Source organism: Mesoplodon bidens (assembly GCF_964165515.1).
Source record: "Mesoplodon bidens genome assembly, chromosome: Y".
Classification (NCBI taxonomy): Eukaryota; Metazoa; Chordata; class Mammalia; order Artiodactyla; family Ziphiidae; genus Mesoplodon; species Mesoplodon bidens.
This window is the reverse complement of record NC_138180.1, coordinates 20,709,355-20,853,533: the sequence shown is the minus strand read 5'-3', so window position 1 is coordinate 20,853,533 and position 144,179 is coordinate 20,709,355.

Here is a 144,179-nt window from a genome sequence, read left to right as displayed (position 1 = left end):
AGAGGCAAAGGACTCAAACAGGGCGCAATGCGGTCCCCGATCTGGGGCAGGGGCATTGGGTTACATGTGGCCTGGGAAGGAACCTCTCCTCGTGTGTCCTAGGGACCCATCTGCCTGCAGACTTCGGTCCACTTGCAGGAAGCTACGATGCCCAGACCTATGGCTAGCTGTGCAGCGAGGTGTACTGCACGGACTGGTTCCACACACACTTCAAGTAAGAGGGTGGCCTGAGTGGAAATGTGAGAGTTTGGGCAGCTGTGAAGACAAAGAAGACGCCCTTTGGACTGGGCCTAAATGCTTGTGACAACCCAGTGGGCCTGCCGGGCTCTGAGGGCGTTGCCCTGGGCCCCCTGAGCCCCAGCCCTTTGTTCAGTCATAGCAGAGTTGGCCACACCCATTCCCTCACTGAGGTCAGTGTTCCAACCTCCCTCAGCCCCGCCCCCTCTCCGCAGGTTACCATGGACTACAGATGCTGCATTCTGAGGCCAGGATGTACCGAGAATGCCAAGGGCAGACAGGATGACCTTAAATGATATCCTCTTGTGTCAGTTTTGGTAAACTTTAGGAGCTAGGAAATGGTCCACTTTACAGAAATGTTCATATTTACTGGCATTTCCTATATTGTCTGCTATAACTTTGTCCTGATTCTTTCTGTATATTGTTTACTTATGTTTCTGTTTTCCTTAATCAAAGTGTGTCTTTTAAATCTTTTCAAAGAATATTCTTTGGACTTACTAAATCACCTCAATTTTATACGTTTTCTGTTGTATTAAATTCTGCTAATATCTTTATTTATCTTTTTTCTATGTTCTCAGGGTTTATTGTTTGGAGGTTCTGATGTCAATTAAGACACTTGGTTATTCATTTTAATAAATCTTTTTACTTATAAAGATTTGAACTTTTGAAGATTCCAGCTTACTTGTAAGTTTCTAAGGGTCATGTCCTCTACATTGTTGCAGGCCTAAGGCTTAGTTCACAATATAGCAATGTGTATATTGCCATATTATCCCCTCGAATTTCTGTGATTCCCTACATCTCAACTTTCTTTGCACACAAGCCATTTGAAATACCCTTATTTCACAGCAAATAAGTCTTTGAAATAATGTGTATTTTTTAAAGAAATCTTCTTATATAATTAGGCAGAAACTCTGACCTGCCATAGTTTTCAAAACAGCATAATTTCACTCTTCTCAATGATGAATCTTTTGTATGACACAACTTTTGAGTATTTAGCTTTATCAATGACATGTACTTTAAAAATGTTTTAGAGATCCTACCAGTCTTTGAAAACATCCTTGTTCCTTGTTTCAGTTTCAGTTTTGTGTATACTTTCTGCCTTGCACCTGATTATTCCAACCTCTGATGGATGGCCTAGGGAATCTAATTCTGGTATCGATTGTTTTTGCAGATTGTCTCCCCTTGTAGCTGATTACTTCATTATTGTGTAAATTTAGAACATGACCTCATGTTTAGCTAAACAGCTGACCTGTAAGAGGCTTAGGTGTGAACGCTCGTAATCTTCAGCAGGATGTCGGCAAAGATTTATTTGTTTCCCTCCAATGAGTTGCCCGTGAGAACCCCGTTTCCTACAAGTGTTCGTCCAATACTCCCTCTAGAGGCAGGGACTCAGAGAGGGCTGCTTTGTTGCCCCCGAACTGGGGCAGGTGCTGTGGGCGGCTTATGGTCCAAACAGGAGCCTCTCCGCGTGTGTCCTAGGGAACCATCTGCCTGTAAACTATGGTACCTGGTAGGAAGCTACGAAGCCTTGACCTATGGTTAGCTGTGCAGAGAGGTGTACTGCACGGACAGGTTCCACACACACTTCAAGTAAGAGGGCGGCCTGAGTAGAAAGGTGAGAGTTCTGGCAGCTGTTCAGACAAAGATGGCCCTCTTTGGCCTGGGCCTTAATGCGTGTGACACCCCATTGTGCCTGCCGGGTCTGACGGCCCTGCCCTGGACCCCCTGCTCGCCTGACCTTTGTTCAGTCACAGCAGAGATGGCCACAACCACTCCCTCAGTGAGGGCAGTGTTCCATCCTCCCTCAGCCCCGCCCCGTCTCCGCAGGTTACCATGGACTACAGATGCTGCATTCTGAGGCCAGGGCGTTCGGAGATTGCCAAGTGCAGACATGATGACCTTCAATGATTTCTCTTGTGTCAGTTTTGGTAAATTTTAGGAGCTAGGAAATGGTCCAGTTTATAGAAATATTCAAATTTCGTGGCGTTTCACATATTCTCTGCTATAACATTGTCCTGATTCTTTCTATATATACTTTAATTATGTTTTTGTTTTGTTAATCAAAGTGTGTCTTTTAAGTCTTTTCAACGAATATTCTTTGGACTTACTAAATCACCTCAATTTTACTCGTTTTCTGTAGTATTAAGTTCTGCTCATATCTTAACTTATCGTTTTTCTATGTTCTCAGGGTTTGTTGATTTGATTTTCTGATGTCCATTAAAACACTTGGTTATTCATATTAATAAACCTTTTTAATTATAAAGATTTGAACTTTTGAATATTACAGCTTACTTTTAAGTTACTAAGGGTCCGTTCCTCTACATTGTTCCTGACCTAAGGCTTAGTTCACCCTATAGCAATGTATATATTGACCTATTTTCCCCTCGACTTTCTGTGATTCCCTACATCTCACCTTTCTTTGCAGACAAGCCATTTGAAATACCCTTAACTTATTTCACAGCCAATAAGTCTTTGAAATAATGTGTATTTTTTAGAGAAATCTTCTTATATAATTAGGCAGAAAATCTGACATGCCATAGATTTCAAAACAGCATAATTTCACTGTACTCAATGATGAATCTGTTGTATTACACAACCTTTGAGTATCTAGCCTTATCAATGACATGTACTTAAAAATGTTTTAGAGATATTACCAGTCTTTGAAAACATACTTTTCCTTTGTTTCAGTTCCAGTTTTATGTATATTTTGTTCCTTGCACCTGATTATTCCAACATCTAATGGATGGCCTAGGGAATCTTATTCTGCTATTGATTGTTTTTGCTGATTGTCTCCCCCATGTAGCTGATTTCTTCATTATTGTGTAAATTTAGATCATGAGCTCATGTTTAGCTAAAGAGCTGACCTTGTAAGAGGCTTAGGTGTGAACTCTCGTGAGCTTCATCAGAAAGTCTGCAAAGATTTATTTGTGTCCCTCCAATGAGTTTCCTGCAAGGACCCCGTTTTCTACAAGTGTTGGTCAAATACTCCCTCTAGATGCAGGGAATCGGACAGGGCTGCTTTGCAGCTCCCGATCTGCGGAAGGGGCAGTGGGCGGCCAGAGGCCCGGTCGGGAGCCTCTCTGAATGTGTCCCATGGACCCATCTGCCTGCGAACTTCGGTCACCTGGCAGGAAGCTACGATGCCCAGACATATGGTTAGCTGTGCAGTGAAGTGTACTGGGCGGACAGGTTACACACACACTTCAAGTAAGAGGGCAGCCTTAGTGGAAAGGAAAGTGTTGGGCAGCTGTGCAGACAAAGAATGCGCCCTTTGGCCTGGGCCTAACTACTTGTTAAACCGCACTGGGCCTGCCGGGCTCTGAGGGCCCTGCACTGGACGCCCTGCTCCCCTGTCCTTTGTTCAGTCACAGCAGAGATGGCCGAATCCACTCCCTCAGTGAGGGCATTGTTCCAGCCTCCCTCAGCCCCGCCCCCTCTCCGTAGGTTACCATGGTCTACAGATGCTGCATTCTGAGGCCAGGGCGTTCTGAGAATGCCAAGGGCAGACATGATGACCTTAAATCATTACGTTTTGTGTCAGTTTTCGTAAACTTTAGGAGCTAGGAAATGGTCCACTTTACAGAAATGTTCAAATTTAGTGGCATTTCAGATCTTCTCTGCTATGACATTGTCCTGATTCTTTCTGTATATTCTTTACTTATGTTTTTGTTTTCCTTAATCAAAGTGTGTCTTTTAAATCTTTTCAAAGAATATTCTTGGGCTTACTACATCACCTGAATTTTATACGTTTTCTGTTTTATTAAGTTCTGCTCATATGTTTATTTATCTTTTTTTGTGTCTCAGGGTTTATTGTTTTGATCTTCTGATGTCAATTAAAACACTTGGTTATTCATTTTAATAAATCTTTTTACTTATAAAGATTTGAACTTTTGAAGATTCCAGCATACTTGTAAGTTTCTAAGGGTCAGGTCCTCTACATTGTGGCTGGCCTAAGTCTTAGTTCACCATATATCAATGTATATATTGACCTATTTTCCCCTCGACTTTCTGTGATTCCCTACATCTCACCTTTCTTTGCAGACAAGCCATTTGAAATAACCTTAACTTATTTCACAGCCAATAAGTGTTTGAAATAATGTGTACTTTTTACAGAAATCTTCTTATATAATTAGGCAGAAAATCTGACTTGCCATAGTTTTCTAAACAGCATAATTACACTGGTCTCAATGATGACTCTGTTGTATTACACAACCTTTGAGTATTTAGCTTTATCAATGGCATTTACTTTAAAAATGGTTTAGAGATCCTACCAGTCTTTGAAAACATCCTTGTTCCTTGTTTCAATTACCGTTTTATGTATATTTTCTGCCTTGCACCTGATTATTCCAGCATTGGATGGATGGCCTAGGGAATCTAATTCTGGTATGGATTGGTTTTGCTGATTGTCTCCCCTTGTAGCTGAATTCTTCTTTATTGTGTAAATTTAGATCATGAGCTCATGTTTAGCTATACAGCTGACCTTGTAATAGGCTTAGGTGTGAACCCTCGTAAGCTTCATCAGAAAGTCGGCAAAGATTTGTGTCCCTCCAATGAGTTGCCCGCGAGGACCCCGTTTTCTACAAGAGTTTGACCATTTCTCCCTCTAGAGGCAGGGGACTCAGACAGAGCTGCTTTGCGGCACCCGATCTGGGGCATGGGCAGTGGACAGCCTGTGGCGCGGGGAGGAGCCACTCCGCGTGTGTCCCAGGCACCCATCTGCCTTGGAACTTCGGTCACCTGGGAGGAAGCTACAACGACCAGACCTATGGTTAGCTGTGCAGCGAGGTGCACTGCGCGGACAGGTTCCACACACACTTCAAGTAAGAGGGCGGCCTGATTGAAAGGTGAGAGTTTCGGCATCTGTGCAGACAAAGAAGGCACCCTTTGGCCTTGGCCTTAATTCTTGTGAAACCCCACTGGATCTGCTGGACTCTGAGGGCCCGGCCCTGGACCCCTGCTCCCCTGACCTTTGCTCAGTCACGGCAGAGATGGCCACACCCACTCCCTCAGTGAGGGCAGTGTTCCAACCTCCCTCAGCCCCGCCCCCTCTCCGGAGGTAACCGTGGACTACAGATGCTGCATTCTGAGTCCAGCGCGTTCCGAGAATGCCAAGGGCAGACATGATGACCTTAAATGATTTCCTCTTGTGTCTGTTTTGGTAAACTTTAGGAGCTAGGATATGCTCCCCATTTACAGAAATGTTCAAATTTACTGGCATTTCATATATTCTCTGCTATAACATTGTCCTGACTCTTTCTGTATATTCTTTACTTAAGCTTTTCTTTTCCTTAATCAAAGTTTGTCTTTTAAATCTTTTCAAAGAATATTCTTTGGACTTACTAAATCAGGTAAATTTTATACGTTTTCTGTTTTAATAAGTTCTGCTCATATATTTATTTATCTTTTTTCTGAATTCTCAGGGTTAATTGTTTTGACCTTCAGATGTCAATTAAAACACTTGGTTATTCATTTTAATAAATCTTTTTGCTTATAAATATTTGAACGTTTCAAGATTACAAATTACTTGTAAGTTTCTAAGGGTCAGGTCCTCTAAATTGTTGCTGTCCAAAAGCTTAGTTCCACATATAGAAATGTATATATTGACATATTTTACCCTCGACTTTCTGTGATTCCCTACATCTCACCTTTTATGCAGACAAGCCATTTGAAATACCCTTAACTTATTTCACAGCCAATAAGTCTTAGATATAATGTGCATTTTTTAGATAAATCTTCTTATATAGTTAGGCAGAAAATCTGACCTGCCATAGTTTTCAAAACAGCATAATTTCACTCTTCTCAATGATCAATCTCTTATATTACACAACCTTTGAGTATTTAGCTTTTTCAATGTCATCTACTTTAAAAATGTTTTAGAGATCCTTCCAGTATTTGAGTACATCCTTGTTCCTTGTTTCAGTTCCAGTTAAATGTATATTTTCTGCCTTGCACCTGATTATTGCAACATCTGATGCATGGCCTTGGGAATCTAATTCTGGTATTGATTGTTTTTTGCTTATTGTCTCCCCTTGTAGCTGTTTTCTTCGTTATTGTGTAAATTTAGATCATGGACTCATGTTTAGCTGAATAGCTGACCTTGTAAGTGGCTTAGGTGTGAACGCTCGTAAGTTTCAGCAGAAAGTCGGCAAAGATTTATTTGTGTCCGTCCAAAGAGTTGACCGTGAGGGCCCCGTTTCATAGAAGTGTTGGTCCAATACTCCCTCTAGAGGCAGGGGACTCAGACAGGGCTGCATTGTGTCTCCCGATCTGGGGCGGGGGCAGTGGCGGCCGGTCGCCCTGGCAGGAGCCACTCTGCATGTGTCCCAGGGACCCATCTCCCTGCGAAATTTGGTCACCTGGCAGGAATCTACGATGGCCAGACCTATGGTTAGCTGTGCAGCGAGGTGTAATGCACGGACATGTTCCAAACACACTTCAAGTAAGAGGGCGGCCTGAGTGGAAAGGTGAGAGTTTGGGCAGCTGTGCAGACAAAGACGGCACCCTTTGTCCTGGGCCTAAATGCTTGTGACACCCCACTGACCCTGGCGGGCTCTTAGGGCCCTGCCCTGGGTCCCCTGCTCCCCTGCCCTTTGTTCAGTCACAGCAGAGATCGCCAAACCCACTCCCTCAGTGAGGGCAGTGTTCCAACCTCCCTCACCCACGCCCCTCAGAGCAGGTTACCATGGAATACAGATGCTGCATTCTGAGGCCAGGGCATTCCGAGATGCGAAGTGCAGACATGTTGACCTTAAATGATTTCCTCTTTTGTCCGTTTCGGCAAACTTTAGGAGCTAGGAATTGGTCCCCTTTAAAGAAATGTTCAAATTTACTGGCATTTCATATATTCTCTGCTATAACATTGTCCTGACTCTTTCTGTATATTCTTTACTTATGTTTTTGTTTTCCTTAATCAAAGTGTTTCTCTTAAATCTTTTCAAAGAATATTTTTTGGTCTTACTAAATCACCTCAATTTTATACGTTTTCTGTTGTATTAAGTTCTGCTCATATCTTTATTTATCTTTTTTCTATGTTCTCAGAGTTTATTGGTTTGATATTCTGATGTCAATTAAAACACTTGGTTATTCATATCAATAAACCTTTTTAATTATAAAGATTGGAACTTTTGAATATTACAGCTTACTTGTAAGTTACTAAGGGTCAGTTCCTCTACATTTTTGCTGGCCTAAGGCTTATTTCACCCTATAGCAATGTATATATTGACCTATTTTCCCCTCGACTTTCTGTGATTCCCTACATCTCACCTTTCTTTGCAGACAAGCCATTTGAAATAACCTTAACTTATGTCACAGCCAATAAGTCTTTGAAATAATGTCTATTTTTTAGAGAAATCTTCTTATATAATTAGGTTAAAAAACTCACCTGTCATCGTTTTCAAAACAGCATAATTTCACTCTTCTCAATGATTAATCTGTTGTATTACACTACCTTTGTGTATTTAGCTTTATCAAAGACATGTATTTAAAAATGTTTTAGGGATCCTTCCAGTCTTTGAAAACATCCTTTTCCTTGTTTCAGTTGGAGTTTTATGTATATTTCCTGCCTTGCACCTGATTATTCCAACATCTGATGGATGGCCTTGGGAATCTAATTCTGGTATTGAATGTTTTTGCTGATTGTCTCCCCTTGTAGCTGATTTCTTCATTATTGTATAAATTTAGATCATGAGCTCATGTTTAGCTAAACAGCTGACCATGTAACAGGCTTAGGGGTGAATGCTCCTAAGTTTCAGCAGAAAGTCAGCAATGATTTATTTGTGTCGCTCCAATTTGTTGCCCGTGAGGACCACGTTTTCGAGAAGTGTTGGTCCAATACTCCTTCTAGACGCAGAGGACTCAGACAAAGCTGATTTTCAGCCCCCGATCTGGGCAGGGGCAGTGGGCGGCCTGTGCCCTGGGCCGGAGCCTCCACGCGTGTGTCCCAGGGACCGATCTGATGAGAACTTCGGTCACCTGGCAGGAAGCTACGATGCCCAGAACTATGGTTAGCTGTTCAGCGAGGTGTACTGCACAGAAAGGTGTCACACACACTTCAAGTAAGAGTGCTGCCTTAGTGGAAATGTGAGAGTTTGGGCAGCTCTGCAGACAAATAAGGTGCCCTTTGGCCAGTGCCTAAATGCTTGTGACACCCCACTGGGCCTGCCGTGCTATGAGGGAAATGCCCTGTGGCCCCTGCTCCCCTACCGGTGTTCACTCACAGCAGAGATGGCCACACCCACTCCCTCAGTGAGGGCAGTGTCCCAACCTCCCTCAGCCCCGACCCCTCTCCGCAGGTTACCATGGACTACAGATGCTGCATTCTGAGGCCAGGGCGTTCCGAGAATGCCAAGGACAGACATGATGACCTTAAATGATTTCCTCTTGTGTCAGTTTTGGTAAACTTTAGGAGCTAGGAAATGGTCCCCTTTACCCAAATGTTCAAATTTACTGGCATTTCATATATTCTCTGCTATAACATTGTCGTGACTCATTCTGTATATTCTTTATTTATGTTTTTCTTTTCCTTAATCAAAATGTGTCTTTGAAATCTTTTCAAAGAATATTCTTTGGACTTACTAAATCACCTCAATTTTATACGTCTTCTGTTGTATTAAGTTCTGCTCATAACTTAATTTATCTTTTTTCTATGTTCTCAGGATTTATTGGTTTGATCTTCTGATGTCAATTAAAACACTTGGTTATTCATTTTAATAAATCTTTTTACTTATAAAGATTTGAACATTTGAAGATTCCAACATACCTGTATGATTCTGAGGGTCCGGTCCTCTACATTGTTGCTTGCCTAAGGCTTAGTTCAACATGTAACAATGTATATATTGACATATTTTCCTCTCCACTTTCTGTGATTCCGTACCTCTCACCTTTATTTGCAGACAAGCCGATTGAAATACCCTTAACTTATTTCACAGACAGTAATTCTTTGTAATAATGTATATTTTTTAAAGAAATCTTATTATATAATTAGGCAGAAAATCTCACTTGCTCTAGTTTTCAAAATAGCATAATTTCACTCTTCTCAATGATTAATCTGTTGTATTACACAACCCTTGAATATTTAGCTTTATCAATGAAATGTACTTTAAAAATGTTTTAGAGATCCTACCAGTCTTTGAAAACATCCTTGTTCCGTGTTTCAGTTCCACTTTTATGTATATTTTCTCCGTTGCACCTGTTTATTTAAATATCTGATGGATGGCCTTGGGAATCTAATTCTGGTATTGATTGTTTTTGTTGATTGTCTCATGTTGTTGCTGATTTCTTCATTATTGTGTAAATTTAGGTCATGAGTTCATGTTTAGCTAAACAGCTGACCTTGTAAGAGGCTTAGGTGTGAACGCTCCTAAGTTTCAGCAGAAAGTCGGCAAGATTTATTTGTGTCCCTCCAATGCGTTTCCCGGAGGACCCCGTTTACTAGAATTCTTGGTCCAATACTCCGTCTAGAGGCAGGGGACTGAAACAGGGCTGCTTTGCACCCCCGATCTGGGGCAGGGGCAGTGGGAGTCCTGTGGTCCGGGTAGGATCCTCTCCGCGTGTGTCCCAGGGACACATCTGCCTGTGAATTTCGGTCACCTGGCAGGAAGCTACGATGCCCAGACCTATGGTTAGATGGGCAGCGATGTTTACTGCATGCAGCGGTACCACAAACACTCCAAATAAGAGGGAGGCCTGAGTGGAAACGTGAGAATTTGGGCAGCTCTTCAGAAAAGAAGGCACCCTCTCGCTTGGGCCTAAATGCTTGTGACACCACACTGGGCCTGCCCGGCTCTGAGGGCCCTGCCCTTGTCCCCGGGCTCCACTGCCATTTGTTCATTCACAGCAGAGATGGCCACACAAACTCCCTCCGTGAGTGCAGTGTTCTTCCCTGCCTCAGCCCGGCCCCACTCCGCAGTTTACCATGGACTACAGATGCTGCATTCTGAGGCCAGGACTTACCGAGAATGCCAAGGGCAGACAGGATGACCTTAAATGATTTCCTCTTGTGTCAGTTTTGTTAAACTTTAGGAGGTAGGAAATGGTCCCGTTTACAAAAATGTTCAAATTTTTCGGCATTTCCTATATTCTCTGCTATAACATTGTCCTGAATCTTTCTGTATATTCTTTACTTATGTTTTGGTTTTCCTTAATCAGAGTGTGTCTTTTAAATCTTTTCAAAGAATATTCTTTGGACTTACTAAATCACCTCAATTTTATACGTTTTCTGTTGTATTAAGTTCTGCTCATATCTTTATCTTTTATCTATGTTTTCAGTGTTTATAGTTTTGATCTTCTGGTGTAAATTAAAACAATTGTTTATTCATTTGAATAAATCTTTTTACTTTTAAAGATTTGAACTTTTGAAGATTCCAGCTTACTTGTAAGTTTCTAAGGTTCAGGTCCTCTACATTGTTGCTGGCCTAAGGCTTAGTTCACCCTATAGCAGTGTATATATTGACATATTTTCCCCTCGACTTTCTGTGTTCCCTACATTTCAACTTTGAGACAAGCCATTTGAAACACCCTTAACGTATTTCACAGCCATTAAGTCTTTGAAATAATGTGTATTGTTTAGAGAAATCTTCTTATATAATTAGGCAGAAAATCTAACATTCCATAGTTTTCAAAACAGCATAATTTCACTCTTCTCAATGATTAATCTGTTGTATTACACAACCTTTGATAATTAGCTTTATCAATGACATGTTCTTTAAAAATGTTTTAGAGATCCTACCAGTCTTTGAAAACATCCTTGTTCCTTGTCTTAGTTCCAGTTTCATGTGTAATTCCTTCCTTGCACCTGATTATTCCAACATCTGATGGATGGCCTTGGGAATGTATTCTGGTATTGATTGTTTTTGTTGATTTTCTCACGTTGTAGCTGATTTCTTCATTATTGTGTAAATTTAGATCATGAGTTCATGTTTTGCTAAACAGAAGACCTTGTAAGAGGCTTAGGTGTGAACGCTCCTAAGTTTCAGCAGAAATTCGGCAAGATTTTTTTATGTCCCTCCAATGAGTTGCCCACGAGGGCCCCGTTTTCTAGAAGTGTTGGTCCAATATTCCCTCTACAGACAGGGGACTCAAACAGGGCTGCTTGCTGCCCCCGATTTCAGGCAGGGTCTGTGGGAGGCATGTGGCCCGAGCAGGAGCCTCTTCGTGTGTCCTAGGGACCCATCTGCCAGCGAACTAAGGTCACCTGGAAAGAAGCTATGATGCCCAGACATATGGATAGCTGTGCAGCGAGGTGTACTGCGCGGACAGGTTCCACTCACCCTTCAAGTAAGAGGGCGGCCTGAGCGGAAAGGAGATAGTTTGGGCAGATGTTCAGACAAAGAAGGTGCACTTTGGCCTGGGCCTAAATCCTTGAGACACGCCACTGGGCCTGCCGGACTCTGAGGGTCCTGGTCTGGGCCCCCTGTTCCGCTGCCATTATTCAGTCACAGCAGAGTTAGCCACACCCACTCCCTCAGTGATGGCAGTCTTCGAACTTCCCTCAGTCCGGCCCCCTATCCGCAGGTTACCATGTACTACAGATGCTGCATTCTGAGGCCAGTGTGACCCGTGAATGCCATGGTTAGACATGATGACCTTAAATGATTTCCACTTCTGTCAGTTTTGGTAAACTTTAGGACCTAGGAAATTGTCCACTTAACAGAAATGTTCAAATTTATTGCCATTTCCTATATTTTCTTCTATAACATTGTCCTGAGTTTTACAGTATATTCTTTACTTATGTTTTTGTTTTCCTTAATCAAAGTGTGTCTTTTAAATCTTTTAAAAGAATATTCTTTGGACTTACTAAATCACCTCAATTTTATATGTTTTCTCTTGTATTAAGTTCTGCTCATATCTTTATTTATCTTTTTTCTATGTTCTCAGGGTTTATTGTTTTGATCTTCTGATATCAATTAAAACACTTGTTTATTCATTTTAATAAATATTTTCATTTATAAAGATTTGAACTTTTGAAGATTCCAGCTTACATGGAAGTTTCTAAGTGTCAGGTGGTCTACATTGTTGCTTGCCTAAGTCTTAGTTCACCATATAGCAATGTATATATTGAGATATTTTCCCCTCGAATTTCTGTGTTTCCCGACATCTCACCTTTCTTTGCAGACAAGCCATTTGAAATACCCTTAACTTATTTCACAGCCAATAAGTCTTTGAATTAATGTGTATTTTTTAGAGAAATCTTCTTATATAATCAGGCAGAAAATGTGACCTGCCATATTTTTCAAAACAGCATAATTTAACTCTTAGAGATGATTAATCTGTTGTATTACACAAACTTTGAGTATTTAGCTTTATTAATGACATGTAGTTTAAAAAGGTTTCAGAGATCCTCCCAGTCTTTGAAAACATCCTTGTTCCTTTTTTCATTTCCAGTTTTATATATAATTTTTGCCTTTACCTTATTATTCCAACATCAGATGGATTTCCTTGGTAATGTAATTCAGGTATTGATTGTTTTTGCTGATTGTCTCCCCTTGTAGCTGATTTCTTCATAATTGTTTAAATTTAGATCATGAGCTCATGTTTAGCTAAACAGCTGACCTTGTCAGAGCCTTAGGTGTGAACGCTCGTAAGCTTCAGCAGAAAGTGAGCCAAGATTTATTTGTGTGCCTCCAATGAGTTGCCTGCAAGGTGCCTGTTTTTGAGTACTGTTTGTCCAGTACTCCCTCTAGAGGCAGGGGACACAGACAGGGCTGCTTTGCGATCCTCCCTCAGGGGCAGGTACAGTGGTCAGTCTGTGGCCCGGGCAGAAACATCTCTGAGTGTTTCCCAGGGACCAATATGCCTGCGAGCTTCGTTCTAGAGGCAGGAAGCTATGATGCCCAGACCTATAGTTATTTGTGCAACGAGATGTACTGCGCGGACACGTTCCACACACACTTCAACTAAGAGGGCTTGCTGAGTGGAAAGATGAGAGGTTGGGCATCTGTGGAGACAAAGAAGGCTAAAATGCAGCATCTGTAGTCTGTGGTAAAAAACAGAGTGGGGGCGGGGCTGATGGATGTTGGAACACTGCCCTAACTGTGGGCGTGGGTGTGGTCATCTCTGCTGTGACTGAAAAAAGGGCAGGGGAGCAGGGTGCACAGATCAGGGCCCTCAGAGCCCCGCAGGTCCATGGGGGTGTCACAAGCATTTAGCCACAGACCAAAGGGCGCCTTCTTTTCTGCACAGCTGCCCAAACTCTCAACTTTCCTCTCAGGCCGCCATCTTACTTGAAGTGTGTGTGGAACTTGTCTGTGCAGTACACCACTTTGCAAAGCTAAACATACGTCACGGTATCGTAGCTACCTGCCAGGTGACCGAAGTTTGCAGGCAGATAGGTCCCTGGGACACATGCAGAGAGGTTCCTGCCTGGGCCACTGGCCGCCCACTGTACTTTCCCCAGTTCGTGAGCCGCAAGGCAGCCCTTTCAGAGTCCCTTGCCTCTATAGGGAGTATTGGACCAACACTTGTAGGAAACAGTGTCCTTCTGGGCAACTCATTGGAGGGACAAAAGTCAATCTTTGACGACTTTCTGCTGAAGCTTACCAGCGTTTACAACTAAGCCTCTTACAAGGTCAGCTGTTTACCTAAACATGAGCTCATGATCCAAATTTACACAATAATAAAGTAATCAGCTACACGTGGAGACAATCAGCACAAACAATCAATACCAGTATTAGATTCCCAAGGCCATCCATCAGATGTTGGAATAATCAGGTGCAAGGCAGAAAATATACATAAAACTGGAACTGAAGCAAGGAACAAGGATGTTTACAAAGACTGGTAGGTTCTTTAAAATATTTTAAAGTACATGTCATTGAGAAAGGTAAATACTGAAAGGTTGTGTAATACGACAGATTAATCATCGAGAAGAGTGAAATTTTCCTGTTTTGAAAAATATGGCAGGTCAGATTTACTGCCTAATTATATAAGAAATTGTACGTAAAAAATACACATTATTTCAAAGACTTATTGGTTATGAAATAAGTTAAGTGTATTTCAAATGGCTTGTCTGAAAAGAATGGTGAGTTGTAGGGAATCAGAAAGTCGAGGGGAAATTATGTCAATATGTACATTGTTATATGGCGAACTAAGCCTTAGGCCAGCAAAAATTGAGAGGACCTGACCCATAGAAACTTACATGTAAGCTGGAATCTTCAAAAGTTCAAATCTTTATAAGTAAAAATATTTATTAATATATATAACAAAGTGTTTAAATTGACATCAAAATGTCAAATCATTAAACCCAGAGAACATAGACAAAATATAAATAAATATATGAGCAGAATTTAATACAATAGAAAACGTATAAAATTGAGGTCATTTAGTAAGTCCAAAGAATATTCTTTGAAAAGTTTTAAAAGACACACTTTGATTAAGGAAAACAAAAACATAAGTAAAGAATATACAGAAAGAATTAGGACAATGTTATAGCAGAGAATATATGAAATCCCAGTAAAGTTGAACATTTCTATAAAGTGGGCCATTTCCTAGCTCCTAAAATTTATCAAATCTGACACAAGAGGAAATAATTTAAAGTCAACGTGTTTGCCTTTGGCATCCGCGGAACGCCCTGGCGTCACAATGCAGCATCTGTAGTCAATGGATACCTGCGGAGAGGAGGCGGGGCTGAGGGAGGATGGAACACTGCCCTCAATGAGGGAGTGGGTGTGACCATCTCTGCTGTGACTGAACAAAGGGCAGGGGAGCAGGGGGACCAGGTCAAGGCCCTCAGAACCCGGCAGGCCCAGGGGGGTGTCACAAGAATTTAGGCTCAGGTCAAAGTGTGCTTTCTTTGCCTGCACAGCTACACAAGCTCTCAACTTTCCTCTCAGGACGCACTCTTACATGAAGTGTGTGTGGAACGTTTCCGCGCACAACACCTCGCTGCACATCTCACCATATGTCTGGGCATCGTTCATTCGTGCAAGGTGACCGAATTTCGCAGGCAGATGGGTGCCTGGGACACAGGAAGAGATGCTCCTGCCTGGTCCACAGGGGTCCAACTGACCGTGCTCTAGATCGAGGGCCGCAAAGCGGCCCTGTCTGAGTCTCCTGCCACTAGAGGGAGTATTATACCAACATTTCTAGGAAACAGGGTCCTAGCGGCCAACTCATTGGAGGGACACAAATAAATCTTTGCCAACTTTCTGATGAAGCTTACAAGCATTCACACCTAAGCCTCTTACAAGGTCAGCTGTTTAGCTGAACATGAGCTCATGATCTAAATTTACACAATAATGAAAAATCAGCTACAAGGTGAGACAATCAGCAAGAACAATCAATACCAGATTTAGATTCCTAAGGCCATTAATCAGATATTGGAATAATCAGGTGAAAGGCAGAAAATATACATAAAACTGGAACTGAAGCAAGGAACAAGGATGTTTTCAAAGACTGGCATGATCTATAAAACATTTTTAAAGTACATGACATTGATAAAGCTAAATCCTCAAAGGTTGTGTAATACTAGAGATTAATCATCGAAAAGAGTGAAATTATGAAGTTTTGAAAACTATGGCAGGTCAGATTTTCTGCCTAATTATATAAGAAGATTTCTCTAAAATATACACATTATTTCAAAGACTTATTGGCTGTGAAAAAAGTTAAGGGTATTTCAAATGGCTTGTCTGCAAAGAAAGGTGAGATGTAGGGAATCACAGAAAGTCGAGGGGAAAATACGTCAATATATACATTTCTATATGGTGAACTAAGCCTTAGGTTAGCAAAAATGTAGAGGACCTGACCCATAGAAACTTACAAGTAAGCTGGAATCTTCAAAAATTCAAATCTTTATAAGTAAAAAATTTATTAAAATTAATAACCAAGTTTTTTAATTGACATCAGAACGTCAAAACAATAAACCCTGAGAACATAGAAAAAAGATAAATAAAGATATGAGCAGAACTTAATACAACAGAAAACGGATAAAATTGAGGTGATTTATTAAGGCCAAAGAGTATTTATGAAAAGATTTAAAATACACACTTTGATTAAAGAAAACAAAAACATAAGTAAAGAATATACAGAAAGAAACAGGACAATGTTATAGCAGAGAATATATGAAATGCCAGTAAATTTGAACATTTGTATAAAGTGGACCATTTCCTAGCTCCTAAAATTTACCAAAATTGACACAAGAGGAAATCATTTAAGGTCATCATGTCTGCCCTTGGCATTGTCGGAATGCCCTGGCCTCAGAATGCAGCATCTATAGTCCGTGGTAACCTGCGGAGAGGGGGCGGGGCTGAGGGAGGTTGGAACACAGCCTACACTGAGGGAGTGGGTGTGGCCATCTCTGCTGTGACTGAACAAATGGTAGGGGAGCAGGGAGCCTAAGGAAGGGCACTAAGAGACCGGCAGGAAGAGTGGGTTGTCACAAGCATTTAGGCCCAGGCCCAACGGCACCTTCTTTGTGTGCACAGCTGCCCAAACTCTCACCTTTCCACTCAGGCCTCCCTCTTACTTGAAGTGTGTGTGGAACCTGTCTGCGCAGTACACATCGCTGCACAGCTATCCATAGTTTTGTGCATCCTAGCTTCCTGCCAGGTGACCGAAGTTAGCAGGTAGATGGGTCCCTGGGACACACGCGGAGAGGCTCCTGCCTGGGACAGAGGCCGCCAACACCCCTGCCCCAGATCGGGGGCCAAAAAACAGCCCTGTCTTAGTCCCCTGCCTCTAGCGGGAGTATTGGACCAACACTTCTAGAAAACGGGGTCCTAGCGGGCAACTCATTGGAGGGACACAAATATATCTTTGCCGACGTTCTGCTGAAGCTTACGAGCTTTCACACCTAAGCCTCTTGCAAGGTCAGCTGTTTAGCTAAGCATGAGATCATCATCTAAATTTACACAATAATGAAGAAATAAGCTACAAGGGGAGACAATCAGCAAAAACAATCAATACAAGAATTACATTCCACAGGCTATCCATCAGATGTTGGAATAATCAGGTGCAAGGCACAAAACATACATAAAACTGGAACAGAAACAAGGAACAAGGATGTTTTCAAAGACTGGTAGGATCTCTAAAACATTTTTAAAGTACATGTCATTGATAAAGCTAAATACTCAAAGGATGTGTAATACAACAGATTCATCATTGAGAAGAGAGAAATTATGCTGTTTTGAAAACTACGGCAGGTGAGATTTTCTGCCTAATTATATAGGAAGATATCTCTTAAAAATACACATTATATCAAAGACTTATTGGCTGTGAAATAAGTTAAGGGTATTTCAAATGGCTTGTCTGCAAAGAAAGGTGAGATGTAGGGAATCACAGAAATTCGTGGGGAATATATGTCAATATATACATTGCTATACCGTGAACTAAGCCTTAGGCCAGCAACAATGTAGAGGACCTGACCCTTAGAAACTTACAAGTATGCTGGAATCTTCAAAAGTTCAAATCTTTATAAGTAAAAAGATTTATTAAAATGAATAACCAAGTGTTTTAATTGACATCAGAAGATCAAAACAGTAAACCCGGGGAACATAAAAAAAAAATAAATAAAGATATGAGCAGAACTTAATACAACAGAAAACGTAGAAAATTGAGGTGATTTAGTAAGTCCAAAGTATATTCTTTGAAAAGATTTAAAAGACACACTCTGATTAAGGAAAACCAAAACATAAGTAAAGAATATACAGAAAGAATCAGGACAATGTTATAGCAGAGAATATATGAAATGCCAGTAAATTTGAACATTTCTGTAAAGTGGACCATTTCCTAGCTCCTAAAGTTTACCAAAACTGACACAAGAGGAAATCATTTAAGGTCATCATGCTGCCCTTGGCATTCTCGGAATGCCCTGGCCTCAGAATGCAGCATCTGTAGTCCAAGGTAACCTGCGGAGAGGGGGCGGGGCTGAGGGAGGTTGTAACACTGCCCTCACAGAGGGAGTGGGTGTGGCCATCTCTGCTGTGACTGAACAAATGGCAGGGGAGCAGAGGGCCCAGGGCAGGGCCCTCAGAGCCCCGCAGGCCCAGTGGGGTGTCAAGAGCATTTAAGCCCAGGCCAAAGGGTGCCTTCTTTGTCTGCACATCTGCCCAAACTCACACCTTTCCACACAGGCCGCCCTCTTAATTGAAGTATGTGTGGAAACTCTCTGTGCAGTACACCTCGCTGCACAGCTATCCATAGGTCTGGGCATCCTAGCTTCCTGACAGGTGACCGAAGTTCGCAGGTAGATGGGTCCCTGGGACACACGCAGAGAGGCTCCTTCCTGGGCCAGACGCCACCCAATGCCCATGCCCCAGATCGCGGGCGAAAAAACAGCCCTGTCGGAGTCCCCTGCCTCTAGCGGGGGTATTGGACCAACACTACTAGAAAACGTGGTCCTTGCGGGCAACTCATTGGAGACACACAAATATATCTTTGCCGACGTTCTGCTGAAGCTTAAGAGCGTTCACACCTAAGCCTCTTACAAGGTCAGCTGTTTAGCTAAACATGAGCACATGATCTAAATTTACACAATAATGAAGAAATCAGCTACAAGGGGAGACAATCAGTAAAAACAATCAATATCAGAATTAGATTCCCCAGACCATCCATCAGATGTTGGAATAATCAGGTACAAGGCAAAAAATATACATAAAACTGGAACTGAAACAAGGAACAAGGATGTTTACAAAGACTGGTACGATCTCTAAAACATTTTTAAAGTAAATGTCATTGATAAAGCTAAATACTCAAAGGTTGTGTAATACAACAGATTCATAATTGAGAAGAGTGAAATTATGCTGTTTTGAAAACTATGGCAGGTCATTTTTTCTGCCTAATTATATAAGAAGATTTCTCTTAAAAATACACATTATTTCAAAGACTTATTGGCTGTGAAATAAGTTAAGGGTATTTCAAATGGTTTGTCTGCAAAGAAAGTTGAGATGTAGGGAATCACAGAAATTCGTGGGGAATATATGTCAATATATACATTGCTATACGGTGATCTAAGCCTTAGGCCAGCAACAATGTATAGGACCTGACCCTTAGAAACTTACAAGTAAGCTGGAATCTTCAAAAGTTCAACTCTTTATAAATAAAGAGATATATTAAATGAATAACCGAGTGTTTTAATTGACATCAGAAGGTCAAAACATAAACCCTGAGAACATAGAAAAAAGATAAATAAAGATATGAGCAGAACTTAATACAACAGAAAACGTTTAAAATTGAGGTGATTTAGTAAGGCCAAATAGTATTCTTTGAAAAGATTTAAGAGACAGATTTTGATTAAGGAAAACAAAAACATAAGTAAAGAATATACAGAAAGAATCAGGACAATGTTATAGCAGAGAATATATGAAATGCCAGTAAATTTGAACATTTCTGTAATGTGAAACATTTCCTGGCTCCTAAAATTTACCAAAACTGACAATAGAGGAAATAATTTAAGGTCATCATGTCTGCCCTAGGCATTCTCGGAATGCGCTGGCCTCGGAATGCAGCATCTGTAGTCCATGGAAACCTTTGGAGAGGGGGTGTTGCTGACGGAGTTTGGAACACTGCTCTCACAGAGAGAGTGGGTTTGGCCATCTCTGCTGTGACTGATCAAAGGGTAGGGGAGCAGGGAGCCTAAGGAAGGTCCCTAAGAGCCCGGCAGGCCCAGTGGTGTGTCACAAGAATTTAGGCCAAGGCCATAGGGCGCCTTCTTTGTCTGCACATCTGCCCAAACTCTCAGCTTTCCACTCAGGCCGCCCACTTACTTGAAGTGTGTGTGGAACATGTCTGCACAGTACACTTCACTGCACAGCTATCCACAGGTCTGGGCATCCTTGCTTCCTGCCAGGTGACCGATGTTCGCAGGCAGATGGGTCCATGGGACACACGCGGAGAGGCGCCTGCCCGGGCCACAGGCCACACACTGCCCCTGCCCCAGATCGGGGGCCGCAAAGCAGCCCTGTCTGAGTCCCCTGCCTCTAGCGGGAGTATTGGACCCACACTTATAGAAAACTGGGTCTTCGCGGGCAACTCATTGGAGGGACAAAAATAAATCTTTCCCGACTTTCTGCTGAAGCTTACGAGCATTCACACCTAAGCATCTTACAAGGTCAGCTGTTTAGCTAAACATGAGCTCATGATCTAAATTTATACAATAATGCAGAAATCAGCTACAAGGGGAGACAATCAGCAAAAACAATCAATACCAAAATTACACTCCCCAGGCCATCCATCAGATGTTGGAATAATCAGGTGCAAGGCAGAAAATATACATAAAACTGGAACTGAAACAAGGAACAAGGATGTTTTCAAAGACTGGTAGGATCTCTAAAACATTTTTAAAGTACATGTCATTGATAAAGCTAAATATTCAAAGGTTGTGTCATACAACAGATTCTTCATTGAGAAGAGTGAAATTATGCTGTTTTGAAAACAATGGCAGGTCAGATTTTCTGCCTAATTATATAAGAAGATTTCTCTAAAAAATACACATTATTTCAAAGGCTTATTGGCTGTGAAATAAGTTAAGGGTATTTCAAATGGCTTGTCTGCAAAGAAAGGTGAGATGTAGGGAATCACAGAAATTCTTGGGGAATATATGTCAATATATACATTGCTATATGGTGAACTAAGCCTTAGGCCAGCAACAATGTAGAGGACCTGACCCTTAGAAACTTACAAGGAAGCTGGAATCTTCAAAAATTCAAATATTAATAAGTAAAGAGATTTATTAAAATGAATAACCAAGTGTTTTAATTGACATCAGAAGGTCAAAACATAAACCCTGAGATCATAGAAAAAATATAAATAAAGATATGAGCAGAACTTAATACAACAGAAAACGTATAAAATTGAGGTGATTTAGTAAGGCCAAATAGTATTCTTTGAAAAGATTTAAGACACACATTTTGATTAAGGAAAACAAAAACATAAGTACAGAATACACAGAAAGAATCAGGAGAATGTTATAGCAGGGAATATATGAAATGCCAGTGAATTTGAACATTTCTGTAATGTGGACCATTTCCTAGCTCCTAAAATTTACCAAAACTGACACAAGAGGAAATAATTTATTGTCATCAAGTCTGCCCTTGGCATTCTCGGAATGCCCAGGCCTCAGAATGCAGCATCTGTAGTCCATGGTAACCTGCGGAGATGGCGCGGTGATGACGGAGTTTGGAACACTGCTGTCACTGAGGGAGTGGGTGTGGCCATCTCTGCTGTGACTGAATAAAGAGTAGGGGAGCTGGGAGCCTAAGGAAGGGCCCTAAGAGCCCGGCAGGCCTAGTGGGCTGTCACAAGCATTCAGGCAGAGGACAAAGGGCGCCTTCTTTTTCTGTACAGCTGCCCAAACTCTCAACTTTCCACTCAGGCCGCCCTCTTACTTGAAGTGTGTGTGGAACCTGTCTGCACACTACACCCCGCTGCACAGCTATCCATAGGTCTGGCATCATAGCTTCCTGCCAGTGACCGAAGTTCGCAGGTAGATGTGGTCCTGGGACACACGCGCAGAGGCTCCTGCCTGGGCCAGGGTCCGCCCACTGCCCCTGCCCCAGATCGGGGGCCACAAAACAGCCCTGTCTGAGTCCCCCGCCTGTAGCGGGAGTTTTGGACCAACACTTCTAGAAAAGGGGGTCCTCGCGGGCAACTCATTGGAGGGACACAAATAAATCTTTGCCGATGTTCTGCTGAAGATTACGAGCGTTCAGACCTAAGCCTCTTACAAGGTCAGCTGTTTAGCTAAACATGAGCACATGATCTAAATTTACACAATAATGAAGAATTCAGCTACAAGAGGAGACAATCAGCAAAAACAATCCATACCAGACTTACATTCCCCAGGCCATCCATCAGATTTTGGAATAATCAGGTGCAAGGCAGAAAATATACATAAAGCTGGAGTTGAAACAAGGAACAAGGATGTTTTCAAAGACTGGTAGGATCTCTAAAACATTTTTAAAGTACGTGTCATTGGTAAAGCTAAATACTCAAAGGTTGTGTAATACAACAGATTCATCATTGAGAAGAGTGAAATTATGCTGTTTTGAAAACTGGCAGGTCAGATTTTCTGCCTAATTATATAAGAAGATTTCTCTTAAAAATACACATTATTTCAAAGACTTATTGGCTGTGAAATAAGTTAAGGGTATTTCAAATGGCTTGTCTGCAAAGAAAGGTGAGATGCAAGGAATCACAGTAATTCGTGGGGAATATACGTCAATATATACATTGCTATACGGTGATCTAAGCCTTAGGCCAGCAACAATGTAGAGGACCTGACCCTTAGAAACTTACAAGTATGCTGGAATCTTCAAAAGTTCACATATTTATAAGTAAAGAGATTTATTAAAATGAATAATCAAGTGTTTTAATTGACATCAGAAGATCAAAACAATAAACCCTTGGAACATAGAAAAAACATAAATAAAGATATGAGCTGAGCTTAATACAACAGAAAACGTATGAAATTGAGGTGATTTAGTAAGTGCAAAGAATATTCTTTGAGAAGATTTAAAAGACACACTTTCATTAAGGAAAACCAAAACATAATTAAAGAATATACAGAAAGAATCAGGACAATGTTGTAGCAGAGAATATATGAAATGCCACTAAATTTGAACATTTCTGTAAAGTGGACCATTTCCTAGCTCCTAAAGTTTACTAAAACTGCCACAAGAGGAAATCACTTAAGGTCATCATGTCTGCCCTTGGCATTCTCGGAATATCCTGGACTCAGAATGCAGCATCTGTAGTCCATGGTAACCTGCGGAGAGGGGGCGGGGCTGAGGGAGGTTGGAACACAACCCTCACCGCAGGAGTGGTTGTGTCCATCTATGCTGTGACTGAACAAAAGGCAGGGGAGCAGGGGTCCCAGGGCAGGGCCCTCAGAGCCCGTCAGGCCCAGTGGGTTGTCACAAGCATTTAGGCCCAGGCCATAGGGCGCCTTCTTTGTCTGCACATCTGCCCAAAAACTCACCTTTCCACTCAGGCCACCCACTTACTTGAAGTATGTGTGGAAACTCTCTGTGCAGTACACCTCGCTGCACAGGTAAACATAGGTACAGACATCGCAGCTTCCTGCCAGGCAACCGAAGTTCGCAGGCAGATGGGTCCCTGGGACACACGCGGAGAGGCTCCTGCCCGGGCCACAGGCCGCCCACAGCCTCTGCCCCAGATCGGGTGACGCAAAGCAGCCCTGTCTGATTTTCCTGACTCTAGAGGGAGTATTGGACCAACACTGGTAGAAAATGTCGTCCTCGCAGGCAACTCATTGGAGCGACACAAGTAAATCTTTGTCGACTTTCTGATGAAGCTTACGAGGGTTCACACCTAAGCCACTTACAAGTTCAGCTGTTTGGCTAAGCATGAGCTCATGATCTAAATTTACACAATAATGAAGAAATCAGCTACAAGGGGGGACAATCACCATAAACAATCAATACCAGAATTAGATTCCCTAGACCAACCATCAGATGTGGGAATAATCAGGTGCAAGGCAGAAATTATTCATAAAACTGGAAATGAGACAAGGAACAAGGATGTTTTCAAAGACTGGTAGGATCTCTAAAACATTTTTAAAGTACATGTCATTGATAAAGCTAAATATGCCAAGGTTGTGTAATAGAACAGATTAATCATTGAGAAGAGTTTAATTATGCTGTTGTGAAAACTATGGCAGGTCAGATTTTCTGCCTAATTATATAAGAAGATTTCTCTAAACTATACACATTATTTCAAAGACTTATTGTCTGTGAAATAAGTTAAGGGTATTTCAAATGGCTTGTCTGCAAAGAAAGGTGAGATGTAGGGAATCACAGAAAGTCGAGGGGAAAATAGGTCAATATATACATTGCTATATGGTGAACTAAGCCTTAGGTCAGCAACAATGTAGAGGACCTGAACCTTAGAAACTTACGAGTAAGCTGGAATCTTCAAAAGTTCAAATCTTTATAAGTAAAAAGATTTATTAAATGAATAACCAAGTGTTTTAATTCACATCAGAGGGTCAAAACAATAAACCCTGAGAACATAGAAAAAAGATAAATAAAGATATGAGCAGAACTTAATACAACAGAAAACTTAAAAAATTGAGGTGATTTATTAAAGCCAAAGAGTATTCTTTGAAAAGATTTAAAAGACACACTTTGATTAAGGAAAACAAAAACGTAAGTAAAGAATATATAGAAAGAATCAGGACAATGTTATAGCAGAGAATATATGAAATGCCAGTAAATTTGAACATTTCTGTAAAGTGGACCATTTCCTAGCTTCTAAAATTTACCAAAACTGACACAAGAGGAAATCATTTAAGGTCATCATGTCTGCCCTTGGCATTCTCGGAACGCCCTGGCCTCAGAATGCAGCATCTGTAGTCCATGGTAACCTGCGGAGAGGGGGAGGAGCTGAGGTAGGTTGGAACACTGCCCACACCACAGGAGTGGGTGTGACGATCTCTGCTGTGACTGAACAAAAGGCAGGGGAGCAGGGGGCTCAGGGCAGGGCCCTCAGAGCCCGGCAGGCCAAGTGGGGTGTCACAAGCATTTAGGCCCTGGGCAAAGGGCGCCTTCTTTGTCTGCACATCTGCCCAAACACTAACCTTTCCACTCAGGCCGTCTTCTTACTTGAAGTATGTGTGGAAACTCTCTGTGCAGCACACCTCGCTGCACAGCAAACCATAGGTACGGACATCGCAGCTTCCTGCCTGGCAACCGAAGTTCACAGGCAGATGGGTCCCTGGGACACACGCAGAGAGGCTCCAGCCAGGCCACAGGCCGCCCACAGCCCCTGCCCCAGATCGGGGGATGCAAAGCAGCCCTGTCTGAGTTCCCTGCCTCTAGAGGGAGTATTGGACCAACATTTGTAGAAAACGTCGTCCTCGCGGGCAACTCATTGGAGGGACACAAATAAATCTTTGCCGACGTTCTGCTGAAGCTTACGAGCGTTCACACCTAAGCCTCTTACAAGGTCAGCTCTTTAGCTAAACATGAGCTCATGATCTAAATTTACACAATAATGAAGAAATCAGCTACAAGGGGAGACAATCTGCAAAAACAATCAATACCAGAATTACATTCCCCAGGCCATCCATCAGATGTGGGAATAATTAGGTGCAAGGCACAAAATATACATAAAACTGGAACTGAAGCAAGGAACAAGGATGTTTTCAAAGACTGGTAGGATCTCTAAAACATTTTTAAAGTACATATCATTGATAAATCTAAATACTCAAAGGGTGTGTAATACAACAGATTCATCATTGAGAAGAGTGAAATTATGCTGTTTGGAAAACTATGGCAGGTCAGATTTTCTGCCTAATTATATAAGAAGATTTCTTTTAAAAATACACATTATTTCAAAGACATATTGGCTGTGAAATAAGTTAAGGTGATTTCAAATGGCTTGTCTGCAAGGAAAGGTGATATGTAGGGAATCACAGAAATTCGTGGGAATATATGTCAATATATACATTGCTATATGGTGAACTAAGCCTTAGGCCAGCAACAATGTAGATGACCTGACCCTTAGAAACTTACAAGTAAGCTGGAATCTTCAAAAGTTCAAATCTTTATAAGGAAAGAGATTTATTAAAATGAATAACCAAGTGTTTTATTTGACTTCAGAAGGTCAAAACAATAAACCCTGAGAACATAGAAAAAAGATAAATAAGGATATGAGCAGAACTTAATACAACAGAAAACGTATACAATTGAGGTGATTTAGTAAGGCCAAATAGTAGTCTTTGAAAATGTTTAAGAGACACACTTTGATAAAGGAAAACCAAAACATAAGTAAAGAATATACAGAAAGAATCAGTACAATTTTATAGCAGAGAATATATGAAATGGCAGTAAATTTGAACATTTCTGTAATGTGGACCATTTCCTGACTCCTAAAATTTACCAAAAGTGACAGAAGAGGAAATCATTTAAGGTCATCATGTCTGCCCTTGGCATTGTCGGAATGCCCTGGCCTCAGAATGCAGCATCTGTAGTCTATGGTAACCTGCGGAGATGGGGCGATGCTGACGGAGTTTCGAACACTGCTCTCCCTGAGGGAGTGGGTGTGGCCATCTCTGCTGTGACTGAACATAGGGTAGTGGAGCAGGGAGCCTAAGGAAGGGCCCTAAGAGCCGGGCAGGAACAGTGGGTTGTCACAAGCATTTATGCCCAGGCCCAATTGCACCTTCTTTGTGTGCACAGCTGCACAAACTCTCACCTTTCCACTCATGCCGCACTCTTACTTGAAGTGTGTGTGGAACCTGTCTGCGCAGTACACCTCACTGAACAGCTATCCATAGGTCTGGGCATCCTAGCTTCCTGCCTGGTGATTGAAGTTCGAAGGTAGATGGGTCCCTGGGACACACGCGGGGAGGCTACTGCCTGGGCCAGAGGCCACCCACTGCCCCTGCCCCAGATTGGGGTCCACAAAACAGCCCTGTCTGAGTCCCCTGCCTCTAGCGGGAGTATTGGACCAACACTTCTAGAAAACGTGGTCCTCACGGGCAACTGATTGGAGGGACACAAATATATCTTTGCCGACGGTCTGCTGAAGCTTACGAGCGTTCACACCTAAGCCTCTTACAAGGTCAGGTGTATAGCTAAACATGAGCTCATGATCTAAATTTACACAATAATGAAGAAATCAGCTACAAGGGGAGACAATCAGCAAAAACAATCAATACCAGAATTACATTCCCCAGGCCATCCATCAGATGTTGGAATAATCAGGTGCAAGGCACAAAATATACATAAAACTGGAACTGAAACAAGGAACAAGGATGTTTTCAAAGACTGGTACGGTCTCTGAAACATTTTTAAAGTACATGTCATTGATAAAGCTAAATACTCAAAGGTTGTGTAATACAACCGATTCATCATTGAGAAGAGTAAAATTATGCTGTTTTGAAAACTATGGCAGGTCAGATTTTCTGCCTAATTATATAAGAATATTTCTCTTAAAAACAAACATTGTTTTAAAGACTTATTGGCTGTGAAATAAGGTAAGGGTATTTCAAATGGCTTCTCTGCAAAAAAGGTGAGAGGTAGGGAATCACAGAAAGTCAAGGGGAAAATATGTCAATATATACATTGCTATATGTTGAACTAAGCCTTATGCCAGCAACAATGTAGAGGACCTGACCCTTAGAAACTTGCAAGAAAGTTGGAATCTTCAAAAGATCCAATCTTTATAAGTAAAAAAAAGATTTATTAAAATGAATAACCAAGTATTTTAATTGACATCGTAAGATCAAACCAATAAAACCTGAGAACATAGAAAAAAGATAAATAAAGATATGAACAGAACTTAATACAACAGAAAACGTATAAAATTGTTGTGATTTAGTAAGTCCATAGCATATTCTTTGAAAAGATTTAAAAGACATACTTTGATTAAGGAAAACACAAACATAAGTAAAGAATATATAGAAAGAGTCAGGACAATGTTATAGCAGAGGATATATGAAATGCCAGTAAATTAGAACATTTCTATAAAGGGGACCATTTCCTAGCTCCTAAAGTTTACCAAATGTGACAGAAGAGGAAATCATTTCATTTCATCATGTCTGCCCTTGGCATTCCGGAACGCCCTGGCCTCAGAATGCAGCATCAGTAGTCAGTGGTAAACTGCTGAGAATGGGCAGGGCTGAGGGAGGCTGGAACACTGTCCTCACTGAGGGAGTTCGTGTGGTCAACTCTGCTCTGACTGAACAAAGGGCAGGGGAGCAGGTGACCCAGTGCAAGGCCCACAGAGACCGGCAGGCGCATGGGGTGTCACAAGAATTTAGGCCCGGATAATGAGTGCCTTCTTTGTCTGCACAGCTGCCCAAACTCTCAACTTTCCACCCAGGCCGCCCTCTTAGTTGATGTGTGTGTGGAACCTGTCCGCTCAGTACACCTCGCTGCAGAGCTAACCATAGATCTGGGCATCGCAGCTTCCTGCCAGTTGACCGAAGTTCGCAGGCAGATGGTTCCCTGGGACACAAGCGGAGGGGCTCCAGCCCGTGTCACAGGCCGCACACGGCCCCTGCCCCAGATCGGGGACTTCAAAGCAGCCGGGTCTGAGTCCCCTGCCTCTAGAGGGAGAATTGGACCAATACTTCTAGAAAACGGGGTCCTCACGGGCAAATCTTTGGAGGGACAAATACAAATCTTTGCCGACATTCTGCTGAAGCATACGAGCGTTCACACCTAAGCCTCTTACAAGGTCAGCTGTTTAGCTAAACATGAGAACATGATTTAAATATGCATAATAATGAAGAAGTCGTCTACAAGGGAAGACAATCAGCAAAAACAATCAATACCAGAATTAGATTGCCAAGGCTATCCGTCAGATTTTGGAATAATCATGGGCAAGGCAGGAAATATTCAAAAAATTGGAAATGGAACAAGGAACACAGATTTTTTCAAAGACTGGTAGGATCTTTAAAACATTTTTAAAGGACATGTCATTGATAAAGCTAAATACTCAAAGGTTGTGTAATACAACAGATTTATCATTGAGAAGAGTGAAATTATGCTATTTTGAAAACTATGGCAGGTCACATTTTCTGCCTAATTATATAAGAATATTTCTCTAAAAAATACACATTATTTCAAAGACTTATTGGCTGTGAAATAAGTTAAGGGTATTTCAAATGGCTTGTCTGCAAAGAAAGGTGAGATGTAGGGAAACACAGAAAGTCTAGGGAAAATAGGTCAATATATACATTGCTATATGTTGAACTAAGCCTTAGGCCAGCAACAATGTAGAGGACCTGACCCTTAGAATCTTACAAGTAAGTTGGAATCATCAAAAGTTCAAATCTTTATAAGTAGTGATTTATTAAATGAATAACCAAGTGTTTTATTTGACATCATAAAATCAATACAATAAATCCTGAGAACATAGAAAAAAGATAAAGATATGAGCAGAATTTAATACATCAGAAAACATATAAAATTGAGGTGATTTAGTAAATCCAAAGCATAATCTTTGAAAAGATTTAAAAGACACACTTTTCTTAAGGAAAACAAAAACATAAATAAAGAATATACAGAAAGAGTCAGGACAAAGTTATAGCAGAGAATATATGAAATGGCAGTAAATTTGAACATTTCTGTAAGGGGAGCATTTCCTAGCTCCTAAAGTTTACCAAAACTGAAACAAGAGGATATCATTTAAGGTCATCATGTCTGCCCTTGGCATTCTCAGAATGCCCTGGCGTCGGAATACACAATCTGTAGTCCATGGTAACCTGAGGAGAGGGGGCGGGGCTGAGGGAGATTGAAACACTGCCCTCACTGAGAGAGTGGGTGTGGTCATCTCTGCTCTGACTGAACAAAAGGCAGGGGAGCATGGGGAAAAGGCAGGGCCCTCAGATTCCAGCAGGCCCAGTGGGGTGTCCCAAGCATTTAGGCCCAGACCAAAGGGCCCCCTCTTTGTCTGCACAGCTGCCCAAACTCTCACATTTCCACTCAGGCAGCCCTCTTACTTGAAGTGTGTGTGGAACGTGTCCACGCAGTACACCTCGCTGCACAGCTAACCATAGGTCTGGGCATCGAAACTTCCTGTCAGGTGACCGAAGTTCGCAGGCAGATGGGTACCTTGGACACACGCGGAGATGCTCCTAGCCGAGCCCCAGGACCCGCGCAGCCCCAGCCACACAGCGCGGGCCGCAAAGCAACCCTGTCTGAGTCCCATGCCTCTAGAGGGAGTATTGGACCAACACTTGTAGAAAATGGGGTCCTTGAGGGCAACTCATTGCAGGGACAAATTAAATCATTGCCAACTTTCTGCTGAAGCATACGAGCGTTCACACCTAAGCCTCTTACAAGGTCAGCTGTGTAGCTAAACATGAGCTCATGATCTAAATTTACACAATAATGAAGAAATCAGCGACAAGGGGAGACAATCAGCAAAAACAGTCAATACCAGAATTAGATTCCCAAGGCCATCCATCAGATGTTGGAATAATCAGGTGCAACGCAGAAAATATACATAAAACTGGAAATGAAACAAAGAACAAGCATGTTTACAAAGACTGGTAGGATCTCTAAAAGATTTTTAAGGTACATGTCATTGATAAAGCTAAATATTTAAAGGTTGTGTAATACAAGAGATTAATCATTGAGAAGAGTGAAATTATGCGGCTTTGAAAACTATGGCAGGTTATATTTTCAGCCTAATAATATAAGAAGATTTATCCAAAAAATACACATTATTTCAAACACTTATTGGCTGTGAAATAAGTGAAGGGTATTTCAAATGGCTTGTCTGCAAAGAAAGGTGAGATGTAGGGAATCACTGAAAGTCGAGGGGAAAATATGTCAATATATACATTGCTATATGTTGAACTAAGCCTTAGGCCAGCAACAATGTAAAGGACCTGACCCTTAGTAACTTACATGTAACTTGGAATCTTCAAAAGTGCAAATCTTTATAATAAAAAAGATTTATTAAAATGAATAACCAAGTGTTTTAATTGACATCAGTGGATCAAACCAATAAACCATGAGAACATAGAAAAGGATAAATAAAGATATGAGCAGAACTTAATACAACAGAAAACATATAAAATTGAGGTGATTTAGGAAGTCCAAAGTATATTCTTTGAAAGATTTAAAAGACACACTTTGATTAAGGAAAACAAAAATATAAGTAAAGAATATACAGAAAGAGTCAGAACAATGTTATAGCAGAGAATATATGAAATGCCAGTAAATTTGAACATTTCTGTAAAGTGGACCATTTCCTAGCTCCTAAAGTTACCAAAACTGACACAAGAGGAAATCATTTAAGGTCATCATGTCTGCCCTTGACATTCTCGGAACGCCCTGTGTTCAGAATGCAGCAACTGTAGTACATGGTAACCTGCGGAGAGGGGGCGATGCTGACGGAGGTTGGAACACTGCCCTCATTGAGGGAGTGGGTGTGGCCATCTCTGCTTGACTGAACAAAGAGCAGGGGAGCAGGGGGCCCAGCGCATGGCCCTCAGAGCCAGGCAGGCCCAGTCAGGTATCACATGCATTTAGCCCCAGGCCAAAGGGCGCCTTCTTTGTCTGCACAGCTGCCCAAACTCTCACCTTTCCACTCAGGCCGCCGTCTTACTTGAAGTGTGTGTGGAAACTGTCCGCGCAGTACACTTCGCTGCACAGATAACGATAGGTCTGGGAATCGTAGCTTCCTGCCAGGTGACGGAATTTCGCAGGCAGATGGGTCACTGTGACACACGCAGAGAGGCTCCTGCCCTTGCCACAGGCGGCCCACTGCCCCTGCCCCAGATCGGGGGCCGCAAAGAAGCCCTTTCTGAGTACCCTGCATCTAGAGGGAGTATTGGACAAACACTTCTTTAAAACGGGGTCCTCACGGGCAACTCATTGGAGGGGCACAAATAAATCTTTGCCGAGTTTCTGTAGAAACTTACGAGCGTTCACACCTAAGCCTCTTACAAGGTCAGCTGTTTAGCTAAACATGAGCTCATGATCTAAATTTACACAATAATGAAGAAATCAGCTACAAGGGGAGACAATCAGCAAAAACAATGAATACCAGAATTAGATTCCCAAGGCCATCCATCAGATGATGGAATGATCAGGTGCAAGGCAGAAAATATCCATAAAACTGGAACTGAAACAAGAAACAAGGATGTTTACAAGCATTGGTAGGATCTCCAAAAAATTATTAAAGTACATGTCATTGATAAAGCTAAATAATTAAAGGTTGTGTAATACAAGAGATTCATCATTTAGAAGAGTGATATTATGCTGTTTTGAAAACTATGGCAGGTTAGATTTTCTACCTAATTATATAAGACGATATCTCTAAAAAATACGCATTATTTCAAAGACTTATTGGCTGTGAAATAAGTTAAGGGTATTTCAAATGGCTTGTCTGCAAAGAAAGGTGAGATGTAGGGAATCACAGAAAGTCAAGGGGAAAATATGTCAACATATACATTGCTGTATGTTGAACTAACCCTTCGGCCAGCAACTATGTAGATAACCTGACCCTTAGAAACTTACAAGTAAGCTGGAATCTTCAAAGTTGAAAACTTTATAATTAAAAAGATTTATTAAAATGAATAACCAAGTGTTTTAATTGACATCAGAAGATCAAACCAATAAACCATGAGAACATAGAAAAAAGATCAATAGAGATATAAGCAGAACTTAATACAACAGAAAACGTATAAAATTGAGGTGATTTCGTAAGTCCAAAGAATATTCTTTGAAAAGATTTAAAAGACATACTTTGATTAAGGAAAACCAAAACATAAGTAAAGAATATACAGAAAGAGTCAGGATAATGTTACAGCAGAGAATATATGAAATGCCAGTAAATTTGAAAATTTCTGTAAAGGGGACCTTTTCCTAGCTCATAAGTTTACCAAAACTGACACAAGAAAAAATCATTTAAGGTCATCAGGTCTGCCCTTGACATTCTTGGAACGCCCTGGCCTCAGAATGCAGCATCTGTAGTCCATGGATACCTGCGGAGAGTGGGCGGGGCTGAGGGAGTTTGGAACACAGCCCTCACTGAGGGAGTGGGTGTGGCCAACTCTGCTCTGACTGTACAAAGAGCAGGGGAACAGGGGGCCCAGGGCAGGGTGCTCTGAGCCCGCAGGCCCAGTGGGGTGTCCCAAACATTTAGGCCCAGGTTAAAGGGAGCCTTCTTTTTCTTCAGAGCTGCCAAAACACTCACCTTTCCACTCAGGCCGCCCTCTTACTTGAAGTGTGTGTGGAACCTGTCCACGCAGTACACCTCGCTGCACAGTTAACCATAGATCTGGGCATCGGAGCTTCCTACCAGGTTACCCAATTTCTCAGGCATATGGGTCCATGGGATACTCGCGGAGAGGATCTTTCCCGGGTCACAGGCCGTCCACTGCCACTGCCCCTTATAGGGGGCCGCAAAGCAGCCCTGTCTAAATCCCCTGCCCCTAGAGGGAGCATTGGACCAACACTTGTAGAAAACGGGGTCCTTGCGGGCCACTCATTGGTGGGACACATGTATATCTTTGCCGACTTTCTGCTGAAGCTTACGAGTGTTCACACCTAAACCTCTTACAAGGTCAGCTGTTTATCTAAACCTGAGCTAATGATCTAAATATACACAATAATGAGGAAATCAGCTACAAGGGGAGACAATCAGCAAAAACAATTAATACCAGAATTAGATTCACTAGGCCATCTATCAGACGTTGGAGTAATCAGGTGCAAGGCAGAAAATATACATAAAATTGGAACTGAAACAAGGAACAAGGATGTTTTCAAAGACTGGTAGGATCTCTAAACATTTTTAAAGTACATGTCATTGATGAAGCTAAAAACTCAAAGGTTGTGTAATACAACAGTTTCATCATTGAGAAGAGTGAAATTATGCTGTTTTGAAAACTATGGCAGGTCACATTTTCTGCCTAATTATATAAGAAGATTTCTCTAAAAATATACATTATTTCAAAGACTTATTGGCTGTGAAATAAGTTAACGGTATTTCAAATGGCTTGTCTGCAAAGAAAGGTGAGATGTAGGGAATCACAGAAAGTCGAGGGGAATATATGTCCATATATACATTGCTATATGGTGAACTAAGCCTTAGGCCAGCAACAATGTAGAGGACCTGTGCCTTAGAATCTTACAAATAAGTTGGAATCTTCAAAAGTTCATATCTTTATAAGTAAAGTGATTTATTAAATGAATAACAAAGTGTTTTAATTGACATTAGAAAATCAAAACAATAAACCCTGAGAACATAGAAAAAAGATAAATAAAGATATGAGCAGAACTTAATACAATAGAAAACTTATAAAATTGAGGTGATTTAGTAAGTGAAAAGAATATTCTTTGAAAAGATTTAAAAGACACATTTTGATTAAGGAAAACCAAAACAAAGTAAAGAATATACAGAAAGAGTCAGGCCAATGTTATAGCAGAGAATATATGAAATGCCAGTAAATTTGAACATTTCTGTAAAGGGGACCATTTCTTAGCTCCTAAAGTTTACCAAAACTGACACAAGAGGAAATCATTTAAGGACATTATGTCTGCCTTTGGCGTTCGCGGTACGCCCTGTCATCAGAATGCAGCATCTGTAGTCCATAGTAACCTGCGGAGAGGGGAGGGGCTGAGGGAGGTTGGAACACTGCCCTCACTGAGGGAGTGGTTGTGGCCATCTCTGCTGTGACTGTATAAAGAGCAGGGGAACAGGAGGCCCAGGGCAGGGTCCTCAGAGCCCGCAGGCCCAGTGGTGTGTCACAAGCATTTAGGCCCAGGCAAAAGGGCGCCTTCTTTGTCTGCACAGCTGCCCAAACCCTCAACTTTCAACTCAGCCCGCCCTCTTACTTGAAGTGAGTGTGGAACCTGTCCGCGCAGTACACGTCGCTGCAGAGCTAACCATAGGTCTGGGCATCGTAGCTTCCTGCCAGGTGAGCGAAGTTCACAGGCAGATGGGTCCCTGGGACACATGTGCAGAGTCTGCTGCCCATGCCACAGGCTGCTCCCTGCCCCTGCCCAAGATTGGGGGCCGCAAAGCAGCCCTGTCTTAATCCCCTGCCTTTAGAGGGAGTATTGTACCAACACTTCTAGACAACGGGATTTTCACGGGCAACTCATTGGAGGGACACAAATAAATCCTTGCCGACTTTCTGTTGAAACTTACGAGCGTTCACACCTTAGCCTCTTACAAGGTCAGCTTTTTAGCTAAACATGAGCTAATAATCTAAATTTACACATTAATGAATAAATATACTACAAGGGGAGACCATCAGCAAAAACAATCAATACCAGAATTAGATTCCCAAGGCCATCCATCAGATTTTGGAATAATCAGGGGCAAGGCAGGGAATATACATACACCTTGAACTGAAACAAGGAACAAGGTAGTTTTCAAAGACTTGTAGGATCTCTAAAAAATTTTAAAATACATGTCATTGATAAAGCTAAATATTAAAAGGTTGTGTAATACAACAGATTCATCATTGAGAAGAGTGAAATTATGCTGTTTAGAAAACTATGGAAGGTTAGATTTTCCGCCTAATTATATAAGAATATTTCTCTAAAAAAAACACATTATTTCAAAGACTTAGTGGCTGTGAAATAAGTTAAGGGTATTTCAAATGGCTTGTCTGCAAAGAAAGGTGAGATGTAGGGAATCACAGAAAGTCGAGGGCAAAATATGTCAATATATATATTGCTATATGGTGAACTAAGCCTTAGGCCAACAGCAATGTAGAGGACCTGACACATAGAAACTTACACGTAAGTTGGAATCTTCAAAAGTTCAAATTTTTATAAGTAAAAAGATTTATTAAAATGTATAACCAAGTGTTTTAATTGACATTAGAAGATCAAAACAATAAACCCTGAGAACATAGAAAAAAGATAAATAAAGACATGAGCAGAACTTAATACAACAGAAAACGTATAAAATTGAGGTGATTTAGTAAGTCCAAAGAATATTCTTTGAAAAGATATAAAGACACACTCTGATTAAGGAAAACCAAAACATAAGTAAAGAATATACAGAAATAATCAGGATAATGTTATAGCAGAGAATATATGAAATGCCAGTAAATTTGAACATTTCTGTAAAGTGGACCATTTCCTAGCTCCTAAAGTTTACCAAAACTGACACAAGAGGAAATCATTTAAAGTCATCATGTCTGCCCTTGGCATTCTCGGAACGCCCTGGTCTCAGAATGCAGCATCTGTAGTCCATGGTAACCTGCGGAGAGCGGGAGGGGCTGAGCGAGGTTGGAATACTGCCCTCCCCAAGGGATTGGGTGTGGCCATCTTTGCTGGGAATGAACAAAGGGCTGCGGAGCAGGGGTCCCTGTGCAGGGAACTCAGACCCCGGCAGGACCAGTCGGGTGTCACAATCATTTAGTCCCAGGACAAAGGGCGCCTTCCTTGCCTGCAAAGCTGCCCAAACTCTCACCTTTCCAATCAGGCAGCCCTCTTACTTGATGTGTGTGTGGAACCTGTCCGCGCCGTACACCTCGCTGCACAGCTAACCATAGGTCTGGGCATCGTTCCTTCCTGCCAGTTGACCGAAGATCGCAGGTAGTTGGGTCCCTAGGACACACGCGAAGAGGCTCCTGCCCGGGGCACAGGCCACCCACTGCCCCGGACACAGATTAGGGAATGCAAAGCAGGCCTTTCTGAGTCCCCAGCATCTAGCGGTAGTATTGGACCAACACTTGTAGAAAACGGGGTCCTCCCGGGCAACTCATTAGAGGGACACAAATAAATATTTGCGGACTTTCTGCGGAAGCTTATGAGCATTCACACCTAAGCCTCTTACAAGGTCAGCTGTTTAGTTAAACATGAGCGCATGATCTAAATTTACACAATAATGAAGAAATCAGCTACAAGGGGGAGACAATCAGCAAAAACAAGCAAAACCAGAATTAGATTCCCTAGGCCATCCGTCAGATGTGGGAATAATCATGTGCAAGGCAGAAAATAAACATAAAACTGGAACTGAAACAAGGAACAATGATATTTTCAACGACTGTTAGGATCTCTAAAACATTTTAAAGTACATGTCATTGATAAAGCTAAATACTCAAAGGTTGTGTAATACAACAGATTAATCATTGAGAAGAGTGTAATTATGCTGTTTTGGAAACTATGGCAGGTGAGATTTTCAGCCTAATTATATAAGAAGATTTCTCTTAAAACTACACATTATTTCAAAGACTTATTGGCTGTGAAATAATTTAAGGGTATTTCAAATGGCTTGTCTGCAAAGAAAGGTGAGATGTACGGAATCACAGAAATTCGTGGGGAACATATGTCAATATATACATTGCTATAGGGTGAACTAAGCCTTAGGCCAGCAACAATGTAGAGGACCTGAACCTTAGAAACTTACAAGTAAGCTGGAATCTTCAAAAGTTCAAATCTTTATAAGTAAAAAGATTTATTAAAATGAATAACCAAGTGTTTTAATTGACATCAGAAGATCAAAACAATAAACACTGGGAACATAGAAAAAAGATAAATAAAGATATGAGCAGAGCTTAATACAACAGAAAACGTATGAAATTGAGGTGATTTAGTAAGTCCAAAGAATATTCTTTGAAAATATTTAAAAGACACACTTTGAATAAGGAAAACAAAACCATAAGTAAAGAATATACAGAAAGAATCAGGACAGTGTTATAGTAGAGAATATATGAAATGCCAGTAAATTTGAACATTTCTGTAAAGTGGCCCATTTCCAGCTCCTAAAGTTTACCAAAACTGACACAAGAGGAAATCATTGAAGGTCATCATGTCTGCCCTTGGCATTCTCGGAATGCCCTGGCCTCAGAATGCAGCATCTGTAGTCCATGGTAACCTGCGATGAGGTGGCAAGGCTGAGGGAGGTTGGAACACTGCCCTCACTGAGGGAGTGGGTGTGGCCATCTCTGCTGTGACTGAACAAAGGACAGAGTAGCCTGGGGCCAAGGACAGGACACTCAGAGCCCGGCAGGCCCAGAGGGGTGTCACAAGCATTTAGGCCCAAGCCAATGGGCGCCTTCTTTTTCTGCACAGCTGCCCAAACTCTCACCTTTCCACTCAGGCCGCCCTCTTCATTGAAGTGTGTGTGGAACTTGTCTGTGCAGTACACCACTCTGCACAGCTAACCATAGGTCTGTGCATCGTAGTTTCCTGCCAAGTGACAGAAGTTCGCAGGCAGATGGTTCCCTGGGACACACTCGGAGAGGCTCCTGCCTGGGCCACAGGCAACCCACTGCCCCGGACACAGATTGGGGACGGCAAAGCAGCCCGTTCTGAGTCCCCAGCATCTAGCGGTAGTATTGGAACAACACTTGTAGAAAACGGGGTCCTCGCGGGCAACTCATTGGAGGGACACAAATAAAACTTTGCCGACTTTCTGCGGAAGCTTACGAGCATTCACACCTAAGCCTCTTACAAGGTCTGCTGTTTAGCTAAACATGAGCTCATGATCTAAATTTACACAATAATGAAGAAATTAGCTACAAGGTTAGACAATCAGCAAAAACAATCAATACCAGCATTAGATTCCCCAGGCCATCCATCAGATGTGGGAATAATCAGGTGCAAGGCACAAAATATACATAAACCTGGAACTGAAACAAGGAACAAGGGTGTTTTCAAAGACTGTTAGGATCTCTAAAACATTTTTAAAGTACATGTCATTGATAAAGATAAATACTCAAAACAGATTCATCATTGAAAAGAGTGAAATTATGCTGTTTTGAAAACTATGGCAGGTGAGATTTTCAGCCTCATTATATAAGAAGATTTCTCTTAAAACTACACATTATTTCAAAGAATTATTGGCTGTGAAATAAGTTAAGGGTATTTCAAATGGCTTGTCTGCAAAGAAAGGTGAGATGTAGGGAATCACAGAAATTCGTGGGGAATATATGTCAATATATATACATTGCTATAGGGTGAACTTAGCCTTAGGCCATCAACAATGTAGAGGACCTGAACTTTAGAAACTTACAAGTAAGCTGGAATCTTCAAAAGTTCAAATCTTTATAAGTAAAAAGGTTTATTAAAATGAATAAACAAGTGTTTTAATTGACATCAGAAGATCAAAACAATAAACACTGAGAACATAGAAAAAACATAAATAAAGATAAGAGCTGAGCTTAATACAACAGAAAACGTATGAAATTGAGGTGATTTAGTAAGTCCAAAGAATATCCTTTGAAAAGATTTAAAAGACACACTTTGATTAAGGAAAACCAAACCATAAGTAAAGAATATAGAGAAAGAATCTGGACAATGTTATAGCAGAGAATATATGAAATGCCAGTAAATTTGAACATTTCTGTAAAGTGGCCCATTTCCTAGCTCCTAAAGTTTACCAAAACTGACACAAGAGGAAATTATTTAAGGTCATCATGGCTGCCCTTGGCATTCTCAGAACGCCCTGGCCTCAGAATGCAGCATCTGTAGTCCATGGTTACCTGCGGAGAGGGGGCGGGGCTGAGGGAGGTTGGAACACTGCCCTCACCGAGGGAGTGGGTGTGGCCATCTCTGCTGGAACTGAACAAAGCGCAGGGGAGCAGGGGGCCGAGGGCAGGGCCCTCAGAGCCCGGCAGTCCCAGTGGGGTGTCACAAGCATTTAGGCCCAGGCCTAAGTGCGCATTCTTTGTGTGCACAGCTGCCCAAACTCTCACCTTTCTGCTCAGGCCACCCTCTTACTTGAAGTGTGTTTGGAGCCTGTCTGCGCAGTACACCTCGCTGCACAGATACCCATATGTCCGGGCATCGGAGCTACCTGTCAGGTGACCGAAGTTCGCAGACATATGGGTCCCTGGGACACACGTGGAGAAGCTCCTGCCTGGGCCACAGGCCGCCCACAGCCCCTGACCCTGATCGGGGGACGCTAAGCAGCCTTGTCTGAGTCCCCTGCCTCTAGAGGGAGTATTGGACCAACACTTGTAGAAAACGGGGTCCTCGCATGCAACTCATTGGAGGGATACAAATAAATCTTTGCCGACTTTCTGCTGAAGCTTACGTGCATTCACAACTAAGGCACTTACAAGGTCAGCTGTTTAGCTATACATGAGATCATCATCTAAATTTACGCAATAATGAAGAAATCAGCTACAAGGCAGACATTCAGCAAAAACAATCAATACCAGAATTAGTTTCCCTAGGCCATCTATCAGATGTTGGAAAATCAAATGCAAGGCAGAAAATATACATAAAACTGGAACTGGAACAAGGAACAAGGATGTTTTCAAAGACTGGTAGGATCTCTAAAACATTTTTAAATTACATGTCATTGATAAAGATAAATACTCCAAGGTTGTGTAATACAACAGATTCATCATTGAGAAGAGTGAAATTATGCTCTTTTGAAAATTACGGCAGGTCAGATTTTCTGCCAAAATATATAAGAAGATTTCTGTAAAAAATACACTTTATTTCAAAGACGTATTGGCTGTGAAATAAGTTAAGGGTATTTCAAATGGCTTGTCTGCAAAGAAACGTGAGATGTAGGGAATCAGAGAAAGTCGAGGGGAAAATATGTCAATATATACATTGCTATAGGGTGAACTAAGCCTTACGCCATCAACAATGTAGAGGACCTGACCCGTAGAATCTTACAAGTAAGCTGAAATCTTAAAAAGTTCAAATCTTTATAAGTAAAAAGATTTATTAAAATGAATAACCAAGTGTTTTAATTGACATCAGATGATCAAAACAATAAACCCTGAGAACATAGAAAAAATATAAAGAATGATATGAACAGAACGTAATACAACAGAAAACGTATAAAATTGAGGTGATTTAGAAAGTCCACATAATATTCTATGAAAAGATTTAAATGACACACTTTGATTAAGGAAAACCAAAACATAAGTAAAGAATATACAGAAAGAATCAGGTCAATGTTATAGCAGAGAATATATGAAATGCCAGTAAATTTGAACATTTCTGTAAAGTGGACCATTTCCTAGCTCCTAAAGTTTACCAAAACTGACACAAGGGGAAATCTTTTAATGTCATCATGTCTGCCCTTGGCATTCTCGGAAGGCCCTGGTCTCAGAATGCAGCATCGGTAGTCCATGGTAACCTGCGATGAGGTGGCAAGGCTGAGGGAGGTTGGAACACTGCCCTCACTGAGGGAGTGGGTGTGGCCATCTCTGCTGTGACTGAACAAAGGGCAGGGGAGCCTGGGGCCCAGGGCAGGACACTCAGAGCCCGGCAGGCCCAGAGGGGTGTCACAAGCATTTAGGCCCAGGCCAAGGGGCGCCTTCTTTTTCTGCACAGCTGCCCAAACACTCACCTTTCCACTCAGGCCGCCCTCTTAATTGAAGTGTGTGTGGAACTTGTCTGTGCAGTACACCACTCTGCACAGCTAACCATAGGTCTGTGCATCGTAGTTTCCTGCCAAGTGACAGAAGTCGCAGGCAGATGGGTCCCTGGGACACACGCGAAGAGGCTCCTGCCTGGGCCACAGGCCACCTACTGCCCCGGACACAGATTGGGGACCGCAAAGCAGCCCGTTCTGAGTCCCCAGGATATAGCGGTAGTATTGGAACAACACTTGTAGAAAACGGGGTCCTCGCGGGCAACTCATTGGAGGGACACAAATAAATCTTTGCCGACTTTCGGCGGAAGCTTACGAGCATTCACACCTAAGCCTCTTACAATGTCTGCTGTTTAGCTAAACATGAGCTCATGATCTAAATTTACACAATAATGAAGAAATTAGCTACAAGGTGAGACAATCAGCAAAAACAATCAATACCAGCATTAGATTCCCCAGGCCATCCATCAGATGTGGGAATAATCAGGTGCAAGGCACAAAATATACATAAACCTGGAACTGAAACAAGGAACAAGGATGTTTTCAAAGACTGTTAGGATCTCTAAAACATTTTTAAAGTACATGTCATTGATAAAGCTAAATACTCAAAACAGATTCATCATTGAGAAGAGTGAAATTATGCTGTTTTGAAAACTATGGCAGGTGAGATTTTCGGCCTAATTATATAAGAAGATTTCTCTTAAAACTACACATTATTTCAAAGACTTTTTGGCTGTGAAATAAGTTAAGGGTATTTCAAATGGCTTGTCTGCAAAGAAAGGTGAGATGTAGGGAATCACAGAAATTCGTGGGGAATATATGTCAATATATACATTGCTATAGGGTGAACTTAGCCTTAGGCCATCAACAATGTAGAGGACCTGAACTTTAGAAACTTACAAGTAAGCTGGAATCTTCAAAAGTTCAAATCTTTATAAGTAAAAAGGTTTATTAAAATGAATAAACAAGTGTTTTATTTGACATCAGAAGATCAAAACAATAAACCCTGAGAACATAGAAAAAACATAAATAAAGATATGAGCTGAGCTTAATACAACAGAAAACGGATGAAATTGAGGTGATTTAGTAAGTCCAAAGAATATCCTTTGAAAAGATTTAAAAGACACACTTTGATTAAGGAAAACCAAACCATAATAAAGAATATACAGAAAGAATCAGGACAATGTTATAGCAGAGAATATATGAAATGCCAGTAAATTTGAACATTTCTGTAAAGTGGACCATTTCCTACCTCCTAAAGTTTACCAAAACTGACACAAGAGGAAATCATTTAAGGTCATCATGGCTGCCCTTGGCATTCTCAGAATGCCCTGGCCTCAGAATGCAGCATCTGTAGTCCATGGTTACCTGCGGAGAGGGGGCGGGGCTGAGGGAGGTTGGAACACTGCCCTCACCGAGGGAGTGGGTGTGGCCATCTCTGCTGGGACTGAACAAAGCGCAGGGGAGCAGGCGGCCCAGGGCAGGGCACTCAGAGCCCGGCAGGCCCAGTGGGGTGTCACAAGCATTTAGGCCCAGGCCAAAGGGCGCCTTCTTTGTCTGCACAGCTGCCCAAACTCTCACCATTCTGCTCAGGCCACACTCTTACGTGAAGTGTGTTTGGAGCCTGTCTGAGCAGTACACCTCGCTGCACAGATAACCATAGGTCCGGGCATCGGAGCTACCTGTCAGGTGACCGAACTTCGCAGACATATGGGTCCCTGGGACACACGTGGAGAGGCTCCTGCCTGGGCCACAGGCCGCCCACAGCCCCTGACCCTGATCGAGGGACGCTAAGCAGCCTTGTCTGAGTCCCCTGCCTCTAGAGGGAGTATTGGACCAACACTTGTAGAAAACAGGGTCCTCGCGGGCAACTCATTGTAGGGACACAAATAAATCTTTGCCGACTTTCTGCTGAAGCTTACGTGCATTCACACCTAAGCCACTTACAAGGTCAGCTGTTTAGCTAAACATGAGATCATCATCTAAATTTACACAATAATGAAGAAATCAGCTACAAGGCGAGACATTCAGCAAAAACAATCAATACCAGAATTAGTTTCCCTAGGCCATCTATCAGATGTTGGAAATATCAAATGCAAGGCAGAAAATATACATAAAACTGAAACTGAAACAAGGAACAAGGATGTTTTCAAAGACTGGTAGGATCTCTAAAATATTTTTAAATTACATGTCATTGATAAAGATAAATACTCAAAGGTTGTGTAATACAACAGATTCATCATTGAGAAGAGTGAAATTATGCTCTTTTGAAAACTACGGCAGGTCAGATTTTCTGCCTAATTATATAAGAAGATTTCTGTAAAAAATACACATTATTTCAAAGACGTATTGGCTGTGAAATAAGTTAAGGGTATTTCAAATGGCTTGTCTGCAAAGAAACGTGAGATGTAAGGAATCAGAGAAAGTCGAAGGGAAAATATGTCAATATATACATTGCTATAGGTTGAACTAAGCCTTACGCCAACAACAATGTAGAGGACCTGACCCGTAGAAACTTACAAGTAAGCTGAAATCTTCAAAAGTTCAAATCTTTATAAGTAAAAAGATTTATTAAAATGAATAACCAAGTGTTTTAATTGACATCAGATGATCAAAACAATAAACCCTGAGAACATAGAAAAAAGAAAAGAATGATATGAACAGAACTTAGTACAACAGAAAACGTATAAAATTGAGGTGATTTACTAAGTCCACATAATATTCTATGAAAAGATCTAAATGACAAACTTTATTTAAGGAAAACCAAAACATAAGTAAAGAATATACAGAAAGAATCAGGACAATGTTATAGCAGAGAATATATGAAATGCCAGTAAATTTGAATATTTCTGTAAAGTGGACCATTTCCTAGCTCCTAAAGTTTACCAAAACTGAAACAAGAGGAAATCATTTAAGGTCATCATGTCTGCCCTTGGCAATCTCGGAAGGCCCTGCCTCAGAATGCAGCATCTGTAGTCCATGGTAACCTGCGATGAGGTGGCAAGGCTGAGGGAGGTTGGAACACTGCCCTCACTGAGGGAGTGGGTGAGGCCATCGCTGCTGTGACTGAACAAAGGACAGGGGAGCCTGGGGCCCAGGGCAGGACACTCAGATCCCGGCAGGCCCAGAGGGGTGTCACAAATATTTAGGCCAAGGGCAAGGGGCGCCTTCTTTTTCTGCACAGCTACCCAAACTCTCACCTTTCCACTCAGGCCGCCCTCTTAATTGAAGTGTGTGTGGAACTTGTCTGTGCAGTACACCACTCTGCACAGCTAACCATAGGTCTGTGCATCGTAGTTTCCTGCCAAGTGACAGAAGTTCGCAGGCAGATGGGTCCCTGGGACACACGCGAAGAGGCTTCTGCCTGGGCCACAGGCCACCCACTGCCCCGGACACAGATTGGGGACCGCAAAGCAGCCCTTTCTGAGTCCCCAGCATCTAGCGGTAGTATTGGAACAACACTTGTAGAAAACGGGGTCCGCACGGGCAACTCATTGGAGGGACACAAATAAATCTTTGCCGACTTTCGGCGGAAGCTTACAAGCATTCACACCTAAGCCTCTTACAAGGTCTGCTGTTTAGCTAAACATGAGCTCATGATCTAAATTTACACAATAATGAAGAAATTAGCTACAAGGTTAGACAATCAGCAAAAACATTCAATACCAGCATTAGATTCCCCAGGCCATCCATCAGATGTGGGAACAATCAGGTGCAAGGCACAAAATATACATAAACCTGGAACTGAAACAAGGAACAAGGATGTTTTCAAAGACTGTTAGGATCTCTAAAACATTTTTAAAGTACATGTCATTGATAAAGCTAAATACTCAAAACAGATTCATCATTGAGAAGAGTGAAATTATGCTGTTTTGAAAACTATGGCAGGTGTGATTTTCGGCCTAATTATATAAGAAGATTTCTCTTAAAACTACACATTTTTTCAAAGATTTATTGGCTGTGAAATAAGTTAAGGGTATTTCAAATGGCTTGTCTGGAAAGAAACGTGAGATGTAGGGAATCAGAGAAAGTCGAGGGGAAAATATGTCAATATATACATAGCTATAGGGTGAATTAAGCCTTACGCCAGCAACAATGTAGAGGACCTGACCCGTAGAAACTTACAAGGAAGCTGAAATCTTCAAAAGTTCAAATCTTTATAAGTAAAAAGATTTATGAAAATGAATAACCAAGTGTTTTAATTGACATCAGATGATCAAAATAATAAACCCTGAGAACATAGAAAAAAGATATAGAATGATATGAACAGAACTTAGTACAACAGAAAACGTATAAAATTGAGGTGATTTAGTAAGTCCACATAATATTCTATGAAAAGATTTAAATGACACACTTTATTTAAAGAAAACCAAAACATAAGTAAAGAATATACAGAAAGAATCAGGACAATGTTATAGCAGAGAATATATGAAATGCCAGTAAATTTGAACGTTTGTGTAAAGTGGACCATTTCCTAGCTCCTAAAGTTTACCAAAATTGACACAAGAGGAAATCATTTAAGGTCATCATGTCAGCCCTTGGCATTCTCGGAATGCCCTGGACTCAGAATGAAGCATCTGTATTCCATGTTATCCTGAGGAGATGGGGCGGGGCTGAGGGAGTTTGGAACACTGCCATCACAGAGGGAGTGGGTGTGGACATCTCTGCTGTGACTGAACAAAGGGTAGGGGAGCAGGGGGCACAGGGCAGGGCCCTCAGAGCCCGGCAGGCCCAGTGGAATGTCTCAAGCATTTATGCACAGGCCAAAGGGCACCTTCTTTGTCTGCAGAGCTGCCCAACTTTCCCCTTTCCACGCAGGCCGCCCTCTTACTTGAAGTGTGTGTGAAACCGGTCCGCACAGTACATCTCGCTGCACAGCTAACCATAGGTCTGGGCATCGTAGATTGCTGCCAGGTGACCGAAGCTCGCAGGCAGAAGGGTCCCAGGGACACAAGCAGAGAGGCTCCTGCCTGGTCCACAGGCCGCCCACTGCCACTGCCCCAGATCATGGGGCGCAAAGCAGCCCTGTCTGAGGCCGTGCCTCTAGAGGGAGTAGTGGACCAACACTTGTAGAAAACGGGGTCCTCACGGGCAACTCATTGGAGGGACACAAATAAATCTTTGCAGACTTTCTGATGAAGCTTACGAGCGTTCACACCTAAGCCTCTTACACGGTCAGCTGTTTAGCTAAACATGAGCTCATGATTTAAATTTACACAATAATGGAGAAATCAGCTACAAGGGGAGAAAAGCAGCAAAAACAATCATTACCAGAAATAGATACCCTAGGCCATCCATCAGATGTTGGAATAATCAGGTGCAAGGCAGAAAGTATACACAAAACTGGAACTGAAACAAGGAACAAGGATGTTTTCAAAGACTGGTAGGATCTCTAAAACATTTTTAAAGTACATGTCATTGATAAAGCTAAATAATCAAAGGTTGTGTCAAACAACAGATTCATCATTGAGAAGAGTGAAATTATGTTGTTTTGAAAACTATGGCAGGTCAGATTTTCTGCCTAATTATATAAGAAGATTTCTCTAAAAAATACACATTATTTCAGAGACTTATTGGATGTGAAATAAGTTAAGGGTATTTCAAATGGCTTGTCTGCAAAGAAAGGTGAGATGTAGGGAATCACAGAAAGTAGAGTGGAAAATAGGTCAATATATACATTGCTATATGGTGAACTAAACCTTAGGTCAGCCACAATGTAGAGGACCTGACCCTTAGAAACTTACAAGTAAGCGGGAATCTTCAAAAGTTCAAATCTTTATAAGTAAAAAGATATATTAAAATGAATAACCAAGTGTTTTAATTGAAATCAGAATATCAAAACAATAAAAACTGAGAACATAGAAAAAAGATAAGTAAAGATATGAGGGGAAGTTAATACAATAGAAAACGTATAAAATTTAGGTGATATAGTAAGTCCAAAGAATATTCTTTGACAAGATTTAAAAGACACACTTTGATTAAGGAAAACCAAAACATAAGTGAAGAATGTACAGAAACAATCAGGACAATGTTATAGCAGAGAATATATGAAATGCAGGTAAATTTGAACATTGGTGTAAAGTGGACCATTTCCTAGCTCCTAAAGTTTACCAAAACTGACACAAGAGGAAATCATTTAAGGTCATCATGTCTGAAATTGTCATTCTCGGAATGCCCTGGACTCAGAATGCGGCATCTGTAGTCCATGGTAACCTGCGGAGAGGGGGCGGGGCTGAGGGAGGTGGGAACACTGCCCTCACAGAGGGAGTGGGTGTGGCCAATTTTGCTGTGACTGAACAAAGGGCAGGGGAAATGTGGGCACAGGGCAGGGCCCTCAGGTCCCGGCAGGTCCAGTGGGGTGTCACAAGCATTTAGGCCCAGGCCAAAGTGCGCCTTCTTTGTTTGCACAGCTGCCCAAACTCTCACCTATCCACTCAGGCCGCCCTCTTACTTGAAGTGTGTGTGGAACCGGTCCGCGCAGAACACCTCGTTGCAAAGCTAACCTTATGTCTGGGCATCATAGCTTCCTGCCAGGTGACCGAAGTTCGCAGGCACATGGGTCGTGGGACACACGCGGGGAGCCTCCTGCACAGGCAACATGCCGCCCAAAGCCACTACCCAGATCGGGGGAAGCAAAGCAGTTCTGTCTGAGTCCCAGCCTCTAGAAGGAGTAGTGGAGCAACACTTGTAGAAAACGGGGTCCGCACGGGTAACTCATTGGAGGGACACAAAAAAATCTTTGTGGACTTTCTGCTGAAGCTTACGAGCGTTCACACCTAAGCCTCTTACAAGGTCAGCTGTTTAGCTAAACATGAGCTCATTATCTAAATTTACACAATAATGAAGAAATCAGCTACAAGGGGAGACAAGCAGCAAAAACAATCAATACCAGAATTAAATTCCCTAGGCTATCCATCAGATGTTGAAATAATCAGGTGCAAGGCAGAAAGTATACACAAAACTGGAACTGAAACAAGGAACAAGGATGATTTCAAAGACTGGTAGGATCTCTAAAACATTTTTAAAGTACATGTCATTGATAAAGCTAAATACTCAAAGGTTGTGTCATACAACAGATTCATCATAGAGAAGAGTGAAATTATGCTGTTTTGAAAACTATGGGTGGTCAGATTTTCTGCCTAAATATATAAGAAGATTTCTCTAAAAAATACACATTATTTCAAAAACTTATTGGCTGTGAAATATGTTAAGGGTATTTCAAATGGCTTGTCTGCAAAGAAAGGTGAGATGTAGGAAATCACAGAAAATCGAGGGGAAAATAGGTCAATATATACTTTGCTATGTTGTGAACTAAGACTTAGGCCAGCCACAATGTAGAGAACCTGACCCTTAGAAACTTACAAGTAAGCTGGAATCTTGAAAAGTTCAAATCTTTATAAGTAAAAATATTTATTAAAATGAATAACCAAGTGTTTTAATTGACATCAGAAGATCAAAACAATAAACCCTGAGATCATAGAAAAAAGATAAACAAAGATATGAGCAGAACTTAATAACACAGAAAACGTATAAAATTCAGGTGAGGTAGTAAGTCCAAAGAATATTCTTTGACAAGATTTAAAAGACACACTTTAAATAAGGAAAACCAAAACAAAGTAAAGAATATACAGAAAGAATCAGGAAAATGTTATAGCAGAAAATATATGAAATGCCAGTAAATTTGTACATTTGTGTAAAGTGGACCATTTCCTAGATCGTAAAGTTTACCAAAATTGACACAAGAGGAAATCATTTAAGGTCATCATGTCTGCCCTTGGCATTCTCGGAACGCCCTGGCCTCAGAATGCAGCATCTGTAGTCCATGGTAACCTGCGGAGAGGAGGCGGGGCTGAGGGAGGTGGGAACACTGCCCTCACTGAGGGAGTGGGGGGGCCATCTCTGCTGTGACTTAACAAAGGCCAGGGGAGAAGGGGGCCAACGGCAGGGCCCTCAGAGCCCGGCAGGCCCAGTCGTGTGTCACAAGCATTTAGGCCCAGGACAAAGTGCGCCTTCTTTTTCTGCACAGCTGCCCAAACTCTCACCTTTCCACTCTGTCCGCCCTCTTACTTGATGTGTGTGTGGAACCGGTCCACGCAGTACACCTCGCTGCAAAGCTAACCATAGGCCTGGGCATCATAGCTTCCTGCCAGGTGACCGAATTTCGCAGGCAGATGGGTCGTGGGACACACGCGGGGAGCCTCCTGCTCAAGCAACAGGCCGCCCAAAGCCACTACCCCAGATCGGGGGTAGCAAAGCAGTCCTGTCTGAGTCCCAGCCTCTAGAGGGAGTAGTGGACCAACACTTGTAGAAAACGGGGTCCGCGCGGGTAACTCTTTTGAGGGATACAAAAATATCTTTGTGGACTTTCTGCTGAAGCTTACGAGCGTTCACACCTAAGCCTCTTACATGGTCAGCTTTTTAGCTAAACATGAGCTCATGATCTAAATTTACACAATAATGAAGAAATCAGCTACAAGGGAAGACAAGCAGCAAAAACAATCATTACCAGAATTAGATACCCTAGGCCATCCATCAGATTTTGGAATAATCAGGTGCAAGGCAGAAAGTATACACAAAACTGGAACTGAAACAAGGAACAAGGATGTTTTCAAAGACTGGTAGGATTTCTAAAACATTTTTAAAGTACATGTCATTGATAAAACTAAATACTCAAAGGTTGTGTCATACAAGAGATTCATCATTGAGAAGAGTGAAATTATGCTGTTTTGAAAACTATGGCAGGTCAGATTTTCTCCCGAATTATATAAGAAGATTTCTCTAAAAATACACATTATTTCAGAGACTTATTGGCTGCGAAATAAGTTAAGGGTATTTCAAATGGCTTGTCTGCAAAGAAAGGTGAGATGTAGGGAATCACTGAGAGTCGAGGGGAAAATAGGTCAATATATACATTGCTATATTGTGAACTAAGCCTTAGGCCAGCAACAATGCAGAGGACCTGACCCTTAGAAACTTACAAGTAAGCTGGAATCTTGAAAAGTTCAAATCTTTATAAGTAAAAAGATTTATTAAAATGAATAACCAAGTGTTTTAATTGACATCAGAATATCAAAACAATAAAACCTGAGAACATAGATAAAAGATAAATAAAGATATGAGTAGAACTTAATACAATAGAAAACGTATAAAATTCAGGTGAGGTAGTAAGTCCAAAGAAAATTCTTTGACAAGATTTAAAATACACACTTTGATAAAGAAAAACCAAAACATAAGAGAAGAATATACAGAAACAATCAGGACAATGTTATAGCAGAGAATAAATGAAATGTCGGTAAATTAGAACATTTGTGTAAAGTGGACCATTTCCTAGCTCCTAAAGTTTACCAAAATTGACACAGAGGAAATCATTTAACGTCATCATGTCTGCCCTTGGCATTTTCGGAACGCCCTGGCCTCAGAATGCAGCATCTGTAGTCCATGGTAAACTGCGGAGATGGGGCGGGGCTGAGGGATGTTGGAACACTGCCCTCAGAGAGAGAGTGGGTGTGGCCATCTCTGCTGTGACTGAACAAAGGGCAGGGGAGAAGGGGGCCCAGTGAAGGGCCCTCAGAGCCCAGCAGGCCCGGTGGGGTGTCACCAGCATTTAGGCCCAAGCCAAAGGGCGCCTTCTTTGTCTGCACAGCTGCCCAAACTCTCACCTTTCCACTCAGGCCGCACCCTTACTTGATGTGTGTGTGGAACCTGTCTGCGCAGTACACCTCGCTGCACAGCTAACCATAGGTCTGGGCATCGTAGCTTCCTGCCAGGTGACCGAAGTTCGCAGGCAGATGTGTCCCTGGGACACACGCAGCGAGGCTCCTGCCCGGTCCACAGGCGGCCCACTGCCACTGACCCAGATCGTGGGGCGCAAAGCAGCCCTGTCTGTGGCCGTGCCTCTAGAAGGAGTAGTGGACCAACACTTGTAGTGAACGGGGCCCTCGCGGGCATCTCATTGTAGAGACACAAATAAATATTTGCGGACTTTCTGATGAAGCTTACGAGTGTTCACACCTAAGCCTCTCACACAGTCAGATGTTTAGCAAAACATGAGCTCATGATCTAAATTTACACAATAATGAAGAAATCAGCTACAGGGGGAGACAATCAGCAAAAACAATCAATACCAGAATTAGATTCCCTAGGCCATCGATCAGACGTTGGAATAGTCATGTGCAATGCAGAAAATATACATGAAACTGGAACTGAAACAAGGAACAAGGATGTTTTCAAAGACTGGTAGGATCTCTAAAACATTTTTAAAGTACATGTCATTGATAAAGCTAAATACACAAAGGTTGTGTAATACAACAAATTCACCAATGAGAAGAGTGAAATTATGCTATTTTGAAAACTATGGCAGGTCAGATTCTCTGCGTAAATATGTAAGAAGATTTCTCCAAAAAATACACATTGTTTCAAAGACTTATTGGCTGTGAAATAAGTTAAGGGTATTTCAAATGGCTTGTCTGCAAAGAAAGTTGAGAAATAGGGAATCACAGAAAGTCGAGGGGAAAATAGGTCAATATATAATTTGCTATATTGTGAACTAAGCCTTAGGACAGCCACAATATAGAGGACCTGACCCTTAGAAACTTACAAGTAAGCTGGAATCTTTAAAAGTTCAAATCTTTATAAGTAAAAAGATTTATTAAAATGAATAACCAAGTGTTTTAATTGACATCAGAAGATCAAAACTATAAACCCTGAGAACATAGAAAAAAGATAAATAAAGATATGAGCAGAACTTAATACCACAGAAAACGTATAAAATTCAGGTGAGGTAGTACGTCCAAAGAATATTCTTTGACAAGATTTAAAAGACACACTTTGATTAATGAAAACCAAAACATAAGTAAAGAATATACAGAAAGAATCAGGACAATGTTATAGCAGAGAATATCTGAAATGCCAGTAAATTTGAACATTTGTGTAAAGTGGACCATTTCCTAGCTCCTAAAGTTTACCAAAATTGACACAAGAGGAAATCATTTAAGGTCATCATGTCTGCCCTTGGCATTCACGGAACGCCCTGGCCTCAGAATGCAGAATCTGTAGTCCATGGTAACCTGCGGAGAGGGGCCGGGGCTGAGGGAGTTTGGAACACTGCCTTCACTGAGGGAGTGGGTGGGGCCATCTCTGCTGTGACAGAACAAAGGCAGAGGAGCAGGGGGACCAGGGCAGGGCCCTCAGAGCCCGGCAGGACCAGTGGGGTGTCACAAGCATTTAGGCCCAGGCCAAAGGGCGCCTTCTTTGTCTGCACAGCTGCCCAAACTCTCACCTTTCCACTCAGGCCGCCCTCTTACTTGAAGTGTGTGTGGAACCTGTCCGCGCAGTACACCTCGCTGCACAGCTAACCATAGGTCTGGGCATCATAGCTTCCTGCCAGGGGACCGAAGTTCGCAGGCAGATGGGTCGTGGGACACACGCTGGGAGCCTCCTGCCCAGGCCACAGGTCGCCCAAAGCCACTACCCCAGATCGGGGGAAGCAAAGCAGTCCTGTCTGAGTCCCAGCCTCTAGATGGAGTATTGGACCAACACTTGTAGAAAACGGGGTCCGCGCGGTTAACTAATTGGAGGGACACAAACATATCTTTGTGGACTTTCTGCTGAAGCTTACGAGCGTTCACACCTAAGCCTCTTACAAGGTCAGCTGTTTAGCTAAACATGAGCTCATGATCTAAATTTACACAATAATGAAGAAATCATCTACAAGGGGAGACAAGCAGCAAAAACAATCAATACCAGAATTAGATTCCCTAGGCCATCCATCAGATGTTGGAATAATCAGGTGCAAGGCAGAAAGTATACACAAAACTGGAAATGAAACAAGGAACAAGGATGTTTTCAAAGACTGGTAGGATCTCTAAAACATTTTTAAAGTACATGTCATTGATAAAGCTAAATACTCAAAGGTTGTTAATACAACAAATTCATCATTGAGCAGAGTGAAATTATACTGTTTTGAAAACTATGGCAGGTCAGATTTTCTGCCTAAATATATAAGAAGATTTCCCTGAAAACTACACATTATTTCAAAGACTTATTGGCTGTGAAATAAGTTAAGGGTATTTCAAATGGCTTGTCTGCAAAGAAAGGTGAGATGTAGGGAATCAGAGAAAGTCGAGTGGAAAATAGGTCAATATATACATTGCTATATGGTGAACTAAGACTTAGGCCAGCCACAATGTAGAGGACCTGACCCTTAGAAACTTAAAAGTGAGCTGGAATCTTTAAAAGTTCAAATCTTTATAAGTAAAAAGATTTATGAAAATGAATAACCAAGTGTTTTAATTGACATCAGAAGATCAAAACAAAAAACCCTGGGAACATAGAAAAAAGATAAATAAAGATATGAGCAGAACTTAATACCACAGAAAACGTATAAAATTCAGTTGAGGTAGTAAGTCCAAAGAATATTATTTGACAAGATTTAAAAGCCACACCTTGATTAAGGAAAACAAAAACATAAGTAAGGATTATACAGAAAGAATCAGGACAATGTTATAGCAGAGAATATATGATATGCCAGTAAATTAGAACATTTCTGTAAAGTGCACCATTTCCTAGCTCCTAAAGTTTACCAAAACTTTCAAAAGAGGAAAGCTTTTAAGGTCATCATGTCTGCCCTTGGCATTCTCGGAAAGCCCTGGCCTCAGAATGCAGCATTTGTAGTCCATGGTAACCTGAGGAGAGGGGGCGGTGCTGAGGGAGGTTGGAACACTACCCTCACTGAGGGAATGGGTGTGGACATCTCTGCTGTGACTGAACAAACGGCAGGGGAGCAGGGGGCCCAGGGCAGGGCCCTCAGAACCCGGCAGGCCCAGTGGGGTGTCACAAGCTTTTAGGCCCAGGCCAAAGGGCGCCTTCTTTGTCTGCAAACCAGCCCAAACTCTCACCTTCCCACTCAGGCCGCCCTCTTACTTGAAGTGTGTGTGGAACCTGTCCGCCCAGTACACCTCGCTGCACAGCTAACCATACGTGTGAGCATCGTTGTTTCCTGCCCGTGGACCGAAGTTCGCAGGCAGATGGGTCCCTGGGACACACGTGGAGTGTCTCCTGCCCGGGCCACAGGCCGCCCACTGCCCCTGCCACAGATCGGGGGCCGCAAAGCAGCCCTGTCTGAATCCCCTGCCTCTAGAGGGCGTATTGGATCAACGCTTGTTGAAAACGGGGTCCTCGAGGGCAACTCATTTGAGGGACACAAATAAATCTTTGCCGACTTTCTGCTGAAGCTTCCGAGAGTTCACACCTAAGCCTCTGACAAGGTCAGCTGTTTAGCTAACTATGAGCTCATGATAAATTTACACAAAAGGAAGAAATCAGCAACAAGGGGAGACAATCAGCAAAAACAATCTATACCAGAATTAGATTCCCTAGGCCATCCATCAGGTGTTGGAATAATCAGGTGCAAGGCAGAAAATATACATAAAACTGGAACTGAAACAAGAAACAAGGATGTTTTCAAAGACTGGTAGGATCTCTCAAACATTTTTAAAGTACATGTCATTGATAAAGCTAAATATTTAAAGGTTGTGTAATACAACAGTTTCATCTTTGAGAAGAGTGGAATTATGCTGTTTTGAAAACTACGGCAGGTGAGATTTTTTGCCTAATAATATAAGAAGATTTCTCTAAAGAATACACATTATTTCAAAGACTTATTGGCTGTGTAATAAGTTAAGGGTATTTCAAATGGCTTGTCTGCAAAGAAAGGTGAGATGTAGGGAATCACAGAAAGTCGAGGGGAAAAGAGGTCACTATATACATTGCTATATGGTGAACTAAGCCTTAGGCCGGCCACTGTGTACAGGAATGGACCCTTAGAAAATTACAAGTAAGTTGGAATCTTTAAAAGTTCAAATCTCTATAAGTAAAAAGATTTATTAAAATGAATAACCAAGTGTTTTAATTGACATCAGAAAATCAAAACAATAAACCATGAGAACATAGAAAAAAGATAAATAAAGATATGAGCAAAACTTAATACAACAGAAAACGTATAAAATTCAGGTGATTTAGTAAGTCCAAAGAATATTCTTTGAAAAGATTTAAAAGACACACTTTGATTAAGGAAAACAAAAACATATGTAAAGAATATGCAGAAAGAGTCAGGACAATGTTATAGCAGAGAATATATGAAATGCCAGTAAATTTGAACATTTCTGTAAAGTGGACCATTTCCTAGCTCCTAAAGTTTACCAAAACTGCCACAAGAGGAAATCATTTAAGGTCTTCATGTCTGCCCTTGGCATTCTCGGAACGCCCTGGACTAGAATGCAGCATCTGTTGTCCATGGTAACCTGCGGAGAGGGGGTGGTGCTGAGGGAGGTTGGAACACTGCGCACACTGAGGGAATGGGTGTGGCCATCTCTGCTGTGACTGAACAAATTGCAGGAGAGGAGGGGTCACAGGGCAGGCCCCTAAGAGACCGGCAGGCCCAGTGGTGTGTCACAAGCACTTAGGCCCAGGCCAAAGGGCGCCTTCTTTGTCTGCACAGCTGCCCAAACTCTCACCTTTCCACTCAGGCCGCCCTCTTACTTGAAGTGTGTGTGGAACCTGTCCACGCAGTACACCTCGCAGCACAGCTGATCATAGGTCTGGGCATCGTAGCTTCCTGCCAGGTGACCGAAGTTCGCAGGGAGATGTGTCCCTGGGACACACGTGGAGAGGCTCCTGCCCGGGCCACAGGCCGCCCTCTGCCCCTACCCCATATCGGGGGCTGGAAACAGCCCTGTCTGAGGCCCCTGCGTCTAGAGGGAGTATTGGAACAACAGTTGTAGAAAACGGGGTCCTCGTGGGCAACTCATTGGAGGGACACAAATAAATCTTTGCCGACTTTCTGCTGAAGCTTACGAGCGTTCACACCTAAGCCTCTTACAAGGTCAGCTATTTAGCTAAACATGAGCTCATGATCTAAATTTACACAAAAGGAAAAAATCAGCTACAAGGGGAGACAATCAACAAAAACAATCCATACCAGAATTAGATTCCCTAGGCCATCCATCAGATGTTGGAATAATCAGGTGCAAGGCAGAAAATATATACAAAACTGGAACTGAAACAAGGAACAAGGATATTTCCAAAGACTGGTAGGATCTCTCAAACATTTATAAAGTACATGTCATTGATAAAGCTTAATACTCAAAACAGATTCATCACTGAGAAGAGTGAAATTATGCTGTTTTGAAAACTATGGCAGGTCAGATTTTCTGCCTAATTATATAAGAAGATTTCTTTAAACATTACACATTATATCAAAGACTTATTGGCTGTGAAATAAGTTAAGGGTATTTCAAATGGCTTGTCTTCAAAGAAAGGTGAGATGTAGGGAATCACAGAAAGTCGAGGGGGAAATAGGTCAATATATGCATTGCTATATGTTGAACTAAGCGTTAGGCGAGCAACAATGTAGAGGACCTGACCCTTAAAACCTTACAAGTAAGATCGAATCTACAAAACTACAAATCTTTATAAGTAAATCGATTTATTAAAATGAATAACCAAGTTTTTTAATTAACATCAGAGGACCAAAACAATAAACCCTGAGAACATAGAAAAAAGATAAAGATATGAGCAGAACTTAATAAAAAAGGAAACGTATAAAATTGAGGTGATTTAGTAAGTCCAAAGAATATTCTTTGAAAAGATTTAAAAGACACCCTTGATTAAGGAAAACAAAAACATAAGTAAAGAATATACAGAAAGAATCAGGACAATGTTATAGCAGAGAATATATGAAATGCCAGTAAATTTGAACATTTCTGTAAAGTGGACCATTTCCTAGCTCCTAACGTTTACCAAAACTGACACTAGAGGAAATCATTTAAGGTCGTCTTGTCTGCCATTGGCATTCTCGGAACGCCCTGGCCTCAGAATGCAGCATCTGTAGTCCATGGTAACCTGCGGAGAGGGGGCGGGGCTGAGGGAGTTTGGAACACAGCCCTCACTGAGGGAGTGGGTGTGGCCATCTCTGCTGTGACTGAACAAAGGGCAGGGTAACAGGGGGTCCAGGGCAGAGCCCTCAGAGCCCGGCAGGCCCAGTGGCGTGTCACAAGCCATTTAGGCCCATGCTAAAGGGTGCCTTCATTGTCGGCACAGCTGCCCAATCTCTCACCTTTCCCCTCAGGCCGCCCACTTACGTGAAGTGTGTGTGGAAACTGTCTGCGCAGTACACCTCGCTGCACAGCTAACCATAGGTCTGGGCATCGTAGCTTGTGCCCGGTGACCAAAGTTCGCAGGTAGATGTGTCCCTGGGACACACGTGGAGAGGCTCCTGACAGGGCCCCAGGACGCCCTCGGCCCCTGCCCCAAATCGGGGGCTGCAAACAGCCCTGTCTCAGTCCCCTGCGTCTAGAGGGAGTTTTTGACCAAAACTTGTAGAAAACGGGGTCCTTGCGGGCAACTCATTGGAGGGACACAAATAAATCTTTGCCGACTTTCTGCTGAAGCTTACCAGCGTTCACACCTAAGCCTCTTACAAGGTCAGCTGTTTAGTTAAACATGAGCTCATCATCTAAATTTACACAATAATGAAGAAATCAGCTACAAAGGGAGACAATCAGCAAAAACAATCAATACCAGAATTAGATTCCCTAGGCCATCCATCTGATGTTGGAATAATCAGGTGCAAGGCAGAAAATATACATGAAACTGGAAATGAAACAAGGAACAAGGAGGTTTTCAAAGGCTGGTAGGATCTCTAAAACATTTTTAAAGTACATGTCGTTGATAAACCTAAATACTCAAAGGTTGTTTAATACCACAGATTAAGCATTGAGAAGAGAGAAATTATGCTGTTTCGAAAACCATGGCAGATGAGATTTTCTGCCTAATTATATAAGAAGATTTCTCTAAAAAATAGACATTATTTCAAAGACATATTGGTTGTGAAATAAGTTAAGTGTATTTCAAATGGCTTGTCTGCAAAGAAAGGTGAGATGTAGGGAATCACAGAAAGTCGAGGGGAAAATATCAATATATACATTGCTATATGGTGAACTAAGCCTTAGGCCAGCCACAATGTAGAGGACCTGACCCTTACAAACTTAAAAGTGAGCTGGAATCTTTAAAAGTTCAAATCTTTATAAGTAAAAAGATTGATGAAAATGAATAACCAAGTGTTTTAATTGACATCAGAAGATCAAAACAATAAACCCTGAGAACATAGAAAAAAGATAAATAAAGATATGAGCAGAACTTAATACCACAGAAAACGGATAAAATTCAGGTGAGGTAGTAAGTCCAAAGAATATTCTTTGAAAAGATTTAAAAGACACACTTTGATTAAGGAAAACACAAACATAATTAAAGAATATATAGAAAGAATCAGGACAATTTTATAGCAGAGAATATATGAAATGCCAGTAAATTTGAACATTTCTGTAAAGTTGACCATTTCCTACCTCCTACAGTTTACCAAAACTGACACAAGAGGAAATCATTTAAGTTCATCATGTCTGCCCTTGGCATTCTCGGAACACCCTGGCCTCAGAATGCAGCATCTGTAATCCATGGTAACCTGCGGAGAGTGGGCGGGGCTGAGGGAGGCTGGAACACTGCCCTCACTGAAGGAGTGGGTGTGGCCATCTCTGCTGTGACTGAACAAAGGGCAGGGGAGCAGGGGGCCCAGGGCAGGGCCCTCAGAGCCCGGCAGGCCCAGTGGGGTGTCACAAGCATTTAGGCCCAGGCCATAGGGCACCTTCTTTGTCTGCACAGCTGCCCAAACTCTCACTTTTCCACTCAGGCCACCCACTTAGTTGAAGTGTGTGTGGAACCTGTCCACGCAGTATACCTCGCTGCACAGCTAACCATAGGTCTGGGCATCGTAGCTTCCTGCCAGGTGACCGAAGTTCGCAGGAGAGATGATTCGCAGGTTCACACGCAGAGAGGCTCTTGCCCGGGCCACAGGCCGCCCACTGCCCCTGCCCAAGTTTGGGGTCCGAAAGCAGCCCTGTCTAAATCCCCTACCACTAGAGGGAGTATTGGACAAACACTTCTAGAAAACGGGGTCCTTGTGGGCAACTCATTGGAGGGACACAAAGAAATCTTTGCCGAATTTTTGCTGAAACTTACGAGCGTTCACACCTAAGCCTCTTACAAGGTCAGCTGTTTAGCTAGACATGAGCTCATGATCTAAATTTACACAATAATGAAGAAATCAGCTACAAAGGGAGACAATCAGCAAAATCAATCAATACCAGAATTAGATTCCCTAGGCCATCCTTGAGATGTTGGAATAATCAGGTGCTAGGCAGAAAATATACATAAACCTGGAAATGAAACAAGGAACAAGGATGTTTTCAAAGACTGGTAGGATCTCTAAAACATTTTTAAAGTACATGTCATTGATAAAGCTAAATACTGAAAGGTTGTTTAATACAACAAATTAAGCAGTGAGAAGAGTGAAATTATGCTGTTTAGAAAAGTATGGAAGGTGAGATTTTCTGCCTAATTATATAAGATGATTTCTCTAAAAAATACACATTATTTCAAAGACTTATTGGCTGTGAACTAAGTTAAGGGTATTTCAAATGGCTTGTCTGCAAAGAAAGGTGAGATGTAGGAAATCACAGAAAGCCGAGGGGATAATATGTCAATATATACATTGCTATAAGTTGAACAAAGCCTTAGGCCAGCAACAGTGTACAGGAATGGACCCTTAGAAACGTACAAGTAAGCTGGAATCTTTAAAAGTTCAAATCTTTATAAGTAAAAAGATTTATTAAAATGAATAACCAAGTGTTTTACTTGACATCAGAAAATCAAAACAATAAACCCTGAGAACATAGAAAAAAGATAAATAAAGATATGAGCAGAAATTAATACAACAGAAAACGTATAAAATTCAGGTGAGGTAATAAGTCCAAAGAATATTCTTTCTAAAGATTTAAAAGACACACTTTGATTAAGGAAAACAAAAACATAAGTAAAGAATATACAGAAAGAATCAGGACAATGTTATAGCAGAGAATATATGAAATGCCAGTAAAAGTGAACATTTGTGTAATGTGGACCATTTCCTAGCTCCTACAGTTTACCAAAACTGACACAAGAGGAAATCATTTAAGGTCATCATGTCTGCCCTTGGCATTCTCGGAACGCCCTGGACTCAGAATGCAGCATCTGTAGTCCATGGTAACCTGCGGAGAGTGGGCGGGGCTGAGGGAGGTTGGAACACTGCCCTCACTGAGGGAGTGGGTGTGGCCATCTCTGCTGTGACTGAACAAAGGCAGGGGAGCAGGGGGCCCAGGGCAGGGCCCTCAGAGCGCGGCAGACCCAGTGGGGTGTCACAAGCATTTAGGCCCAGGACATAGGGCGCCTTCTTTGTCTGCACAGCTGCCCAAACTCTCACTTTTCCACTGAGGCCGCCCACTGAGTTGAAGTGTGTGTGGAACCTGTCCGCGCAGTATACCTCGCTGCACAGCTAACCATAGGTCTGGGCATCGTAGCTTCCTGGCAGGTGACCGAAGTTCGCAGGAGAGATGATTCCCTGGTTCACACGCAGAGAGGCTCCTGCCCGGGCCACAGGCCGCCCACTGCCCCTGCCCAAGATCGCGGGCTGAAAGCAGCCCTGTCTAAGACCCCTACCCCTAGCGGGAGTATTGGACCAACACTTCTAGAAAACGGGGTCCTTGTGGGCAACTCATTGGAGGGACACAAATACATGTTTGTCGATTTTTTGATGAAACTTACGAGCGTTCACACCTAAGCCTCTTACAAGGTCAGCTGTTTAGATAAACATGAGCTCATGATCTAAATTTACACAATAATGAAGAATTCAGCTACAAAGGGAGACAATCAGCAAAAACAATCAATACCAGAATTAGATTCCCTAGGCCATCCGTCAGATGTTGGAATAATCAGGTGCTAGGCAGAAAATATTAATAAACCTGGAAATGAAACAAGGAACAAGGATGTTTTCAAAGACTGGTAGGATCTCTAAAACATTTTTAAAGTACATGTCATTGATAAAGCTAAATACTCAAAGGTTGTTTAATACAACAAATTAAGCAGTGAGAAGAGTGAAATTATGCTGTTTAGAAAACTATGGAAGGTGAGATTTTCTGCCTAATTATATAAGATGATTTCTCTAAAAAATACACATTATTTCAAAGACTTATTGGCTGTGATATAAGTTAATGGTATTTCAAAAGGCTTGTCTGCAAAGAAAGGTGAGATGTAGGGAATCACAGAAAGCCGAGGGGATAATATGTCAATATATACATTGCTATATGGTGAACTAAGCCTTATGCCGGCAACAGTGTAGAGGAATGGACCCTTAGAAACGTACAAATAAGCTGGAATCTTTAAAAGTTTCAATCTTTATAAGTAAAAAGATTTATTAAAATGAATATCCAAATGTTTTAATTGACATCAGAAGATCAAAACAATCAACCCTGAGAACATAGAAAAAAGATAAATAAAGATATGTGCAGAACTTAATACAACAGAAAACGTATAAAATTCATGTGATTTAGTAAGTCCAAAGAATATTCTTTGAAAAGATTTAAAAGACACTCTTTGATTAAGGAAAACAAAAAAAGTAAAGAATACACCGAAAGAATCAGGACAATTTTATAGCAGAGAATATATGAAATGCCTGTAAATTTGAACATTTTTGTAAAGTGGACCATTTCCTAGCGCCTAAAGTTTACCAAAACTGACACAAGAGGAAAACATTTAAGGTCATCCTGTCTGCCTTTGGCATTCTCGGAACGCCCTGGCCTCAGAATGCAGCATCTGTAGTCCATGGTACCCTGCATGGAGGGGGCGTGGCTGAGTGAGGTTGGAAGACTGCCCTCACTGAGGGAGGGGATGTGGCCATCTCTGCTGTGACTGAACAAAGGTCAGGGAAGCAGGGGGCCCAGGGCAGGGCCCTCAGAGACCGGGAGACCCAGTGGGTGTCACAAGCATTTAGGCCCAGGCCAAAGGACGCCTTCTTTGTCTGCACAGCTGCCCAAACTCTCACCTTTCCACTCAGGCCGCCCTCTTATTTGAAGTGTGTTTGGAACCTGTCCGCGCAGTACACCTCGCTGCACAGCTAACCATAGTTCAGGGCATCGTAGCTTCCTGCCAGGTGACCGAAGTTCGCAGGCAAATGGGTCCCTGGAACACATGCGGAGAGGCTCCTGCCCGGGCCACGGGCCGCCCACTGGCCCTGTCCCAGATCGAAGGCTGAAAAGCAGCCATGTCTGAGTCCACTGCCTCTCGAAGGAGTATTGGACCAACACTTGTAGAAAACGGGGTCCTTGCGGGCAACTCATTGGAGGGACACAAATAAATCTTTGCCGACTTTCTGCTGAAGCTTACCAGCGTTCACACCTAAGCCTCTTACAAGGTCAGCTGTTTAGCTAAACATGAGCTCTTGATCTAAATTTACACAATATTGAAGAAATCAGCTATAAAGTGAGACAATCAGGAAAAACAATCAATACCCGAATTAGATTCCCTAGGCCAGCCATCTGATGTTGGAATCATCAGGTGCAAGGCAGAAAATATACATAAAACTGGAACTGAAACAAGGAACAAGGAGATTTTCAAAGGCTGGTAGGATCTCTAAATCATTTTTAAAGTACATGTCGTTGATAAACCTAAATACTCAAAGGTTGTTAATACCACAGATGAAGCATTGAGAAGAGTGAAATTATGCTGTTTTGAAAACTTTGGCAGGTGAGATTTTCTGCCTAATTATATAAGAAGATTTCTCTAAAAAATAGACATTATTTCAAAGACTTATTGGCTGTGAAATAAGTTAAGTGTATTTCAAATGGCTTGTCTGCAAAGAAAGGTGAGATGTTGGGAATCACAGAAAGTCGAGGGGAAAATGGCAATATATACATTGCTATATGGTGAACTAAGCCTTAGGCCCGCCACAATGTAGAGGATCTGACCCTTAGAAACTTAAAAGTGAGCTGGAATCTTTAAAAGTTCAAATCTTTATAAGTAAAAAGATTGATGAAAATGAATAACCAAGTGTTTTAATTGACATCAGAAGATCAAAACAATAAACCCTGAGAACATAGAAAAAAGATAAATAAAGTTATGAGCAGAACTTAATACCACAGAAAACGTTTAAAATTCAGGTGAGGTAGTAAGTCCAAAGAATATTGTTTGAAAAGATTTAAAATACACACTTTGATTAAGGAAAGCACAAACATAATTAAAGAATATATAGAAAGAATCAGGACAATGTTATAGGAGAGAATATATGAAATGCCAGTAAATTTGAACATTTCTGTAAAGTTGACCATTTCCTAGCCCCTACAGTTTACCAAAACTGACACAAGATAAATCATTTAAGGTCATCATGTCTGCCCTTGGCATTCTCGGAACGCTCTGGCCTGAGAATGCAGCATCTGTAGTCCATGGTAACCTGTGGAGAGTGGGCGGGGCTTAGGGAGGCTGGAACACTACCCTCACTGAGGGAGTGGGTGTGGCCATGTCTGCTGTGACGGAACAAAGGGCAGGGGAGAAGGGGCCCAGGGCAGGGCCCTCAGAGCCCGGCAGGCCCAGTGGGGTGTCACAAGCATTTAGGTCCAGGCCATAGGGCGCCTTCTTTGTCTGCACAGCTGCCCAAACTCTCACTTTTCCACTAAGGCCGCCCACTTAGTTGAAGTGTGTGTGGAACCTGTCCGCACAGTATACCTCGCTGCACAGCTAACCATAGGTCTGGGCATCGTAGCTTCCTGCCAGGTGACCGAAGTTCGCAGGAGAGATGATTCCCAGGTTCACACGCAGAGAGGTTCCTGCCCGGGCCACAGTCCGCCCACTGCCCCTGCCCAAGATCGGGGGCCGAAAGCAGCCCTGTCTAAGTCCCCTACCCCTAGAGGGTGTATTGGACCAACACTTCTAGAAAACGGGGTCCTTGTGGGCAACTCATTGGAGGCACACAAATAAATCATTGCCGACCTTCTTGCTGAAACTTACGAGCTTTCACACCTAAGCCTCTTACAAGGTCAGCTGTTTAGCTACACATGAGCTCATGATCTAAATTTACACAATAATGAAGAAATCAGCTACAAAGGGAGACAATCAGCAAAAACAATCAATACAGAATTAGATTCCCTAGGCCATCCGTCAGATGTTGGAATATTCAGGTGCTAGGCAGAAAATATACATAAACCTGGAAATGAATCAAGGAACAAGGATGTTTTCAAAGACTGGTAGGATCTCTAAAACAATTTTAAAATACATGTTATTGATAAAGCTAAATACTCAAAGGTTGTTTAACACAACAAATTAAGCAGTGAGAAGACTGAAATTATGCTGTTTAGAAAACTATGGAAGGAGAGATTTTCTGCCTCATTATATAAGTTGATTTCTCTAAAAAGTACACATTATTTCAAAGACTTATTGGCTGTGAACTAAGTTAAGTGTATTTCAAATGGCTTCTCTGCAAAGAAAGGTGAGATGTAGGGAATAACAGAAAGCCGAGGGGATAATATGTCAATATATACATTGCTATATGGTGAACTAAGCCTTAGGCCGGCAACAGTGTAGAGGAATGGACCCTTAGAAACGTACAAGTAAGCTGGAATCTTTAAAAGTTCAAATCTTTATAAGTAAAAAGATTTATTAAAATGAATAACCAAGTGTTTTACTTGACATCAGAAAATCAAAACAATAAACCCTGAGAACATAGAAAAAAGATAAATAAAGATATGAGCAGAACTTAATACCACAGAACACGTATAAAATTCAGGTGAGGTAGTAAGTCCAAAGAATATTCTTTGAAAAGATTTAAAAGATACACTTTGATTAAGGAAAACACAAACATAATTAAAGAATATATAGAAAGAATCAGGACAATGTTATAGCAGAGAATATATGAAATGCCAGTAAATTTGAACATTTCTGTAAAGTAGACCATTTCCTAGCTCCTACAGTTTACCAAAACTGACACAAGAGGAAATCATTTAAGGACATCATGTCTGCCCTTGGCATTCTCGGAACGCCTTGGCCTCAGAATGCATCATCTGTAGTCCAAGGTAACCTGCGGAGAGTGGGCGGGGCTGAGGGAGGCTGGAAGACTGCCCTCACTGAGGGAGTGGGTGTGGCCATCTCTGCTGTGACTGAACAAAGGGCAGGGGAGCAGGGGGCCCAGGGTAGGGCCCTCAGAGCCCAGCAGACCCAGTAGGGTGTCACAAGCATTTAGGACCAGGCCATAGGGCGCCTTCTTTGTCTGCACAGCTGCCCAAACACTCACCTTTCCACTCAGGCCGCCCTCTTATTTGAAGTGTGTTTGGAACCTGTCCGCGCAGTACACCTCGCTGCACAGCTAACCATAGGTCAGGGCATCGTAGCTTCCTGCCAGGTGACCAAAGTTCGCAGGCAAATGGTTCCCTGGGACACATTCGGAGAGGCTCCTGCCCGGGCCACAGGCCGCCAACAGGCCCTGCCCCAGATCGAAGGCTGAAAAGCTGCCATGTCTGAGTCCACTGCCTCTCGAAGGAGTATTGGACCAACACTTGTAGAAAACGGGGTCCTTGCGGGCAACTCATTGGAGGGACACAAATAAATCTTTGCCGACTTTCTGCTGAAGCTTACCAGCGTTCACACCTAAGTCTCTTACAAGGTCAGCTGTTTAGCTAAACATGAGCTCATGATCTAAATTTACACAATATTGAAGTAATCAGCTACAAATTGAGACACTCAGCAAAAACAATCAATACCAGAATTAGATTCCCTAGGCCATCCATCTGATGTTGGCATAATCAGGTGCAAGGCAGAAAATATACATAAAACTGGAACTGCAACAAGGAACAAGGAGGTTTTCAAAGGCTGGTAAGATCTCTAAAACATTTTTAAAGTACTTGGTGATAAACCTAAATACTCAAAGGTTGTTTAATACCAGAAATTAAGCATTGAGAAGAGTGAAATTATGCTGTTTTGAAAACTATGGCAGGTGAGATTTTCTGCCTAATTATATAAGATGATTTCTCTAAAAAATAGACATTATTTCAAAGACTTATTGGTTGTGAAATAAGTTAAGTGTATTTCAAATGGCTTGTCTGCAAAGAAAGATGAGATGTAGGGAATCACAGAAAGTCGAGGGGAAAATATCAATATATACATTGCTATATGGTGAACTAAGCCTTAGGCCAGCCACAATGTAGAGGACCTGACCCTTAGAAACTTAAAAGTGAGCTGGAATCTTTAAAAGTTCAAATCTTTATAAGTAAAAAGATTGATGAAATTGAATAACCAAGTGTTTTAATTGACATCAGAAGATCAAAACAATAAACCCTGAGAACATAGAAAAAAGATAAATAAAGATATGAGCAGAACTTAATACCACAGAAAACGGATAAAATTCAGGTGAGGTAGTAAGTCCAAAGAATATTCTTTGAAAAGATTTAAAAGACACACTTTGATTAAGGATAACCAAAACATAAGTAAAGAATATACAGAAAGAATCAGGAAAATGTTATAGCAGAGAATATATGAAATGCCAGTAAATTTGAACATTTCTGTAAAGTTGACCATTTCCTAGCTCCTACAGTTTACCAAAACTGACACAAGAGGAAATCATTTAAGGTCATCATGTCTGCCCTTGGCATTCTCGGAATGCCCTGGCCTCAGAATGCAGCATCTGTAGTCCATGGTAACCTGCGGAGAGGGGGCGGGGCTGAGGGAGGATGGAACACAGCCCTCACTGAGGGAGTGGGTGTGGCCATCTCTGCTGTGACTGAACAAAGGGCAGGGGAGCAGGGGGCCCAGGGCAGGGCCCTCAGAGTCCAGCAGGCCCAGTGGGGTGTCACAAGCATTTAGGCCCAGGCCATAGGGCGCCTTCTTTGTCTGCACAGCTGCCCAAACTCTCACTTTTCCACTCAGGCCACCCACTTAGTTGAAGTGTGTGTGGAACCTGTCCGCGCAGTATACCTCGCTGCACAGCTAACCATAGGTCTGGGCATCGTAGCTTCCTGCCAGGTGACCGAAGTTCGCAGGAGAGATGATTCCCAGGTTCACACGCAGAGAGGCTGCTGCCCGGGCCACAGGCCGCCCACTGCCCCTGCCCAAGATCGGGGGCCGAAAGCAGCCGTGTCTAAGTCCCCTACCCCTAGAGGGAGTATTGGACCAACACTTCTAGAAAACGGGGTCCTTGAGGGCATCTCATTGGAGGGAAACCAATAAATCTTTGCCGACTTTTTGCTGAAACTTACGAGGGTTCACACCTAAGCCTCTTACAAGGTCAGCTGCTTAGCTAAACATGAGCTCATGATCTAAATTTACACAATAATGAAGAATTCAGCTACAAAGGGAGACAATCAGCAAAATCAATCAATACCAGAATTAGATTCCCTAGGCCATCCTTGAGATGTTGGAATAATCAGGTGCTAGGCAGAAAATATACATAAACCTGGAAATGAAACAAGGAACAAGGATGTTTTCAAAGACTGGTAGGATCTCTAAAACATTTTTAAAGTACATGTCATTGATAAAGCTAAATACTGAAAGGTTGTTTAATACAACAAATTAAGCAGTGAGAAGAGTGAAATTATGCTGTTTAGAAAAGTATGGAAGGTGAGATTTTCTGCCTATTTATATAAGATGATTTCTCTAAAAAATACACATTATTTCAAAGACTTATTGGCTGTGAACTAAGTTAAGGGTATTTCAAATGGCTTGTCTGCAAAGAAAGGTGAGATGTAGGGAATCACAGAAAGCCGAGGGGATAATATGTCAATATATACATTGCTATATTGTGAACAAAGCCTTAGGCCGGCAACAGTGTAGAGGAATGGACCCTTAGAAACGTACAAGTAAGCTGGAATCTTTAAAAGTTCAAATCTTTATAAGTAAAAAGATTTATTAAAATGAATAACCAAGTGTTTTACTTGACATCAGAAAGTCAAACAATAAACCCTGAGAACATAGAAAAAAGATAAATAAAGATATGAGCAGAACTTAATACAACAGAAAACGTATAAAATTCAGGTGACTTAGTAAGTCCAAAGAATATTCTTTGAAAAGATTTAAAAGACACACTTTGATTAAGGAAAACAAAAACATAAGTAAAGAATATACAGAAAGAATCAGGACAATGTTACAGCAGAGAATATATGAAATGCCAGTAAATTTGAACATTTCTGTAAAGTTGACCATTTCCTAGCTCCTACAGTTTACAAAAACTGACACAAGAGGAAATCATTTAAGGTCATCATGTCTGCCCTTGGCATTCTCGGAACGCCCTGGCCTCACAATGAAGCATCTGTAGTCCATGGTAACCTGCGGAGAGTGGGCGGGGCTGAGGGAGGCTGGAACACTGCCCTCACTGAGGGAGTGGGTGTGGCCATCTCTGCTGTGACTGAACAAAGGACAGGGTAGCAAGGGGCCCAGGGCAGGGCCCTCAGAGCCCGGCAGACACAGTGGGGTGTCACAACCATTTAGGCCCAGGCCATAGGGCGCCTTCTTTGTCTGCACAGCTGCCCAAACTCTCACCTTTCCACTGAGGCAACCCTCTTATTTGAAGTGTGTTTGGAACCTGTCCACGCAGTACACCTCGCTGCACAGCCAACCATAGGTCAGGGCATCGTAGCTTCCTGCCAGGTGACCGAAGTTCGCAGGAGAGATGAATCCCACGTTCACACGAAGAGAGGCTCCTGCCCGGGCCACAGGCCGCCCACTGCCCCTGCCCCAGATCGAAGGCTGAAAAGCAGCCATGTCTGAGTCCACTGCCTCTCGAAGGAGTATTGGACCAACACTTGTAGAAAACGGGGTCCTTGCGGGAACTCATTGGAGGGACACAAATAAACCTTTGCCGACTTTCTGCTGAAGCTTACCAGCGTTCACACCTAAGCCTCTTACAAGGTCAGCTGTTTAGCTAAACATGAGCTCATGATCTAAATTTACACAATATTGAAGAAATCAGCTACAAAGTGAGACAATCAGCAAAAACAATCAATACCAGAATGAGATTCCCTAGGCCATCCATCTGATGTTGGAATAATCAGGTGCAAGGCAGAAAATATACATAAAACTGGAACTGAAACAAGGAACAAGGAGGTTTTCAAAGGCTGGTAGGATCTCTAAAATATTTTTAAAGTACATGTCGTTGATATACCTAAATACTCAAAGGTTGTTTAATACCACAGATTAAGCAGTGAGAAGAGTGAAATTATGCTGTTTTGAAAACTATGGCAGGTGTGATTTTCTGCCTAATTATATAAGATGATTTCTCTAAAAAATAGACATTATTTCAAAGACTTATTGGTTGTGAAATAAGTTAAGTGTATTTCAAATGGCTTGTCTGCAAAGAAAAATGAGATATAGGGAATCACAGAAAGTCGAGGGGAAAATGTCAATATATACATTGCTATATGGTGAACTAAGCCTTAGGCCAGCCACAATGTAGAGGACCTGACCCTTAGAAACTTAAAAGTGAGCTGGAATCTTTAAAAGTTCAAATCTTTATAAGTAAAAAGATTGATGAAAATGAATAACCAAGTGTTTTAATTGACATCAGAAGATCAAAACAATAAACCCTGAGAACATAGAAAATAGATAAATAAAGATATGAGCAGAACTTAATACCACAGAAAACGTATAAAATTCAGGTGAGGTAGTAAGTCCAAAGAATATTCTTTGAAAATATTTAAAAGACACACTATGATTAAGGAAAACACAAACATAATTAAAGAATATATAGAAAGAATCAGGACAATGTTATAGCAGAGAATATATGAAATGCCAGTAAATTTGAACATTTCTGTAAAGTTGACCATTTCCTAGCTCCTACAGTTTACCAAAACTGACACAAGAGGAAATCATTTAAGGTCATCATGTCTGCCCTTGGCATTCTCGGAACGCCCTGGCCTGAGAATGCAGCATCTGTAGTCCATGGTGACCTGCGGAGTGTGGGCGGGGCTGAGGGAGGCTGGAACACTGCCCTCACTGAGGGAGTGGGTGTGGCCATCTCTGCTGTGACTGAACAATGGGCAGGGGAGCAGGGGGCCCAGGGAAGGGCCCTCAGAGCCCGGCAGGCCCAGTGGGGTGTCACAAGCTTTTAGGCCCAGGCCATAGGGCGCCTTCTTTGTCTGCACAGCTGCCCAAACTCTCACCTTTCCACTCAGGCCGCCCACTTAGTGGAAGTGTGTGTGGAACCTGACCGCGCAGTATACCTCGTTGCACAGCTATCCATAGGTCTGGGCATCGTAGCTTCCTGCCAGGTGACCGAAGTTCGCAGGAGAGATGATTCCCACGTTCACACGCAGAGAGGCTCCTGCCTGGGCCACAGGCCGCCCACTGCCCCTGCCCAAGATCGGGGGCCGAAAGCAGCCCTGTCTAAGTCTCCTAACCCTAGAGGGAGTATTGGACCAACACTTCTAGAAAACGGGGTCCTTGTGGGCAACTCATTGGAGGGACACAAAGAAATCTTACCCGACTTTTTGCTGAAACTTACGAGCGTTCACAGCTAAGCCTCCTACAACGTAGGCTGTTTAGCTAAACATGAGCTCATGATCTAAATTTACACAATAATGAAGAAATCAGCTACAAAGGGAAACAATCAGCAAAAACAATCAATACCACAATTAGATTCCCTAGGCCATCCTTGAGATGTTGGAATAATCAGTAGCTAGGCAGAAAATATACATAAACCTGGAAATGAAACAAGGAACAAGGATGTTTTCAAAGACTGGTAGGATCTCTAAAACATTTTTAAAGTACATGTCATTGATAAAGCTAAATACTCAAAGGTTGTTTAATACAACAAATTAAGCAGTGAGAAGAGTGAAATTATGCTGTTTAGAAAAGTATGGAAGGTGAGATTTTCTGCCTAATTATATAAGATGATTTCTCTAAAAAATACACATTATTTCAAAGACTTATTGGCTGTGAAATAAGTTAAGGGTATTTCAAATGGCTTGTCTGCAAAGAAAGGTGAGATGTAGGGAATCACAGAAAGCCGAGGGGATAATATGTCAATATATACATTGCTATATGGTGAACAAAGCCTTAGGCCGCTAACAGTGTAGAGGAATGGACCCTTAGAAACGTATAAGTAAGCTGGAATCTTTAAAAGTTCAAATCTTTATAAGTAAAAAGATTTATTAAAATGAAAAACCAAGTGTTTTACTTGACATCGGAAAATCAAAACAATAAACCCTGAGAACATAGAAAAAAGATAAATAAAGATATGAGCAGAACTTAATACAACAGAAAACGTATAAAATTCAGGTGACTTAGTAAGTCCAAAGAATATTCTTTGAAAAGATTGAAAAGACACACTTTGATTAAGGAAAACCAAAAAATAAGTAAAGAATATACAGAAAGAATCAGGACAATGTTATAGCAGAGAATATATGAAATGTCAGTAAATTTGAACATTTCTGTAAAGTGGACCATGTCCTAGCTCCTAAAGTTTAACAAAACTGACACAAGAGGAAATCATTTAAGGTCATCATGTCTGCCCTTGGCATTCTCGGAACGCCCTGGCCTCAGAATGCAGCATCTGTAGTCCATGGTAACCTGCGGAGAGGGGGCATGGCTGAGGGAGCTTGGAAGACTGCCCTCACTGAGGGAGTGGGTGTGGCCATCTCTGCTGTGACTGAACAAAGGGCAGGGGAGCAGGGGGCCCAGGGCAGGGCCCTCAGAGCCCGGCAGACACAGTGTGGTGTCACAAGCATTTAGGCCCAGGCCAAAGGGCGCCTTCTTTGTCTGCACAGCTGCCCAAACACTCTCCTTTCCACTCAGGCCGCCCTCTTATTTGAAGTGTGTTTGGAACCTGTCCGCGCAGTACACCTCGCTGCACAGCTAACAATATGTCAGGGCATCGTAGCTTCCTGCCAGGTGACGGAAGTTCGCAGGCAAACGGGTCCCTGGGACACATGCGGAGAGGCTCTTGACCGGACCACAGGCCGCCCACTGCCCCTGCCCCAAATCGAAGGCTGAAAAGCAGCCCTGTCTGAGGCCGTGCCTCTAGAGGGAGTAGTTGACCAACAGTTGTAGAGAACGGGGTCCTCGTGGCAACTCATTGGAGAGACACAAATAAACCTTTGCCGACTTTCTGCTGAAGCTTACCAGCGTTCACACCTAAGCCTCTTACAAGGTCAGCTGTTTAGCTAAACATGAGCTCATGATCTAAATTTGCACAATATTGAAGAAATCAGCTACAAAGTGAGACAATCAGCAAAAACAATCAATACCAGCATGAGATTCCCTAGGCCATCCATCTGATGTTGGAATAATCAGGTGCAAGGCAGAAAATATACATAAAACAGGAACTGAAACAAGGAACAAGGAGGTTTTCAAAGGCTGGTAGGATCTCTAAAACATTTTTAAAGTACATGTCGTTGATAAACCTAAATACTCAAAGGTTGTTTAATACCACAGATTAAGCATTGAGAAGAGAGAAATTATGCTGTTTTGAAAACTAGGGCAGGTGAGATTTTCTGCCTAATTTTATAAGATGATTTCTCTAAAAAATAGACATTATTTCAAAGACTTATTGGCTGTGAAATAAGTTAAGTGTATTTCAAATGGCTTGTTTGCAAAGAAAGGTGAGATGTAGGGAATCACAGAAAGTCGAGGGGAAAATGTCAATATATACATTGCTATATGGTGTACTAAGCCTTAGGCAGGCACAATGTAGAAGACCTGACGCTTAGAAACTTAAAAGTGAGCTGGAATCTTTAAAAGTTCGAAGATTTATAAGTAAAAAGATTGATGAAAATGAATAACCTAGTGTTTTAATTGACATCAGAAGATCAAAACAATAAACCCTGAGAACATAGAAAAAAGATAAATAAAGATATGAGCAGAACTTAATACCACAGAAAACGTATAAAATTCAGGGGAGGTAGTAAGTCCAAAGAATATTCTTTGAAAAGATTTAAAAGACACACTTTGATTAAGGAAAACATTAACATAATTAAGGAATATATAGAAAGAATCAGGACAATGTTATAGCAGAGAATATATGAAATGCCAGTAAATTTGAACATTTCTGTAAAGTTGACCATTTCCTAGCTCATACAGTTTACCAAAACTGACACAAGAGGAAATCATTTAAGGTCATCATGCCTGCCCTTCGCATTCTTGGAACGCCCTGGCCTCAGAATGCAGCATCAGTAGTCCATGGTAACTTGCGGAGAGTGGGCGGGGCTGAGGGAGGTTGGAACACTGTCTTCACTGAGGGAGTGGATGTGGCCATCTCTGCTGTGACTGAAGAAAGGCCAGGGAAGCAGGGGGCCCAGGGAAGGGCCCTCAGAGCCCGGCAGGCCCAGTGGGGTGTCACAAGCATTTAGGCCCAGGCCATAGGGCGCCTTCTTTGTCTGCACAGCTGCCCAAACTCTCCCGTTTCCACTCAGGCCAACCACTTAGTTGAAGTGTGTGTGGAACCTGTCCACGTAGTATACCTCGCTGCACAGCTAACCAGGTCAGGGCATCGTAGCTTCCTGCCAGGTGACCGAAGTTCGCAGGCAAATGGGTCCCTGGGACACATGCTGAGAGGCTCCTGCCCGGGACACAGGCCGCCCACTGGCCCTGCACCAGATCGAAGGCTGAAAAGCAGCCATGTCTGAATCCACTGACTCTCGAAGGAGTATTGGACCAACACTTGTAGAAAACGGGGTCCTTGCGGGCAACTCATTGGAGGGACACAAATAAATCTTTGCCGACTTTCTGCTGAAGCTTACCAGCGTTCACACCTAAGCCTCTTACAAGGTCAGCTGTTTAGCTAAACATGAGCTCATGATCTAAATTTACACAATATTGAAGTAATCAGCTACAAAGTGAGACAATCAGCAAAAGCAATCAATACCAGAATTAGATTCCCTAGGCCATCCATCTGATGTTGTAATAATCAGCTGCAAGGCAGAAAATATACATAAAACTGGAAGTGAAACAAGGAACAAGGTGGTTTTCAAAGGCTGGTAGGATCTCTAAAACATTTTTAAAGTAAATGTCGTTGATAAACCTAAATACTCAAAGGTTGTTTAATACCACAGATTAAGCATTGAGAAGAGTGAAATTATGCTGATTGAAAACTAGGGCAGGGGAGATTTTCTGCCTAATTATATAAGATGATTTCTCTAAAAAATAGACATTATTTCAAAGACTTATTGGCTGTGAAATAAGTTAAGGGTATTTCAAATGGCTTGTCTGCAAAGAAAGGTGTGATGTAGGGAATCACAGAAACCCGAGGGGATAATATGTCCATATATACATTGCTATATGGTGAACAAAGCCTTAGGCCGGCAACAGTGTAGAGGAATGGACCCTTAGAAACGTACAAGTAAGCTGGAATCTTTAAAAGTTCAAATCTTTATAAGTAAAAAGATTTATTAAAATGAATAACCAAGTGTTTTACTTGACATCAGAAAATCAAAACAATAAACCCTGAGAACATAGAAAAAAGATAAATAAAGATATGAGCAGAACTTAATACAACAGAAAACGTATAAAATTCAGGTGACTTAGTAAGTCCAGAAAATATTCTTTGAAAAGATTTAAAAGACACACTTTGATTAAGGAAAACAAAAACATAAGTAAAGAATATACAGAAAGAATCAGGACAATGTTACAGCAGAGAATATATGAAATGCCAGTAAATTTGAACATTTCTGTAAAGTTGACCATTTCCTAGCTCCTACAGTTTACCAAAACTGACACAAGAGGAAATCATTTAAGGTCATCATGTCTGCCCTTGGCATTCTCGGAACGCCCTGGCCTGAGAATGCAGCCTCTGTTGTCCATGGTAACCTGCGGAGAGTGGGCGTGGCTGAGGGAGGCTGGAACACTGCCCTCACTGAGGGAGTGGGTGTGGCCATCTCTGCTGTGACTGAACAAAGGGCAGGGGAGCATGGGGCACAGGGCAGGGCCCTCAGAGCACGGCAGGCCCAGTGGGGTGTCATAAGCATTTAGGCCCAGGCCATAGGGCGCCTTCTTTGTCTGCACAGCTGCCCAAACTCTCACTTTTCCACTCAGGCCACCCACTTAGTTGAAGTGTGTGTGGAACCTGTCCGCGCAGTATACCTCGCTGCACAGCTAACCATAGGTATGGGCATCGTAGCTTCCTGCCATGTGACCGAAGTTCGCAGGAGAGATGATTCCAACGTTCACACGCAGAGAGGCTCCTGGCCGGGCCACAGACCGTCCAATGCCCCTGCCCAAGATCGGGGGCCGAAAGCAGCCCTGTCTAAGTCCCCTACCCCTAGAGGGAGCATTGGACCAACACTTCTAGAAAACGGGGTCCTTGTGGGCAACTCATTGGAGGGACACAAATAAATCTTTGCGGACTTTTTGCTGAAACTTACGAGCGTTCACACCTAAGCCTATTAAAAGTTCACCTGTTTAGCTAAACATGAGCTAATGATCTAAATTTACAGAATAATGAAGAAATCAGCTACAAAGGGAGACCATCAGGAAAAACAATCAATACCAGAATTAGATTCCCTAGGCCATCCTTGAGATGTTGGAATAATCAGGTGCTAGGCAGAAAATATTCATAAACCTGGAAATGAAACAAGGAACAAGGATGTTTTCAAAGACTGGTAGGATTTCTAAAACATTTTTAAAGTACATGTCATTGATAAAGCTAAATACTCAAAGGTTGTTTAATGCAAAAAATTAAGCAGTGAGAAGAGTGAAATTATGTAGTTTAGAAAACTATGGAAGGTGAGATTTTCTGCCTAATTTTATAAGATGATTTCTTTAAAAAATACACATTATTTCAAAGACTTATTGGCTGTGAAATAAGTTAAGGGTATTTCAAATGGCTTGTCTGCAAAGAAAGGTGTGATGTAGGGAATCACAGAAAGCCGAGGGGATAATATGTCAATATATACATTGCTATATGGTGAACTAAGCCTTAGGCCAGCAACAGTGTAGAGGAATGGACCCTTAGAAACGTACAAGTAAGCTGGAATCTTTAAAAGTTCAAATCTTTATAAGTAAAAAGATTTAGTAAAATGAATATCCAAGTGTTTTACTTGACATCAGAAAATCAAAACAATAAACCCTGAGAACATAGAAAAAAGATAAATAAAGATATGAGCAGAACTTAATACAACAGAAAACGTATACAATTCAGGTGATTTAGTAAGTCCAAAGAATATTCTTTGAAAAGATTTAAAAGACACACTTTGATTAAGGAAAACAAAAACATAAGTAAAGAATATACAGAAAGAATCAGGACAATGTTATAGCAGAGAATATATGAAATGCCAGTAAATTTGAACATTTCTGTAAAGCGGACCATTTCCTAGCTCCTACAGTTTACCAAAACTGACACAAGAGGAAATCATTTAAGGTCATCATGTCTGCCCTTGGCATTCTCTGAGCGCCCTGGCCTCAGAATGCAGCATCTGCACTCCATGGTAACCTGCGGAGAGGGGGCGTGGCTGAGGGAGCTTGGAAGGCTGCCCTCACTGAGGGAGTGGGTGTGGCCATCTCTGTTGTGACTGAACAAAGGGCAACGGAGCAGGGGGCACAGGGCTGGGCCCTCAGAGCCCGGGAGACCAAGTGGGGTGTCACAAGCATTTAGGCCCAGGCCAAAGGGCGCCTTCTTTGTCTGCACAGCTGCCCAAACTCTCACCTTTCCACTCAGGCCGCCCTCTTATTTGAAGTGTGTTTGGAAACTGTCCACGCAGTACACCTCGCTGCACAGCTAATCACAAGTCAGGGCATCGTAGCTGCCTTCCAGGTAACCGAAGTTCGCAGGCAACGGGGTCCCTGGGAAACACGCGGAGAGGCTCTTGCCCGGGCCACAGGCCGCCCACTGCCCCTGCCCCAGATCGAAGGCTGAAAAGCAGCCATGTCTCAGTCCACTGCCTCTCGAAGGAGTATTGGAACAACACTTGTAGAAAACGGGGTCCTTGCGGGCATCTCATTGGAGCGACAAAAATAAACGTTTGCCGACTTTCTGCTGAAGCTTACCAGCGTTCACACCTAAGCCTCTTACAAGGTCAGCTGTTTAGCTAAACATGAGCTCATGATCTAAATTTGCACAATATTGAAGAAATCAGCTACAAAGTGAGACAATCAGCAAAAACAATCAATACCAGAATGAGATTCCCTAGGCCATCCATCTGATGTTGGAATAATCAGGTGCAAGGCAGAAAATATACATAAAACTGGAACTGAAACAAGGAACAAGAAGGTTTTCAAAGGCTGGTAGGATCTCTAAAACATTTTTAAAGTACATGTCGTTGATATAGCTAAATACTCAAAGGTTGTTTAATACCACAGATTAAGCATTGAGAAGAATGAAATTATGCTGTTTTGAAAACTATGGAAGGTGAGATTTTCTGCCTAATTATATAAGATGATTTCTCTAAAAAATAGACATTATTTCAAAGACTTATTGGCTGTGAAATAAGTTAAGTGTATTTCAAATGGCTTGTCTGCAAAGAAAGGTGAGATGTAGGGAATCACAGAAAGTCGAGGGGAAAATGTCAATATATACATTGCTATATGGTGAACTAAGCCTTAGGCCTGCCACAATGTAGAGGACCTGACGCTTAGAAACTTAAAAGTGAGCTGGAATCTTTAAAAGTTCAAATCTTTATAAGTAAAAAGATTGATGAAAATGAATAACCAAGTGTTTTAATTGACATCAGAAGATCAAAACAATAAACCCTGAGAACATAGAAAAAAGATAAATAAATATAGGAGCAGAGCTTAATACCACAGAAAACGTATAAAATTCAGGTGAGGTAGTAAGTCCAAAGAATATTCTTTGAAAAGATTTAAAAGACACACTTTGATTAAGGAAAACACAAACATAATTAAAGAATATATAGAAAGAATCAGGACAATGTTATAGCAGAGAATATATGAAATGCCAGTAAATTTGAACATTTCTGTAAAGTTGACCATTTCCTAGCTCCTACAGTTTACCAAAACTGACACAAGAGGAAATCATTTAAGGTCATCATGTCTGCCCTTGGCATTCTTGGAACGCCCTGGCCTAAGAATGCAGCATCTGTAGTCCATGGTAACCTTCGGAGAGTGGGCGGGGCTGAGGGAGGCTGGAACACTGCCCTCACTGAGGGAGTGGGTGTGGCCATCTCTGCTGTGACTGAACAAAGGGCAGGGGAGCAGGGGGCCCAGGGCAGGGCCCTCAGAGCCCGGCAGGACCAGTGGTGTGTCAAAAGCATTTAGGCCCAGGCCAAAGGGCGCCTTCTTTGTCTGCACAGCTGCCCAAACTCTCACTTTTCCACTCAGGCCACCCATTTAGTTGAAGTGTGTGTGGAATCTGTCCGCGCAGTATACCTCGCTGCACAGCTAACCATAGGTCTGGGCATCGTAGCTTCCTGCCAGGTGACCGAAGTTCGCAGGAGAGATGATTCCCACGTTCACACGCAGATAGGCTCCTGCCCGGGCCACAGGCCGCCCACTGCCCCTGCTCAAGATCGGGGGCCGAAAGCAGCCCTGTCTAAGTCCCCTACCCCTAGAGGGAGTATTGGACCAACACTTCTAGAAAACGGGGTTCTTGTGGGCAACTCACTGGAGGGACACAAAGAAATCTTTGGCGACTTTTTGCTGAAACTAACGAGCGTTCACACCTAAGCCTCTTACAAGGTCAGCTGTTTAGCTAAATATGAGCTCATGATCTAAATTTACACAATAATGAAGAAATCAGCTACAAAGGGAGACAATCAGCAAAAACAATCAATACCACAATTAGATTCCCTAGGCCATCCTTGAGATGTTGGAATAATCAGTAGCTAGGCAGAAAATATACATAAACCTGGAAATGAAACAAGGAACAAGGATGTTTTCAAAGACTGGTAGGATCTCTAAAACATTTTTAAAGTACATGTCATTGATAAAGCTAAATACTGAAAGGTTGTTTAATACAACAAATTAAGCAGTGAGAAGAGTGAAATTATGCTGTTTAGAAAACTATGGAAGGTGAGATTTTCTGCCTAATTATATAAGATGATTTCTCTAAAAAATACACAGTATTTCAAAGACTTATTGGCTGTGAAATAAGTTAAGGGTATTTCAAATGGCTTGTCTGCAAAGAAAGGTGAGATGTAGGGAATCACAGAAAGCCGAGGGGATAATATGTCAATATATACATTGCTATATGGTGAACAAAGCCTTAGGCCGGCAACAGTGTAGAGGAATGGACCCTTAGAAACGTACAAGTAAGCTGGAATCTTTAAAAGTTCAAATCTTTATAAGTAAAAAGATTTATTAAAATGAATAACCAAGTGTTTTACTTGACATCGGAAAATCAAAACAATAAACCCTGAGAACATAGAAAAAAGATAAATAAAGATATGAGCAGAACTTAATACAACAGAAAACGTATAAAATTCAGGTGACTTAGTAAGTCCAAAGAATATTCTTTGAAAAGATTTAAAAGACACACTTTGATTAAAGAAAACAAAAACATAAGTAAAGAATATACAGAAAGAATCAGGACAATGTTATAGCAGAGAATATATGAAATGTCAGTAAATTTGAACATTTCTGTAAAGTGGACCATTTCCTAGCTCCTAAAGTTTACCAAAACTGACACAAGAGGAAATCATTTAAGATCATCATGTCTGCCCTTGGCATTCTCGGAACGCCCTGGCCTCAGAATGCAGCATCTGTAGTCCATGGTAACCTGCGGAGAGGGGGCATGGCTGAGGGAGCTTGGAAGACTGCCCTCACTGAGGGAGTGGGTTTGCCCATCTCTGCTGTGACTGAACAAAGGGCAGGGGAGCAGGGGGCCCAGGGCAGGGCCCTCAGAGCCCGGCAGACACAGTGGGGTGTCACAAGCATTTAGGCCCAGGCCAAAGGGCGCCTTCTTTGTCTGCACAGATGCCCAAACTCTCACCTTTCCACTCAGGCCGCCCTCTTATTTGAAGTGTGTTTGGAACCTGTCCGCGCAGTACACGTCGCTGCACAGCTAACCATATGTCAGGGCTTCGTAGCTCCCTGCCAGGTGACCGAAGTTCGCAGGCAAATGGGTCCCTGGGACACATGCGGAGAGGCTCCTGCCCGGGCCACAGGCCGCCCACTGCCCCTGCCCCAGATCGAAGGCTGAAAAGCAGCCATGTCTGAGTCCACAGCCTCTCGAAGGAGTATTGGACCAACACTTGTAGAAAACGGGGTCTTTGCAGACAACTCATTGGAGGGACACAAATAAACCTTTGCCGACTTTCTGCTGAAGCTTACTAGCGTTCACACCTAAGCCTCTTACAAGTTCAGCTGTTTAGCTAAACATGAGCTCATGATCTAAATTTACACAATATTGAAGAAATCAGCTACAAATGGAGACAATCAGCAAAAACAATCAATACCACAATTATATTCCCTAGGCCATCCTTGAGATGTTGGAATAATCAGGTGCAAGGCAGAAAATATACATAAACTTGGAAGTGAAACAAGGAACAAGGAGGTTTTCAAAGGCTGGTAGGATCTCTAAAACATTTTTAAAGTACATGTCGTTGATAAACCTAAATACTCAAAGGTTGTTTAATACCACAGATTCATCATTGAGAAGAGTGAAATTATGCTGTTTTGAAAACTATGGCAGGTGAGATTTTCTGCCTAATTATATAAGAAGATTTCTCTAAAAAATAGACATTATTTCAAAGACTTATTGGCTGTGAAATAAGTTAAGTGTATTTCAAATGGCTTGTATGCAAAGAAAGATGAGATGTTGGGAATCACAGAAAGTCGAGGGGAAAATGTCAATATATACATTGCTATATGGTGAACTAAGCCTTAGGCCAGCCACAATGTAGAGGACCTGACCCTTAGAAACTTAAAAGTGAGCTGGAATCTTTAAAAGTTCAAATCTTTATAAGTAAAAAGATTGATGAAAATGAATAACCAAGTGTTTTAATTGACATCAGAAGATCAAAACAATAAACCCTGAGAACATAGAAAAAAGATAAATAAAGATAGGAGCAGAACTTAATACCACAGAAAATGTATAAAATTCAGGTGAGGTAGTAAGTCCAAAGAATATTCTTTGAAAAGATTTAAAAGACACACTTTGATTAAGGAAAACACAAATATAATTAAAGAATATATAGAAAGAATCAGGACAATGTTATAGTAGAGAATATATGAAATGCCAGTAAATTTGAACATTTCTGTAAAGTTGACCATTTCCTAGCTCCTACAGTTTACCAAAACTGACACAAGAGGAAATCATTTAAGGTCATCATGTCTGCCCTTGGCATTCTCGGAACGCCCTGGCCTCAGAATGCATCATCTGTAGTCCATGGTAAACTGCGGAGAGTGGGTGGGGCTGAGGGAGGCGGGAACACTGCCCACACTGAGGGAGTGGGTGTGGCCATCTCTGCTGCGACTGAACAAAGGGCAGGGGAGCAGGGGGCCCAGGGCAGGGCCCTCAGAGCCCGGTAGGCCCAGTGGGATGTCACAAGCATTTAGGCTCAGGCAATAGGGCGCCTTCTTTGTCTGCACAGCTGCCCAAACTCTCACTTTTCCACTCAGGCCACCCACTTAGTTGAAGTGTGTGTGGAACCTGTCCGCGCAGTATACCTCGCTGCACAGCTAACCATAAGTCTGGGCATCGTAGCTTCCTGCCAGGTGACCGAAGTTCTCAGGAGAGATGATTCCCAGGTTCACACGCAGAGAGGCTCCTGCCCGGGCCACAGGCCGCCCACTGCCCCTGCCCAAGATCGGGGGCCGAAAGCAGCCCTGTCTAAGTCCCCTACCCGTAGAGGGAGTATTGGACCAACACTTCTAGAAAACGGGGTCCTTGTGGGCAACTCATTGGAGGGACACAAATAAATCTTTGCCCACTTTCTGCTGAAGCTTACCAGCGTTCACACCTAAGCCTCTTACAAGGTCAGCTGTTTAGCTAAACATGAGCTCATGATCTAAATTTACACAATATTGAAGAAATCAGCTACAAAGGGAGACAATCAGCAAAAACAATCAATACCAGAATTAGATTCCCTAGGCCATCTTTGAGATGTTGGAATAATCAGGTGCTAGGCAGAAAATATACATAAACCTGGAAATGAAACAAGGAACAAGGATGTTTTCAAAGACTGGTAGGATCTCTAAAACATTTTTAAAGTACATGTCATTGATAAAGCTAAATACTCAAAGGTTGTTTAATACAACAAATTAAGCAGTGAGCAGAGTGAAATTATGCTGTTTAGAAAACTATGGAACGTGAGATTTTCTGCCTAATTATATAAGATGATTTCTCTAAAAAATACACATTATTTCAAAGACTTATTGGCTGTGAAATAAGTTAAGGGTATTTCAAATGGCTTGTCTGCAAAGAAAGGTGAGATGTAGGGAATCACAGAAAGCCGAGGGGATAATATGTCAATATATACATTGCTATATGGTGAACTAAGCCTTAGGCCGGCAACAGTGTAGAGGAATGGACCCTTAGAAACGTACAAGTAAGCTGGAATCTTTAAAAGTTCAAATATTTATAAGTAAAAAGATTTATTAAAATGAATAAACAAGTGTTTTACTTGACATCAGAAAATCAAAACAATAAACCCTGAGAACATAGAAAAAAGATAAATAAAGATATGAGCAGAACTTAATACAACAGAAAACGTATACAATTCAGGTGATTTAGAAAGTCCAAAGAATATTCTTTGAAAAGATTTAAAAGACACACTTTGATTAAGGAAAACAAAAACATAAGTAAAGAATATACAGAAAGAATCAGGACAATGTTATAGCAGAGAATATATGAAATGCCAGTAAATTTGAACATTTCTGTAAAGCGGACCATTTCCTAGCTCCTACAGTTTACCAAAACTGACACAAGAGGAAATCATTTAAGGTCATCATGTCTGACCTTGGCATTCTCGGAGCGCCCAGGCCTCAGAATGCACCATCTGCAGTCCATGGTAACCTGCAGAGAGGGGGCGAGGCTGAGGGAGCTTGGAAGTCTGCCCTCACTGAGGGAGTGGGTGTGGCCATCTCTGCTGTGACTGAACAAAGGACAGGGGAGCAGGGGGCACAGGGCAGGGCCCTCAGAGCCCGGCAGACCCAGTGGGGTGTCACAAGCATTTAGGCCCAGGCCAAAGGGCGCCTTCTTTGTCTGCACAGCTGCCCAAACTCTCACCTTTCCACTCAGGCCGCCCTCTTATTTGAAGTGTGTTTGGAACCTGTCCACGCAGTACACCTCGCTGCACAGCTAATCATAAGTCAGGGCATCGTAGCTTCCTGCCAGGTAACCGAAGTTCGCAGGCAACTGGGTCCCTGGGAAACATGCGGAGAGGCTCTTGCCCGGGCCACACGCCGCCCACTGCCCCTGCCGCAGATCGAAGGTTGAAAAGCAGCCATGTCTCAGTCCACTGCCTCTCGAAGGAGTATTGGACCATCACTTGTAGAAAACGGGGTCCTTGCGGGCATCTCATTGGAGGGACACTAATAAATCTTTGCCGACTTTCTGCTGAAGCTTACTAGCGTTCACACCTAAGCCTCTTACAAGGTCAGCTGTTTAGCTAAACATGAGCTCATGATCTAAATTTACACAATAATGAAGAAATCAGCTACAAAGGGAGACAATCAGCAAAAACAATCAATACCAGAATTAGATTCCCTAGGCCATCCGTCAGATGTTGGAATAATCAGGTGCTAGGCAGAAAATATACATAAACCTGGAAATGAAACAAGGAACAAGAATGTTTTCAAAGACTGGTAGGATCTCTAAAACATCTTTAAAGTACATGTCATTGATAAAGCTAAATACTAAAAGGTTGTTTAATACAACAAATTAAGCAGTGAGAAGAGTGAAATTATGCTGTTTAGAAAACTATGGAAGGTGAGATTTTCTGCCTAATTGTATAAGATGATTTCTGTAAAAAATACACATTATTTCAAAGACTTATTGGCTTTGAAATAAGTTAAGGGTTTTCAAATGGCTTGTCTGCAAAGAAAGGTGAGATGTAGGGAATCACAGAAAGCCGAGGGGATAATATGTCAATATATACATTGCTATATGGGGAACTAAGCCTTTGGCCGGCAACAGTGTAGAGGATTGGACCTTTAGAAACGTACAAGTAAGCTGGAATCTTTAAAAGATCAAATCTTTATAAGTAAAAATACTTATTAAAATTAATAACCAAGTGTTTTAATTGACATCAGAAGATCAAAACAATAAACCCTGAGAACATAGAAAAAAGATAAATAAAGATATGAGCAGAACTTAATACCACAGAAAACGTATAAAATTCACGTGAGGTAGTAAGTCCAAAGAATATTATTTGAAAAGATTTAAAGACACACTTTGATTAAGGAAAACACAAACATAATTAAAGAATATATAGGAAGAATCAGGACAATGTTATAGCAGAGACTATATGAAATGCCAGTAAATTTGAACATTTCTGTAAAGCTGACCATTTCCTAGCTCGTACTATTTACCAAAATTGACACAAGAGGAAATCATTTAAGGTCATCATGTCTGCCCTTCGCATTCTCGGAACGCCCTGGCCTCACAATGCAGCATCTGTAGTCCATGGTAACCTGCGGAGAGTGGGCGGGGCTGACGGAGGCTGGAACACTGCCCTCAATGAGGGAGTGGGTGGGGCCATCTCTGCTGTGACTGAACAAAGGGCAGAGGAGCAGGGGCCCAGGGCAGGGACCTCACAGCCCGGCAGGCCCAGTGGGGTGTCACAAGCATTTAGGCCCAGGCCATAGGGCGCCTTCTTTGTCTGCATAGCTGCCCAAACTTTCACTTTTACACTCAGGCTGCCCACTTAGTTGAAGTGTGTGTGGATCCTGTCCGCGCAGTATACCTCGCTGCACAGCTAACCATAGGTCTGGGCATCGTAGCTTCCTGCCAGGTGACCGAAGTTCGCAGGAGAGATGATTCCCAGGTTCACACGCAGAGAGGCTCCTGCCCGGGCCACAGGCCGCCCACTGACAATGCCCAAGATCGTGGGCCGAAAGCAGCACTGTCTAAGTCCACTACCCCTAGAGGGAGTATTGGACAAGACTTTTAGAAAACTGTGTCCTTGTGGGCAACTCATTGGAGGGACACAAATAAATCTTTTCCGACTTTTTGCTGAAACTTACTAGCGTTCACACCTAAGCCTCTTACAAGGTCTGCTGTTTAGCTAAACATGAGCTCATGATCTAAATTTACACAATAATGAAGAATTCAGCTACAAAGGGAGACAATCAGCAAAAGCAATCAATACCAGAATTAGATTCCCTAGGCCATCCGTCAGATGTTGGAATAATCAGGTGCTAGGCAGAAAATATACATAAACCTGGAAATGAAACAAGGAACAAGGATGTTTTCAAAAACTGGTAGGATCTCTAAAACATTTTTAAAGTACATGTCATTGATAAAGCTAAATACTCAAAGGTTGTTTAATACAACAAATTAAGCAGTGAGAAGAGTGAAATTATGCTGTTAAGAAAACTATGGAAGCTGAGATTTTCTGCCTGATTATATCAGATGATTTCTCTAAAAAATACACATTATTTCAAAGATTTATTGGCTCTGAAATAAGTTAAGTGTATTTCAAATGGCTTGTCTGCAAAGAAAGGTGAGATGTAGGGAATCACAGAAAGCCGAGGGTATAATACGTCATTATATACATTGCTATATGGTGAACTAAGCCTTAGGCCGGCAACAGTGTAGAGGAATGGACCCTTAGAAACGTACAAGTAAGCTGGAATCTTTAAAAGTTCAAATCTTTATAAGTAAAAAGATTTATTAAAATGAAAAACCAAGTGTTTTACTTGACATCAGAAAATCAAAACAATAAACCCTGAGAACATAGAAAAAAGATAAATAAAGATATGAGCAGAACTTAATACAACAGAAAAGGTATAAAATTCAGGTGTTTTAGTAAGTCCAAAGAATATTCTTTGAAAAGATTTAAAAGACTCACTTTGATTAAGGAAAACAAAAACATAAGTAAAGAATATACAGAAAGAATCAGGACAATGTTATAGCAGGGAATATATGAAATGCCAGTAAATTTGAACATTTCTGTAAAGTGGACCATTTCCAAGCTCCTAAAGTTTACCAAAACTGACACAAGATGAAATCATTTAAAGTCATCATGTCTGCCCTTGGCATTCTCGGAACGCCCTGGCCTCAGAATGCAGCATCTGTAGTCCATGGTAACCTGCGGAGAGGGGGCGTGGCTGAGAGAGGTTGGAAGACTGCCCTCACTGAGGGAGTGGGTGTGGTCATCTCTGCTGTGACTGAACAAAGGGCAGGGGAGCAGGAGGCCCAGGGCAGGGAACTCAGAGCCTGTCAGACCCAGTGGGTGTCAAAAGCATTTAGGCCCAGGCCAAAGGGCGCCTTCTTTGTCTGCACAGCTGCCCAAACTCTCACATTTACACTCAGGCCGCCCTCTTATTTGAGGTGTGTTTGGAACCTGTCCGCGCAGTATATTTCACTGCACAGCTAACCATATGTCAGGGCATCGTAGCTTCCTGCCAGGTGACCGAAGTTCGCAGGCAAATGGGTCCCTGGGACACCTGCGGAGAGGCTCCTGCCCGGGCCACAGGCCGCCCACAGGCCCTGCCCCAGATCGAAGGGTGAAAAGCAGCCATGTCTGAGTCCACTGCCTCCCGAAGGAGTTTGAACCAACACTTGTAGAAAACAGGGTCCTTGCGGGCAACTCATTGGAGGGACAAAATTATATCTTTGCCGACTTTCTGCAGAAGCTTACCAGCGTTCACACCTAAGCCCCTTACCAGGTCAGCTGTTTAACTAAACATGAGCTCATGATCTAAATTTACACAATATTGAAGAAATCAGCTACAAAGTGAGACAATCAGCAAAAACAATCAATACCAGAATTAGATTCCCTAGGCCATCCATCTGATGTTGGAATAATCAGGTGCTAGGTAGAAAATATTCATAAAACTGGGACTGAAACAAGGAACAAGGAGGTTTTCAATGGCTGGTAGGATCTCTTAAACATTTTTAAAGTACATGTCGTTGATAAACCTAAATACACAAAGGTTGTTTATTACCACAGATTAAGCATTGAGAAGAGTGAAATTATGCTGTTTTGAAAAGTATGGCAGGTGAGATTTTCTGCCTAATTATATAAAAAGATTTCTCTAAAAAATAGACATTATTTCAAAGACTTATTGGCTGTGAAATAAGTTAAGTGTATTTCAAATGGCTTGTCTGCAAAGAAAGGTGAGATGTAGGGAATCACAGAAAGTCGAGGGGAAAATATCAGCATATACATTGCTATATGGTGAACTAAGCCTTAGGCCAGCCACAATGTAGAGAACCTGACCCTTAGAAACTTAAAAGTGAGCTGGAATCTTTAAAAGTTCAAATCTTTATAAGTAAAATGATTTATTAAAATGAATAACCAAGTGTTTAAATTGACATCCGAACAACAAAACAATAAACCCTGAGAACATAGAAAAAAGATAAATAAAGATATGAGCAGAACTTAATACCACAGAAAACGTATAAAATTCAGGTGAGGTAGTAAGTCCAAAGAATACTCCTTGAAAAGATTTAAAAGACACACTTTGATTAAGGAAAACACAAACATAATTAAAGAATATATAGAAAGAATCAGGACAATGTTATAGCAGAGAATATATGAAATGCCAGTAAATTTGAACATTTCTGTAAAGCTGACCATTTCCTAGCTCGTACTATTTACCAAAACTGACACAAGAGGAAATCATTTAAGGTCATCATGTCTGCCCTTGGCATTCTCGGAACGCACTGGCCTCAGAATGCAGCATCTGTAGTCCATGATAACCTGCGGAGAATGGGCAGGGCTGAGGGAGGCTGGAACAGTGCCCTCACTGAGGGAGTGGGTGTGGCCATCTCTGCTGTGACTGAACAAAGGGCAGGAGAGCAGGGGGTCCAGGGCAGGGCCCTCAGAGCCCTGCAGGCCCAGTGGGCTGTCACAAGCATTTAGGCCCAGGCCATTGGGCGCCTTCTTTGTCTGCACAGCTGCCCAAACTCTCACTTTTCCACTCAGGCCGCCCACTTAGTTGAAGTGTGTGTGGAACCTGTCCGCGCAGTATAACTCTCTGCACAGCTAACCATATGTCTGGGCAGCGTATCTTCCAGCCAGGTGACCGAAGTTCGCAGGAGAGATGATTCCCAGGTTCACACGCAGAGAGGCTCCTGCCCGGGCCACAGGCCGCCCACTGCCCCTGCCCAAGTTCGGGGGCCGAAAGCAGCCTTGTCTAAGACACCTACCCTTAGAGGGAGTATTGGACCAACACTTCTACAAAGTGGGGTCCTTGTGGGAAACTCATTGCAGGGACACAAATAAATCTTTGCCGACTTTTTGCTGAAACTTACGAGCGTTCACACCTAAGCCTCTTACAAGGTCAGCTGTTTAGCTAAACATGAGCTCATGATCTAAATTTACACAATAATGAAGAACTCAGCTACAAAGGGAGACAATCAGCAAAAGCAATCAATACCAGAATTAGATTCCCTAGGCCATCCGTCAGATGTTGGAATAATCAGGTGCTAGGCAGAAAATATACATAAACCTGGAAATGAAACAAGGAACAAGGATGTTTTCAAAGACTGGTAGGATCTCTAAAACATTTTTAAAGTACATGTCATTGATAAAGCTAAATACTCAAAGGTTGTTTAATACAACAAATTAAGCAGTGAGAAGTGTGAAATTATGCTGTTTAGAAAAATATGGAAGGTGAGATTTTCTGCCTCATTATATAAGATGATTTCTCTAAAAAATACACATTATTTCAAAGGCTTATTGGCTGTGAAATAAGTTAAAGGTATTTCAAAAGGCTTGTCTGCAAAGAAAGGTGAGATGTAGGGAATCACAGAAAGCCGAGGGGATAATATGTCAATATATACATTGCTATATGGTGAACTAAGCCTAAGGCCGGCAACAGTGTAGAGGAATGGACCCTTAGAAACGTACAAGTAAGCTGGAATCTTTAAAAGTTCTAATCTTTATAAGTAAAAATATTTATTAAAATGAATAACCAAGTGTTTTAATTGACATCAGAAAATCAAAACAATAAACCCTGAGAACATAGAAAAAAGAAAAATAAAGATATGAGCAGAACATAATACAACAGAAAACGTATAAAATTCAGATGATTTAGTAAGTCCAAAGAATATTCTTTGAAAAGATTTAAAATACACTCTTTGATTAAGGAAAACAAAAAAAAGTAAAGAATACACAGAAAGAATCAGTACAATGTTATAGCAGAGAATATATGAAATGCCAGTAAATTTGAATATTTTTGTAAAGTGGACCATTTCCTAGCGCCTAAAGTTTACCAAAACTGACACAAGAGGAAAACATTTAAGGTCATCCTGTCAGCCCTTGGCATTCTCGGAACGCCCTGGACTCAGAATGCAGCATCTGTAGTCCATGGTAACCTGCGGAGAGGGGGCGTGGCTGAGGGAGGTTGGAAGACTGCCCTCACTGAGGGAGTGGATGTGGCCATCTCTGCTGTGACTGAACAAAGGTCAGGGAAGCAGGGGGCCCAGGGCAGGGCCCTCAGAGACAGGCAGACCCAGTGGGTGTCACAAGCATTCAGGCCCTGGCCAAAGGACGCCTTCTTTGTCTGCACAGCTGCCCAAACTGTCACCTTTCCACTCAGGCCGCCCTCTTATTTGAAGTGTTTTGGAACCTGTCCGCGCAGTACACCTCGCTGCACAGCTAACCATAGGTCAGGGCATCTTAGCTTCCTGCCATGTGACCGAAGTTCGCAGGCAAATGGGTCCCTGGGACACATGCAGAGAGGCTCGTGCCCGGGCCACAGGCCGCCCACTGGCCCTGCCCCAGATCGAAGGTTGAAAAGCAGCCATGTCTGAGTCCACTGCCTCTCGAAGGAATATTGGACCAACACTTGTAGATAATGGGGTCCTTGCGGGCAACTCATTGGAGGGACAAAAATAAACCTTTGCACACTTTCTGCTGAAGCTTACCTGCGTTCACACCTAAGCCTCTTACATGGTCAGCTGTTTAGCTAAACATGAGCTTATGATCTAAATTTACACAATATTGAAGAAATCAGCTACAAAGTGAGACAATCAGCAAAAACAATCAATACCAGAATTAGATTCCCTAGGCCATCCATCTGATGTTGGAATAATCAGGTGCAAGGCAGAAAGTATACATGAAACTGGAAATGAAACAAGGAACAAGGAGGTTTTCAACGGCTGGTAGGTTCTCTAAAACATTTTTAAAGTACATGTCGTTGATAAACCTAAATACTCAAAGGTTGTTTAATACCACAGATTAAGCATTGAGAAGAGATAAATTATGCTGTTTCGAAAACTATGGCAAGTGAGATTTTCTGCCTAATTATATAAGAAGATTTCTCTAAAAAATAGACATTATTTCAAAGACATATTGGCTGTGAAATAAGTTAAGTGTAGTTCAAATGGCTTGTCTGCAAAGAAAGGTGAGATGTAGGGAATCACAGAGAGTCGAGGGGAAAATGTCAATATATACATTACTATATGGTGAACTAAGCCTTAGGCCAGCTAAAATGTAGAGGACCTGACCCTTAGAAACTTAAAAGTGAGCTGGAAACTTTAAAAGTTCAAATCTTTATATGTAAAATGTTTTATTAAAATGAATAAACAAGTGTTTTAATTGACATCAGAAGATCAAAACAATAAACCCTGAAAACTTAGAAAAAAGATAAATAAAGATATGAGCAGAACTTAATACCACAGAAAACGTATAAAATTCAGGTGATGTAGTAAGTCCAAAGAATATTCTTTGAAGAGATTTAAAAGACACAATTTGATTAAGGAAAACACAAACATAATTAAAGAATATATAGAAAGAATCAGGACAATGTTATAGCAGAGAATATATGAAATGCCAGTAAACTTGAACATTTCTGTACAGTGGACCATTTCCTAGCTCCTACAGTTTACCAAAACTGACACAAGAGGAAATCATTTAAGGTCATCATGTCTGCCCTTGTCATTCTCGGAACGCACTGGCCTCAGAATGCAGCATCTGTAGTCCATGGTAACCTGCGGAGAGTGGGCAGGGCTCAGGGAGGCTGGAACACTGCCCTCACTGAGGGAGTGGGTGTGGCCATCTCTGCTGTGACTGAACAAAGTGCAGGAGAGCAGGGGGCCCAGGGCAGGGCCCTCAGAGCTCTGCAGGCCCAGTGGGGTGTCACAAGCATTTAGGCCCCGGCCATAGGGCGCCTTCTTTGTCTGCACAGCTGCCCAAACTCTCACTTTTCCACTCAGGCCGCCCACTGAGTTGAAGTGTGTGTGGAACCTGTCCGCGCTGTATACCTCGCTGCAAAGCTAACCATAGGTCTGGGCATCGTAGCTTCCTGGCAGGTGACCGAAGTTCGCAGGAGAGATGATTCCCAGGTTCACACGCAGAGAGGCTACTGCCCGGGCCAAAGGCCGCCCACAGACCCTGCCCAAGTTCGGTGGCCGAAAGCAGCCCTGTCTAAGTCCCGTAACCCTAGAGGGAGTATTGGACCAACACTTCTAGAAAATGGGGTACTTGTGGGCAACTCATTGGAGGGACACAAATAAATCTTTGCCAACTTTATGCTGAAACTTACTAGCGTTCACACCTAAGCCTCTTACAAGGTCAGCTGTTTAGCTAAACATGAGCTCATGATCTAAATTTACACAATAATGAAGAATTCAGCTACAAAGGGAGACAATCAGCATAAACAATCAATACCAGAATTAGATTCCCTAGGCCATCCTTGAGATGTTGGAATAATCAGGAGCTAGGCAGAAAATATACATAAACCTGGAAATGAAACAAGGAACAAGGATGTTTTCAAAGACTGGTAGGATCTCTAAAGCATTTTTAAAGTACATGTCATTGATAAAGCTAAATACTCAAAGGTTGTTTAATACAACAAATTAAGCAGTGAGAAGAGTGAAATTATGCTGTTTAGAAAACTATGGAAGGTGAGATTTTCTGCCTCATTATATAAGATGATTTCTCTAAAAAGTACACATTATTTCAAAGGCTTATTGGCTGTGATATAAGTTAAGGGTATTTTAAAAGGCTTGTCTGCAAAGAAAGGTGAGATGTAGGGAATCACAGAAAGCCGAGGGGATAATATGTCAATATATACATTGCTATATGGTGAACTAAGCCTTAGGCCGGCAACAGTGTAGAGGAATGGACCCTTAGAAACGTACAAGTAAGCTGGAATCTTTAAAAGTTCAAATCTTTATAAGTAAAAAGATTTATTAAAATGAATAACTAAGTGTTTTAATTGACATCAGAAAATCAAAACAATAAACCCTGAGAACATAGAAAAAAGATAAATAAAGATATGAACAGAACTTAATACAACAGAAAACGTATACAATTCAGGTGATTTAGTAAGTCCAAAGAATATTCTTTGAAAAGATTTAAAAGACACTCTTTGATTAAGGAAAACAAAAAAAGTAAAGAATACACAGAAAGAATCAGGACAATATTATAGCAGAGAATATATGAAATGCCAGTAAATTTGAACATTTTTATAAAGTGGACCATTTCCTAGCGCCTAAAGTTTACCAAAACTGACACAAGGGGAAATCATTTAAGGTCATCCTGTCTGCCCTTGGCATTCTCGGAAGGCCCTGGCCTCAGAATGCAGCATCTGTAGTCCATGGTAACCTGCATGGAGGGGGCGAGGCTGAGGGAGGTTGGAAGACTGCCCTCTCTGAGGGAGTGGATGTGGCCATCTCTGCTGTGACTGAACAAAGGTCAGGGAAGCAGGGGGCCCAGGGCAGGGCATTCAGAGACCGGCAGACCCAGTGGGTGTCACAAGCATTTAGGCCAAGGCCAAAGGACTCCTTCTTTGTCTGCACAGCTGACCAAACTCTCACCTTTCCACTCAGGCCGCCCTCTTATTTGAAGTGTGTTTGGACCTGTCCGCGCAGTACACCTCGCTGCACAGCTAACCATAGGTCAGGGCATCGTAGCTTCCTGACAGGTGACCGAAGTTCGCAGGCAAATGGGTCCCTGGGACACATGCGGAGAGGCTCGTGCCCGGGCCACAGGCCGCCCACTGGCCCTGCCCCAGATCGAATTCTGAAAGGCAGCCATGTCTGAGACCACTGCCTTTCGAAGGAGTATTGGACCAACACTTGTAGAAAACGGCGTCCTTGCGGGCAACTCATTGGCGGGACACAAATAAACCTTTGCCGACTTTCTGCTGAAGCTTACCAGCGTTCACACCTAAGCCTCTTACAAGGTCAGCTGTTTAGCTAAACATGATCTCATGATCTAAATTTACACAATATTGAAGAAATCAGCTACAAAGTGAGACAATCAGCAAAAACAATCAATACCAGAATGAGATTCCCTAGGCAATCCATCTGAAGTTGGAATAATCAGGTGCAAGGCAGAAAATATACATAAAACTGGAATTAAAACAAGGAACAAGCAGGTTTTCAAAGGCTGGTAGGATCTCTAAAACATTTTTAAAGTACATGTCGTTGATAAACCTAAATTCTCAAAGGTTGTTTAATACCACAGATTAAGCATTGAGAAGAGAGAAATTATGCTGTTTTGAAAACTATGGCAGGTGAGATTTTCTGCTTAATTATATAAGAAGATTTCTCTAAAAAATAGACATTATTTCAAAGACATATTGGCTGTGAAATAAGTTAAGTGTATTTCAAATGGCTTGTCTGCAAAGAAAGGTGAGATGTAGGGAATCACAGAAAGTCGAGGGGAAATGTCAATATATACATTGCTATATGGTGAACTAAGCCTTAGGCCAGCCACAATGTAGAGGACCTGACCCTTAGATACTTAAAAGTGAGCTGGAATCTTTAAAAGTTCTAATCTTTATATGTAAAATGTTTTCTTAAAATGAATAAACATATGTTTTAATTGACATCAGAAGATCAAAACAATAAACACTGAGAACATAGAAAACAAGATTAATAAAGATATGAGTAGAACTTAATACCACAGAAAACGTATAAAATTCAGGTGAGGTAGTAAGTCCAACGAATATTCTTTGAAAAGATTTAAAAGACACACTTTGATTAAGGAAAACACAAACATAATTAAAGAATATATAGAAAGAATCAGGACAATGTTATAGCAGAGAATATATGAAATGCCAGTAAATTTGAACATTTCTGTAAAGTTGACCATTTCCTAGCTCGTACTGTTTACCAAAACTGACACAAGAGGAAATCATTTAAGGTCATCATGTCTGCCATTTGCAGTCTCGGAACGCCATTGCCTCAGAATGCAGCATCTGTAGTCCATGGTAACCTGCGGAGAGTGGGCGGGGCTGAGGGAGGCTGGAACACTGCCCTCACTGAGGGAGTGGGTGTGGCCATCTCTGCTGTGACTGAACAAAGTGCAGGGGATCAGGGGGCCCAGGGCAGGGCCCTCAGAGCCCGGCAGGCCCAGTGGGGTGTCACAAGCATTTAGGCCCAGGCCATAGGGCGCCTTCTTTGTCTGCACAGCTGCCCAAACTTTCACGTTTCCACTCAGGCCACCCACTTAGTTGAAGTGTGTGTGGAACCTGTCCGCGCAGTATACCTCGCTGCACAGCTAACCATAGGTCTGGGCATCGTAGCTTCCTGCCAGGCGACGGAAGTTCGCAGGAGAGATGATTCCCAGGTTCACACGCAGAGAGGCTCCTGCCCGGGCCACATGCCGCCCACTGCCCCTGCCCAAGATCGGGGGCCGAAAGCAGCCCTGTCTAAGTCCCCTGCCCCTAGAGGGAGTAGAGGACGAACACTTCTAGAAAACGGTGTCCTTGTGGGCAACTCATTGGAGGGACACAAATAAATATTTGCTGACTTTTTGATGAAACTTACGAGCGTTCACACCTAAGCCTCCTACAAGGTCAGCTGTTTAGCTAAACATGAGCTCATGATCTAAATTTACACAATAATGAATATATCAGCTACAAAGGGAGACAATCAGCAAAAACAATCAATACCAGAATTAGATTCCCTAGGCCATCCGTCAGATGTTGGAATAATCAGGTGCTAGGCAGAAAATATACATAAACCTGGAAATGAAACAAGGAACAAGGATGTTTTCAAAGACTGGTAGGATCTCTAAAACATTTTTAAAGTACATGTCATTGATAAAGCTAAATACTCAAAGGTTGTTTAATACAACAAACTGAGCAGTGAGAAGAGTGAAATTATGCTGTTTAGAAAACTATGGAAGGTGAGATTTTCTGCCTAATTATATAAGATGTTTTCTCTAAAATATACACATTATTTCAAAAATTTATTGGCTGTGAAATAATTTAAGTGTATTTCAAATGGCTTGTCTGCAAAGAAAGGTGCGATGTAGGGAATCACAGAAAGCCGAGTGTTTAATATGTCAATATATACTTTGCTATATGGGGAACTAAGCCTTAGGCCGGCAACAGTGTAGAGGAATGGACCCTTAGAAACGTACAAGTAAGCTGGAATCTTTAAAAATTCAAATCTTTATAAGTAAAAAGATTTATTAAAATGGATAACCAAGTGTTTTGATTGATATCAGAAAATCAAAACAATAAACCCTGACATCATAGAAAAAAGATAAATAAAGATATGAGCAGAACTTAATATAACAGAAAACGTATAAAATTCACGTGATTTAGTAAGTCCGAAGAATATTCTTTGAAAAGATTTAAAAGAGACACTTTGATTAAGGAAAACAAAAATATAAGTAAAGAATATACAGAAAGAATCAGGACAATGTTATAGCAGAGAATATATGAAATGCCAGTAAATTTGAACATTTCTGTAAAGTGGACCATTTCCTAGCGCATAAAGTTTACCAAAACTGACACAAGAGGAAATCATTTAAGGTCATCCTGTCTGCCCTTGGCATTCTCGGAATGCCCAGGCCTCAGAATGCAGCATCTGTAGTCCATGGTAACCTGCGGAGAGGGGGCGTGGCTGAGGGAGGTTGGAAGACTGCCCTTACTGAGGGAGTGGGTGTTGCCATCTCTGCTGTGACTGAACAAAGGGCATGGGAGCAGGGGGCACAGGGCAGGGAACTCAGAGGCCGTCAGACCCAGTGGGTGTCGCAAGCATTTAGGCCCAGGTCAAAGGGCGCCTTCTTTGACTGCACAGCTGCCCAAACTCTCACCTTTCCACTCAGGCCGCCCGCTTATTTGAAGTGTGTTTGGAACCTGTCCGCGCAGTACACCTCGCTGCACAGCTAACCATAGGTCAGGGCATCGTAGCTTCCTGCCAGGTGACCGAAGTTCACAGGCAAATGGGTCCCTGGGACACATGCGGAGTGGCTCCTGCCCTGGCCACAGGACGCCCACTGGCCCTGCCCCAGATCGAAGGCAGAAAAGCAGCCACGTCTGAGTCCACTGCCTCTCGAAGGAGTATTGGACCAACAATTGTAGAAAACGGGGTGCTTGCGGGCAACTCATTGGAGGGACACAAATAAATCTTAGCCACTTTCTGCTGAAGCTTACCAGCATTCACACCTAAGCCCCTTACTAGGTCAGCTGTTTAGCTAAACATGAGATCATGATCTAAATTTACACAATATTGAAGAAATCAGCTACAAAGGGAGACAATCAGCAAAAACAATCAATACCAGAATTAGATTCCCTAGGCCATCCATCTGATGTTGGAATAATCAGGTGCTAGGCAGAAAATATTCATAAAACTGGGACTGAAACAAGGAACAAGGAGGTTTTCAAAGGCTGGTAGGATCTCTAAAACATTTTTAAAGTACGTGTCGTTGATAAACCTAAATACTCAAAGGTTGTTTAATACCACAGATTAAGCATTGAGAAGAGAGAAATTATGCTGTTTTGAAAACTATGGCAGGTGAGATTTTCTGCCTAATTATATAAGAAGATTTCTCTAAAAAATAGACATTATTTCAAAGACATATTGGCTGTGAAATAAGTTAAGTGTATTTCAAATGGCTTGTCTGCAAAGAAAGGTGAGATGTAGGGTATCACAGAAAGTCGAGGGGAAAATGTCAATATATACATTGCTATATGGTGAACTATGCCTTAGGCCAGCCACAATGTAGAGGACCTGACCCTTAGAAACTTAAAAGTGAGCTGGATTCTTTAAAAGTTCAAATTTTTATATGTAAAATGTTTTATTAAAATGAATAAACAAGTGTTTTAATTGACATCAGAAGATCAAAACAATAAACCCTGAAAACATAGAAAAAAGATAAATAAAGATATGAGCAGAACTTAATACCACAGAAAACGTATAAAATTCAGGTGATGTAGTAAGTCCAAAGAATATTCTTTGAAAAGATTTAAAAGATACAATTTGATTAAGGAAAACAGAAACATAATTAACGTATATATAGAAAGAATCAGGACAATGTTATAGCAGAGAATATATGAAATGCCAGTAAATTTGAACATTTCTGTAAAGTTGACCATTTCCTAGCTCCTACAGTTTACCAAAACTGACACAAGAGGAAATCATTTAAGGTCATCATGTCTGCCCTTGGCATTCTCGGAACGCCCTGGCCTCAGAGTGCAGCATCTGTAGTCCATGGTAACCTGCGGACAGTGGGCAGGGTTGAGGGAGGCTGGAACACTGCCCTCACTAAGGGAGTGGGTGTGGCCATCTCTGCTGTGACTGAACAAAGGGCAGGAGAGCAGGGGCCCCCGGGCATGGCCCTCAGAGCCCTGCAGGCCCAGTGGGGTGTCACAAGCATTTAGGCCCCGGCCATAGGGCGCCTTCTTTGTCTGAACAGCTGCCCAAACTCTCACTTTTCCACTCAGGGCGCCCTCTTATTTGAAGTGTGTGTGGAAGCTGTCCGCGCAGTATACCTCTCTGCACAGCTAACCATATGTCTGGGCATCGTAGCTTCCAGCCAGGTGACCGAAGTTCGCAGGAGAGATGATTCCCAGGTTCACACGCAGAGAGGCTCCTGCCCGGGCCACAGGCCGCCCACTGCCCCTGTCCATGATCGGGGGCCGAAAGCAGCCCTGTCTAAGAACGCTACCCCTAGAGGAAGTATTGGACCAACACTTCTAGAAAACGGGGTTCTTGTGGGCAACTCATTGGAGGGCACAAATAAATCTTTGCCAACTTTTTGCTGAAACTTACGAGCGTTCACACCTAAGCCTCTTACAAGGTCAGCTGTTTAGCTAAACATGAGCTCATGATCTAAATTTACACAATAATGAAGAATTCAGCTACAAAGGGAGACAATCAGCAAAAGCAATCAATACCAGAATTAGATTCCCTAGGCCATCCGTCAGATGTTGGAATAATCAGGTGCTAGGCAGAAAATATACATAAACCTGGAAATGAAACAAGGAACAAGGATGTTTTCAAAGACTGGTAGGATCTCTAAAACATTTTTAAAGTACATGTCATTGATAAAGCTAAATACTCAAAGGTTGTTTAATACAACAAATTAAGCAGTGAGAAGAGTGAAATTATGCTGTTTAGAAAACTATGGAAGGTGAGATTTTCTGCCTAATTATATAAGATGATTTCTCTAAAAAATACACATTATTTCAAAGGCTTATTGGCTGTGAAATAAGATAAAGGTATTTCAAAAGGCTTGTCTGCAAAGAAAGGTGAGATGTAGGGAATCACAGAAAGCCGAGGGGATAATATGTCAATATATACATTGCTATATGGTGAACTAAGCCTTAGGCCAGCAACAGTGTAGTGGAATGGACCCTTAGAAACGTACAAGTAAGCTGGAATCTTTAAAAGTTCAAATCTTTATAAGTAAAAAGATTTATTAAAATGAATAACCAAGTGTTTTAATTGACATCAGAAAATCAAAACAATAAACCCTGAGAACATAGAAAAAAGATAAATAAAGATATGAGCAGAACTTAATACAACAGAAAACGTATAAAATTCAGGTGATTTAGTAAGTCCAAAGAATATTCTTTGAAAAGATTTAAAAGACACTCTTTGATTAAGGAAAACAAAAAAAAGTAAAGAATACACAGAAAGAATCAGGACAATGTTATAGCAGAGAATATATGAAATGCCAGTAAATTTGAACATTTTTGTAAAGTGGACCATTTCCTAGCGCCTAAAGTTTACCAAAACTGACACAAGAGGGAAACATTTAAGGTCATCCTGTCTGCCCTTGGCATTCTCGGAACGCCCAGGCCTCAGAATGCAGCATCTGTAGTCCATGGTAACCTGCGGAGAGGGGGCGTGGCTGAGGGAGGTTGGAAGACTGCCCTCACTGAGGGAGTGGATGTGGCCATCTCTGCTGTGACTGCACAAAGGTCAGGGAAGCAGGGGGCCCAGGGCAGGGCCCTCAGAGACAGGCAGACCAAGTGGTTGTCACAAGCATTTAGGCCCAGGCCAAAGGACGCCTTTTTTGTCTGCACAGCTGCCCAAACTCTCACCTTTCCACTCAGGCCGCCCTCTCATTTGAAGTGTGTTTGGAACCTGTCCGCGCAGTACACCTCGCTGCACAGCTAACCATAGGTCAGGGCATCGTAGCTTCCTGCCAGGTGACCGAAGTTCGCAGGCAAATGGGTCCCTGGGACACATGCGGAGAGGCTCGTGCCCGGGCCACAGGCCGCCCACTGGCCCTGCCCCAGATCGAAGGCTGAAAAGCAGCCATGTCTGAGTCCACTGCCTCTCGAAGGAGTATTGGACCAACACTTGTAGAAAATGGGGTCCTTGCGGGCAACTCATTGGAGGGACACAAATAAACCTTTGCCCACTTTCTGCTGAAGCTTAGCAGCGTTCACACCTAAGCCTCTTACAAGGTCAGCTGTTTAGCTAAACATGAGCTTATGATCTAAATTTACACAATATTGAAGAAATCAGCTACAAAGGGAGACAATCAGCAAAAACAATCAATACCAGAATTAGATTCCATAGGCCATCCATCTGATGTTGGAATAATCAGGTGCAAGGCAGAAAATATACATGAAACTGGAAATGAAACAAGGAACAAGGAGGTTTTCAAAGGCTGGTAGGATCTCTAAAACATTTTTAAAGTACATGTCGTTGATAAACCTAAATATTCAAAGGTTGTTTAATACCACAGATTAAGCATTGAGAAGAGAGAAATTATGCTGTTTCGAAAACTATGGCAGGTGAGATTTTCTGCCTAATTTTATAAGAAGATTTCTCTAAAAAATAGACATTATTTCAAAGACATATTGGCTGTGAAATAAGTTAAGTGTAGTTCAAATGGCTTGTCTGCAAAGAAAGGTGAGATGTAGGGAATCACAGAAAGTCGAGGAGATAATGTCAATATATACAATGCTATATGGTGAACTAAGCCTTAGGCCAGCCACAATGCAGAGGACCTGACCCTTAGAAACTTAAAAGTGAGGTGGAATCTTTAAAAGTTCAAATCTTTATATGTAAAATGTTTTATTAAAATGAATAAACAAGTGTTTTAATTGACATCATAAGATCAAAACAATAAACACTGAGAACATAGAAAAAAGATAAATAAAGATATGAGCAGAACTTAATACCACAGAAAACGTATAAAATTCAGGTGAGGTAGTAAGTCCAAAGAATATTCTTTGAAAAGATTTAAAAGACACACTTTGATTAAGGAAAACACAAACATAATTAAAGAATATATAGAAAGAATCAGGACAATGTTTTAGCAGAGAATATATGAAATGCCAGTAAATTTGAACATTTCTGTAAAGTTGACCATTTCCTAGCTCGTACTGTTTACCAAAACTGACACAAGAGGAAATCATTTAAGGTCATCATGTCTGCCCTTGGCTGTCTCGGAACGCCCTGACCTCAGAATGCAGCATCTGTAGTCCGTGGTAACCTGCGGAGAGTGGGCGGGGCTGAGGGAGGCTGGAACACTGCCCTCACTGAGGGAGTGGGTGTGGCCATCTCTGCTGTGACTGAACAAAGGTCAGGGGAGCAGGGGGCCCAGGGCAGGGCCCTCAGATCCCGGCAGGCCCAGTGGGGTGTCACAAGCATTCTGGCCAAGGCCATAGGGCGCCTTCTTTTTCTGCACAGCTGCCCAAACTCTCACTTTTCCACACAGGGCGCCCTCTTATTTGAAGTGTGTGGAAGCTGTCCGCGCAGTATACCTCTCTGCACAGCTAACCATATGTCTGGGCATCGTAGCTTCCAGCCAGGTGACCGAAGTTCGCAGGAGAGATGATTCCCATGTTCACACGCAGAGAGGCTCCTGCCCGGGCTACAGGCCGCCCACTTCCCCTGCCCATGATCGGGGGCCGAAAGCAGCCCTGTCTAAGAACGCTACCCCTAGAGGGAGTATTAGACCAACACTTCTAGAAAACGGGGTTCATGTGGGCAACTCATTGGAGGGCACAAATAAATCTTTGCCGACTTTTTGCTGAAACTTACGAGCGTTCACACCTAAGCCTCTTACAAGGTCAGCTGTTTAGCTAAACATGAGCTCATGATCTAAATTTACACAATAATGAAGAATTCAGCTACAAAGGGAGACAATCAGCAAAAGCAATCAATACCAGAATTAGATTCCCTAGGCCATCCGTCAGATGTTGGAATAATCAGGTGCTAGGCAGAAAATATACATAAACCTGGAAATGAAACAAGGAACAAGGATGTTTTCAAAGACTGGTAGGAGGTCTAAAACATTTTTAAAGTACATGTCATTGATAAAGCTAAATACTCAAAGGTTGTTTAATACAACAAATTAAGCAGTGAGAAGAGTGAAATTATGCTGTTTAGAAAACTATTGAAGGTCAGATTTTCTGCCTAATTATATAAGATGATATCTCTAAAAAATACACATTATTTCAAAAACTTATTGGCTGTGAAATAAGTTAAGTGTATTTCAAATGGCTTGTCTGCAAAGAAAGGTGAGATGTAGGGAATCACAGAAAGCCGAGTGTTTAATATGTCAATATATACTTTGCTATATGGTGAACTAAGCCTTAGGCCGGCAACAGTGTAGAGGAATGGACCCTTAGAAACGTACAAGTAAGCTGGTATCTTTAAAAGTTCAAATCTTTATAAGTAAAAAGATTTATTAAAATGAATATCCAAATGTTTTAATTGACATCAGAAAATCAAAACAATAAACCCTGAGAACATAGAAAAAAGATAAATAAAGATATGTGCAGTACTTAATACAACAGAAAACGTATAAAATTCAGTTGATTTAGTAAGTCCAAAGAATATTCTTTGAAAAGATTTAAAAGACACACTTTGATTAAGGAAAACAAAAACATAAGTAAAGAATATACAGAAAGAATCAGGACAATGTTATAGCAGAGAATATATGAAATGCCAGTAAATTTGAACATTTCTGTAAAGTGGACTATTTCCTAGCGCCTAAAGTTTACCAAAACTGACACAAGAGGAAATCATTTAAGGTCATCCTGTCTGCCCTTGGCATTCTCGGAACGCCCTGTCTCAGAATGCAGCATCTGTAGTCCATGTTAACCTGCGGAAAGGGGGCGTGGCTGAGGGAGGTTGGAAGACTGCCCTCACTGAGGGAGTGCGTGTGGCCATCTCTGCTGTGACTGAACAAAGGGCATGGGAGCAGGGGGCACAGAGCAGGGAACTCAGAGGCCGTCAGACCCAGTGGGTGTCGCAAGCATTTAGGCCCAGGCCAAAGGGCGCCTTCTTTGACTGCACAGCTGCCCAAACTCTCACCTTTCCACTCAGGCCGCCATCTTATTTGAAGTGTGTTTGGAACCTTTCCGCGCAGTACACCTCGCTGCACAGCTAACCATAGGTCAGGGCATCGTAGCTTCCTGCCAGGTGACCAAAGTTCGCAGGCAAATGGGTCCCTGGGACACATGCGGAGAGGCTCCTGCCCGGGCCACAGGCCGCCCACTGGCCCTGCCCCAGATCGAAGGCTGAAAAGCAGCCATGTCTGAGTCCACTGCGTCTCGAAGGATTATTGGACCAACACTTGTAGAAAACGGGGTCCTTGCGGGCAACTCATTGGAGGGACACAAAAAAATCTTTGCCCACTTTCTGCTGAAGCTTACCAGCGTTCAAACCTAAGCCCCTTACAAGGTCATCTGTTTAGCTAAACATGAGCTCATGATCTAAATTTACACAATATTGAAGAAATCAGATACAAAGTGAGACAATCAGCAAAAACAATCAATACCAGAATGAGATTCCCTAGGCCATCCATCTGATGATGGAATCATCAGGTGCAAGGCAGAAAATATACATAAAACTGGAACTGAAACAAGGAACAAGAAGGTTTTCAAAGGCTGGTAGGATCTCTAAAACATTTTTAAAATACATGTCGTTGATAAACCTAAATATTCAAAGGTTGTTTAATACCACAGATTAAGCATTTAGAAGAGTGAAATTATGCTGTTTTGAAAACTATGGCAGGTGAGATTTTCTGCCTAATTATATAAGAAGATTTCTCTAAAAAGTAGACATTATTTCAAAGACTTATTGGCTGTGAAATAAGTTAAGTGTATTTCAAATGGCTTGTCTGCAAAGAAAGGTGAGATGTAGGGAATCACAGAAAGACGAGGGGAAAATGTCAATATATACATTGCTATATGGTGAACTAAGCCTTAGGCCTGCCACAATGTAGAGGACCTGACCCTTAGAAACTTAAAATTGAGCGGGAATATTTAAAAGTTCAAATCTTTATAAGGAAAAAGATTGATGAAAATGAATATCCAAGTGATTTGATTGACATCAGAAGATCAAAACAATAAACCCTGAGAACATATAAAAAAAGATAAATAAAGATATGAGCAGAACTTAATACCACAGAAAACGTATAAAGTTCAGGTGAGGTAGTAAGTCCAAAGAATATTCTTTGGAAAGATTTAAAAGACACACTTTGATTAAGGAAAACACAAACATAATTAAAGAATATATAGAAAGAATCAGGACAATGTTATTGCAGAGAATATCTGAAATGCCAGTAAATTTGAACATTTCTGTAAAGTGGACCATTTTCTAGCTCCAACAGTTTACCAAAACTGACACAAGAGGAAATCATTTAAAGTCATCATGTCTCCCCTTGGAATTCTCGGAACGCCCTGGCCTCAGAATGCAGCATCTGTAGTCCATGGTAACCTCGGGAGAGTGGGCGGGGCTGAGGGAGGCTGGAATACTGCCCTCACTGAGGGAGTCTGTGTGGCCATCTCTGCTGTGACTGAACAAAGCGCAGGCGAGCATGCGGCACAGAGCAGGGCCCTCTGAACTCGGCAGACCCAGTGGGGTGTCATAAGCATTTAGGCCCAGGACATAGGGCGCCTTCTTTGTCTGCACAGCTGCCCAAACTCTCATTATTCCACTCAGGCCACCCACTTAGTTGAAGTGTGTGTGGAACCTGTCCGCGCAGAATACCTCGCTGCACAGGTAACCATAGGTCTGGGCATCGTAGCTTCCTGACAGGTGACCGAAGTTTGCAGGAGAGATGATTCCCAGGTTCAGACGCAGAGAGGCTCCTGCCCGGGCCACAGGCCGCCCACTGCCCCTGCCCAAGTTCGGGGGCCGAAAGCAGCCCTGTCTAAGTCCCCTAACCAGAGAGGGAGTATTGGACCAACACTTCGAGAGAACGGGGTCCTTGCGGGCAACTCATTGGAGGGACACAAATAAATCTTTGCCGACTTTTTGCTGAAACTTACGAGCGTTCACACCTTAGCCTCTTACAAGGTCAGCTGTTTAGCTAAACATGAGCTCATGATCTAAATTCACACAATAATGAAGAAATCAGCTACAAAGGGAGACAATCAGCACAAACAATCAATCCCAGAATTAGATTCCCTAGGCCATCCGTCAGATGTTGGAATAATCAGGTGGTAGGCACAAAATATACATAAATCTGGAAATGAAACAAAGAACAAGGATGTTTTCAAAGACTGGTAGGATCTCTAAAACATTTTTAAAATACGTGTCATTGATAAAGCTAAAAACTCAAAGGTTGTTTAATACAAGAAATTAAGCAGTGAGAAGAGTGAATTTATGCTGTTTAGAAAACTATGGAAGGTGAGATTTTCTGCCTAATTATATAAGATGATTTCTCTAAAAAATACACATTATTTCAAAGACTTATTGGCTGTGAAATAAGTTAAGGGTATTTCAAATGGCTTGTCTGCAAAGAAAGGTGAGACGTAGGGAATCACAGAAAGCCGAGGGGATAATATGTCAATATATACATTGCTATATGGTGAACTAAGCCTTAGGCCTGCAACAGTGTAGAGGAATGGACCCATAGAAACGTACAAATAAGCTGGAACCTTTAAAAGTTCAAATCTTTATAAGTAAAAAGATTTATTAAAATGAATAACCAAGTGTTTTACTTGACATCAGAAAATCAAAGCAATAAACCATGAGAACATAGATAAAAGATAAATAAAGATATGAGCAGAACTTAATACCACAGAAAACGTATAAAATTCAGGTGATTTAGTAAGTCCAAAGAATATTCTTTGAAAAGATTAAAAAGACACACTTTGATAAAGGAAAACCAAAACATAAGTAAAGAATATACAGAAAGAATCAGGACAATGTTATAGCAGAGAATATATGAAATGCCAGTAAATTTGAACATTTATGTAAATTGGACCATTTCCTTTCTCCTAAAGTTTACCAAAACTGACACAGGAGGAAATCATTTAAAGTCATCATGTCTGACCTTGGCATTCTCGGAACGCTCTGGCCTCAGAATGCAGCATCTGTAGTCCATAGTAACCTGGGGAGAGGAGGCGTGGCTGAGGGAGTTTGGAAGCCTGCCCTCACTGAGGGAGTGTGTCTGGCCATCTCTGCTGAGACTGAACAAAGGGCAGGGGAGCAGCGGGCCCAGGGCCGAGCCCTCAGAGCCCGGCAGACCCAGTGTGTGTCACAAGCATTTAGGCCCAGGCCAAAGGGCGCCTTCTTTGTCTGCACAGCTGCCCAAACAATCACCTTTCCACTCAGGCCGCCCTCTTATTTGAAGTGTGTTTGGAACCTGTCCGCGCAGTACACCTCGCTGCACAGCTAAGCATAGGTCAGGGCATCGTAGCTTCCTGCCAGGTGACCGATGTTCGCAGGCAAATGTGTCCCTGGGACACATGCGGAGAGGCTCCTGCCCGGGCCACAGGCCGCCCACTGGCCCTGCCCCAGATCGAAGGCTGAAAAGCAGCCATGCCTGAGTCCACTGCCTCTCGAAGGAGTATTGGACCAAGACTTGTAGAAAACGGGGTCCTTGCGGGCAACTCATTGGAGGGAAATAAATAAATCTTTGCCGACTTTCTGCTGAAGCTTACCAGAGTTCACACCTAAGCCTCTTACAAGGTCAGCTGTTTAGCTAAACATGAGCTCATGATCTAAATTTACACAATATTGAAGAAATCAGCTACAAAGTGAGACAATCAGCAAAAACAATCAATACCAGAATTAGATTCCCTAGGCCATCCATCTGATGTTGGAATCATCAGGTGCAAGGCAGAAAATATACATAAACCTGGAACTGAAACAAGGAACAAGGAGGTTTTCAAAGGCTGGTAGGATCTCTAAAACATTTTTAAAGTACATGTCGTTGATAAACCTAAATACTCAAAGGTTGTTTAATACCACAGATTAAGCATTGAGAAGAGTGAAATTATGCTGTTTTGAAAACTATGGCAGGTGAGATTTTCTGCTTAATTATATAAGAAGATTTCTCTAAAAAATAGACATTATATCAAAGACTTATTGGCTGTGAAATAAGTTAAGTGTATTTCAAATGGCTTGTCTGCAAAGAAAGGTGAGATGTAGGGAATCACAGAAAGTCGAGGGGAAAATGTCAATATATACATTGCTATATGGTGAACTAAGCCTTAGGCCAGCAACAATGTAGAGGACCTGACCCTTAGAAACTTAAAAGTGAGCGGGAATCTTTAAAAGTTCAAATCTTTATAAGTAAAAAGATTGATGAAAATGAATATCCAAGTGATTTGATTGACATCAGAAGATCAAAACAATAAACCCTGAGAACATATAAAAAAGATAAATAAAGATATGAGCAGAACTTAATACCACAGAAAACGTATAAAATTCAGGTGAGGTAGTAAGTAAAAGAATATTTTTGAAAAGATGTAAAAGACACACTTTGATTAAGGAAAACACAAACATAATTAAAGAATATATAGAAAGAATCAGGACAATGTTATAACAGAGAATATCTGAAATGCATGTAAATTTGAACATTTCTGTAAAGTGGGCCATTTCCTAGCTCCTACAGTTTACCAAAACTGACACAAGAGGGAATCATTTAAGGTCATCATGTCTGCCCTTGTTATTCTCGGAACGCCCTGGCCTCAGAATGCATCATCTGTAGTCCATGGTAACCTGCGGAGAGGGGGCGGGGCTGAGGGAGGCTGGAATACTACCCTCAATGAGGGAGTGGGTGTGGCCATCTCTGCTGTGACTGAACAAAGGTCAGGGGAGCAGGGGGCACAGAGCAGGGCCCTCTGAGTTCGGCAGGCCCAGTGGGGTGTCATAAGCATTTAGGCCCAGGCCATAGGGCGCCTTCTTTGTCTGCACACCTGCCCAAACTCTCACGTTTCCACTCAGGCCACCCACTTAGTTGAAGTGTGTGTGGAACCTGTCTGCGCAGTATACCTCGCTGCACAGCTTACCATAGGTCTGGGCATCGTAGCTTCCTGCCAGGTGACTGAAGTTCTCAGGAGAGATGATTCCCAGGTTCTGACGCAGAGAGGCTCCTGCCCGGGCCACAGGCCGCCCACTGCCCCTGCCCAAGATCGGGGGCCGAAAGCAGCCCTGTCTAAGTCCCCTACCCGTAGAGGGAGTATTGGACCAACACTTCTAGAAAACTGGGTCCTTGTGGGCAACTCATTGGAGGGACACAAATAAATCTTTGCCGACTTTTTGCTGAAACTTACGAGGGTTCACACCTAAGCATCTTACAAGGTCAGGGTTTAGCTAAACATGAGCTCATGATCTAAATTTACACAATAATGAAGAAATCAGCTACAAAGGGAGACAATCAGCAAAAACAATGAATCCCAGAATTAGATTCCCTAGGCCATCCGTCAGATGTTGGAATAATCAGGTGCTAGGCACAAAATATACATAAATCTGGAAATGAAACAAGGAACAAGGATGTTTTCAAAGACTGGTATGATCTCTAAAACATTTTTAAAGTACATGTCATTGATAAAGCTAAATACTCAAAGGTTGTTTAATACAACAAATTAAGCAGTGAGAAGAGTGAAATTATGCTGTTTAGAAAACTATGGAAGGTGAGATTTTCTGCCTAATTATATAAGATGATTTCTCTAAAAAATACACATTATTTCAAAGACTTATTGGCTGTGAAATAAGTTAAGGGTATTTCAAATGGCTTGTCTGCAAAAAAAGGTGAGACGTAGGGAATCACAGAAAGCCGAGGGGATAATATGTCAATATATACCTTGCTATATGGTGAACTAAGCCTTAGGCCGGCAACAGTGTAGAGGAATGGACCCATAGAAACGTACAAATAAGCTGGAATCTTTAAAAGTTCAAATCTTTATAAGTAAAAAGATTTATTAAAATGAATAACCAAGTGTTTTAATTGACAACAGAAAATTAAATCAATAAACCATGAGAACATAGATAAAAGATAAATAAAGATATGAGCAGAACTTAATACCACAGAAAACGTATAAAATTCAGGAGACCTAGTAAGTCCAATGAATATTGTTTGAAAATATTTAAAAGACACACTTTGATTTAGGAAAACAAAAACATAAGTAAAGAATATACAGAAAGAATCAGGACAATGTTATAGCAGAGAATATATGAAATGCCAGTCAATTTGAACATTTCTGTAAAGTGGACCATTTCCTATCTCCTAAAGTTTACCCAAACTGACACAAGAGGAAATCATTTAAAGTCATCATGTCTGACCTTGTCATTTTCGGAACGCTCTGGCCTCAGAATGCAGCATCTGTAGTCCATAGTAACCTGGGGAGAGGAGGCGTGGCTGAGGGAGTTTGGAAGCCTGCCCACACTGAGGGAGAGGGTGTGGCCATCTCCGCTGAGACTGAAGAAAGGGCAGGTGAGCAGCGCGCCCAGGGCCGAGCCCTCAGAGCCCGGCAGACCCAGTGGGTGTCTCAAGCATTTAGGCCCAGGCCAAAGGGCGCCTTCTTTGTCTGCACAGCTGCCCAAACTCTCACCTTTCCACTCAGGCCGCCCTCTTATTTGAAGTGTGTTTGGAACCTGTCCGCGCAGTACACCTCTCTGCACAGCTAACCATATGTCAGGGCATCGTAGCTTCCTGCCAGGTGACCAAAGTTCGCAGGCAAATGGGTCCCTGGGACACATGCGTAGAGGCTCCTGCCCGGGCCACAGGCTGCCCACTGGCCCTGCCCCAGATCGAAGGCTGAAAAGCAGCCATGCCTGAGTCCACTGCCTCTCGAAGGAGTATTGGACCAAGACTTGTAGAAAACGGTGTCCTTGCGGCCAACTCATTGGAGGGACACAAATAAATCTTTGCCGACTTTCTGCTGAAGCTTACCAGAGTTCACAACTAAGCCTCTTACAAGGTCAGCTGTTTAGCTAAACATGAGCTCATGATCTAAATTTACACAATATTGAAGAAATCAGCTACAAAGTGAGACAATCAGCAAAAACAATCAATACCAGAATTAGATTCCCTAGGCATCCATCTGATGTTGGAATCATCAGGTGCAAGGCAGAAAATATACATAAAACTGGAACTGAAACAAGGAACAAGGAGGTTTTCAAAGGCTGGTAGGATCTCTAAAACATTTTTAAAGTACATGTCGTTGATAAACCTAAATATTCAAATGTTCTTTAATACCACAGATTAAGCATTGAGACGAGTGAAATTATGCTGTTTTGAAAACTATGGCAGGTGAGATTTTCTGCCTAATTATGTAAGAAGGTTTCTCTAAAAAATACACATTATTTCAAAGACTTATTGGCTGTGAAATAAGTTAAGGGTATTTCAAATGGCTTGTCTGCAAAGAAAGGTGAGACGTAGGGTATCACAGAAAGCAGAGGGGATAATATGTCAATATATACATTGCTATATGGTGAACTAAGCCTTAGGCCGGCAACAGTGTAGAGGAATGGACCCTTAGAATCGTACAAGTAAGCTGGAATCTTTAAAAGTTAAAATCTTTATAAGTAAAAAGATTTATTAAAATGAATAACAAACTGTTTTACTTGACATCAGAAAATCAAAACAATAAACCATGAGAACATAGAAAAAAGATAAATAAAGATATGAGCAGAACTTAATACAACAGAAAACGTATAAAATTCAGGTGAGGTAGTAAGTCCAAAGAATATTCTTTGAAAAGATTTAAAAGACTCACTTTGATTAAGGAAAACACAAACATAATTAAAGAATATATAGAAAGAATCAGGACAATGTTATAGCAGAGAATATCTGAAATGCCAGTAAATTTGAATATTTCTGTAAAGTGGGCCATTTCCTAGCTCCTACAGTTTACCAAAACTGACACAAGAGGAAATCATTTAAGGTCATCATGTCTGCCCTTGGCATTCTTGGAACGCCCTGGCCTCTGAATGCAGCATCTGTAGTCCATGGTAACCTGCGGAGACGGGGCTGGGCTGAGGGAGGCTGGAATACTGCCCTCACTGAGGGAGTGGGTGTGGCCATCTCTGCAGTGACTGAACAAAGGGCAGGGGATCAGGGTGCACAGAGCAGGGCCCTCTGAGCTCGGCAGGCCCAGTGGGGTGTCATAAGCATTTTGGCCCAGGTCATAGGGCACCTTCTTTGTCTGCACAGCTGCCCAAACTCTCACTTTTCCACTCAGGCCACCCACTTAGTTGAAGTGTGTGTGGATCCTGTCCGCGCAGTATACCTCGCTGCACAGCTAACCATAGGTCTGGGCATCGAAGCTTCCTGTCAGGTGACTGAAGTTCGCAGGAGAGATGATTCCCAGGTTCTGACGCAGAGAGGCTCCTGCCCGGGCCACAGGCCGACCACTGCCCCTGCCCAAGATCAGGAGCCGAAAGCAGCTCTGTCTAAGTCCCCTACCCGTAGAGGGAGTATTGGACCAACACTTCTAGAAAACGGGGTCCTTGTGGGCAACTCATTGGAGGGACACATATAAAACTTTGCCGACTTTTTGCTGAAACTTACGAGCGTTCACACCTAAGCCTCTTACAATGTCAGTGGTTTAGCTAAACATGAGCTCATGATCAAAATTTACACAATAATGAAGAAATCAGCTACAAAGGGAGAAAATCAGCAAAAACAATCAATCCCAGAATTACATTCCCTAGGCCATCCGTCAGATGTTGGAATAATCAGGTGCTAGGCACAAAATATACATAAATCTGGAAATGAAACAAGGAACAAGGATGTTTTCAAAGACTGGTAGGATCTCTAAAACATTTTTAAAGTACATGTCATTGATAAAGCTAAATACTCAAAGGTTGTTTAATACAACAAATTAAGCATTGAGAAGAGTGAAATTATGCTGTTTAGAAAACTATGGAAGGTGAGATTTTCTGCCTAATTATATAAGATGATTTCTCTAAAAAATACACATTATTTCAAAGACTTATTGGCTGTGAAATAAGTTAAGGGTATTTCAAATGGCTTGTCTGCAAAGAAAGGTGAGACGTAGGGAATCACAGAAAGCCGAGGGGATAATATGTCAATATATACATTGCTATATAGTGAACTAAGCCTTAGGCCGGCAACAGTGTAGAGGAATGGACCCATAGAAACGTACAAATAAGCTGGAATCTTTAAAAGTTCAAATCTTTATAAGTAAAAAGATTTATTAAAATGAATAACTAAGTGTTTAACTTGACATCAGAAAATCAAAGCAATAAACCATGAGAACATAGATAAAAGATAAATAAAGTTATGAGCAGAACTTAATACAACAGAAAACGTATAAAATTCAGGTGAGCTACTAAGTCCAAAGAATATTCTTTGAAAAGATTTAAAAGACACACTTTGATTAAGGAAAACAAAAACATAAGTAAAGAATATACAGAAAGAATCAGGACAATGTTATAGCAGAGAATATATGAAATGCCAGTAAATTTGAACATTTCTGTAAAGTGGACCATTTCCTATCTCCTAAAGTTTACCAAAACTGACACAAGAGGAAATCATTTAAAGTCATCATGTCTGACCTTGGCATTCTCGGAACGCTCTGGCCTCAGAATGCAGCATCTGTAGTCCATAGTAACCTGGGGAGAGGAGGCGTGGCAGAGGGAGTTTGGAACACTGCCCTCACTGAGGGAGTGGGTGTGGCCATCTCTGCTGAGACTGAAGAAAGGGCAGGTGAGCAGCGCGCCCAGGGCCGAGCCCTCAGAGCCCGGCAGACCCAGTGGGTGTCTCAAGCATTTAGGCCCAGGCCAAAGGGCGCCTTCTTTGTCTGCACAGCTCCCCAAACTCTCACCTTTCCACTCAGGCCGCCCTCTTATTTGAAGTGTGTTAGGAACCTGTCCGCACAGTACACCTCGCTGCACAGCTAACCATAGGTCAGGGCATCGTAGCTTCCTGCCAGGTGACCGAAGTTCGCAGGCAAATGGGTCCCTGGGACACATGCGGAGAGGCTCCTGCCCGGGCCACAGGCCGCCCACTGGCCCTGCCCCAGATCGAAGGCTGAAAAGCAGCCATGCCTGAGTCCACTGCCTCTCGAAGGAGTATTGGACCAAGACTTGTAGAAAACGGGGTCCTTGCGGGCAACTCATTGGAGGGACACAAATAAATCTTTGCCGACTTTCTGCTGAAGCTTACCAGAGTTCACACCTAAGCCTCTTACAAGGTCAGCTGTTTAGCTAAAATGAGCTCATGATCTAAATTTACACAATAATGAAGAAATCAGCTACAAAGGGAGACAATCAGCAAAAACAATCAATACCAGAATTAGATTCCCTAGGCCATCCATCAGATGTTGGAATAATCAGGTGCTAGGCAGAAAATATACATAAACCTGGAAATGAAACAAGGAACAAGGATGTTTTCAAAGACTGGTAGGATCTCTAAAACATTTTTAAAGTACATGTCATTGATAAAGCTAAATACTCAAAGGTTGTTTAATACAACAAATTAAGCAGTGAAAAGAGTGAAATTATGCTGTTTAGAAAACGATGGAAGGTGAGATGTTCTCCCTAATTATATAAGATGATTTCTCTAAAAAATACACATTATTTCAAAGACTTATTGGCTGTGAAATAAGTTAAGGGTATTTCAAATGGCTTGTCTGCAAAGAAAGGTGAGACATAGGGAATCACAGAAAGCCGTGGGGATAATATATCAATATATACATTGCTATATGGTGAACTAATCCTTAGGCCGGCAACAGTGTAGAGGAATGGACCCTTAGAAACGTACAAGTAAGCAAAAATCTTTAAAAGTTCAAATCTTTATAAGTAAAAAGATTGATTAAAATGAATAACCAAGTGTTTTACTTGACATCAGAAAATCAAAACAATAAACCCTGAGAACATAGAAAAAAGATAAATAAAGATATGAGCAGAACTTAATACAACAGAAAACGTATACAATTCAGGTGATTTAGTAAGTCCAAAGAATATTCTTTGAAAAGATTTAAAAGACACACTTTGATTAAGGAAAACAAAAACATAAGTAAAGAATATACAGAAAGAATCAGGACAATGTTATAGCAGAGAATATATGAAATGCCAGTAAATTTGAACATTTCTGTAAAGTGGACCATTTCCTAGCTGCTAAAGTTTACCAAAACTGACACAAGAGGAAATCATTTAAAGTCATCATGTCTGCACTTGGCATTCTCGTAACTCCGTGGCCTCAGAATGCAGCATCTGTAGTCCAAGGTAACCTGCGGAGAGGGGGCGTGGCTGAGGGAGGTTGGAAGACTGCCTTCACAGAGGGAGTTGGTGTGGCCATCTCTGCTGTGACTGAACAAAGGGCAGGGGAGCAGGGGGCCCAGTGTAGGGGCCTCAGAGCCCGGCAGACCCAGTGGGGTGTCACAAGCATTTAGGCCCAGGCCAAAGGGCGCCTTCTTTGTCTGCACAGCTGCCCCAACTCTCACCTTTGCACTCATGCCGCCCTCTTATTTGAAGTGTGTTTGGAACCTGTCTGCGCAGTACACCTCGCTGCACAGCTAACCATAGGTCAGGGCATCATAGCTTCCTGCCAGGTGACCGAAGTTCGCAGGCAGATGGGTCCCTGGGACACACGCGGAGAGGCTCCTGCCCGGGCCACAGGCCGCCCACTGGCCCTGCCCCAGATCGAAGGCTGAAAAGCAGCCATGCCTGAGTCCACTGCCTCTCGAAGGAGTATTGGACCAACACTTGTAGAAAACGGGGTCCTTGCGGGCAACTCATTGGAGGGACACAAATAAATCTTTGCCGACTTTCTGCTGAAGCATACCAGCGTTCACACATAAGCCTCTTACAAGGTCACCTGTTTAGCTAAACATGAGCTCATGATCTAAATTTACACAATATTGAAGAAATCAGCTACAAAGTGAGACAATCAGCAAAAACAATCAATACCAGAATTAGATTCCCTAGGACATCCATCTGATGTTGGAATAATCAGGTGCAAGGCAGAAAATATACATAAATCTGGAACTGAACCAAGGCACAAGGAGGTTTTCAAAGGCTGGTAGGATCTCTAAAACATTTTTAAAGTACATGTCGTTGATAAACATAAATACTCAAAGGTTGTTTAATACCACAGATTAAGCATTGAGAAGAGTGAAATTATGCTGTTTTGAAAACTATGGCAGGTGAGATTTTCTGCCTAATTATATAAGAAGATTTCTCTAAAAAATAGACATTATTTCAAAGACTTATTGGCTGTGAAATAAGTTAAGTGTATTTCAAATGGCTTGTCTGCAAAGAAAGGTGAGATGTAGGGAATCACAGAAAGTCGAGGGGAAAATGTCAATATATACATTGCTATATGGTGAACTAAGCCTTAGGCCAGCTACAATGTAGAAGACCTGACACTTAGAAACTTAAAAGGGAGCTGGAATCTTTAAAAGTTCAAAACTTTGGGCTTCCCTAGTGGCGCAGTGGTTGAGAGTCCGCCTGCCGATGCTGGGGATACGGGTTCGTGCCCCGGTCTGGGAGGATCACACATGCCGCGGAGCGGCTGGGCCCATGAGCCATGGCCGCTGAGCCTGTGCGTCCGGAGCCTGTGCTCCGCAATGGGAGGGGCCACATGGGGGAGGCCCGGTAACATAAAAAAATAAAAAAAAAATCAAATCTTTTTAAGTAAAAAGATTTATTAAAATGAATAACCAAGTGTTTTAATTGACATCAGAAGATCAAAACAATAAACCCTGAGAACATAGAAAAATGATAAATAAAGATATGAGCAGAACTTAATACCACAGAAAACGCATAAAATTCTGGTGAGGTAGTAAGTCCAAAGAATATTCTTTGAAAATATTTAAAAGACAAACTTTGATTAAGGAAAACACAAACATAATTAAAGAATATATAGAAAGAATCAGGACAATGTTATAGCAGAGAATATATGAAATGCCAGTAAATTTGAACATTTCTGTAAAGCGGACCATTTCCTAGCTCCTACAGTTTACCAAAACTGACACAAGAGGAAATCATTTAAGGTCATCATGTCTGCCCTTGGCATACTCGGAACGCCCTGGCCTCAGAATGCAGCATCTGTAGTCCATAGTAAACTGTGGAGAGGGGGCGTGGCTGAGGGAGGCTGGAACACTGCCCTCACTGAGGGAGTGGGTGTGGCCATCTCTGCTGTGACTGAACAAAGGGCAGGGGAGCAGGGGGCCCAGGGCCGAGCCCTCAGAGCCCGGCAGACCCAGTGGGTGTCACAAGCATTTAGGCCCAGGACAAAGGGCGCCTTCTTTGTCTGCACAGCTGACCAAACCCTCACCTTTCCACTCAGGCCGCCCTCTTATTTGAAGTGTGTTTGGAACCTGTTCGCACAGTACACCTCGCTGCACAGCTAATCATAGGACAGGGCATCATAGCTTCCTGCCATGTGACCGAAGTTCGCAGGCAAATGTGTCCCTGGGACACATGCGGAGAGGCTCCTGCCCGGGCCACAGGCCGCCCACTGGCCCTGCCCCAGATCGAAGGCTGAAAAGCAGCCATGCCTGAGACCACTGCCTCTAGAAGGAGTATTGGACTAACACTTGTAGAAAACGGGGTCCTTGCGGGCAACTCATTGGAGGGACAAAAATAAATCTTTGCCGACTTTCTGCTGAAGCATACCAGCGTTCACACATAAGCCTCTTACAAGGTCACCTGTTTAGCTAAACATGAGCTCATGATCTAAATTTACACAATATTGAAGAAATCAGCTACAAAGTGAGACAATCAGCAAAAACAATCAATACCAGAATTAGATTCCCTAGGACATCCATCTGATGATGGAATAATCAGGTGCAAGGCAGAAAATATACATAAATCTGGAACTTAAACAAGGCACAAGGAGGTTTTCAAAGGCTTGTAGGATCTCTAAAACATTTTTAAAGTACATGTCGTTGATAAACATAAATACTCAAAGGTTTTTTAATACCACAGATTAAGCATTGAGAAGAGTGAAATTATGCTGTTTTGAAAACTATGGCAGGTGAGATTTTCTGCCTAATTATGTAAGAAGATTTCTCTAAAAACTAGACATTATTTCAAAGACTTATTGGCTGTGAAATAAGTTAAGTGTATTTCAAATGGCTTGTCTGCAAAGAAAGGTGAGATGTAGGGAATCACAAAAAGTCGAGGGGAAAATGGCAATATATACATTGCTATATGGTGAACTAAGCCTTAGGCCAGCCACAATGTAGAGGACCTGACCCTTAGAAACTTAAAAGTGAGCTGGAATCTTTAAAAGTTCAAATCTTTATAGGAAAAAAGATTGATGAAAATGAATAACCAAGTGTTTTAATTGACATCAGAAGATCAAAACAATAAACCCTGAGAACATAGAAAAAAGATAAATAAAAATATGAGCAGAACTTAATACCACAGAAAACGTATAAAATTCAGGTGAGGTAGTAAGTCCAAGGAATATTCTTTGAAAAGATTTAAAAGACACACTTTGATTAAGGAAAACACAAACATAATTAAAAAATATATAGAAAGAATCAGGACAATATTATAGCAGAGAATATATGAAATCCCAGGAAATTTGAACATTTCGGTAAAGTTGACCATTTCCTAGCTCCTACAGTTTACCAAAACTGACACAAGAGGAAATCATTTAAGGTCATCATGTCTGCCCTTGGCATTCTCGGAACGCCCTGGCCTCAGAATGCAGCATCTGTAGTCCATGGTAACCTGCGGAGAGTGGGCGGGGCTGAGGGAGGCTGGAACACTGCCCTCACTGAGGGAGTGGGTGTGGCCATCTCTGCTGTGACTGAACAAAGGGAAGGGGATCAGGGGGCCCAGGGCAGGGCCCTCAGAGCCCGGCAGGCCCAGTGGGGTGTCATAAGCATTTAGGCCCAGGCCATAGGTCGCCTTCTTTGTCTGCACAGCTGCCCAAACTCTCAATTTTCCTCTCAGGCAACAGACTTATTTGAAGTGTGTGTGGAACCTGTCCGCGCAGTATACATCGCTGCACAGCTAACCATAGGTCAGGGCATCGTATCTTCCAGCCAGGTGACCGAAGTTCGCAGGAGAGATGATTCCCAGGTTCACACGCAGAGAGGCTCCTGCCCGGGCCACAGGCCGCCCACTGCCCCTGCCCAAGATCGGGGGCCGAAAGCAGCCCTGTCTAAGTCCCCTACCCCTAGAGGGAGTATTGGACCAACACTTCTAGAAAACGGGGTCCTTGCGGGCAACTCATTGGAGGGACACAAATAAATCTTTGCCGACTTTTTGCTGAAACTTACGAGCGTTCACACCTAAGCCTCTTACAAGGTCAGCTGTTTAGCTAAACATGAGCTCATGATCTAAATTTACACAATAATGAAGAAATCAGCTACAAAGGGAGACAATCAGCAAAAACAATCAATACCAGAATTAGATTCCCTAGGCCATCCGTCAGATGTTGGAATAATCAGGTGCTAGGCAGAAAATATGCATAAACCTGGAAATGAAACAAGGAACAAGGATGTTTTCAAAGACTGGTAGGATCTCTAAAGCATTTTTAAAGTACATGTCATTAATAAAGATAAATACTCAAAGGTTGTTTAATACAACAAATTAAGCAGTGAGAAGAGTGAAATTATGCTGTTTAGAAAACTATGGCAGGTGAGATTTTCTGCCTAATGAAATAAGAAGATTTCTCTAAAAAATACACATTATTTCAAAGACTTATTGGCTGTGAAATAAGTTAAGGGTATTTCAAATGTCTTGTCTGCAAAGAAAGGTGAGAGGTAGGGAATCACAGAAAGCCGCGGGGATAATATGTCAATATATACATTGCTATATGGTGAACTAAGCCTTAGGCCTGCAACAGTGTAGAGAAATGGACCCTTAGAAACGTACAAGTAATCTGGAATCTTTAAAAGTTCAAATCTTTATAAGTAAAAAGATTGATTAAAATGAATAACCAAGTGTTTTACTTGACTTCAGAAAATCAAAACAATAAACCATGAGAACATAGAAAAAAGATAAATAAAGATATGAGCAGAACTTAATACCACAGAAAACGTATAAAATTCAGGTGAGGTAGTAAGTCCAAAGAATATTCTTTGAAAAGATTTAAAAGACACACTTTGTTTAAGGAAAACACAAACATAATTAAAGAATATATAGAAAGAATCAGGACAATGTTATAGCAGAGAATATATGAAATGCCAGTAAATTTGAACATTTCTGTAAAGTTGACCATTTCCTAGCTCCTACAGTTTACCAAAACTGACACAAGAGGAAATCATTTAAGGTCATCATGTCTGCCCTTGGCATTCTCGGAACGCCCTGGCCTCTGAATGCAGCATCTGTAGTCCATGGTAAGCTGCGGAGAGTGGGCGGGGCTGAGGGAGGCTGGAACACTGCCCTCACTGAGGGAGTGGGTGTGGCCATCTATGCTGTGACTGAACAAATGGCAGGGGAGCATGGGGCTCAGGGCAGGGCCCTCAGAGCCCGGCAGGCCCAGTGGGGTGTCATAAGCATTTAGGCCCAGGCCATAGGGCGCCTTCTTTTTCTGCACAGCTGCCCAAACTCTCACTTTTCCACTCAGGCCACCCACTTAGTTGAAGTGTGTGTGGAACCTGTCCGCGCAGTATACCTCGCTGCACAGCTAACCATAGGTCTGGGCATCGTAGCTTCCTGCCAGGTGACCGAAGTTCGCAGGAGAGATGATTCCCAGGTTCCCACGAAGAGAGGCTCCTGCCCGGGCCACAGGCCGCCCACTGGCCCTGTCCAAGATCGGGGCCCGGAAGCAGCCCTGTCTAAGTCCCCTACCCCTGGAGGGAGTATTGGACCAACACTTCTAGAAAACGGGGTCCTTGCGGGCAACTCATTGGAGGGACACAAATAAATCTTTGCCGACTTTTTGCTGAAACTTACGAGCGTTCACACCTAAGCCTCTTACAAGGTCAGCTGTTTAGCTAAAATGAGCTCATGATCTAAATTTACACAATAATGAAGGAATCAGCTACAAAGGGAGACAATCAGCAAAAACAATCAATACCAGAATTAGATTCCCTAGGCCATCCATCAGATGTTGGAATAATCAGGTGCTAGGCAGAAAATATACATAAACCTGGAAATGAAACAAGGAACAAGGATGTTTTCAAAGACTGGTAGGATCTCTAAAACATTTTTAAAGTACATGTCATTGATAAAGCTAAATACTCAAAGGTTGTTTAATACAACAAATTAAGCAGTGAAAAGAGTGAAATTATGCTGTTTAGAAAACGATGGAAGGTGAGATGTTCTCCCTAATTATATAAGATGATTTCTCTAAAAAATACACATTATTTCAAAGACTTATTGGCTGTGAAATAAGTTACGGGTATTTCAAATGGCTTGTCTGCAAAGAAAGGTGAGACATAGGGAATCACAGAAAGCCGTGGGGATAATATATCAATATATACATTGCTATATGGTGAACTAATCCTTAGGCCGGCAACAGTGTAGAGGAATGGACCCTTAGAAACGTACAAGTAAGCAAAAATCTTTAAAAGTTCAAATCTTTATAAGTAAAAAGATTGATTAAAATGAATAACCAAGTGTTTTACTTGACATCAGAAAATCAAAACAATAAACCCTGAGAACATAGAAAAAAGATAAATAAAGATATGAGCAGAACTTAATACAACAGAAAACGTATACAATTCAGGTGATTTAGTAAGTCCAAAGAATATTCTTTGAAAAGATTTAAAAGACACACTTTGATTAAGGAAAACAAAAACATAAGTAAAGAATATACAGAAAGAATCAGGACAATGTTATAGCAGAGAATATATGAAATGCCAGTAAATTTGAACATTTCTGTAAAGTGGACCATTTCCTAGCTGCTAAAGTTTACCAAAACTGACACAAGAGGAAATCATTTAAAGTCATCATGTCTGCACTTGGCATTCTCGTAACTCCGTGGCCTCAGAATGCAGCATCTGTAGTCCAAGGTAACCTGCGGAGAGGGGGCGTGGCTGAGGGAGGTTGGAAGACTGCCTTCACAGAGGGAGTTGGTGTGGCCATCTCTGCTGTGACTGAACAAAGGGCAGGGGAGCAGGGGGCCCAGTGTAGGGCCCTCAGAGCCCGGCAGACCCAGTGGGGTGTCACAAGCATTTATTCCCAGGCCAAAGGGCGCCTTCTTTTTCTGCACAGCTGCCCAAACTCTCACCTTTGCACTCATGCCGCCTTCTTATTTGAAGTGTGTTTGCAACCTGTCTGCGCAGTACACCTCGCTGCACAGCTAACCAAAAGTCAGGGCATCATAGCTTCCTGCCAGGTGACCGAAGTTCGCAGGCAGATGGGTCCCTGGGACACACGCGAAGAGGCTCCTGCCCGGGCCACAGGCCGCCCACTGGCCCTGCCCCAGATCGAAGGCTGAAAAGCAGCCATGCCTGAGTCCACTGCCTCTCGAAGGAGTATTGGACCAACACTTGTAGAAAACGGGGTCCTTGCGGGCAACTCATTGGAGGGACACAAATAAATCTTTGCCGACTTTCTGCTGAAGCATACCAGCGTTCACACATAAGCCTCTTACAAGGTCACCTGTTTAGCTAAACATGAGCTCATGATCTAAATTTACACAATATTGAAGAAATCAGCTACAAAGTGAGACAATCAGCAAAAACAATCAATGCCAGAATTAGATTCCCTAGGACATCCATCTGATGTTGGAATAATCAGGTGCAAGGCAGAAAATATACATAAATCTGGAACTGAAACAAGGCACAAGGAGGTTTTCAAAGGCTGGTAGGATCTCTAAAACATTTTTAAAGTACATGTCGTTGATAAACATAAATACTCAAAGGTTGTTTAATACCACAGATTAAGCATTGAGAAGAGTGAAATTATGCTGTTTTGAAAACTATGGCAGGTGAGATTTTCTGCCTAATTATATAAGAAGATTTCTCTAAAAAATAGACATTATTTCAAAGACTTATTGGCTGTGAAATAAGTTAAGTGTATTTCAAATGGCTTGTCTGCAAAGAAAGGTGAGATGTAGGGAATCACAGAAAGTCGAGGGGAAAATGTCAATATATACATTGCTATATGGTGAACTAAGCCTTAGGCCAGCTACAATGTAGAAGACCTGACACTTAGAAACTTAAAAGGGAGCTGGAATCTTTAAAAGTTCAAAACTTTGGGCTTCCCTAGGGCGCAGTGGTTGAGAGTCCGCCTGCCGATGCTGGGGATACGGGTTCGTGCCCCGGTCTGGGACGATCACACATGCCGCGGAGCGGCTGGGCCCATGAGCCATGGCCGCTGAGCCTGTGCTTCTGGAGCCTGTGCTCCGCAATGGGAGGGGCCACATGGGGGAGGCCCGGTAACATAAAAAAATAAAAAAAAAAATCAAATCTTTATAAGTAAAAAGATTTATTAAAATGAATAACCAAGTGTTTTACTTGACATCAGAAGATCAAAACAATAAACCCTGAGAACATAGAAAAATGATAAATAAAGATATGAGCAGAACTTAATACCACAGAAAACGCATAAAATTCAGGTGAGGTAGTAAGTCCAAAGAATATTCTTTGAAAATATTTAAAAGACAAACTTTGATTAAGGAAAACACAAACATAATTAAAGAATATATAGAAAGAATCAGGACAATGTTATAGCAGAGAATATATGAAATGCCAGTAAATTTGAACATTTCGGTAAAGCGGACCATTTCCTAGCTCCTACAGTTTACCAAAACTGACACAAGAGGAAATCATTTAAGGTCATCATGTCTGCCCTTGGCATTCTCGGAACGCCCTGGCCTCAGAATGCAGCATCTGTAGTCCATGGAAACCTGCGGACTGGGGCCGTGGCTGAGGGAGGTTGGAAGACTGCCCTCACTGAGGGAGTGGGTGTGGCCATATCTGCTGTGACTGAACGGAGGGCAGGGGAGCAGGGGTCCCAGGGCAGGGCCCTCAGAGCCCGGCAGGCCCAGTGGGGTGTCACAAGCATTTAGGCCCAGGCCATAGGGCGCCTTCTTTTTCTGCACAGCTGCCCAAACTTTCACCTTTCCACTCAGGCCGCCCACTTAGTTGAAGTGTGTGTGGAACCTGTCTGCGCAGTATACCTCGCTGCAGAGCTAACCATAGGTCTGGGCATCGTAGCTTCCTGCCAGGTGACCGAAGTTCGCAGGAGAGATGATTCCCAGGTTCACACGCAGAGAGGCTCCTGCCCGGGCCACAGGCCGCCCACTGCCCCTGCCCAAGATCGGGGGCCGAAAGAAGCCCTGTCTAAGTCCCCTACCCCTAGAGGGAGTATTGGACCAACACTTCCAGAAAACGGGGTCCTTGTGGGCAACTCATTGGAGGGACACAAATAAATCTTTGCCGACTTTTTGCTGTAACTTATGAGCGTTCACACCTAAGCCTCTTACAAGGTCAGCTGTTTAGCTAAACATGAGCTCATGATCTAAATTTACACAATAATGAAGAAATCAGCTACAAAGGGAGACAATCAGCAAAAACAATCAATACCAGAATTAGATTCCCTAGGCCATCCGTCAGATGTTGGAATAATCAGGTGCTAGGCAGAAAATATACATAAACCTGGAAATGAAACAAGGAACAAGGATGTTTTCAAAGACTGGTAGGATCTCTAAAACATTTTTAAAGTACATGTCATTGATAAAGCTAAATACTCAAAGGTTGTTTAATACAACAAATTAAGCAGTGAGAAGATTGAAATTATGCTGTTTAGAAAACTATGGCAGGTGAGATTTACTGCCTAATTATATAAGAAGATTTCTCTAAAAAATAGACATTATTTCAAAGACTTATTGGCTGTGAAATAAGTTAAGTGTATTTCAAATGGCTTGTCTGCAAAGAAAGGTGAGATGTAGGGAATCACAGAAAGTCGAGGGGAAAATGTCAATATATACATTGCTATATGGTGAACTAAGCCTTAGGCCAGCCACAATGTAGAGGACCTGACCCTTAGAAACTTAAAAGAGAGCTGGAATCTTTAAAAGTTCAAATCTTTATAAGTAAAAAGATTGATGAAAATGAATAACCAAGTGTTTTAATTGACATCAGAAGATCAAATCAATAAACCCTGAGAACATAGAAAAGTGATAAATAAAGATATGAGCAGAACTTAATACCACAGAAAACGTATAAAATTCAGGTGAGGTAGTAAGTCCAAAGAATATTCTTTGAAAAATATTTAAAAGACACACTTTGTTTAAGGAAAACACAAACATAATTAAAGAATATATAGAAAGAATCAGGACAATGTTATAGCAGAGAATATATGAAATGCCAGTAAATTTGAACATTTCTGTAAAGCGGACCATTTCCTAGCTCCTACAGTTTACCAAAACTGACACAAGAGGAAATCATTTAAGGTCATCATGTCTGCCCTTGGCATACTCGGAACGCCCTGGCCTCAGAATGCAGCATCTGTAGTCCATAGTAAACTGTGGAGAGGGGGCGTGGCTGAGGGAGGCTGGAACACTGCCCTCACTGAGGGAGTGGGTGTGGCCATCTCTGCTGTGACTGAACAAAGGGCAGGGGAGCAGGGGGCCCAGGGCCGAGCCCTCAGAGCCCGGCAGACCCAGTGGGTGTCACAAGCATTTAGGCCCAGGACAAAGGGCGCCTTCTTTGTCTGCACAGCTGACCAAACTCTCACCTTTCCACTCAGGCCGCCCTCTTATTTGAAGTGTGTTTGGAACCTGTCCGCACAGTACACCTCGCTGCACAGCTAATCATAGGACAGGGCATCATAGCTTCCTGCCATGTGACCGAAGTTCGCAGGCAAATGTGTCCCTGGGACACATGCGGAGAGGCTCCTGCCCGGGCCACAGGCCGCCCACTGGCCCTGCCCCAGATCGAAGGCTGAAAAGCAGCCATGCCTGAGACCACTGCCTCTAGAAGGAGTATTGGACTAACACTTGTAGAAAACGGGGTCCTTGCCGGCAACTCATTGGAGGGACACAAATAAATCTTTGCTGACTTTCTGCTGAAGCATACCAGCTTTCACACATAAGCCTCTTACAAGGTCACCTGTTTAGCTAAACATGAGCTCATGATCTAAATTTACACAATATTGAAGAAATCAGCTACAAAGTGAGACAATCAGCAAAAACAATCAATACCAGAATTAGATTCCCTAGGACATCCATCTGATGATGGAATAATCAGGTGCAAGGCAGAAAATATACATAAATCTGGAACTGAAACAAGGCACAAGGAGGTTTTCAAAGGCTTGTAGGATCTCTAAAACATTTTTAAAGTACATGTCGTTGATAAACATAAATACTCAAAGGTTTTTTAATACCACAGATTAAGCATTGAGAAGAGTGAAATTATGCTGTTTTGAAAACTATGGCAGGTGAGATTTTCTGCCTAATTATGTAAGAAGATTTCTCTAAAAACTAGACATTATTTCAAAGACTTATTGGCTGTGAAATAAGTTAAGTGTATTTCAAATGGCTTGTCTGCAAAGAAAGGTGAGATGTAGGGAATCACAAAAAGTCGAGGGGAAAATGGCAATATATACATTGCTATATGGTGAACTAAGCCTTAGGCCAGCCACAATGTAGAGGACCTGACCCTTAGAAACTTAAAAGTGAGCTGGAATCTTTAAAAGTTCAAATCTTTATAGGAAAAAAGATTGATGAAAATGAATAACCAAGTGTTTTAATTGACATCAGAAGATCAAAACAATAAACCCTGAGAATATAGAAAAAAGATACATAAAAATATGAGCAGAACTTAATACCACAGAAAACGTATAAAATTCAGATCAGGTAGTAAGTCCAAAGAATATTCTTTGAAAAGATTTAAAAGACACACTTTGATTAAGGAAAACACAAACATAATTAAAAAATATATAGAAAGAATCAGGACAATGTTATAGCAGAGAATATATGAAATGCCAGGAAATTTGAACATTTCGGTAAAGTTGACCATTTCCTAGCTCCTACAGTTTACCAAAACTGACACAAGAGGAAATCATTTAAGGTCATCATGTCTGCCCTTGGCATTCTCGGAACACCCTGGCCTCAGAATGCAGCATCTGTAGTCCATGGTAACCTGCGGAGAGTGGGCGGGGCTGAGGGAGGCTGGAACACTGCCCTCACTGAGGGAGTGGGTGTGGCCATCTCTGCTCTGACTGAACAAAGGGCAGGGGAGCAGGGGGCCCAGGGCAGGGCCCTCAGAGCCCGGCAGGCCCAGTGGGGTGTCATAAGCATTTAGGCCCAGGCCATAGGTCGCCTTCTTTTTCTGCACAGCTGCCCAAACTCTCACTTTTCCTCTCAGGCAACAGACTTAGTTGAAGTGTGTGTGGAACCTGTCCGCGCAGTATACCTCGCTGCACAGCTAACCATAGGTCAGGGCATCGTAGCTTCCAGCCAGGTGACCGAAGTTCGCAGGAGAGATGATTCCCAGGTTCACACGCAGAGAGGCTCCTGCCCGGGCCACAGGCCGCCCACTGCCCCTGCCCAAGATCGGGGGCCGAAAGCAGCCCTGTCTAAGTCCCCTACACCTAGAGGGAGTATTGGACCAACACTACTAGAAAACGGGGTCCTTGAGGGCAACTCATTGGAGGGACACAAATAAATCTTTGCCGACTTTTTGCTGAAACTTACGAGCGTTCACACCTAAGCCTCTTACAAGGTCAGCTGTTTAGCTAAACATGAGCTCATGATCTAAATTTACACAATAATGAAGAAATCAGCTACAAAGGGAGACAATCAGCAAAAACAATCAATACCAGAATTAGATTCACTAGGCCATCCGTCAGATGTTGGAATAATCAGGTGCTAGGCAGAAAATATACATAAACCTGGAAATGAAACAAGGAACAAGGATGTTTTCAAAGACTGGTAGGATCTCTAAAGCATTTTTAAAGTACATGTCATTAATAAAGATAAATACTCAAAGGTTGTTTAATACAACAAATTAAGCAGTGAGAAGAGTGAAATTATGCTGTTTAGAAAACTATGGCAGGTAAGATTTTCTGCCTAATTAAATAAGAAGATTTCTCTAAATAATACACATTATTTCAAAGACTTATTGGCTGTGAAATAAGTTAAGGGTATTTCAAATGGCTTGTCTGCAAAGAAAGGTGAGACGTAGGGAATCACAGAAAGCCGCGGGGATAATATGTCAATATATACATTGCTATATGGTGAACTAAGCCTTAGGCCTGCAACAGTGTAGAGAAATGGACCCTTAGAAACGTACAAGTAATCTGGAATCTTTAAAAGTTCAAATCTTTATAAGTAAAAAGATTGATTAAAATGAATAACCAAGTGTTTTACTTGACATCAGAAAATCAAAACAATAAACCATGAGAACATAGAAAAAAGATAAATAAAGATATGAGCAGAACTTAATACCACAGAAAACGTATAAAATTCAGGTGAGGTAGTAAGTCCAAAGAATATTCTTTGAAAAGATTTAAAAGACACACTTTGTTTAAGGAAAACACAAACATAATTAAAGAATATATAGAAAGAATCAGGACAATGTTATAGCAGAGAATATATGAAATGCCAGTAAATTTGAACATTTCTGTAAAGTTGACCATTTCCTAGCTCCTACAGTTTACCAAAACTGACACAAGAGGAAATCATTTAAGGTCATCATGTCTGCCCTTGGCATTCTCGGAACGCCCTGGCCTCTGAATGCAGCATCTGTAGTCCATGGTAACCTGCGGAGAGTGGGCGGGGCTGAGGGAGGCTGGAACACTGCCCTCACTGAGGGAGTGGGTGTGGCCATCTCTGCTGTGACTGAACAAATTGCAGGGGAGCATGGGGCCCAGGACAGGGCCCTCAGAGCCCGGCAGGCCCAGTGGGGTGTCATAAGCATTTAGTCCCAGGCCATAGGGCGCCTTCTTTGTCTGCACAGCTGCCCAAACTCTCACTTTTCCACTCAGGCCACCCACTTAGTTGAAGTGTGTGTGGAACCTGTCCGCGCAGTATACCTCGCTGCACAGCTAACCATAGGTCTGGGCATCGTAGCTTCCTTCCAGGTGACCGAAGTTCGCAGGAGAGATGATTCCCAGGTTCCCACGAAGAGAGGCTCCTGCCCGGGCCACAGGCCGCCCACTGGCCCTGCCCAAGATCGGGGCCCGGAAGCAGCCCTGTCTAAGTCCCCTACCCCTGGAGGGAGTATTGGACCAACACTTCTAGAAAACGGGGTCCTTGCGGGCAACTCATTGGAGGGACACAAATAAATCTTTGCCGACTTTTTGCTGAAACTTACGAGCGTTCACACCTAAGCCTCTTACAAGGTCAGCTGTTTAGCTAAAATGAGCTCATGATCTAAATTTACACAATAATGAAGAAATCAGCTACAAAGGGAGACAATCAGCAAAAACAATCAATACCAGAATTAGATTCCCTAGGCCATCCGTCAGATGTTGGAATAATCAGGTGCTAGGCAGAAAATATACATAAACCTGGAAATGAAACAAGGAACAAGGATGTTTTCAAAGACTGGTAGGATCTCTAAAACATTTTTAATGTACATGTCATTGATAAAGCTAAATACTCAAAGGTTGTTTAATACAACAAATTAAGCAGTGAGAAGATTGAAATTATGCTGTTTAGAAAACTATGGCAGGTGAGATTTACTGCCTAATTATATAAGAAGATTTCTCTAAAAAATAGACATTATTTCAAAGACTTATTGGCTGTGAAATAAGTTAAGTGTATTTCAAATGGCTTGTCTGCAAAGAAAGGTGAGATGTAGGGAATCACAGAAAGTCGAGGGGAAAATGTCAATATATACATTGCTATATGGTGAACTAAGCCTTAGGCCAGCCACAATGTAGAGGACCTGACCCTTAGAAACTTAAAAGAGAGCTGGAATCTTTAAAAGTTCAAATCTTTATAAGTAAAAAGATTGATGAAAATGAATAACCAAGTGTTTTAATTGACATCAGAAGATCAAATCAATAAACCCTGAGAACATAGAAAAATGATAAATAAAGATATGAGCAGAACTTAATACCACAGAAAACGTATAAAATTCAGGTGAGGTAGTAAGTCCAAAGAATATTCTTTGAAAAATATTTAAAAGACACACTTTGATTAAGGAAGACTCAAACATAATTAAAGAATATATAGAAAGAATCAGAACAATGTTATAGCAGAGAATATATGAAATGCCATTAAATTTGAACATTTCTGTAAAGCGGACCATTTCCTAGCTCCTACAGTTTACCAAAACTGACACAAGAGGAAATCATTTAAGGTCATCATGTCTGCCCTTGGCATAATCGGAACGCCCTGGCCTCAGAATGCAGCATCTGTAGTCCATAGTAAACTGGGGAGAGGGGGCGTGGCTGAGGGAGGCTGGAACACTGCCCTCACTGAGGGAGTGGGTGTGGCCATCTCTGCTGTGACTGAACAAAGGGCAGGGGAGCAGGGGGCCCAGGGCCGAGCCCTCAGAGCCCGGCAGACCCAGTGGGTGTCACAAGCATTTAGGCCCAGGACAAAGGGCGCCTTCTTTGTCTGCACAGCTGACCAAACTCTCACCTTTCCACTCAGGCCGCCCTCTTATTTGAAGTGTGTTTGGAACCTGTCCGCACAGTACACCTCGCTGCACAGCTAATCATAGGACAGGGCATCATAGCTTCCTGCCATGTGACCGAAGTTCGCAGGCAAATGTGTCCCTGGGACACATGCGGAGAGGCTCCTGCCCGGGCCACAGGCCGCCCACTGGCCCTGCCCCAGATCGAAGGCTGAAAAGCAGCCATGCCTGAGACCACTGCCTCTAGAAGGAGTATTGGACTAACACTTTTTGAAAACGGGGTCCTTGCGGGCAACTCATTGAAGGGACACAAATAAATCTTTGCCGACTTTCTGCTGAAGCATACCAGCGTTCACACATAAGCCTCTTACAAGGTCACCTGTTTAGCTAAACATGAGCTCATGATCTAAATTTACACAATATTGAAGAAATCAGCTACAAAGTGAGACAATCAGCAAAAACAATCAATACCAGAATTAGATTCCCTAGGACATCCATCTGATGATGGAATAATCAGGTGCAAGGCAGAAAATATACATAAACCTGGAAATGAAACAAGGAACAAGGATGTTTTCAAAGACTGCTAGGATCTCTAAAGCATTTTTAAAGTACATGTCATTAATAAAGATAAATACTCAAAGGTTGTTTAATACAACAAATTAAGCAGTGAGAAGTGTGAAATTATGCTGTTTAGAAAACTATGGCAGGTGAGATTTTCTGCCTAATTAAATAAGAAGATTTCTCTAAAATATAAACATTATTTCAAAGACTTATTGGCTGTGAAATAAGTTAAGGGTATTTCAAATGGCTTGTCTGCAAAGAAAGGTGAGACGTAGGGAATCACAGAAAGCCGTGGGGATAATATGTCAATATATACATTGCTATATCGTGAACTAAGCCTTAGGCCTGCAACAGTGTAGAGAAATGGACCTTTAGAAACGTACAAGTAATCTGGAATCTTTAAAAGTTCAAATCTTTATAAGTAAAAAGGTTGATTAAAATGAATAACCAAGTGTTTTACTTGACATCAGAAAATCAAAACAATAAACCATGAGAACATAGAAAAAAGATAAATAAAGATATGAGCAGATCTTAATACCACAGAAAACGTATAAAATTCAGGTGAGGTAGTAAGTCCAAAGAATATTCTTTGAAAAGATTTAAAAGACACACTTTGTTTAAGGAAAACACAAACATAATTAAAGAATATATAGAAAGAATCAGGACAATGTTATAGCAGAGAATATATGAAATGCCAGTAAATTTGAACATTTCTGTAAAGTTGACCATTTCCTAGCTCCTACAGTTTACCAAAACTGACACAAGAGGAAATCATTTAAGGTCATCATGTCTGCCCTTGGCATTCTCGGAACGCCCTGGCCTCTGAATGCAGCATCTGTAGTCCATGGTAACCTGCGGAGAGTGGGCGGGGCTGAGGGAGGCTGGAACACTGCCCTCACTGAGGGAGTGGGTGTGGCCATCTCTGCTGTGACTGAACAAATGGCAGGGGAGCATGGGGCACAGGGAAGGGCCCTCAGAGCCCGGCAGGCACAGTGGGGTGTCATAAGCATTTAGGCCCAGGCCATAGGGCGCCTTCTTTGTCTGCACAGCTGCCCAAACTCTCACTTTTCCACTCAGGCCACCCACTTAGTTGAAGTGTGTGTGGAACCTGTCCGCGCAGTATACCTCGCTGCACAGCTAACCATAGGTCTGGGCATCGTAGCTTCCTGCCAGGTGACCGAACTTCGCAGGAGAGATGATTCCCAGGTTCCCACGAAGAGAGGCTCCTGCCCGGGCCACAGGCCGCCCACTGGCCCTGCCCAAGATCGGGGGCCGGAAGCAGCCCTGTCTAAGTCCCCTACCCCTAGAGGGAGTATTGGACCAACACTTCTAGAAAACGGGGTCCTTGCGGGCAACTCATTGGAGGGACACAAATAAATCTTTGCCGACTTTTTGCTGAAACTTACGAGCGTTCACACCTAAGCCTCTTACAAGGTCAGCTGTTTAGCTAAAATGAGCTCATGATCTAAATTTACACAATAATGAAGAAATCAGCTAAAAAAGGGAGACAATAAGAAAAACAATCAATACCAGAATTAGATTCCCTAGGCCATCCATCAGATGTTGGAATAATCAGGTGCTAGGCAGAAAATATACATAAACCTGGAAATGAAACAAGGAACAAGGATGTTTTCAAAGACTGGTAGGATCTCTAAAACATTTTTAAAGTACATGTCATTGATAAAGCTAAATACTCAAAGGTTGTTTAATACAACAAATTAAGCAGTGAAAAGAGTGAAATTATGCTGTTTAGAAAACTATGGAAGGTGAGATGTTCTCCCTAATTATATAAGATGATTTCTCTAAAAAATACACATTATTTCAAAGACTTATTGGCTGTGAAATAAGTTAAGGGTATTTCAAATGGCTTGTCTGCAAAGAAAGGTGAGACATAGGGAATCACAGAAAGCCGAGGGGATAATATATCAATATATACATTGCTATATGGTGAACTAATCCTTAGGCCGGCAACAGTGTAGAGGAATGGACCCTTAGAAACGTACAAGTAAGCAAAAATCTTTAAAAGTTCAAATCTTTATAAGTAAAAAGATTGATTAAAATGAATAACCAAGTGTTTTACTTGACATCAGAAAATCAAAACAATAAACCCTGAGAACATAGAAAAAAGATAAATAAAGATATGAGCAGAACTTAATACAACAGAAAACGTATAAAATTCAGGTGAGGTAGTAAGTCCAAAGAATATTCTTTGAAAAGATTTAAAAGACACACTTTGATTAAGGAAAACAAAAACATAAGTAAAGAATATACAGAAAGAATCAGGACAATGTTATAGCAGAGAATATATGAAATGCCAGTAAATTTGAACATTTCTGTAAAGCGGACCATTTCCTAGCTCCTAAAGTTTACCAAAACTGACACAAGAGGAAATCATTTAAAGTCATCATGTCTGCTCTTGGCATTCTCGTAACTCGGTGGCCAAAGAATGCAGCATCTGTAGTCCAAGGTAACCTGCGGAGAGGGGTCGTGGCTGAGGGAGGTTGGAAGACTGCCTTCACAGAGGGAGTTGGTGTGGCCATCTCTGCTGTGACTGAACAAAGGGCAGGGGAGCAGGGGGCCCAGTGTAGGGCCCTCAGAGCCCGGCAGACCCAGTGGGGTGTCACAAGAATTTAGGCCCAGGCCAAAGGGCGCCTTCTTTGTCTGCACAGCTGACCAAACTCTCACCTTTCCACTCAGGCCGCCCACTTATTTGAAGTGTGTTTGGAACCTGTCCGCACAGTACACCTCGCTGCACAGCTAACCATAGGACAGGGCATCATAGCTTCCTGCCATGTGACCGAAGTTCGCAGGCAAATGTGTCCCTGGGACACATGCAGAGAGGCTCCTGCCCGGGCCACAGGCCGCCCACTGGCCCTGCCCCAGATCGAAGGCTGAAAAGCAGCCATGCCTGAGTCCACTGCCTCTCGAAGGAGTATTGGACCAACACTTGTAGAAAACGGGGTCCTTGCGGGCAACTCATTGGAGGGACACAAATAAATCTTTGCCGACTTTCTGCTGTAGCATACCAGCGTTCACACATAAGCCTCTTACAAGGTCACCTGTTTAGCTAAACATGAGCTCATGATCTAAATTTACACAATATTGAAGAAATCAGCTACAAAGTGAGACAATCAGCAAAAACAATCAATACCAGAATTGGATTCCCTAGGACATCCATCTGATGTTGGAATAATCAGGTGCAAGGCAGAAAATATACATAAATCTGGAACTGAAACAAGGCACAAGGAGGTTTTCAAAGGCTGGTAGGATCTCTAAAACATTTTTAAAGTACATGTCGTTGATAAACATAAATACTCAAAGGTTGTTTAATACCACAGATTAAGCATTGAGAAGAGTGAAATTATGCTGTTTTGAAAACTATGGCAGGTGAGATTTTCTGCCTAATTATATAAGAAGATTTCTCTAAAAACTAGACATTATTTCAAAGACTTATTGGCTGTGAAATAAGTTAAGTGTATTTCAAATGGCTTGTCTGCAAAGAAAGGTGAGATGTAGGGAATCACAAAAAGTCGAGGGGAAAATGGCAATATATACATTGCTATATGGTGAACTAAGCCTTAGGCCAGCCACAATGTAGAGGACCTGACCCTTAGAAACTTAAAAGTGAGCTGGAATCTTTAAAAGTTCAAATCTTTATAGGAAAAAAGATTGATGAAAATGAATAACCAAGTGTTTTAATTGACATCAGAAGATCAAAACAATAAACCCTGAGAATATAGAAAAAAGATAAATAAAAATATGAGCAGAACTTAATACCACAGAAAACGTATAAAATTCAGATCAGGTAGTAAGTCCAAAGAATATTCTTTGAAAAGATTTAAAAGACACACTTTGATTAAGGAAAACACAAACATAATTAAAAAATATATAGAAAGAATCAGGACAATGTTATAGCAGGGAATATATGAAATGCCAGGAAATTTGAACATTTCGGTAAAGTTGACCATTTCCTAGCTCCTACAGTTTACCAAAACTGACACAAGAGGAAATCATTTAAGGTCATCATGTCTGCCCTTGGCATTCTCGGAACGCCCTGGCCTCAGAATGCAGCATCTGTAGTCCATGGTAACCTGCGGAGAGTGGGCGGGGCTGAGGGAGGCTGGAACACTGCCCTCACTGAGGGAGTGGGTGTGGCCATCTCTGCTGTGACTGAACAAATGGCAGAGGAGCAGGGGGCCCAGGGCAGGGCCCTCAGAGCCCGGCAGGCCCAGTGGGGTGTCATAAGCATTTAGGCCCAGGCCATAGGTCGCCTTCTTTGTCTGCACAGCTGCCCAAACTCTCACTTTTCCTCTCAGGCAACAGACTTAGTTGAAGTGTGTGTGGAACCTGTCCGCGCAGTATACCTCGCTGCACAGCTAACCATAGGTCAGGGCATCGTAGCTTCCAGCCAGGTGACCGAAGTTCGCAGGAGAGATGATTCCCAGGTTCACACGCAGAGAGGCTCCTGCCCGGGCCACAGGCCGCCCACTGCCCCTGCCCAAGATCGGGGGCCGAAAGCAGCCCTGTCTAAGTCCCCTACCCATAGAGGGAGTATTGGACCAACACTTCTAGAAAACGGGGTCCTTGTGGGCAACTCATTGGAGGGACACAAATAAATCTTTGCCGACTTTTTGCTGAAACTTACGAGCGTTCACACCTAAGCCTCTTACAAGGTCAGCTGTTTAGCTAAACATGAGCTCATGATCTAAATTTACACAATAATGAAGAAATCAGCTACAAAGAGAGACAATCAGCAAAAACAATCAATACCAGAATTAGATTCCCTAGGCCATCCGTCAGATGTTGGAATAATCAGGTGCTAGGCAGAAAATATACATAAACCTGGAAATGAAACAAGGAACAAGGATGTTTTCAAAGACTGGTAGTATCTCTAAAGCATTTTTAAAGTACATGTCATTAATAAAGATAAATACTCAAAGGTTGTTTAATACAACAAATTAAGCAGTGAGAAGAGTGAAATTATGCTGTTTAGAAAACTATGGCAGGTAAGATTTTCTGCCTAATTAAATAAGAAGATTTCTCTAAAAAATACACATTATTTCAAAGACTTATTGGCTGTGAAATAAGTTAAGGGTATTTCAAATGGCTTGTCTGCAAAGAAAGGTTAGACGTAGGGAATCACAGAAAGCCGCGGGGATAATATGTCAATATATACATTGCTATATGGTGAACTAAGCCTTAGGCCTGCAACAGTGTAGAGAAATGGACCCTTAGAAACGTACAAGTAATCTGGAATCTTTAAAAGTTCAAATCTTTATAAGTAAAAAGATTGATTAAAATGAATAACCAAGTGTTTTACTTGACATCAGAAAATCAAAACAATAAACCATGAGAACATAGAAAAAAGATAAATAAAGATATGAGCAGAACTTAATACCACAGAAAACGTATAAAATTCAGGTGAGGTAGTAAGTCCAAAGAATATTCTTTGAAAAGATTTAAAAGACACACTTTGTTTAAGGAAAACACAAACATAATTAAAGAATATATAGAAAGAATCAGGACAATGTTATAGCAGAGAATATATGAAATGCCAGTAAATTTGAACATTTCTGTAAAGTTGACCATTTCCTAGCTCCTACTGTTTACCAAAACTGACACAAGAGGAAATCATTTAAGGTCATCATGTCTGCCCTTGGCATTCTCGGAACGCCCTGGCCTCTGAATGCAGCATCTGTAGTCCATGGTAACCTGCGGAGAGTGGGCGGGGCTGAGGGAGGCTGGAACACTGCCCTCACTGAGGGAGTGGGTGTGGCCATCTCTGCTGTGACTGAACAAATGGCAGGGGAGCATGGGGCACAGGGAAGGGCCCTCAGAGCCCGGCAGGCCCAGTGGGGTGTCATAAGCATTTAGGCCCAGGCCATAGGGCGCCTTCTTTGTCTGCACAGCTGCCCAAACTCTCACTTTTCCACTCAGGCCACCCACTTAGTTGAAGTGTGTGTGGAACCTGTCCGCGCAGTATACCTCGCTGCACAGCTAACCATAGGTCTGGGCATCGTAGCTTCCTGCCAGGTGACCGAAGTTCGCAGGAGAGATGATTCCCAGGTTCCCACGAAGAGAGGCTCCTGCCCGGGCCACAGGCCGCCCACTGGCCCTGCCCAAGATCGGGGCCCGGAAGCAGCCCTGTCTAAGTCCCCTACCCCTGGAGGGAGTATTGGACCAACACTTCTAGAAAACGGGGTCCTTGCGGGCAACTCATTGGAGGGACACAAATAAATCTTTGCCGACTTTTTGCTGAAACTTACGAGCGTTCACACCTAAGCCTCTTACAAGGTCAGCTGTTTAGCTAAAATGAGCTCATGATCTAAATTTACACAATAATGAAGAAATCAGCTACAAAGGGAGACAATCAGCAAAAACAATCAATACCAGAATTAGATTCCCTAGGCCATCCGTCAGATGTTGGAATAATCAGGTGCTAGGCAGAAAATATACATAAACCTGGAAATGAAACAAGGAACAAGGATGTTTTCAAAGACTGGTAGGATCTCTAAAACATTTTTAAAGTACATGTCATTGATAAAGCTAAATACTCAAAGGTTGTTTAATACAACAAATTAAGCAGTGAGAAGATTGAAATTATGCTGTTTAGAAAACTATGGCAGGTGAGATTTACTGCCTAATTATATAAGAAGATTTCTCTAAAAAATAGACATTATTTCAAAGACTTATTGGCTGTGAAATAAGTTAAGTGTATTTCAAATGGCTTGTCTGCAAAGAAAGGTGAGATGTAGGGAATCACAGAAAGTCGAGGGGAAAATGTCAATATATACATTGCTATATGGTGAACTAAGCCTTAGGCCAGCCACAATGTAGAGGACCTGACCCTTAGAAACTTAAAAGAGAGCTGGAATCTTTAAAAGTTCAAATCTTTATAAGTAAAAAGATTGATGAAAATGAATAACCAAGTGTTTTAATTGACATCAGAAGATCAAATCAATAAACCCTGAGAACATAGAAAAATGATAAATAAAGATATGAGCAGAACTTAATACCACAGAAAACGTATAAAATTCAGGTGAGGTAGTAAGTCCAAAGAATATTCTTTGAAAAATATTTAAAAGACACACTTTGATTAAGGAAGACTCAAACATAATTAAAGAATATATAGAAAGAATCAGAACAATGTTATAGCAGAGAATATATGAAATGCCATTAAATTTGAACATTTCTGTAAAGCGGACCATTTCCTAGCTCCTACAGTTTACCAAAACTGACACAAGAGGAAATCATTTAAGGTCATCATGTCTGCCCTTGGCATAATCGGAACGCCCTGGCCTCAGAATGCAGCATCTGTAGTCCATAGTAAACTGGGGAGAGGGGGCGTGGCTGAGGGAGGCTGGAACACTGCCCTCACTGAGGGAGTGGGTGTGGCCATCTCTGCTGTGACTGAACAAAGGGCAGGGGAGCAGGGGGCCCAGGGCCGAGCCCTCAGAGCCCGGCAGACCCAGTGGGTGTCACAAGCATTTAGGCCCAGGACAAAGGGCGCCTTCTTTGTCTGCACAGCTGACCAAACTCTCACCTTTCCACTCAGGCCGCCCTCTTATTTGAAGTGTGTTTGGAACCTGTCCGCACAGTACACCTCGCTGCACAGCTAATCATAGGACAGGGCATCATAGCTTCCTGCCATGTGACCGAAGTTCGCAGGCAAATGTGTCCCTGGGACACATGCGGAGAGGCTCCTGCCCGGGCCACAGGCCGCCCACTGGCCCTGCCCCAGATCGAAGGCTGAAAAGCAGCCATGCCTGAGACCACTGCCTCTAGAAGGAGTATTGGACTAACACTTTTTGAAAACGGGGTCCTTGCGGGCAACTCATTGAAGGGACACAAATAAATCTTTGCCGACTTTCTGCTGAAGCATACCAGCGTTCACACATAAGCCTCTTACAAGGTCACCTGTTTAGCTAAACATGAGCTCATGATCTAAATTTACACAATATTGAAGAAATCAGCTACAAAGTGAGACAATCAGCAAAAACAATCAATACCAGAATTAGATTCCCTAGGACATCCATCTGATGATGGAATAATCAGGTGCAAGGCAGAAAATATACATAAACCTGGAAATGAAACAAGGAACAAGGATGTTTTCAAAGACTGCTAGGATCTCTAAAGCATTTTTAAAGTACATGTCATTAATAAAGATAAATACTCAAAGGTTGTTTAATACAACAAATTAAGCAGTGAGAAGTGTGAAATTATGCTGTTTAGAAAACTATGGCAGGTGAGATTTTCTGCCTAATTAAATAAGAAGATTTCTCTAAAATATAAACATTATTTCAAAGACTTATTGGCTGTGAAATAAGTTAAGGGTATTTCAAATGGCTTGTCTGCAAAGAAAGGTGAGACGTAGGGAATCACAGAAAGCCGTGGGGATAATATGTCAATATATACATTGCTATATCGTGAACTAAGCCTTAGGCCTGCAACAGTGTAGAGAAATGGACCTTTAGAAACGTACAAGTAATCTGGAATCTTTAAAAGTTCAAATCTTTATAAGTAAAAAGGTTGATTAAAATGAATAACCAAGTGTTTTACTTGACATCAGAAAATCAAAACAATAAACCATGAGAACATAGAAAAAAGATAAATAAAGATATGAGCAGATCTTAATACCACAGAAAACGTATAAAATTCAGGTGAGGTAGTAAGTCCAAAGAATATTCTTTGAAAAGATTTAAAAGACACACTTTGTTTAAGGAAAACACAAACATAATTAAAGAATATATAGAAAGAATCAGGACAATGTTATAGCAGAGAATATATGAAATGCCAGTAAATTTGAACATTTCTGTAAAGTTGACCATTTCCTAGCTCCTACAGTTTACCAAAACTGACACAAGAGGAAATCATTTAAGGTCATCATGTCTGCCCTTGGCATTCTCGGAACGCCCTGGCCTCTGAATGCAGCATCTGTAGTCCATGGTAACCTGCGGAGAGTGGGCGGGGCTGAGGGAGGCTGGAACACTGCCCTCACTGAGGGAGTGGGTGTGGCCATCTCTGCTGTGACTGAACAAATGGCAGGGGAGCATGGGGCACAGGGAAGGGCCCTCAGAGCCCGGCAGGCACAGTGGGGTGTCATAAGCATTTAGGCCCAGGCCATAGGGCGCCTTCTTTGTCTGCACAGCTGCCCAAACTCTCACTTTTCCACTCAGGCCACCCACTTAGTTGAAGTGTGTGTGGAACCTGTCCGCGCAGTATACCTCGCTGCACAGCTAACCATAGGTCTGGGCATCGTAGCTTCCTGCCAGGTGACCGAAGTTCGCAGGAGAGATGATTCCCAGGTTCCCACGAAGAGAGGCTCCTGCCCGGGCCACAGGCCGCCCACTGGCCCTGCCCAAGATCGGGGGCCGGAAGCAGCCCTGTCTAAGTCCCCTACCCCTAGAGGGAGTATTGGACCAACACTTCTAGAAAACGGGGTCCTTGCGGGCAACTCATTGGAGGGACACAAATAAATCTTTGCCGACTTTTTGCTGAAACTTACGAGCGTTCACACCTAAGCCTCTTACAAGGTCAGCTGTTTAGCTAAAATGAGCTCATGATCTAAATTTACACAATAATGAAGAAATCAGCTAAAAAAGGGAGACAATAAGAAAAACAATCAATACCAGAATTAGATTCCCTAGGCCATCCATCAGATGTTGGAATAATCAGGTGCTAGGCAGAAAATATACATAAACCTGGAAATGAAACAAGGAACAAGGATGTTTTCAAAGACTGGTAGGATCTCTAAAACATTTTTAAAGTACATGTCATTGATAAAGCTAAATACTCAAAGGTTGTTTAATACAACAAATTAAGCAGTGAAAAGAGTGAAATTATGCTGTTTAGAAAACTATGGAAGGTGAGATGTTCTCCCTAATTATATAAGATGATTTCTCTAAAAAATACACATTATTTCAAAGACTTATTGGCTGTGAAATAAGTTAAGGGTATTTCAAATGGCTTGTCTGCAAAGAAAGGTGAGACATAGGGAATCACAGAAAGCCGAGGGGATAATATATCAATATATACATTGCTATATGGTGAACTAATCCTTAGGCCGGCAACAGTGTAGAGGAATGGACCCTTAGAAACGTACAAGTAAGCAAAAATCTTTAAAAGTTCAAATCTTTATAAGTAAAAAGATTGATTAAAATGAATAACCAAGTGTTTTACTTGACATCAGAAAATCAAAACAATAAACCCTGAGAACATAGAAAAAAGATAAATAAAGATATGAGCAGAACTTAATACAACAGAAAACGTATAAAATTCAGTTGAGGTAGTAAGTCCAAAGAATATTCTTTGAAAAGATTTAAAAGACACACTTTGATTAAGGAAAACAAAAACATAAGTAAAGAATATACAGAAAGAATCAGGACAATGTTATAGCAGAGAATATATGAAATGCCAGTAAATTTGAACATTTCTGTAAAGCGGACCATTTCCTAGCTCCTAAAGTTTACCAAAACTGACACAAGAGGAAATCATTTAAAGTCATCATGTCTGCTCTTGGCATTCTCGTAGCTCGGTGGCCAAAGAATGCAGCATCTGTAGTCCAAGGTAACCTGCGGAGAGGGGTCGTGGCTGAGGGAGGTTGGAAGACTGCCTTCACAGAGGGAGTTGGTGTGGCCATCTCTGCTGTGACTGAACAAAGGGCAGGGGAGCAGGGGGCCCAGTGTAGGGCCCTCAGAGCCCGGCAGACCCAGTGGGGTGTCACAAGAATTTAGGCCCAGGCCAAAGGGCGCCTTCTTTGTCTGCACAGCTGACCGAACTCTCACCTTTCCACTCAGGCCGCCCACTTATTTGAAGTGTGTTTGGAACCTGTCCGCACAGTACACCTCGCTGCACAGCTAACCATAGGACAGGGCATCATAGCTTCCTGCCATGTGACCGAAGTTCGCAGGCAAATGTGTCCCTGGGACACATGCAGAGAGGCTCGTGCCCGGGCCACAGGCCGCCCACTGGCCCTGCCCCAGATCGAAGGCTGAAAAGCAGCCATGCCTGAGTCCACTGCCTCTCGAAGGAGTATTGGACCAACACTTGTAGAAAACGGGGTCCTTGCGGGCAACTCATTGGAGGGACACAAATAAATCTTTGCCGACTTTCTGCTGTAGCATACCAGCGATCACACATAAGCCTCTTACAAGGTCACCTGTTTAGCTAAACATGAGCTCATGATCTAAATTTACACAATATTGAAGAAATCAGCTACAAAGTGAGACAATCAGCAAAAACAATCAATACGAGAATTGGATTCCCTAGGACATCCATCTGATGTTGGAATAATCAGGTGCAAGGCAGAAAATATACATAAATCTGGAACTGAAACAAGGCACAAGGAGGTTTTCAAAGGCTGGTAGGATCTCTAAAACATTTTTAAAGTACATGTCGTTGATAAACATAAATACTCAAAGGTTGTTTAATACCACAGATTAAGCATTGAGAAGAGTGAAATTATGCTGTTTTGAAAACTATGGCAGGTGAGATTTTCTGCCTAATTATATAAGAAGATTTCTCTAAAAACTAGACATTATTTCAAAGACTTATTGGCTGTGAAATAAGTTAAGTGTATTTCAAATGGCTTGTCTGCAAAGAAAGGGGAGATGTAGGGAATCACAAAAAGTCGAGGGGAAAATGGCAATATATACATTGCTATATGGTGAACTAAGCCTTAGGCCAGCCACAATGTAGAGGACCTGACCCTTAGAAACTTAAAAGTGAGCTGGAATCTTTAAAAGTTCAAATCTTTATAGGAAAAAAGATTGATGAAAATGAATAACCAAGTGTTTTAATTGACATCAGAAGATCAAAACAATAAACCCTGAGAATATAGAAAAAAGATAAATAAAAATATGAGCAGAACTTAATACCACAGAAAACGTATAAAATTCAGATCAGGTAGTAAGTCCAAAGAATATTCTTTGAAAAGATTTAAAAGACACACTTTGATTAAGGAAAACACAAACATAATTAAAAAATATATAGAAAGAATCAGGACAATGTTATAGCAGAGAATATATGAAATGCCAGGAAATTTGAACATTTCGGTAAAGTTGACCATTTCCTAGCTCCTACAGTTTACCAAAACTGACACAAGAGGAAATCATTTAAGGTCATCATGTCTGCCCTTGGCATTCTCGGAACGCACTGGCCTCAGAATGCAGCATCTGTAGTCCATGGTAACCTGCGGAGAGTGGGCGGGGCTGAGGGAGGCTGGAACACTGCCCTCACTGAGGGAGTGGGTGTGGCCATCTCTGCTGTGACTGAACAAATGGCAGGGGAGCAGGGGGCCCAGGGCAGGGCCCTCAGAGCCCGGCAGGCCCAGTGGGGTGTCATAAGCATTTAGGCCCAGGCCATAGGTCGCCTTCTTTGTCTGCACAGCTGCCCAAACTCTCACTTTTCCTCTCAGGCAACAGACTTAGTTGAAGTGTGTGTGGAACCTGTCCGCGCAGTATACCTCGCTGCACAGCTAACCATAGGTCAGGGCATCGTAGCTTCCAGCCAGGTGACCGAAGTTCGCAGGAGAGATGATTCCCAGGTTCACACGCAGAGAGGCTCCTGCCCGGGCCACAGGCCGCCCACTGCCCCTGCCCAAGATCGGGGGCCGAAAGCAGCCCTGTCTAAGTCCCCTACCCATAGAGGGAGTATTGGACCAACACTTCTAGAAAACGGGGTCCTTGTGGGCAACTCATTGGAGGGACACAAATAAATCTTTGCCGACTTTTTGCTGAAACTTACGAGCGTTCACACCTAAGCCTCTTACAAGGTCAGCTGTTTAGCTAAACATGAGCTCATGATCTAAATTTACACAATAATGAAGAAATCAGCTACAAAGAGAGACAATCAGCAAAAACAATCAATACCAGAATTAGATTCCCTAGGCCATCCGTCAGATGTTGGAATAATCAGGTGCTAGGCAGAAAATATACATAAACCTGGAAATGAAACAAGGAACAAGGATGTTTTCAAAGACTGGTAGGATCTCTAAAGCATTTTTAAAGTACATGTCATTAATAAAGATAAATACTCAAAGGTTGTTTAATACAACAAATTAAGCAGTGAGAAGAGTGAAATTATGCTGTTTAGAAAACTATGGCAGGTAAGATTTTCTGCCTAATTAAATAAGAAGATTTCTCTAAAAAATACACATTATTTCAAAGACTTATTGGCTGTGAAATAAGTTAAGGGTATTTCAAATGGCTTGTCTGCAAAGAAAGGTGAGACGTAGGGAATCACAGAAAGCCGCGGGGATAATATGTCAATATATACATTGCTATATGGTGAACTAAGCCTTAGGCCTGCAACAGTGTAGAGAAATGGACCCTTAGAAACGAACAAGTAATCTGGAATCTTTAAAAGTTCAAATCTTTATAAGTAAAAAGATTGATTAAAATGAATAACCAAGTGTTTTACTTGATATCAGAAAATCAAAACAATAAACCATGAGAACATAGAAAAAAGATAAATAAAGATATGAGCAGAACTTAATACCACAGAAAACGTATAAAATTCAGGTGAGGTAGTAAGTCCAAAGAATATTCTTTGAAAAGATTTAAAAGACACACTTTGTTTAAGGAAAACACAAACATAATTAAAGAATATATAGAAAGAATCAGGACAATGTTATAGCAGAGAATATATGAAATGCCAGTAAATTTGAACATTTCTGTAAAGTTGACCATTTCCTAGCTCCTACTGTTTACCAAAACTGACACAAGAGGAAATCATTTAAGGTCATCATGTCTGCCCTTGGCATTCTCGGAACGCCCTGGCCTCTGAATGCAGCATCTGTAGTCCATGGTAACCTGCGGAGAGTGGGCGGGGCTGAGGGAGGCTGGAACACTGCCCTCACTGAGGGAGTGGGTGTGGCCATCTCTGCTGTGACTGAACAAATGGCAGGGGAGCATGGGGCACAGGGAAGGGCCCTCAGAGCCCGGCAGGCCCAGTGGGGTGTCATAAGCATTTAGGCCCAGGCCATAGGGCGCCTTCTTTGTCTGCACAGCTGCCCAAACTCTCACTTTTCCACTCAGGCCACCCACTTAGTTGAAGTGTGTGTGGAACCTGTCCGCGCAGTATACCTCGCTGCACAGCTAACCATAGGTCTGGGCATCGTAGCTTCCTGCCAGGTGACCGAAGTTCGCAGGAGAGATGATTCCCAGGTTCCCACGAAGAGAGGCTCCTGCCCGGGCCACAGGCCGCCCACTGGCCCTGCCCAAGATCGGGGCCCGGAAGCAGCCCTGTCTAAGTCCCCTACCCCTGGAGGGAGTATTGGACCAACACTTCTAGAAAACGGGGTCCTTGCGGGCAACTCATTGGAGGGACACAAATAAATCTTTGCCGACTTTTTGCTGAAACTTACGAGCGTTCACACCTAAGCCTCTTACAAGGTCAGCTGTTTAGCTAAAATGAGCTCATGATCTAAATTTACACAATAATGAAGAAATCAGCTACAAAGGGAGACAATCAGCAAAAACAATCAATACCAGAATTAGATTCCCTAGGCCATCCATCAGATGTTGGAATAATCAGGTGCTAGGCAGAAAATTTACATAAACCTGGAAATGAAACAAGGAACAAGGATGTTTTCAAAGACTGGTAGGATCTCTAAAACATTTTTAAAGTACATGTCATTGATAAAGCTAAATACTCAAAGGTTGTTTAATACAACAAATTAAGCAGTGAAAAGAGTGAAATTATGCTGTTTAGAAAACGATGGAAGGTGAGATGTTCTCCCTAATTATATAAGATGATTTCTCTAAAAAATACACATTATTTCAAAGACTTATTGGCTGTGAAATAAGTTAAGGGTATTTCAAATGGCTTGTCTGCAAAGAAAGGTGAGACATAGGGAATCACAGAAAGCCGTGGGGATAATATATCAATATATA